General features: G+C 42.7%; 3 protein-coding genes across 3 annotated transcripts; 1 reads left to right on the top strand and 2 right to left on the bottom strand.

The window, feature by feature from the left end:
- Nucleotides 1-21,942: 21,942 nt before the first annotated feature.
- Nucleotides 21,943-77,652, bottom strand: LOC119187662 (L-xylulose reductase). The gene is made up of 7 exons (XM_037435745.2): nt 77,459-77,652; nt 74,472-74,569; nt 61,501-61,655; nt 57,590-57,632; nt 36,988-37,152; nt 27,648-27,768; nt 21,943-22,161 (listed from the first exon to the last, which is right to left on the bottom strand). The coding sequence occupies exons 1-7, from the start codon at nt 77,508-77,510 to the stop codon at nt 22,058-22,060; spliced, it is 738 nt and encodes a 245-aa protein (XP_037291642.1). The 5' UTR covers nt 77,511-77,652; the 3' UTR covers nt 21,943-22,057.
- A 6,358-nt stretch (nt 77,653-84,010) lies between these two features.
- LOC119187651 (uncharacterized) lies at nt 84,011-88,965 on the bottom strand. Its single transcript, XM_037435736.2, has 3 exons — nt 88,777-88,965; nt 87,738-88,085; nt 84,011-84,140 (listed from the first exon to the last, which is right to left on the bottom strand). The coding sequence occupies exons 1-2, from the start codon at nt 88,948-88,950 to the stop codon at nt 87,762-87,764; spliced, it is 498 nt and encodes a 165-aa protein (XP_037291633.2). The 5' UTR covers nt 88,951-88,965; the 3' UTR covers nt 84,011-84,140; nt 87,738-87,761.
- Nucleotides 88,966-132,933: 43,968 nt separating this feature from the next.
- On the top strand, nt 132,934-135,926 carry LOC119187643 (uncharacterized). The gene is made up of 3 exons (XM_037435729.2): nt 132,934-133,026; nt 134,938-135,391; nt 135,758-135,926. Exons 1-2 carry the CDS (start codon nt 133,015-133,017, stop codon nt 135,373-135,375), a joined length of 450 nt encoding a protein of 149 aa, XP_037291626.1. The 5' UTR covers nt 132,934-133,014; the 3' UTR covers nt 135,376-135,391; nt 135,758-135,926.
- The last annotated feature ends 4,203 nt before the right edge of the window (nt 135,927-140,129 follow it).

Genomic DNA, 140,129 nt, shown 5'->3' with positions numbered 1-140,129 from the left:
AGCCCTTAATTATACACTTCCTTCCATATATACATATATATATATATATATATATATATATATATATATATATATATATATATATATATATATATATATATATATATATATATATATATATATATATATATATATATATTATATATATATATTACTCAAACAAAATGCTTTGCAGTTTAAAAGCAATGATAAAACTCTGACCTTCGTCATTACATCTATATATCTCCCTTCTCTAGGCTTAGGTCGTTTCCTTTGCATTGGTGGGATGTAGGGACCAGAGATGGATGGATGGATGAAAAAATATTATTGGGGTCCTGAAGGATTCCACCCCCGTTTTATAGGGGTAGGATCGCGGGCCGCTCCCACGTTGGGACGGGGAGGCCCAGCCTCACCGCCGCATCGTGAGCCTGAGAAATGCGAATAGGTCGCCACTACAATGACCGCACGAAGAAACAAAAGAACTTTGTGCACCATAACTCGATCAGGACTTATTTTTTTTATGACGTTTAAAAGAATGAAGTTAGAATCACAAATGTAGATCTTAACAGTTTAATACGTGGAAAGTGTTTAGGCATGCACTAAAAAAATCTTAAAATGAAGAAAAAAAGAAGCAAGTGCTCAAGAATGCAACCCAAAACCGAAACCGAAACAAAAACTATTTTGCTTGGTTTTTGTGGCGACAACCCTGAGGGTATAATAAATAAATAAATAAATAAATAAATAAATAAATAAATAAATAAATAAATAAATAAATACTTTTTGGGATGCTGTGGAACTGAGTCATGGGCAGTAAAAAACGGAAGAGAAGAGCTCTAATAACGCGAGGAATTGAACCAAGTACGGTTACTCTACCAAAAGCATGTAAGTTCACTTTCGCCAGAAGCAATGAGTACCCTGTGCCACAGCCAATAATCGACAGCCATGTATTCTTTTTGGAAATAAGTACTCTGCAGCCATTCTAAAAAAGCAAAAGCATGACTGATCGCTGTGTCATAGGAATCAGTAAAACATAAAAGTCAAAACTATCTTCACAGAAGTGTAGTGCGCACTGCTAGCGATTATGAGAGTTGGTTGAAAGTACTTTGTGCGGGACATTTATAGGAGTGTTTGGCGTGGATTCACCAATGTTGACGCCTAGTGGTCTTCATCCCGACGGCTAACACCCATGATCATGACTTAAGCGTTGTGGTATCTGACGTTGTTAGCCTATATCTACCCCGCCGCGGTGGTCTAGTGGCTAAGGTACTCGGCTGCTGACCAGCCGGTCGCGGGATCGAATCCCAGCTGCAGCGGCTGCATTTCCGGGCTGCATTTCCGGTGGAGGCGGAAGTGCTGTAGGCCCGTGTGCTTAGAGTTGGTGCACGTTAAAGAAACCCAGATGGTCGAAATTTCCCCCCACTACGGCGTCTCTCATAATCATATGGTGGTTTTGGGACGTTAAACCCCACACATAAATCATCAATTAGCCTATATCTGGATGATATGCACACAGCAAGGATGGTATCAACAACCACAAAATATACACCGAGACTTGATGTGCACTTTTTCATAGCACTGCCATTTAAGGGAAGAAATGGTACGTTGTGCGCTTCCGAGCAATAGGGTAACCTACACGTGTGATACACTACCTCACTACACTTCAGTAACACAGAAGGCAAAGGTTCGTAACTTGAGCCAAAAATGCGCACAGGCGTTGCACATCCCGCTGGCTTCAGTTTCGCTCCTGCAAGGCACGACATTCACCCGTCAGCATCGTCGCCTTCAATAGATGCAAAAATGTTGGAGGCCCGTATTCTCAGATTTGGATGCATGTTGAAGAACATCAGGTTGTCAAAATTTCTGGAGTCCTTTGCTACAGCGTTTCTCATAGTCATATGGTGGTTCTGGGACGTAAACTTCACATATTAACTAATCAGCGTCATTGCCTTCCAGAAGCGCTTACTGCAGTACTTTAGTTATCATCTGCGAAACGCCGTTGGGGAATGCAGAGGCTGCACTTCGCCGACAGCAGACCGTCACTGCTAATAAGAAGTGAAATGCAAAAGACATAACTGCGTCTAGGGTGACTACCCGAGGCTAGCGCGACTAGCGTTCTTGTGGATATCGAGACGCTTTAACCACGACCTCTGAAATTGTGAGCCATCGCATAATTTCGGACGCCATGCTTTAACTGCGTCGTCAACGAATAGTTCGCCATCGGCGCTAGTAAGCGTAATACCGCATTACTTCTCATCACCATTCACAGACGGCGGCACCATCCCAATCTTCAACAGAGAGCACCATGCGAGAAAAATTGTGTTTGATATCAGCCGCATTTTTATATTTACCCTTGCATCTGACCCGGTAGCCCAGTCGGTACAACATCGGGCGCTTATCGCTGCTAGTCCGGAAGTCGGAGTTTACAGTGGGGTAAACTTCTATTGCAGGTTTTGTTTTCTTTTTCATTTGTTGGCATGCCTCTTATCATTGCTATATCTGTGACGGAAATACATCTCTAAAATCATGCTGGACCCAGGCATAAAACGTTTTTGTCTTAAAAATTGTTTTATTTGCCTATTATCGAATGATTTTTTATAGTTTTACAATATATGATTTTAAAGCTCTAATTTCATCTGCTGACAAACAGGCGCAATGAGAATGACCTTGAATAATTCAACCAAACAAGGGGTGCTGTTCTCGAATACATAATACGTGATTTCAGTTATGTGATTTCAGGTTATAGTGACGCTGGAAGAGTGTTTCGTAGCGTTGCTTTATGCTGTTGGCCGACGTACGAAAACGAGTGTGGAAACTGTGGTTTCCCCACTCGTTTGACTTTTCGTGATTTCGTGATGACTTTGCAAAAAGCGTTCGTATCATTTTTCGTAAAATAGGTGAACTTGGCTGGGTCTTGATCCCATTCTCGTCTCCACTGGTTGGATTTAAAGACCACAGGGGGTGTTGATTGATTGATATGTAGGGTTTATCGTCCCAAAACCACCATATAATTATGAGAGACGCCGTAGTGGAGGGGCTCCGGAAATTTCGACCATCTGGGGTTCTTTAACGTGCACCCAAATCTGAGCACACGGGTCTACAGCACTTCCGCCTTCATCGGAAATGCAGCCGCCGCAGCCGGGATTCGATCCCGCGACCTGCGGGTCAGCACCACAGGGGGTGCACAGTGGCGTAGTCAGGGGGTGCCACACCAATCCTGTGCTCCCCCCGCCCCCCATGATTTTTTCGTCTTGGCACACACAGCGAAAAGACCATTTTAAGGAGATTCCTCTTTTCCTGAAATCAAAAAGGCACCACCCCCCTTCTCTAAAAAAATTCGTGCCTTCACCCCTGGTAGTGTATTTTGGGTTAGTCTCCTAACCTAACGATGCCAAATATTAAAAAAAGAACTAAAAACACAGTTAATTCAAAAAGGCAGATCATACTTCTTAACAACTGGCATGCATCTGCCTTGCAAGTTCTTTAGAAAGCGTTTGAAGGGTAGTACAGATCACATTTATGCGCTTTATTTTATATTCAAGTAATCAATGAACATCAGTATGATTTCAAAGCTGCAAGTATTTAGAGTAAAAAAGTATTATATAACAAGAACTGGGTTGTCATGCAGGATGGTCCGAGCTTCTAGGGCAGACGAGTTTGCTCCGAGCTCGCTCTGCGGTGGCCATGACATGAAGACAGTTTGGAGCGCGTGATAGCAGCGTCGTTAAAAACGGCTACAGGAATGCTCGTGGCGTTGGAAAAGTGTATGAGACATTTGCGGTGGTTATCACAGAAACAGCGTGTACGAACACGTCAGCGTCACCACTCAGTCAACATTTTAGCAGTGCAGCGACGTCAGTGTGATCGCAGCGCTATCTTTTTGCCAACTCAACCCACGCCTCCCACAGGCGTGTTCGTGGGCGTTTGTCCTCTTTCAGACAGGTTCTTTCGTTCCACCTGCAGCACGGAAATTTGCACTCTCAAAGGCAGCGAGAGTGCACGCGCAGCGCTCTTATTCTGTTCGTTTCGCTGTACTATCAAATACTGCATATAAATACAAGGCCAGGTGGTCACGAGGGGCGCTCGCAACATGGCTGCCATGCGGCTGTGATTGGCAACGTCGCGAGCGTGGTGAAGCTGAATGCCGGACATCGTAGCCGTGTGGTGATATCACTTTTACTTCTGCGTGTGTGCATAGTCTGCGCGATAAAGCTGATAGATGAATCGTGCTGCTCGACGCGAGTACTGCTCCTCAGCAAGAGCAAATGTGGTGGACGTACCCGAACTTCACCACGGGCGTCTGTCAACCAAACTGATTGACGCGTGAGCTCGGATACAAACTCGTTGATATTGAGAAGGCTCGAGGTCAACTCGTTAGTGTGATTTTGCTGGTGTGATTGTCAAGCGTTTGATGTGCTGAGCGCTACGCGGCAGCTTCTTTGCATATAAAGCAATTTGGTGAGCTTACACTACTTGTGCAAGGCTGGAGCCACAGAGGAGCTTGATACAACTTCGCTTCTTCCAGATGTTTAACTTCGTCTTCTACTCATGTGCGTGGTCGGTTTCGAAGTGAAGACCACATCAACTTTGTACCAATTTTAGTGTACTAATTGGCTGAGGCTTAACGACCATTACACTGAGCATCCTTGTCTTCATTGATAAGGCCTCAATTAAAAGGCAATCTCGGGCGCACTTAGCAAGATCATAAGTATTGAGCTAGTAAACTCAATCCTGATTAGCAGGATACTAATTGTCATTATATTAGTAAGGGATAACGGGCATAATTTTATCAACCTCACGTTAATTAGCATAGTTTAGTTAGCTCATCCACTAGCATGCTTTAGGTAGCCTAGTTCCAGCTTCACATGACTTCATTATATGTGGTGTAATTACCTCCGCCTTACCAAGACTTCGCGTAATTAACCTGGTCATAGTATGTACTGGCCTAACTAGCCAGGTATACCATGCAGCCGAATGAATCACAGCGTATACAAGGAGTGAATGACGATGAGTGAGGTGAAGCTTCGGAGGATTTTATTGGTAAACCGTGAATTGTCTGTCTGTCCGCCCACCCGTCCATCTGTCCGTCTGCCCATTCATCTGTCCGTCCGTCCGCACCTGCTGAGTGAGTCGTTGGACTAGGCGGTCACGTACCACGAGCTAAAAGGAACAGACTCACCGCTTTAGGAGCTACGCCCCTAATAGCTAATTAGCCGGCCGCACGTGCTCGGGTGCTAGCAGGCGATGACAATGAATACAACGCGCACCGGCTAAGCAGTGCGCTAGAATGTACAGGCTGACCATAATGATTATCATGTGTCTAGGGTTCAGCTGCGGTCGCGATGTTGAAAGACGCTCGGCCAGTGCTGATCTCAGAGGCCACCGTGCTGATTATTGAAAAAACATGCGTAGTGCAGGCATTAAAAGCTTCAAAATAAATTTAAAGACCCCGTGCTCCTAAAAAATACCAGAACAAAAAGTTTGACAATTTTATTGCATGATTGCGCCCCGCCGCAGTGGTCTAGTGGCTAAGGTACTCGGCTGCTGACCCGCAGGACGCGGGATTGAATCCCGGCTGAGGCGGCTGCATTTTCGATGGAGGCGAAAACGTTGTAGGCCCGTGTGCTCAGATTTGGGTGCACGTTAAAGCGCCCCAGGTGGTCGAAATTTCCGGAGCCCTCTACTACGGCGTCTCTCATAATCGTATGATGGTTTTGGGACGTCAATCCCGACATATCAATCAACCTTTCAGGAATTAGACGTCACATTTATGGATAGAATAGCATTAGACATACGCGTAAAAATGGCTCCAAAATACCACGGTCACACATGCCAGCAAAAAAACCCAGAACCAACAGCATTCATGTTTCTGCCGAGTGTGTTGCCGAGACCGAGATGGTTGACCCCGCTCGTCATAGCACCATCTAACAAGGCACCGATGAAGGTGAGAGATAACTGAACGGGCCGAACATTATCTGGACACGCTGGGATTGCGCTTTTCAACGCGTTGCGAGGAGTGTGTCAACATCTGTATATTCCTACAGACAGACAGACAGACAGACAGACAGACAGACAGACAGACAGACAGACAGACAGACAGACAGACAGACAGACAGACAGACAGACAGACCAAATTTTTGCGTCGAAGGTTCCCAAAAAAGACTATCGTCATTAAAAAGCCGCCTGCACTCGGCACCCAGCTCGTCACGATGCGCTGACGTGCGCTCATCTCCCACGCGTACTTCGCCCCGCATAAAGGGGGGAGGGGAGTAGATGCTTGTGCGCGCGCTTATCCTTTGGTGGGGTGAATCAAGTGCCTTCGGCTTACGCCGAAACGATTTCGTTAGTTACCGGGCCCCCAAAGCTCAGTTCGGTCGCTGCACAGGCGCCGTTTGAGAAAAGAGGGTGCTTTTTATACACAGCGAGGCATAACAAATGGGACACTCGTTAGTTGCGCTCGTCTGTGCCTGTGATTATGTTTCGTGCGTCGTTTTTGTTGAAACAGTGCGTTATGTGTCGAAAGGTAAACGTTGTTGAATCGCTCTCGCCCAGTGTGTGATGTTTTCGTGCGTCATTTGTGCGTGAGCAGCGCGCAGCGCTTAATAATCGGCTTCCCGTTCTCAGCGTTACATTCGAAGTTGTTGCTATCGCAATAATTCCTTCGCCCTTGCAGCGAAACTGTGACTTTTTTGTCTGTACATTCATAATTACATTTGGGTTTTGTTTACTTTGCTGAGGGAATCTTACTGTCGATGTTTGTGACTACATTACTATGGGAATGAGAGAGAGAAAATTATTTTAATGGGGAACTGAAGAGGTTTGCCTGGTTTTTCACATGACAGGCTACTCCAGTTGCCGGGTGACCACAATTATATATACAATTACAAACACACAACACATACAGTTACAACTACGCATAACAGTCACATAACACATAAAGTCACTCACACGCCCTGCACTATTTACAACGTTTCGTTCAAGCCTGTGGCCCGCAACAATGTCATTAGCGCTTTTGTAGAGTCTAACGCACTGGAGGTGTTCTCTCAAGGGCCAAGAATATTTTTCAGCTCCAAGTTTGTGTCCTGTTGTATTTTTAAAACCATCGTCAGAGACTGTCTCTCTGATGCGTATTTCGCACACTCACAGAGGACATGATTGATGTCTTCAACGACGTTACAGTGCGCACAAATGCTGAGTCAGACAGTCCAATTTGGCTGCTGAAATAGTTCGTATATGCAACGTTTAATGAGATGTGGTGTAAACACGTTTCATCTTGCCTGTTGAGATTTCGCGGCATCCTGAAGTCACACGATGGATCGATCTTGTACAGAAGCCTATTGACATTTCAGTTGCACTGTGACTTTAGATAGCAATGAAGTACAGCAATGGCAGAGGTTTCATCATGCAAACTGCCAGGGCAAGGTAATCATGGTTTAGAAATGTTCAGTTGGTCTGAATGAAAAATGCACATGTTACTAGGCTAGACCTACTCAGATGGAAATAGCTTGTTCACTGTGTATATGCGCCAGCAAAATTAAATAGACAAAAAAGTGTGTAATGTTCTCGTTTTTTTTTCGTAGATTTCATCGCCCTGCTCCTTGAAACAATACCGTTGTGACAAAGTGTCTTCAGTTGTTTGCAAGCGTGCAGCCGTCATTTTTCTTAACATCTACAGATTGATAACTGTACGAAATATTTTGTCGCGCAGCATTGATATGCAATGCATGTACGTGCATTCATATTTGCAGCACTTACTTCAGCGCGAACAGGAGTAGCCTCGTACCACATATAATCTCGAGTGATCGGCTCACTAGTGATGAAGGAATGAACTCCGGTCTTCTTCAGAGCATAGTGCACCATATTCAATTTATCAGAACTTGTGATCTCCGGCAAGAACGGCGAGCACATGAAACACGGGTATAATTACGCTGTACACTGTGCACCATCCGTGCCTGTTGGTTGTCTGTTTCGGGTATTCTGATGCGAGTCGCTGGAACTTCTCTGCTGGAATCAACTCTTTCGCGTTCATTCACGTTTGTGGTATGGCATCACAACGCAATAGAACCTACCATCATTTTGTAGGGGCGCAATCACAAATGCGAGACATTTCGTGCGCTGAGTAAGAAACTGGGCAAGCGCGACCTTACTGGCACCTGAAACGAAACGGAGGAAACGTACAGGTTGTATTCATTCACGTTACGTCGGCTTGGCGGGTGCGGCAGCGAAAGGTGAGCCAGCTGTGCTGGCAACCGTGTGGCCACCATTTTGAAGGCCACCATTCCGGCGGCCGGCGGCATACCAGCAGTTGAGTCCGGTAGTTCCAACAGCTGCACACAAGTTACTGCGGGCACGTTGCTCTTGTTTTATTTTATTTCGATTACGAAGGCACGAGATTTGCCATTTGTGAAGCTGCTGCAGCCATGGGCGATGTGCGCTTGGCTCGCTTGAGCATGTACGCCTAGAAATTGGACGCCGATGCTAAACATCGATACAAGGACAAAGTGGCTCTCTGCAGCGTGCCTTGACGGACTCATTTTGACAAGCGAGGAGGCCGCATTTGACACCAGACTTGTTTTGAAGGTGGAACTGTGAGGCATAAGGACTTCTTTGTGCATACACGGTAAGTTTTGGGACGTGCGAACGACCCAAAGCCAAGAAATCATTGGATACTTGACTAGTGGGTTTGTCCACGAATCTTCGCTGAAAAGTCACGGTGACTGCGTCACTGCGGGCGTAAACGTAAGATAATCTGAAGTTATATATTCTAGTTGTAAGCGCTAAAGTTGAGTTTACCCATAAATGTGATACTAGTGCAATGTTTTGCTAATCAAGTTAAAGCGGCGAGCTTAACTGCACTTACAAACTTGCACGTGAAAACACAATTGCATGGGGCGGATTAGATTGTGGTAAAGTGAGATTAAGAAGTTTGCGGGTATAAATTGGCAGCAGCAAGCACAGGACCGGGTTAACTGGCTGAACATAGGAGAGGCCTTTGTCCTGCAGTGGACGTAGTCAGGCTGATGATGATGGTGATGATGATGAAAGTGCACACAAGACTTAAATTTTGACGTGGTTGGTTCGCCCAAAGCTTTGATCAATTGAATGAAAAATATCAGGAGCAGTAAATTATTCTCTAAACCAAGGTTACAACCTACCTGTGCTTTGACGCAAGTGTACTCGCTTTAGTGATGCCAGGTCACTTTAGCGAGAAAAACGAAAGCGTGTGCCTCTCATTCAAGCTTGCAGTGTACCGCATGTGTATAATATGAATAGGCCAACGTTGAGTACTCCACTGTATTGTGCTTTTCACAGACGTCTCTGCCAGAGCATTGAAACTGACTGCATTTACTCTGCTCTTGTGATTTCTCTATTTTCGTGCTTCGTTCGCATCTGAATTACTAAAAGCTGACAGAATCTGAGCTCAACTGTTCTATTCGGTAAATTCGTAGGTGAACCACTCTCAAGCACTCACGCCACAGCCTTGTTAAAATAAGCCTGGTAAAGATGGCTGAATCACTCGCCACGACGCTTCGCAACAACCTGCTGTGTACGGCTATATGACCGCGAATAACATTCAGCAAGGAATAAAATTTAACCAGTTTTGCGTTTTCAGGCTTCTGTTACATTTCCTGTGATGGCTGCACACAAATACGGCACAATCAAACGTGATAACTGATAGTGCCCCCCCCCCCCCCGAAAAAAAAAAAACGGCTCACTTTTAGTATTACGCAGAGGAACACACTTGAGTACATGACCGTAACCATGGCGGCGGGAAGTGGTGCCTTCCTCGCATTGCCCGCTCGCTGTGCGGATAGCCGAAGCGTAGGCTGTGAGATCACAGGGTTGCCCTTAAGTGAATACCACCTATACCCGCGAATCTTTCCGCAAGGGGAGAAACGAGCGCCAGTGCTTAAGGCAGGACATTACCCACCGACATGTATCATCCCTAAATAAAGTTCTCGTTTATCACATTCAGTGTCATTGGCCGAACATGGCTGAGCGCATTGCTTCCTAGCAATGCGAAGTCAACCCCTTGAAGTATGCTGCATAGACATATTGGTGGGTAGTTCCTAGATTTGTGTTCATCAGCGCCCTTCTATGAGACTGGATGGGCACGCCGAAACGGCGTAAAGTAACGCTTCATGATTACTTCTCCAAGGGTGATGCTTACCCTATACAGTGCACACTCTGCGACTGGCGAAATGGCTACCGCAGCTGAAGAAACAGTTACCAGCTGTAGTTTTGCACTGCCTGAATATGACTCGTGTGCCGATGAAACTCCTTAAAACAGATCGAAGCATGATTCATGCATGGAAACCGCGATTCCCAACAAAGAAATTAATTGGTCTTGACATATTTAACGGGCCAAGACGACAGGAGTTGCAGAACGACGAGACTAGATCACGTTTGCTAATGACGCCAAAAAACCAGGTGCTAACTAAGCCTTTTCCTCAGTTAGCGCTAGCTGAAGTTGCAACCTCCCTTGGTAGAAACGTTTCCCAGGCTTATGTATTCCAAATATCTTGAGGGAGCTCTCTGCAAGCCATGTGCACTTTTTGGACAAGAAAGTTCAGGCGAGGAGACTCACAAGTTTTTGGTGCCTTGGTCCTCTTTCCATTCCCGCATTGGAAGAATATGCTCGAAAATTTCAGAAGCCACAACGATTGTGACTACCACAAAACGGCTGCTCTAAACGCGTGTCAATCTACGTGTCAATTGAAAAAGATAAGCGATACTATTCCGGTATGTAATGTGTCCCTTCGCTACGTTACACGTTGCTTAGACAGTGTTTACTTCAGTTCTTGTAAAAAATTATGGTTACTTTGTATATTGTTCTTAATTTTTCATGATAACATGTCCATCCATTTTTCTTCATTCTGTACATTTCTAGTTGTAGGTTATATCGCTAGTTGCAGAAATTGCTCTGTCATGACCTTCTAGTCATGTCAACGTAAATGGGCGAAGAGATTAATTGATGATTGATTTGTGGGGTTTAACGTCGCAAAACGCCGATCTGATTAGAGAGACGCCGTAGTTGAGCGCTCCGGAAATTTTGACCTCTGCTGCGGGTCAGCAGCCAAGTACCTTAGCCACTATACCCCCACGGCGGCGGGTGGACGAAGAGATGAAGCGAATTATATATATATATATATATATATATATATATATATATATATATATATATATATATATATATATATATATATATATATATATATATATATTTATATATATACGTTATATATATACGTTATACTGCTCATTAATCCTTCAATCGGGTTTATGACCACGATATTTAAAATTATCTACTTAATTTACATGATGAGTATTTTGGTAGGCCTTTCTAATTGGCCTGCACGTTTGCCTGTGTTGCATTTTGCATTTTCGGCATTGAACACTTCGGAGTGCTTTAGCCGTTAGAGCACAGTAAAACTATCTGGTAATATATGGTACACTCGTCTACAAGTGAAGTTCAGTGAATAAACCAAATATTCTGTCACGCGCACGCGCTTGATATGTGGGGTTTAACGTCCCAAAACCACCATATGATTATGAGAGACGCCGTAGTGGAGGGCTCCGGAAATTTCGACCACCTGGGGTTCTTTAACGTGCACCCAAATCTGAGCACACGGGCCTACAACATTTCCGCCTCCATCGGAAATGCAGCCGCCGCAGCCGGGATTTGAACCCGCGACCTGCGGGTCAGCAGCCGAGTACCTTAGCCACTAGACCACCGCGGCGGGGCACGCGCACGCGCGCACGTGTGTTAAGATTTTAGCAGAGCGTGCGAAGTTTCACTAGAAATGTTCTTCTCTGGCTTGAGTATCTTAGCACGAGCACAAAGAGTAATACTGTAATATACTTGATCTGCCTGTCAGGCCTTAAAACTGTGTCTGGCTGTTAACATTAAAGCGAATCTCTGCTTAGCGCGAAAATTATCACAGAGATCTACTCCAGCGAGTTCTGTCCCGGTGGGTACACGTGACCACCGCTACAGCATTAATCGCATCGCCGAGCCAGCTTACAACGCTGGCGGCCGAGATTCCTGCCCAAGACCTCACAGAGTACCAATGCCTTGAAGAACACCGCGACACGTTATCCCATGTGCAGACATGGTTTACTGTAAAAGCACCCAGGAATGATATTGTAATAGCAGCACCGCTTTGTTTCTAAATCATCTCAGAACAAAGCTACGAGAAAAGAAGGTGGGTAAGTGACAGGGGGTTCCCGGCTACGCACTGTCTGCAAGATATTTTAATTTGGTTATAAAGTAAGGGTGCGTGCTCTTCCCAGTATTCAGGTTCAATCGAAATTTTCTGCGATTGGACGTAGACCGAGGCTCCCCTTGAGACGTTGCAAGGTCAACATTTGTGGGGAACGCACAATGCCCCTACTGGCATCCGGCGAGGACTATTGTTCGTCACCCGTCTCGCTATGTTGTCGGGCTGCTCTCAAGGTAGTTTTGGCCGTTTACCCCAGGAAGGTTTTTTTTTTTCTGATAGGGACAGGCTCAAAGCACCCACATCGTTTCATTATTCACCGCACGGTGATCCCCCTATTTGAAAACAGTCACAGGTGCTGCTTTGCTGTGGCGTGCTAGTTTCTTGCAACGCGGGACATAGGCCACCGCTACATCATCAATTAGGCGGGCGTTTCAAACTGATGCAAAACTGTTCTGCATTAACACCACTAACATTAATTATACGATGCGCTATTTAATTTACCATTTAATTTTTTTTATTACCAGACGCAAATCTTCAAATTACTGTAAAAAACTCTCACAGATAACTTTAGATGTCAGGGGTCCTTTAAACTGTATGAGTTTTATGTATGATCTATCCATCGTAGCGCCTCCCTACTGTAAGCGCATCCTGAAGCCTGGTAATAATTGCAACGACATCTTGACATCCAAGAGTAGGTACATCACATTTAGATGTATCTACAAAACGCGAACAGACTACACTACCATAGTATTTGAACCAAGCGTGTCGAAGTACACATGAATTTTGAAGTATGATTTAAAAGATGTCATAGAAGGTCATGTGGACCGACTCGCATAAGAATAAAGCGATACTGTTCCGCGCATATTTATTTATACCTTTTAGAAACACTGTATATGAGACTGCCCTTTTTTCACTTTGCGTATGTACTATAGCGTATCATGGGGCACTTTTCAAGGGCCATAGTATAAAGTGAAATGGCTCACAGGAGTGAAGAAAACACACAACAATTTAGTTGCATGTTTGTATAGTAGGTTTCTATAGCATGATTGTCGAGCATGTAGTTCATCGCATCTATAGCATGTTTGTACAGCAGAACGCTTGTACGCTTTCTCCTCAAGAGGTCAGCTGCTGCACCAAACACCCTCTAAATGCATGCTCTGGAGAGAAGGTTGGTAGAATAAGGTGGGAACACCTAGCACCATCTCGTAGTTGCACACTATTTCGATGCTAGGTTTATGTTGAATGCACGTTGAGGAACCCCAGATGGTCGAGATTTTTGGAGCCCTTCACTACGGCGTCTCTCAATCATATGGTGGTTTTGGGACGTTAAGCCCTATATATTAATAAATCACTCGATGCTATGCTCATATGTACTCTGATTCACGCTTTGCTGTTCTTGGTGTTCAAGTCAGACATTATAGGTAAGACCAAGGAAAAAGTAATTGATTGATTGATATGTGGGGTTTAACATCCCAAAACCACCATATGATTATGAGAGACGTCGTAGTGGAGGGCTCCGGAAATTTCGACCACCTGGGGTTCTTTAACGTGCACCCGAATCTGAGCACACGGGCCTACATTTCCACCTCCATGGGCGGAAATGTAGCCATGAATCCCGTGACCTGCGGGCCAGCAGTTGAGTACCTTAGCCACTGAGCCACCGCGGTGAGGCGAGGAAGGAGCAAAAAAAAAAAGCTTTGATAGGAGGTTCTTACAGATCAGTCACATATTTTTGGGGGTAACTACCGTAGAGAGTTGATTACAGGTTGATTGTGAAAAAAATATTAGTGATTACAGGTTATCAGTTGCAAGAAAATATAATTACCTAGTACCTTACAGTTTCTGAAAAGTGATTGATTATATAACAAAATTAAAACAAAATGCAATTGATAACTAGTAATCGGGTACTTGTAACGCACTCTACGTACAATTCCGATCACATTCCACTTATTTGGTGGAAAGAATGTTTTGTACAGATTGTAGAGGGCCATGCAATTTGGCGGCACTCCGAAAACAGTGCAAACTTTCTCTAATACTCTACACCAGCAAAATCGCAGGCACAAACAAAAGAAAAATTACACCATCTCCCATTAAAGGGAACTACGTGGGGATATGAAGTAGCGCTGATGCTCACTTGTTTTTCTGTTTGTGGCTTTTATTGTATCTTTCTGTGTATGTTTCATTTGTGTGTGGAGTCGTGTACATGTGGTGCTCCGTTTATGGTACTCCCACTCCCATTTGTGCGTATTACCGTGTAGGTGCCGCAAGTGAACACCCAGCACTGCTAGATAGTGCAATGGTGTACATGGCCCTATTTATAGGTCTATTGCGCTACAGCTTGCCGGTACTGACTAACACTTGCAAATCCAATACTCATTCATTGGAGAGTTTGCAGGGTCAGGCGCTGCGTATCTGCCTAGGACTGCCCCGATGCGCTTCTACTTATGCCACAATCATGCTTGCCAAAGACGATCCGGTCAGGACATATAGAGTTGTGGATTGGCTCAGAGCGCACATTCGACATGCTAGCCGTGTCCCCGACCACCACCTGGCCCTTCTACCTTCCAAAAGACCACGTGCTACGTTTTCAGACGTCATAGCCAAGCACCTAAACAACATTTCATCAGGATATACGCCAGCTACGAGAATTGCATGTCCTTTGTGGTGCCTCGACCAGCCGCAAGTACGTCTAGAAATTCCGGGTATCAAAAAGAAAAGCAATCACTCCAGAGTAGCATTGAAGCTAGCAACACGGCTATTATTACATGAGTTTTACTTGGACCGAACGCAGATATACACTGATCGGTCCGTCTCGTCCAGCAGCTCATCAGGTGCCGCTGTTATTCCGGCTGCAGCAATGACAATCAAATTTAAGGTGTCGCATATGACTACATCTACGACATCAGAGCTTGCTGCTATAAGGGCTGCTTTACAATATCTCGTTCAAGAGCGTCCAGGAAAATGGGTCATATTCTGTGATTCGAAAGCAGCACTTCAGTTTGCAGTTTGCTTTGCGTAGGAGGAATCATGAACAATTGGTACATGAAATAAGACATTGCCCTCATGACGCTCTAGCACGAGGGCATGATATTATGTATCAATGGTTGCCTGCACATATCGGTATTACTGGAAATCAATTAGCCGATGATGCAGGCCACTCAGCCCATGAAGGAACCCGTGTGGTCCCGAATCCTCTATCAAGGACTGATGCAGCTAGATAACTTTACCTGCTGGCTCGAGATCTTACACGCACGTTCTGGTCGTCTACCAGCTTCCAAAGGTGTCACTTATACAAACTGGATCCTTCGATCAAGATACAGCTACCATCACAACTTTCCCGCTCCGATGCGACACTGTTATGCCGCCTTTGGTTGGGTGTTGCATTCACAAAGGTGTACTCCTTTCGCATTGGTATGGCAGACCTCTACATGCGACTACTGCGGAGCTGAAGAGACCATTGAACACGTCCTGTGCAGCTGCGCTTGCTACGACACACAGCGATGCTAGCTCCGGATGGTTTTGAATCAACTTGACTCTAGACCATTCTGTGTGCCGAAGATTCTGGGACCTTGGGCATCTGCCTCAGTTGCGCAGAAAGCGACTAAAGCACTCTTACTTTACTTAAAGACAACAAACCTGAGCGACCGCCTGTAGACTGTGTGTGCTCCCCCGAGTGTGCTTGTGATTGTGTATACCTTCTTATCTCTCTGCAAACTTTTCTCCCCTTCATCCTTTCCCCAGTGCAGGGCAGCAAACCAGATGCGCGTCTGGTTGACCTCCCTGCCTTTCTTTGCATCTTTATCTCTCTCTCTCTCTCTGGGTGTGAGCAGAATTATATACAACGCACAACTGTGACGGAGGGATAAACGGGGGAGGAGAAATGAAGTGGAAGCAGCGTTCTGTCACCCCCTCCACCCCACCCCTTGCACTCACGCGAGCACAGGCAATGTCACCTAGATATCAGGCCTGCTCACTGAGCGAGCGCGCACGGGAGGCTGTGAACCACCGCCACCACCGTCTTCCATGAAAAAAAAATAAAACCTTCGCAGCGAGTTTAACAGGTTTAAAACAGCTTATTTCAACCCTTTGTGTCCGGATTGGCACTTGATTAACAATTATATTGCACTTTAAATTCTTTTAGGATTTCTTTGTGAACATTTATTATTCCATCTGGACGTGGTAAATTACTGTGCGCTATTGATTACGTGACTAATTTATAAGAGTAATGTTTGGTGACTCAACTAAACACGAAATAAGTAAGGTAAACTTGTTAAGTTTTATTTACACGCACGCACGCACGCACGCACGCACGCACGCACGCACGCACGCACGCACGCACGCACGCACACACACACACACACACACACACACACACACACACACACACACACACACACACACACACACACACACACACACACACACACACACACACACACACACACACACACACACAGTCCAGAATATGCGCACAAAGTGTGCCTATAATTTTCCAAGTTTCTGCGGTCTTCTCTGCTGAGTGAGGGCATTTGTTTTGTTCTGCATGTTCGTGGATTGGTCTACTTGGTTGTCGTCAAGTATTTTGACTTGAAATGAAGTTCACACGCATGAAGAAAATTTAACAGCACTTTATCACACGCTTTCTGCTACACATGCGTCTTATTGAGAAGCTACAAAACAGGAAAATTCTTTAGGCATGTACAGGCATCTACATTGATTCAAAGAGAAGCAGCACATAGTTCAAAGGCAATAAATTTGGTGAACGTACCGAAGAGACTGCTGTATAATTATATCACCAAGAAATGATCGGAGAAGCGGTAAGAAATACTATACGTAGTATACGTAACAGATGCACCACACCACGCACTAGCTCTGCTTCTCTCATTTGAACAGAGGGGCTGGAGGTATTACAATAAGACCGAGGTGCCATGAGCAAATAGCGAGATGCTTACCTACCCTGAAGGAATAACGCCTGTTCTGAGAATACATTGCCACGCGGCAGTTATTGATTTATTATGACGTGTTTGCGGAGGGAGCAACGAAGCATAAAACGCGGCCGATTGAGCGGAGCGTCCAGTTGTGTCTACTTTATTTCGTCGTCATTTGCAGGCACGCGGACAGCGTCTCGGCAAACGTGCTCGTCAAAAACGCAAAATATATGTAGTTCGTAGCACTATCTCGGGACGATACAATATCGTGGGGGTGAGTGCCAGCGCCACTCAGCTAAAAATGTTCAAGTTCCAGGCTTTCGCTAAGGGTTTAGAAGCGTACACGACACCATTTCATAGAAATAACTGAACGTGCTAAAGGTGGTGCCTTTCAAGTAACTCAAAATCAAGTAGAGTAGGCACACATACACTTACCTTTGAATTACGGAAAGAACGCTAATGGAAACGCTGGAACCTTTGGCACATTGTTAATATCGGCGGCAGCTGGGTCCGCAGCACTGCTCCATCGCGAGAGCTTGCAGGTGCACGCTATGTGAACATTCATTGAACGAAACACTTCACATCACCCTGCAGCGCTTCCCAGATGCGGAAAAACACGTTCATGTTCATGCAGTCGCCCAAAGAAACACCAACACTCAATGACAGGCTTCATCAGGCTTAGCAATCCTGCAATCTCGAACGGCGAGAGCATGCATGCGCACGTCTACTCGGCAGGAGACGAGTGTCAAAACTGAGTGACGTCAGAGGCAGTGCTCGGAGTAGTGAGCAGGCCTGAATTATTTTTCTAGGTGGCATTGGCACAAAGCCCCCCCCGGAGACCATCCGCTCGCCCCCTGCGCATGCGCCAACTCTCCCCCTTCTCATCACGCAAGGTGAGGGGAGGGAGGGGTGGTGCATTGCAGGAAGAGTGCTCACGCCGCACACTGGATTGAGCTCCACCACAAGCTGCTTCGCGTCTAAAATCGAGTGAAAAAAAAAAGGCAGATCCCACGTACAGGAATCGATTATATGCGAAGCATGAATGAGGAAGGTTGATACGCCACTTTGAAATCGGCAGAACCTTACGAGTCAGGCGTAAATGTAGCTGTACATGACTTCCATGTCATAAATTTCATGTTTTCGCTTGGCATTTGTGTTCATCGTCCATTCACGTCACGTAATACGAAATTTGGTATATGAGAAGCTAGCGAAACAGCTGCGAGACCATCATAAGCGTGGCATGTAGTCATGTTCTTACGTGACATGCGTGTCATGATAGTATCATGTTCGTACCAGTAATATACCTTCGTGATCTATTCTTGTCTTGTAATACCAAATTCAGTATATGTGAAGCCAGCGAAACGACTGCGAGCGCACAATGAGCGTGGCGTGTAGTCATGACTTACATGACATGCATGTTATGATTTCCACGTTAGGGCCTGTCACTTATGTTCCCCATGCAATGATGTTGTTACCACATGTCATACTATACCAGTTTCGCAATACGCCATGCGAATAAAACCACCGCAATAGCCGCTAGACCATAACATGTATACTGTTTCGTATTGCAAGAAGGTCACACTTTTATTTAAGAGCGGACATGAGCTCAGAAAAATATGTGAAATAAAATTAGTTTGCGAAAACACCCAACCAGCATATCGGGTCACTGTCACGAGCACGACGCCGAGGAGCATGTCTCGCGGCACCGCGGGAAGCTCACGCAGGCGCTCGACATTGTAGACGCTTGCATAGCGGCTCGCTGGTTCTCCTGGTAGAAATCTCTTTGAAAGAAGTTTTTGTGGCACTATTACGACAGTCACGACATACATATCTTGATTTTCATGTTATGACTAGTCACTTATGCTCGACGTACAGTCATGTTGTGTGATACAAATTTTGGTATCGATCCGATTATTGAAACGGCCAGGAGAGCTAAAAGTCGTAGGTGGCTAGATAGATAGATAGATAGATAGATAGATTCAAAATCTCTGAAGTTTGCTAAGAAATGCTTCGCATTTAATACGAAAAGCACTTGTGGTAGCGCCGGAGAAAGAGAAATACAAAAGTACTCGGTATAGAATGCTCACTGAAGCATAGGTAAGCTTCGCCAGCGCCAATGGGTGTAGTACGTAAACGCTACTGTACCTGCACACAACAGCATCACTCGTTATTAACTTGCCATGGGATAGCGTTAAAGAGCTCGTGTCGCAGAAAACCCACCACCGGCGTCTGCCCCATCGGTTGTGAGCGAAGAATCGCCTGTGACCAAAAAATCAAGTTACTGAGATAACCGCGGGAGGCCGCTACTTCTCCACGCGCGCGTGCGCGATCACACTGAGAAAGCCGCACATTCGAGGAAAAAAGAAGTGCTCAAGGTCACAAGGCGTGGTAGTTTCTTTGCCGTGCCACTCCTCCCTACTTAGCTCCCAGCGCTTTCGTCGGGACGAGAGAAGAGGTAATGCAATAGGTGACCGGTAATATGGGCAATCGCAGGGAACTGTGGGATACGATGACTTCGGATATATGATATGTTGGGTTTAACGTCCCAAAACCACCATATGATTATGAGAGACGCCGTAGTGGAGGGCTCCGGAAATTTCGACCACCTGGGGTTCTTTAACGTGCACCCAAATCTGAGCACACGGGCCTACAACATTTCCACCTCCATCGGAAACGCAGCCGGGATTTGAACCCGCGACCTGTGGGTCAGCAGCCGAGTACCTTAGCCACTAGACTACCGCGGCGGGGGCGATGGCTTCGGGGTCGACGCATCACACGGGTTAGCAGCGGCACGCGCGCATTTTTGTACAGCTCCGTTGAAAAAAAACACCTCTCCGTGCAATGTCAGTGCTTTAGAAGTTGTTGTTTTTGTTTTTGCTAACCGTGACTGTGACGATGACAAGCGACGAAAGCCATGAACGGCAAAGAAACGTTTTTATCGCACTAAAATGATCTGCAATGCTTTTATGCTGCTCGGATTACTGTCAGTTTGGCTAGCATATCTGTCGATACAGAAAACAGTTTTCATTGCAAGATACGTTACTGCTGATAACAAAATCACCATTTTAAAGATCTCAGGGGATGGGGATGACTGTAGCAGTGTACTAAGAGTTCGTTTCGGGATCGTTGCGTTGGCCGACATCGTCAGACGATCGGCATGAAGCGCAGCACTTGTTGGGTGCGTTGAGATATCTTTTTTTCTAGCCTCCAGCGCGCTATAAGATGTATTTCTTAGTCGACACCAGATGCTTATTTGAACGCTAATCTTGGTCAAGCTGCTCGGCACGGCGGCACATAAACAATGCAGTCAGACATAGACGGCGCCGAACAATCGACACCCTGCGTTTTTTTTTAACGCACTTGTTCCTTTGGGTGCCGTCCTGGCGCCCAGTTTGACAAAAATAACGCAAATGGACTCGCCCAGTGCTTCGCGTAAACGTACTCTTGAGTGAAGGTTTTGTGTTTTTTGTCATATATATGAGTGCAATGGCCGGTGCTCATATCGTATGGCAAGTCGATTTCACCCGCGCGTTCCCATAATATATCTGTTAGGTACTTGCGCGACAATTTATTTCTCAATATAATATTCGCAGGAAATGCATGCGTAAGCCTTTTTTTGTAGTGTGGAATACACACATATCTGTGATAAAATGGTTTTCGCACACTCAGGCTTCGACGTTCCGTATATACTCAAAGGCTGTCTGTCGATGTGGCTCTCTTCACAGCCGCGGCCCACCTCATTTTTCTTCCGCCTTTCCATGGGAATCGATACACGCCGTTTGCCTTTCATGCTCAAGTTGGAGCATCCAACGGCTGAACAACCAACCATGGTTTATCAGGACGAAGATTAACGGGCGACCGCGCGCGCGAATCCTGAATAATCTGAGGCTAGCGGCGAAGCGGTTCGCCGTCGTCTACTCTTCTCGAACCGGAAGCCGGTAGCAGACGGTGCATCCCACAATCCTCTCGCTCTTCTACTGGTCACCTACTGCAGCATGCGACAAACTTTTGTAACTCCACTCGCACTGGACGGATTCTTGAAAATTCGGACTGGACGGATTCTTAAACGTTTTCCAACTAACTGAAGATTGCAAGGGTATACAGTTATTTTTAAAGGGGAAGATAAAAACGATCTCGATAACTATACGCCAATCTCTATTTTACTTGTGTCTTCGAAGGTTATAGAAGAAGCAATAAATCGCAGACTTAAATTTTTTTCAGCAAAAGAACATTATCGTGAAAAATCCCGGCCGTGGTGGCTGCATTTTCGATGGAGGCGAAACTTCTTAAGGCTCGTGTGCTTAGATTTAGGTCCGCGTTAAAGAACCGCAGGTGGTAGAAATTTCCGGCCCCCTCCACCACAGTGTCTTCCATAATGATATAGTGAATTTGGGACCTTAAACGCCAACAACAATTATTATTTTTACTAATTTTGTTGGGCCAACATAGCTGAACAAATTTGTTTTACCTTTGAAGGGGGATTGCGCAGGCGTTACCGATCGGCCCATTTCAAATGGATTACCTTGCAGTCGCTTGTACACGAGAACCGCTATAGGAGTAGGCAGCAAGATAGGCGACGCTAGAGAACACGGCGGGTCACTTCCCGTAAAGATACACACTTATATGTTACATTGCCACGGGATCACGATCATTAGATTATTGTGATAAATTTCAGTGGAGTATGGCGTAATAACATGCTGTTTAACGCCCACTCTTAGTAATGATGTCGCATGGCCAGTTTTGGCGGTTTTTTGCTCACAAGTGCATGTTCGTATTGATTTCACATGAAAGCATTCTCGGTTTACTCACTAAAATAAATTACTTTCAATTTATTCGCACAACAACCCAATGTACATCCTCTTTGGAAAATTTTATTCATTCTACGCGTTCACTTCACTGAAAGCATATTGTCTAGCAGAAAATACATTTTCAGACAGCTGTGTAGCCACCATCAATAGGCAGTACCACCCCTGTTACCATGGATGCCATATCGCTGAGAAGAAAGAGCACCACATCTGATATTTCCTTTGTCTCTGCAAATGAAACAGAAAAAAATAACATGTCACTCTAAAATTCAATAAAATCTGAAAATTTTCGACCCAGAACCTCAACATGATTGTGAGGCACGATGTATTAGGGGGCAACGAATTTGCTTTGAACACTCTAGTTCTTTAAAGGGACACTAAAGGGAACTGATAAGTCGACGATGATTGTTAAAAGGTGATCCAGGACCTCGTAGTGTTATTTTTGTGCCAACGAAGACCTCATTTTGATATAAAATGGCGTTTTAATGGTTCACACTGGGTTAGCACATTGCAAATTAACCGCTCTAAAAGAACGTCTGGCGTCACCCCATCTTAAGTGCGTGGTAACCGACACTATAGTAGCAACAGAGGGAAAGTATCCACAGCACAACAACGACTATTGAACAAGTTTTAGTCATGACATTCAATATTGCAGGCGTGCTTAGTTCAACTGGGCCCCGCTAGAAGGCTCGACATGCCCATTTTCACCAGGTGAAAATGGAATTTTCGATCCACTAGCGCCTTTTCCTATAGAAACTTCCAGAGGTTCTTTTTACCGTTAATCAAAGAGAAACGAACAAGCAGCGTTTTATTACGTCTTTTGATGCACGGAAAGTTCTTTCTTTAGTGCAGCTAGATTGATTACTAGAGATTAATTGGAGGCGGTTTGTCTGACGTCTTCTGGCTCATTTTGCGAATGTCCTACTGTGGTGCATTTGTTCTCGTGTATTTACTCTAAATTATTGGTAAGTAGGGCACTGCTGTGGATATTATTGTCGTTTTAGACGTCGTCATACATTGAGCTTTCACTCTGCCGTAAATTGTTATTTGACTTTAGTGTCCCTTTAAGGCGCACCTATATATAAGTGCGTAGGTATTTTCGGATACCGCTGCATGAACGAAGCTGCATAGAACTGCAGCTTACATGATATTTTATCAAACAGCCAATTTATAGTCTTTTTTGCGCATTTATGTTGACGGACAGCCACAATCAGTGAATACGTCACTATCATTTACGTTTATGAAAAGGTCTCTGTAGAGGTTTGTATGTAGGATATTTCAGAAAATGCACTAAAAGTTTTATAAATATGAGGAAGGTGCCACAATTAGGCCCCTTTCTCGAGACCACACATACCTCACAGATATAACGGTGAAAATTATTACAATTGTCAAAGTTTTACGTCCCCAAAACAACAATGTTATATTATGAGGGATGTCGCGGAAGTTACGACCATCCGGTCTTCTTTACCGGACATTTGATACTAAGAACATCGCCTTCCAGAATTTTACCTACATCGAAATGTGGCCGCTGTGGCCGGGATTCGATTACACGATTCGATTCAGCAATCTTTGAAAATGATTCGAGGCAGTAACGAAATAAATAATCATCAAAACTAAAGCGACCATTTCTACTCAAATGGTGAAGGCAATTGACCTCGAGAAAATACTTCAAGTACATCATCCATAATGTTCATAACGGGTCGCCAGTGGTAAAAAATCTAACGCTTCTAGTTTTTGCATCGTAAAGACTGTCAGCAGTTTCTTTCGGTTAAGAGAAACAGAAACCATAGAAGACTGTAGCTGCCATAATCTTGAAGAATGGTCATAGGACTCATGCTTTTCATGCCTTCTTGTCGCTCATGCATCAAGCGAATATTTTTATTATAACCGTAATTCTGCATGTTTCATGCTAAACCACTAAGTCCCTCATGGGCTCTTTGTATGTGCATGAAGCCAACACCCATTGCGTAGCAGATTGCACATACTTCACAGGTATATTCAGCAAAACTTTGAAAATGATTATATTTGCTGGGCATTTTTCCTTTTGTTTTTTTTCACATACGAAACAAATAACGACCACTACAAATTATGGCCATCAGGTGCTACGGCATTTGCAGTCGTAGAATATATTTTGTTAACATGGGACCAGATTCACAGATCTGCGAGTTCACTAGCGCTCCTTGACGAATTGTCCGGTCGCTCAACTTGCACTACGTGAAGTATTTTGATTGGTGATATGGGCACTTTATTAGACACTCCTACAGAGTGACGCTGTAGGCTCGAAACACATTTTCTCACAAGTGTTCGTATCATGTTGCTCATAATAACTAAGAGTGCTATACGTAGGGGTCTGTACCAGGAAGGGCCAAAGAGGTGTCCTTTTTAGCAAGTACACCATGTGTTTTTGTGACATGCTGTTGTTCTTGGTACGTTCATTGCTACCTTTTCCGCGAAGCTTCATTATATAATTATTGTCACAAATCTTTCTTAGGACAAAAGAGGTTGAGCTCTGTGATGAGTGTAGTACAACAGTGCGGTGTTGTTGGTGTGGTCTCGGTGCGGTGCGGTTGTGGTGTCACGAGTGGTGCAAAAGTGGTGGGGTAACGCGGCAGCGGCATCACACAACAGACATGTGCACAACGAAAAGAAGGACGACGTTGGCGGGTCACGGCACGGCACGGCACGAGGTGAGCGGACGAGGGAAGTCGGACGAAACACAGTGAGAAGCTGGCAGGGAGACGCAGAAGAGGAAGATGACGATGGGCTGGAACATGAGGCAGTGAGACCCGGAGCTTTCATGGCCAGTACCCTAGAGTGGGTATGTGCCAGTGATCACAGGCAACAAACACACACACACACACTAACAAACAAACAAACGGAAAAGCCAGAGCGACACGACGCTGGTGCCAGGGTTCGTACAGTCAACCCTCGGGGGCGAGTGCGTAGGGCCCGACAGCGTCGAAGGGTCTCCGCAACCGAGTCACTCACGGTTCCTGCTGCCGCGAGCTTCGCCCGACTCGACCCAGGGTCTGCTTCCCGCCTCCGTACGTGGTCAAGGGGTTCACGGGACTGCTGTGCTTCTCAGCCTATTTGTCTCCTCGTCCGCTCCTCGAGTGCCCATGCCGCCGACTCACCGTGTCCGCAACGACCTCACCTGCCTAGTCACCGCAAGCATCACAAGAACCAGTGCCGGCGTTTTTTCCTTTGGAAAGTTCAATGGAAGCTTGTATCGTGATGCCGGTCACACTAGAATTTTCGTGAACCATGCTTGAAATTATCTATTTCAGGTGGATGCTTGTATTTCTTTCAATCTATCTCTTTTTCCCGTAAGTTGTATAGTTATGTTTTTTTGTGTTGTTTTAAAAATGGCTTCTCCCTTTCTACTTTGAGGCTTGGCTTCTAATAAAACAATCACAACTCTAAAACCTGCACAGCAAGCTTTTATAAAAGCCTAAATTTACAAAGAGTGCTAGAGAAATGCCGATGTAAAATTATTCTGCAAAATGAGGAGGACGAAAACGGGTTGTAGATGAAAAAAACAGGCGGGAAAGCACTATATTGCACCCACATTTGTTTTATGTATAGGTACTTGAAGAGTACACTAGTGCTTTTTTTTTAGCTGGAACACTTAATACTCAGCACAGAAAAAAACTAAAATAACCAAACGAATGAGCAGCAGAAAATGTGTTTATATGCCACGAGAATTTTAGTAGTTCTACACACGTATAAAGTGTAGCACAGAAGTCACTAAAAGAACTCGAAGCGATAACAATAGTGCAGCAAGCAAGTGAATACACATGGTATTCTGAGAACGTGAATGTTTGGGATTTCGCAGGAGAGATGGCACCGTACAGGGATATCAACGCTAGTGTGAACGTTGAGTATGTTGCTAATAGGTGTTTTTTTTTGCAATTAATTGAAAAGCCATGAGTGGCTTTTTGTGTAGCCCTACCCATCACCCGAGATTTTTTTATAAAAATATGTGTAAGCGGTCAATGCGTGAACATGATTAAATCCACCTTTACTTTCCGTCCCGTCGGTTTATGACGTGGACACTCAAGAAGAAGGAGCTTTTGTGAGAGTGGGCAAAACGGCATTGCAGGCAAGCCGCATGTTGAGTTCTGTGCAAAAATGTTACCAATGCACACGCCGGCAAGCCGGAGACGGTGCAAGAAAGCTACAGAATTCGTACTGTCGCACCACTCTGATGGCTCATATGAAACGGACAAGTTAACGTAACGGTAAGTATGAGCACTTTGACTTTCGATGAAATGAGGGTTTTGTGTAAATCGACAGGAAGTATTCTTCAGGAACAGGCGAACATGGTTAGGCATCAGATATTCAATGCACACTGATTGCAGTACACTTGTTTCACAGCAGCGTCCTCGACGAGTTTTCAGAAACATTTCCGTGCCCACTGATACGGCATAAGTATCATTTTTTGTTTACCTGGGTTTTGCATCTTTCAAGCCTTCTGTATCCTAAATCTCTTCTCTATGCATTTCGGTTTGTGCTCTGTATTGTGCCTGGTGCGACTTAGAAATCAATAAATAGCATTTGCTTACGATCTCTGGTAGCGCTATGAGTGTCAGACCCAAACAATCACATTACTCTGTGAATGATGGTAGAAAAAGGAGCTTCGTGTAACAAACGTTCTAGCTTCAGATATTTTGTGATGTATATGGACGCTGACGAATTAGTTTGGCAAGAGAAATCTCTATAACACGGATATACTGTGCACATGAGTAGTGAATCTGTAGGAAGGGCTACGCAGTAGTTACTGCAGGCCCATAATCAAACAGTCTGTCTTGTATATGACTCTCGCATACAATTTAATTTTTTACATTACCCAGAAAGAGAGTTTGAGATGCATAACTTATATTTCACATATAGTTCATGCAGACATATATGATCCCGAAATATTTCAATTTCACTAATGTTTGTGTGGTCAGTGTGCTCATTGTGTTGGGTTATAATGTTATTCGCGTGGCTTTAGAAAGTTTGTAAAACATTAATAAGTTGTGGATTGTGGTCGTAAGCGACCACAACAGGATTCAAGGTTGCTAAGGCGAAGGCACGGCATATTTATTCTCTTTGGTTATAAACGTTGGAGCCTCCCCTATTAAATATGCGACAAGAAGTAAAAAATGAGCGTCACTTATACCTATTCAATGTTTTCTGCTTGATAAGTGAATTATTAACTTACAGTAGCAATGGAACCATTTTTTTTAAGTCAGTCGACTAAGCGGCGAGAAATTTTGATAACAAAGTTCACTTTGGTAGTTCATGTGTGCGTGAAAGCCATCGACACAACTGACGACTGATAGCTAGGAGAGTAACACTATTAGGGGATGATTTGCTAAATTTATTTTAATGGTCGAAATTGTTCTGTTGCCGTCTAGTACCAGTTGTTTGAGTGCAGGAGAGAAATCTTTAAATTGAAAGTTGCCGTGTAATGTTTCTCTAAGCTGACGTCATATGCGTGCAACGAATACCATATATCAGCCAGAAGTGTCTGCAGGAAATATATCGTCATTTCGACTTCTACCTGGAATCCTTTCAAGTGAAAACTGCACTGCCCCTATAGGAGTAAATGGGGGTACACAGAAAGCGGGGTAGAGGGTGGGAGTGCGAAATCGAAAAAGGCTTCTTTGTAGGATAACTCATTTGACAATACATATTATGCGCTACAAATGGTGAGTGCATTGTACAACCTGCAAATCGGCCCAATGGGATCTTCCCTTTCATGGTAGCCGCCTTTTCCGGGTATTGCTCCCAAACGGCCACGCCCATGGCGGTGTTGGTAACGGTCGGATTCACCGAATTCACGCGAATCTGCGTAGGTAAAAGACAACTAAACTAAAACAACAACTAAACAACTAAACCAAACAACAAGTAATCTATCTATCTATCTATCTATCTATCTATCTATCTATCTATCTATCTATCTATCTATCTATCTATCTATCTATCTATCTATCTATCTATCTATCTATCTATCTATCTATCTATCTATCTATCTATCTATCTATCTATCTATCTATCTATCTATCTATCTATCTATCTATCTATCTATCTATCTATCTATCTATCTATCTATCTATCTATCTATCTATCTATCTATCTATCTATCTATCTATCTATCTATCTATCTATCTATCTATCTATCTATCTATCTATCTATCTATCTATCTATCTATCTATCTATCTATCTATCTATCTATCTATCTATCTATCTATCTGTCTGTCCCCCAGCCCTAAGTCCGTCCTATGTTTGTCCGTCGTGATTCTGTCGTGGTCGTTTGTTGATCAACTTGGTATATCCGAATGCATACACATGGCATGACACGCACCCTTGACAAAGACGAATTACATGTGAGGACGTGAGTTGCATAAATGAAAAGATTCTTACGGACTTTTTCAAGAAGTGGCACATCAAAACGTGTCTGACAAGCATTATACAGGATCCGACATGACTATAGCGTGTCATGACAAGTACCTCATTAACTTACATTAGCTTACATTAACACTCCGGCTGATGTTGGCTAGTTTTCACCTAATGTCACCTAGCAATCACTAATGTTAGGCAACATGCATTTAATGTTGGCATACGTTGACTAACTTTTGTCGAATATTTGTCAAATGGAATCTAATTTTTCTAAAATAAGGCTATTACTGGCTGGCTGCTGGCTAACATGACTGGTACTCGCTATAGTTGACTATTGCATCAAAAGGGATGTAATAAATAACCTATATGTACTACTATGCGTATACCTGTCTTGATCATATAATTCTCATAATACGATTCATATTGGAAAAATTTGCCGATAATTTTGAAGCTTTTAGGATAGACCTTGACATTCACTAACATAAATAGACATCAATTTTTTTTTGCGTCAGAGGACTGCAAAGACGACAACGGCTATTGTGTCCGTATATTGTAATATAATGCACAATAAAGGCATTTTTTTTGCATGAACCACAAAATCATTCTCTGAAACAACTCATTAAACGAAAACTGCATAATGTTGCCACCTTCTCTCGAACAAAAAACCAGCCCTTCGACGGGGATGGGTGTTGCGATGAGCTTTACCAGGAGAATAAATTAGTGTTGAACGTTGGACGCATGTCAGGTCTTTGGCACGCAGTGCCATTTAATGTAACATTGCTTCACTTGAGCCAAATAAACCTGTTGCACAAGCACAAAACGGCACACTGAACTAGTCTAATTACTGCCTTAAAATACCCATGATTTGAATGACTCTTCGTTTGCTGCTCTGAAATAAACCGGGAACTTGCGGTGGTGGCGGGCCTGCAACCGAATCGCTGTTGAAAAAACTGGCCCCGTATCTGCATGTTACATCGTCTTTAAAAACCAACCAAGCCGGTCAAAGACCACACCGGTGGCAATCCTATAACTGCATGGGGTGCTTCTGCATGGCCACGCTTACATGGCTATGTGTGCGCTGCATTGATCACAACTCTTATAACTTGTATGTGATTTTGCATAAGCACTACACATTAAATGCGAAGAAAAAGTCGTCCACCTGTGTGTTTGAGACGCCTTGGCGTTTTCCCCAACCAGATTCTGCTGCTACACGCCTTTTTTCATAGTTTGTCACCAGAATTTCTGGACTGAAGTGAACAGTGACGAATTTCTTGCGTGCCCGGCGGACACATTTCTGATATCGTCGGGATCGGGGCATTTCATTTGGTGATTATTATCTAAGAATACGAGATTTTGTCAAAATAATAAAAAATGGGTTTCCCATAAATTTTGATCTTCTACGACTTTTGAAAACTATCCTCAAGTTAATACGTAAAAAGTTAGTTAACGAATATTTGTTAATAAATAATCTCAATATAACTTTAGGGGCGGCAAAATATTTCTGCAATAATGAAGATTTCGCGTTTTAATACAAAAAGTGCTTGGTTGCATGTAATGTTTTTTCGTAGAAGATCTGTATTGTCTTAAAAAAAAACGCCCTGTATAGAGGGCGATGAGAATGCTGCCGCTGTTAAACTATGTAAGGATGATAGGTTATGAATTGATAACGATCAACACAGTAAAGAAATAGCCATGGACATAGATTGTTTTCTGACATCGGCGGTATTTATTTATGGTCGAAATTTTGTTATAAATGCATAATTGGTATGCATTTATTGGTAGACCAAGTTACCCGTATGACATGAACACGCTTTCATCGTTTCGATGAAGTGTGGCATTTTCACCCGTCTCCCCCGATCTTTAGTCTTCGCTCTCCCTTCCCAGCCCCATTTAACTCCTATTGGCTCGATAATACACTGTATGGTTAACATGTCATTTTTCGAAACGATTTCTTGTTCCCACACATTTTACTCCCAGATCAGCAAGAGACAAGAATTCCCTCACCCAACTACATACCGAACGCAGTCAATCAAGGTTCTTTTAAAAAGAAGCATCATCAAGCTTGCTGTAAATAAAAAAAAACATAAAAAGGAAACAAATATGCGTAATCGTTGGTTGGTCTATTTGTTGACTTTGCTTCAACTTTGTAACATATTTATTATTGCGTTTTTATTATTCCACTCTGCGTGCGTCTCTTCTGCGTAATGTGAATGAAGTCTGAGGGCACTCTACAAGAACGAATGAAGCAATAAATAAATAAATAAATAAATAAATAAATAAATAAATAAATAAATAAATAAATAAATAAATATGATTTAGAACAAGCACGCCACACCTGGCGAAATATGTAGCCGGAAGAAGACACAGATGACTGTCACAGAACGAGCGCTAAAAAAGAGCGCGCCGCCAAATCCTTGCGACAACGGGCGGCAGAAACGCCGCGAGGTAAAAAGAAAAAAAAAGAAAGCAAACATCCAGGGCTCCCGGGCGCGCGCTCTCCCCACAGAAGCACGGCTTCGCAGACGATCCTCCTCACCCCACTACGGCGGCCCAGCAAGCCCGCGATTTTTCCAGAACGAAGGGGGCGGGGCCATACCGAGTTGACTCACCGGCCGGAGAGGGCATTCCAACTGTCTCGCCCTCTTCCCAGCTTTCGCCGCGTATCGCGCCGACGAAATGACCAGAAATTTCTGGAAGGTGGCGCGGAAGGTATTTAATCGAGCAGCCGAGACGAGAAATCAGGAGGAGACGGAAGTTAACGCCAGAGCGCGTAGGGATTCCGCCGTGGAGTCGGCGAAGGTTCTGCCCGTAGTGACATGACAGGAGGAGACGGAAGTGAGCGCCAGAGTGCGTAGAGAGTCCGCCGTGTAGTCGGCGAAGTTTGTGGTCCGTAGGGACGGCTCGAGCTACAGGCAAGAGTGTGTGTTTAACGCTATCGAGCGAAGACCCGTGGCAACCGCTGCGAGTGTGAAGCCGACGTGTTCCGGCGAAGTTGAAGTTTGAAGAGTGGCCAATTGAAGACGGGAGGTTTCCTGGGAGAGAACTTCGAGAGCTGCGGAACGACAACAACGCTGGACTTTGAGTGAGTGATTCTCGGAAGAGTATCATTCAGACTTTTGTTCCAAGGACTTTGGACTGAATAGGTTTTATATCTCTTTAGTCTTTAAGTGTCTTGGTTGTTCAATGCATGCGACTGCATTGTAGTGCGTATTGTTGTCTGTGTCCGTTGTTTCAAGGGTGGTTGATTGTACTGTGTAGTACATTGTCTGTTTGGTGACGTATTGTATGTAACTATTGTGGAGTGTGCATACGTGTGTATTGTTTTTGATCTGCCGTTAATGAGAATATAATTTTGTTTGTTTATCAACTCTCGGCTCTGTCTTGTTCTTTGGGCCACAGCCGGCGTCCGCTGGCGCACCAAAAAGGACCACTTCTAAAGTGTCCACGCTTTCGTGGTGCGGTTCGGGGGGCCGATACTTCGGCTCTTGGAATTAGCCCGGCGATCGCCTCCCTAATAAACGGGACAGGTGTGACAATTAATCTGGCGTCCGCGACAGGACCTTTTGGTGCACAGTGTGTCCAAAGTAGTGAGAAAGAGCCTCGAGTTGTTGATAGTGCTATCGGAACGATTTTGTGTGTTGTTCAGTGTTCTCGTTAACGAGTGCAGGGGAGTGTTCCGATAGACTGATTTAGGCAGATACTTGTTGCACGCGGCAAGGTTTTATTTGCGAGTTGCGAGACACAATGGATCTCGAAAAGTTAGTTGCGCTTGGTGAGAAGATGGGTCTTTCCGGCGCCGAACTACGGAAATGGGTAAGCCAGAAGGAGAAAGAGGCGATGGAGAGAGAGAGGTTGGCAGCTGAGAGGGCCAAGGAAGAAAAAGCAGCTGAGTTGGAGAGAGAAAGGCTGGCCGCTGAAAGGGTAAAGGAAGAACGAGAGCAGCAATTGAAGTTGGAGCTGGAGAGAGAAAAGTTGGCAGCCGAAAGGGTGAGAGAAGAAAGAGAGGCAAAAGAGCGACAGCTGAAGGAAGAAAGAGAGCAGCAATTGAAGTTGGAGCTGGAGAGAGAAAAGTTGGCAGCCGAAAGGGCGAGAGAAGAAAGAGAAGCGGAGATGGCTGAAAGGGAACGGCAGCGGCAGCACGAGATGGAACTCGAGCGGCTCCGTTTGCAACAGCGAAGCGAAACTCCCGTCCAAGCTAGAGTTGGAAGCAGCGAACGGGAAGATCACGGCTTCCACTTGAACCCAAGCAAGCTGCTCGTAGCGTTTGATGAAAGGAAGGACGACCTTGACGCGTACCTTCACCGATTTGAGACGATTGCGAAGAGCCAGAATTGGCCGGAACATCAATGGGAAACTGCTTTGAGTACTTGCTTGAGTGGTGAAGCGCTCAGTGTGTACGGTAGGCTGACGCCGACCGATGCAGCCAACTACGCAAGGGTGAAAGCTGCTTTGTTGAAGCGTTTTAGATTCACTGTGGAAGGATTCCGGGACAGATTTCGGACAGGAAAGCCAGCTGATGGTGAGACGGCTACGCAGTATGCCGCCCGACTTTGCCATTATTTCGACAGATGGATTGAACTTTCAGGGACAGCACAGGAGTACGAGGAGCTTAGAGAGCTCCTAATTAGAGAACAATTTCTTACTAGTTGCCACCCAAGCCTGTCGCTGTACTTGAAAGAGAGGAGAGCTAAGTCACTTGAAGACATGCTTGAATTAGCTGATCAATTCTTGGAAGCGCAAGGTGGCACTAATTTGGCCAAAGTCAAGAAGGAGGGTCCCGAGGATGCGAAGAAATTGGCTCCTGAAGAAAAGAAGCGTGCACCAGAGAGCATGCAGCGATGTTTTCTGTGTAACCGAGTGGGTCATCGCGCGAAAAACTGTCGAACGATCTTTACGAGCCCTACGGTAGTGAAATGTTTTAAGTGTGGTCAGACTGGGCACAAAGCAGATGCATGTCGGAACGGAGTGAGTCAAACTCACCAAGTATCCTGTGTGCAAGCAGCACCGAAATCTGATAATAATGCCGTCACTGATGGATTCGTAGAGTTGAAGAATGGGGAGAAAATTCCTATTGTGGGGGCTGTAATGTCAAAACAGCCAACCGGTGTTACGAAGGGAATGACAACACTTCCTGGAAAGATTGCTGGCAAGAAGATTACGGTTCTAAGAGACACCGGTAGCTCCACGGTTATCGTGAGGAGAAATTTGGTACGGGAAAGAGAGTTGACAGGCAGAACGAAACCGGTTTGCCTAATTGACCGTACGGTCCGGATGCTTCCCGAAGCAGAAATTGAGGTTGAAACCCCGTACTTCAGCGGGAAGGTTACTGCGTTATGCATGACGACCCCCCTGTATGACCTTGTAATCGGAAACATCGACGGGGCGCGAGGGCCAAGTGATCCAGAATGTTTGGGAGAAGACCCGAAGATAGAGCCCTCGCCAACACAGCGGCCGCGAGATACAGTGGAGGAGCATCCCGTGACGGATCTCACTAGAGCCCAAGGTGAAGCCGCGGCGCAAGAGACAGCGAAGGAGAAGACGATCGTGTCCAATAAGTTCACGGGCCGAGCAACTGGACTTACGTCGGCACGACCTCAACCGACCGACAGTGTAAAGGAGACGGAGTTGGCCAGCCGGGCAAAATGTAGAGGCATGATCAAACGGGTAAATAAACAGACAGGACCCGTCGGATATAATGACGCGTTAACGGCTGAGACGACGCCTCAGATATCGTCGTTGGAAAGGGCTCGCCGAAAAGGAACGTGGAAACACAAGGAGAGATCGAGCGAGCACCGCAAAAAGGGGCGCAAGCGCTGTTCGAAGTATTCAGGATAAGTGCTGAGGTCGAATCAGAATGTGTTTGGCAGTGTTGAGTGCCATATGTTGTGTTAACGTTGTGTTATCCTGTGTCACAAGTGTCGAAGTGTTGTGCTGTGATGTGATGTATAGTATTGTACCTTTGTTGTACGGAGAGAACTTTGTACATTTGTATTATTGGGAATGTGTGGTGGAGTGTTGTACTCATGTGCTTGTGGTTGTGTTTTCACGTGTTGTTTAATTGAATTACAATGTACAATTGTATTGCGTGATATATTGTGAATGTGACGTGTCACGAGCGACGGATTGTGTTACAGTCTGTGAGAATGTGTGGTGACTGTTCGCGCTCGTTTGTGTGGTTTTGAATATTATGAGATAATATTCTTAAAGTGGGGGGCAGTGTCACAGAACGAGCGCTAAAAAAGAGCGCGCCGCCAAATCCTTGCGACAACAGGCGGCTGAAACGCCGCGAGGTAAAAAGAAAAAAAAAAAGAAAGCAAACATCCAGGGCTCCCGGGCGCGCGCTCTCCCCGCAGAAGCACGGCTTCGCAGACGATCCTCCTCACCCCACTTCGGCGGCCCAGCAAGCCCGCGATTTTTCCAGAACGAAGGGGGCGGGGCCATACCGAGTTGACTCACCGGCCGGAGAGGGCATTCCAACTGTCTCGCCCTCTTCCCAGCTTTCGCCGCGTATCGCGCCGACGAAATGACCAGAAATTTCTGGAAGGTGGCGCGGAAGGTATTTAATCGAGCAGCCGAGACGAGAAATCAGGAGGAGACGGAAGTTAACGCCAGAGCGCGTAGGGATTCCGCCGTGGAGTCGGCGAAGGTTCTGCCCGTAGTGACAGGACAGGAGGAGACGGAAGTGAGCGCCAGAGTGCGTAGAGAGTCCGCCGTGTAGTCGGCGAAGTTTGTGGTCCGTAGGGACGGCTCGAGCTACAGGCAAGAGTGTGTGTGTTTACCGCTATCGAGCGAAGACCCGTGGCAACCGCTGCGAGTGTGAAGCCGACGTGTTCCGGCGAAGAAGTTGAAGTTTGAAGAGTGGCCAATTGAAGACGGGAGGTTTCCTGGGAGAGAACTTCGAGAGCTGCGGAACGACAACAACGCTGGACTTTGAGTGAGTGATTCTCGGAAGAGTATCATTCAGACTTTTGTTCCAAGGACTTTGGACTGAATAGGTTTTATATCTCTTTAGTCTTTAAGTGTCTTGGTTGTTCAATGCATGCGACTGCATTGTAGTGCGTATTGTTGTCTGTGTCCGTTGTTTCAAGGGTGGTTGATTGTACTGTGTAGTACATTGTCTGTTTGGTGACGTATTGTATGTAACTATTGTGGAGTGTGCATACGTGTGTATTGTTTTTGATCTGCCGTTAATGAGAATATAATTTTGTTTGTTTATCAACTCTCGGCTCTGTCTTGTTCTTTGGGCCACAGCCGGCGTCCGCTGGCGCACCAATAAGGACCACTTCTAAATTGTCCACGCTTTCGTGGTGCGGTTCGGGGGGCCGATACTTCGGCTCTTGGAATTAGCCCGGCGATCGCCTCCCTAATAAACGGGACAGGTGTGACAATGACACGGCACGGATTCCAGGCAACTACGGCCTGGCGATCGTGGCGCGATCTGCCCCGAGGTTACTTACATTATTCAAAAATAACAATTCACAGCAACTAAGAGGCAAAGACTTACGCTTTTGCGGATATTCACTGTTCGCAAGATAGCATTACGTAGAAAAAAATACATATACTGATCTGTCAAGTGTCACCCCGTCTGAGCACCTGTACAGTATAGATCTTTCTTTGTTCAAAAGGTTTTAAATTGACACTTGGTTTAGATTGACAAAACGTACTCTGAGAACTGTAATATCACAGGTTTCGCTATCATAAGTTCATTATTAGCGGGAAAAATCAAAGGTTGAATTTTCATTTTTTTTTTCAAATTCGCGGCAAAACCTTTGCATGTGACATCACTAATTTCAAAATGCATTTTTCGTATTTTCTTGACATGGGCTCAATGAAATTTTCTGAACCTTAATATGTTAAAGCTATGACACGCGAAAATTATAATTCGCTTCATTTTCGCCATTTAAAAAGTGCGCAGGACCCTGTACATCCGTTAAAATCAATGACGTCATGGCGTTTGGTGCGGGATTGTCAAGGTGAGATCTCCACCCCCATTTTCTGTTCGCGTGATTTTTCGCTTTTCTTTCTTCAGCGTTTGTTTTATGTGCATGTGCGTCACATCCAACATTCACTTCGTTTCCCTTTCATTATATCATTCTCTTTCGGCCATTTCATTACAGGCTAATCTGTCTGTATTTTATTACCTTTCCTCCTCTCATGATCTGAATATACGAAATATCAGTCTACCATGGACCAGGTCACTATTCAAGTGTGCAAGTAATGCCATTTTGTGTCCACTTCGCGTCCAATGTGGGATGAACTTTCTAGAGAGTCAACCCAAATCATACTTGTTATATAAGTGGTAATCATCCGGAGATGTATTGGCGCTTACTTGCACTCACCATTTCCAGAATTCGTTTTCGACAAGTATCGCTATATCCATTTGTCGGGCTTCTTTTGGTAGCTTAGTTTATCATCTACTAGTCACCGCATAGGTGTCTGCATTCAAAAAGGGTGTTCCCTACATAATTGTTAAGGGTTTAGAAGCTAGTTAATAATAAAGAACTACAACGAAACAGCACCACCATCATTGGTTGAGCTTTGTGTACCAGCTTATCTGCGTTATTAAGGTAGCTTCTAGCAAAAACCACACACACACACAAAAAAACAACACGTTGAATTAGTCTCTGCAATGACTCATGCAAGAGAAATGAGAAAGTGATACCTACATTGTATGGGCCCAGCTCGAGCGCCATGACTCTGGTAAGCATGTCGAGGGCAGCCTTACTGCCACAGTACACAGCATGCTCAGGTAGCGCCACAAGTGCGGACTGGCTCGATACATTCACCACGGCCCCAGGCACTCCTCGGGATTTCATGGATCGCACGCACATCTACGCAAAGTGGAGGTACACTCTGTTGGTGTCATAGTAATATTGCCATGCGTGTTATTATCACGTGCTCGGTTTCAACCCACAGAAACTGTCAGGATTGCTCGGCGCAGATCGCGCCTCAGTGTTCGAGTGGCTTCACAATTCTAGTAGATGACTTTTTTTAATATTGTGTGCAAGACGTTAACACTAAAGCTTACTTCACAGCTTGCGCGACCATGAGTGATAAGACTAGAAACTTAGACGTGTGGTTTATAAAAGATGGTGCGACCCAGTTGTGATCAATTGATCGACGGTCGATGCTCTATTCACCGCTATCAGTGCAAGTGTGTATTGCTGGAATCTGAATTTCCGCTTACGGTTCACAAGTTCATCCAAATAAACAGTTTAATCTTGGACATACCAGCTGCTGCCGTCGTAAACGTCATGACCACGTGAGAATATTACAGAAGAAAAGCCCACGAGAGGGATTGGGAAGTAGACTGAAAGAAGGCCACACTAAAAAGGACAAAACATTGCGTTCAACTTGTGTTGAAATGAGTGGAGCCATACCTGGCTATTAAATGTAGTCGAGCTGACAAGTGCCATGCTATCTACCATGCCGTTTTGATATGAAATGAAAGGACACAGACTACTGTGTTTTCCTTTCTTTTGCTTTCTTGGAAGGTGCCGTCCCTTTCATGAAACTTTAATACCACACCACTTCGTGAAGGACCGGTCAGGCAAGGGACTCCTTGGTGTAGCTTATGGTTCGGCTTCACATTATAAAGGTTAAAAATATGGACGAATACGACAGAAAGCAGCTGAACTAACGTATGTTATTTACGCTTATGATGTCAGTCTGTACAAGAGGTGAAGAAATCGGCCATCTTTAACACCTAATTAAATGACGCACTTGAAAACCCGTAATACTGTATTTATGACGAAACAAGCACTAGGTTTGCTTGTTTATATTGTAAGTAAACGAAGTGTAGAATGATCGGCTGTAGAATTTATTAACGTGACGAAAACGGTTGGGGCGCCTTTTATTTAAAAAAAAGTTGTTGCGCGATGATCTCTTTGACTACACTTAATTACTATTAAGTGTTACTTAAAAATTTCGAACATTATATTCCCATATTATTAAATGAAATCACCTGTATTGCACAGTTTCTATCGAATATAAATCAACACCTTCTCGTGCAGTCAGTCCCGAGTGAAAAATAACTGCAAGAGAATTAGCGGCGTTGAATGTCCCAAGACCACCATATGATTATGAGAGACACCGTAGTAGAGGGCTCCGGAAATTTTGACCATTTGGGGTGTTTTAACGTAATATGTGACCCGTGACCTGCAGGTCAGAAACCGAGTGCCTTAGGCACTAGACCACCACGGCGGCGAAAATACCCACAGCACACTCATTGTACAGAACAGGGCTTCTCATATTGTCATTCTACATATCATACCATAATGTCATTACACCATACAAGCTTTATGCCTAGCTCACAGGAGCCAAATATAAAAACGTTGATTTGAATTCTGTACGTTCACCTAAATATCACTGATGTGCCTATGAGCCAACGTTTCAAATTTTCTGTTTCATAATCTAAATTTTGGGACCATCACCTTACTTCAGATCAAATGCAGATTACCGATGTTACCGTGTAATTCACTCCACTTGCTGGGCCCATTCAAAAGAAGTGGAATACTACTAGAAACGTTCAGCATACAAGGCAGAAAAAATGTATTAAAGCAGCTTTTTAGTAAAGTATTTGCCACCTTTACGGAAGAGCTGTCAGTCATTGTTATAGTTTGTAGAAAAGGTACGTTCACACCGTGCTTCGAACGGAATGCTCGTGTGTGCGCTTTGATCTATCACCAATAACACCGTGATTTAACTAGAAAATAGAAGTGTATTCTCTAAAATAATGTGTTGTTTTTGTTTTTTACTACTTTGCCAACTTCGTTATAACCTTTAAAAGAAGATGTAACTCCGCAATGACACTGTTGAGCGCGGGGAAAATGAAACATTGAGCCTGTACACTATCCTTGAAACATTGTGATGTATGGGTTCAAAAAGAGCGTGCTGGACAGCGCACGACTTGTTGTTTGTAACATGGCAGCGTTGTGCATTCCGTTGAGCACTTGTTTACTGCTTTTGTGCGTAGTACCCCTGTTTTCCCCGTGCATGGCCACGATCCGTTACAACCAGTCAACTACAGCCCATGAGTAAATGCATGAAGCTGTCATTTGTGCTCTACTTGTCCTCAGCGCTGTTTCACGAGCACTTACAAGATGTTTTAGCACAACCAAATCAGTGTAGTGAAGCCGGTAATGTTTTTTTATGTTAGAGAGCAAATGCATATCTGCTATTAGCTCCACCTGGCTCCTCCACCCCATTGCAAGCTCAGCTTGCTATGGGAAACCAGCAATGTCATATGCCAGGATATTCTTCATATCTGAACACTGAGTGTGAAGTTAGTGTACGGAATGTCTAGTGGTGAGCGTGCAGTAATCGTCAAAACGGTAATAAGCGCTAGTTAGTTTTATTCACAGCAAAAAAGACACAGAAAAAAACGCATAGGATGGGCACAAGACATCAACTTATGTTTTGTTGGAATACAACATAACAACCCAGAAACCATCGGACACCAGCGCATGCGCCCCATCACACTTTGAAGAGCGATCTTACATCCGCAACTTCACGTGTTACCACCTTACATGCGCGAGAATCGCTTTCAAATACTCAATTTCTTTACGGGACAAGGCGACCGAAGTAACACTGACAGATTTCCTTTGACTCTCGCTGGTTGCAAATGCTTCTATCATTTCTCGCGTTGCCTGATCCTTACCTTTTCTAAACACACGTGCAGTGAGGAAATCTGGAGCACACTCACAATGCCGATAGACATCAGTTGAGATCTAGCACCCATCCTGTTTATGTGTTCCTTCTGTGTCAGCGTCTTGTTCTTTTTTCGCTACGAATATGAATACAAGTACCAAAATCCTCATCGATCAAGCAGAACTAAAGGAACGGGACATTGAATACGATCGCTTTTAATGGGCTTGCTCAAACGTACAGCGCATTAAGGCAATTTTGAATTTTTTTTCAAACACCCTAAGGGCCTTAGTAGGCATTACATAGTGGAGTTAAAATAAAATAAAGCTGTTACAAGTGCAGCACACAGATTTATTAAAAGTAAAAAGATTGATATAAATAGATATAAATATACACGTACTCTGATACACCCATGCATACACATTTAGACATACCATTACATAACAGAGCGCTAATTCAATGCAGATAAAAAAAAGTACAATTAAAAAATAAAAAGATGAAAGAACAGGGAAAACAACTTGAAGGAAAAGTGTTTGCACTGCTCAAAGAACAAGAAAACGATACACTCAAAAGATAATTATCGCTGATTGAAATACACTCTGCAAAGAGTAAGAAAACAAGTATGTACAAGAAAAATAATAGCGTTCAGTAAAATAACTTTTAAGATTATTTATGAAACCTTCAAGATTTAGAGAAGAAACGATGTCGTAAGGTAACTTGTTTGAATTATATATTGCAGGAAAAGGGTGAGATTTACTTCAGAAGTTAGTGCGAAAAAAAAAAACGGGTTGTACAAACGGGTGATCAAGACGCGGAAATATACGTAGGCGACCCTGATGTGGCACGTGGTGAACCAAGATATTGAGTGATAAAGTTTATGAAAATGAGATACAAGGGAGATGGATCTGTATTATCTAGTTTATTTATTTATTTATTTAGAACATACTGCGGTCTTGAAAAGACCAAACAGGAGAGGCACAAAAATTAAGTGTAAAACACACGTAAGCGGGATAGATGAATGATGTGCGCAAAATACAAGAAGATAAGTACAGTGTACAGATATATATAGATGAGCTTAAACACAGGATAATAAGACCATCAGAACAACGGAGATGGATCTATCTTCCTATTATACATTCACAATTGTGATAAACAGTAAAACAAGTCGAGTACAGACAATATGGCAAGTGAGCTTATAGACAAGTGAGCTTAGATTTAGAAAGTTTTTTAGGTCAGTTACACTAGATTTTCGCTAATAATATTTGGTAATGAAGTGGGTAGCTTTATTTTGAATTGTCTCGAGTTTGTTGATAAGGTCAGGCTGCGGCGGGTTTAAAATAAAAGCTGAATATTATAATTTTGCGCGAACTAATGTCGTATAGGCCAATACTTTAGTAGACTTGTTTACCAAGTAAAGGTTTCGCCAGAAGAAGCCAAGCGTTTTGCATCCGCTACTACAGATTGCTTCGATATGGTCATTCCATTAAATGTTGAAAGATAAATGAACTCCTAAGTATTTTATTGTTAGCGTACGCGAAATGATAGTGTCACCTATCGAAAAATGGGCAACAGTGGGATTATACACCCTAGTGAAAGCTACAGCTTTGTTTTCGAAGCATACATTTCCATTTGCCACTGTTTACCCCAATCGGTAATTTTGGTAAGGTTGGATTGCAAAGCATCACCATGCGAAGTGTTAGTTACTCGTCTATAAAGTACGTAGTCGTCTACGAATAGTCCAACTGTGAATAAGATGTTGTTGCTGATGTCATTTACATATAGCAGGAATAAAACATGCCCCAATACAGAGCCCTGAGGCACCCCTGATTTGAACAGGGATTGTGAGAAAGGTAATTTATTGGCAGTAGCAAATTGGTATCTTCTTATTCGGAAATTTCTTATCCAAATCGCAACCTAACTCCGTATATCATAATAGCGCAGCTTAAGTAATAAACGATTATGAGCTACCTTATCGAACGCCCTGACCAAGTCGATAAAAATGGCGATGATGATAAAAAGCAGCTCCCACCTGCTGTGGGGGCACAAGGCGCGCACTGATCGTTACCGCGATAGCGCAGCATAACCATAGCCCCCCCCCCCCCCCTCTTGTTCGCTGGTGTGATAAGCGGGCGTAGACAAGCCTGGCCGGAAAGGCGCTGTTCGCTCCACAGAAAGAGAAGGCTAGCGCATCCTTCCCCGTATATTTATACACACATATACATATACCTGAGTGACCAAAGAGTTTATTCTAGTAACGTTGCTGAAGGATGGCTGTGGTGGTGGTGACGGCAAAAACCTGCCGAGACTGACCATATAATTGCTATCACAATAAGAAAGTGGCTTGGAGAACAAGGCTTGACACATCGGCAAACGAGATATTACTACGTATTGAAAAGCTTGTCAAGTAAAATAATAAAAGAAAGAACACTAGTGTTACTCATTCACATAATATTTAAACTCAATAACATACCAGAAGCAAAGTAGCGGTAACAATACTTCTAAAACACGATAATGTGACGGTAAAGATTAAGAAACACTTTCCTGAAACTAAAAAAAAAACAGTAGCGCTATAAATAGTGCAACAATAAAATGAGTCTAACAGATTTGAGCACAAACAGACAAGACACACGAAGCGAAGATGACTGCATGACCACTTACTACCAACTGATTTTAATAATGAGTGTTGGGGCTTAACGTACAGAAACCACGATATGACCAGGGCGTGGAAACTCCCTATACCTCCCACGTATTGACTTTCGGCAGCGGCAGCGCCCCTTTTACCACTGGCGGTTCAGGGAATACTACTCGAAATCAATCACGAACAGAAAATTTCTCTCATGACATCGCTGGTGACGTCCCAAATAGAGATAAAATACGAAAAATCGAGAGGAGGAGGGTAGCCACGGAAGACCTCCTTTGCCCCTTCGCATGCAAGCGGAATGCGCTCGTGTCTTCTTGTAAAGAGAGAGAGAGAGATAGAGAGGAAAGGCAGGGAGGTTAACCAAGCTTGGCTCGGTTGGCTACCCTACACTTGAGGTGGGGGAAAAAGAGAATAATAGAACGGAAAAAGACAGAAAAGAAGAGGAGTAAGAAAGAGAAGTATAAATAGTCAGCTCGAGACTACACAGCATGGCCTCGCACAGTTCTTTCACAAGTGGTCGTGAAGTTTGGTGGTCCTTAAAAAGTACAAGAGGGCTTTCGTGGCTTTGCGCGTATGGGAAGCCGTCGGCCAAGGTCCCAGAATCTTTTCTTCTGTAAGCGGCCGTGAATCCAGCTGACAGAGCTTGGCTTCCATAATACGTCGTTCGGTCTGATATGCTGGGCAATGACATAGAATGTGCTCAAGCGTTTGGTCGCAGGCGCAGATGTTGCATGCCGAAATGCTCGCCATTCCAAGGAGACGAGAGTACGAATTCGTAAATGCCACGCCCAACCTCAAGCGACACAGTAAAGTTTCAGCGCATCGTGGGAGCCCGGATGGCAAACGTAGTTGCAAGTTTGGGTCGATCGAATACAGGTGCATGTTGGAGGAACCCTGCGTATTCCATTGTAGGAGAGATATACGGCAATTAAGTGATTATAGTAGCCTTGCAGCGTCCGTTCTCAAGAGTGGTATGGGCGTGCGCTGGTCTTGGTCATGAGCCGATCGAGCAGCTTCATCCGCGCGGTCATTGCCGACGATTCCGCAATGACTCGGCAACCACTGAAATACAATATCGTGACCTTCCGTGAGCGCTTCGTGGTAGTCGTGCCTTATCTGATATACGGATTGTTCATGTAACCCGTGCTGCATAACAAACCGTAGTGACTGTAAGGCTGACCTGGAGTCGCAAAAGATGGCCCATTGGTTAGGTTGCTGGCGAAGAATGTACTTTACTGCACCTTGAAGTGCTGCGAGCTCTGCTGCGGTCGACGTCATGGTGTGAGAAAACTTCTACTGAAGCAACACATTTTCAGATGGAACAACCACTGCTCCTGTGGAGCTGTTGGAATTAGTGGAGCCATTGGTGTAAACATGTATGCAGTCGAAGTACCTTTCGTCCAACAGACGCAAAGTCAATTGCTTCAGGGCTAGCGTTGACATGCGTGCCTTCTTAAAGATTCCAGGAACTGATAAGCGCACGTCAGGTTGACGAAGACTCCATGGCGCAGTTGCTGGATGCATCGCAAGTTTGAAGCGAGGCGGTAGTATGTCCTGATGTTTTGTCACGATACCGCTGTACTTAGGTCCTCTAACCGCTTGGGCGATGCGGCCATTCGTAAAACTGAAAAGGCGAAAGTTGAGCGGACTCACTTCTCAGTAAGACGAAAGTCGATCGGCAAAAATATATTAAACTTTTTAGTTGCATGTTTTGCATGAAAAAAAAAACATAGGTACACGTAGCGATTGATTGATTGATATGTAGGGTTTCACGTCGAAAAACCACCATATAATTATGAGAGACGCTGTAGTGCAGGGCTCCGGAACTTTCGACCACCTGAGGTTTCTTAACGTGCACCCAAATCTGAGATCACGGGCCTACAGCATTTTCGCCTCCATCGAAAAAGCAACCGCCGCAGTCGGCATAGACCTACGTAGTGTGAACTTATCAAATCTACAAAAGCAGATTTCATTTACAACTGAAATACGGACATAATGAGCAAACGTTGAATCCTGAATATCCGAACCAATGCAAAAACTAGCAACAATCGCGAGTAGGATACGTCGTATTTGACTCACTCACGTTTGTTATGACGGCGCACATGTTTTTTTTTTACAGAACTTGAGTACGAAACGGTACTGAAGTTGAGAGGCACACAGAGACTTGAAGCGATCAGAAAATTTCCAAAAAAAGAACGTCGCTGGAAACAGTGCTTCGGCAAGTTGACTTGTTTTCGTTAGGGCAACAGCGTTGCCTTGACGAAGAAAAGTTCACAAGTTGAAAAGCTGGCTCCATTCACATTCTCTGCAATACTTTTTGGAAGCATTTAGTGCATGACGTGTACTTGAGTGACTTTATTAGAAGTAAAGACACAAAAATGGTCAAGCCGCGGCTAGAATAACTTCATGAGCAGGAAGCAGCTTATAATTACTTTACATCATTTGAACCACCTTAAGTAAAATAAACTAAAGCTATGTAGCTGAGCCAACTCGCATTCAAGCCTCTCACCTCTCAAGAAACGCATTTTTCTAACAGAAGCTTTGCCGCCGTCTTGATCAATTAGTCAAGCGACACTGCACTTCAGCCAGCCCTGTCAGACTGGCAGAGAACTGGGTTTACTTATATGTACTCATGAAAAATCACCCCCTGCTGAAATAATGGGTCCAATTTTCGTGCTTACCCGTTTTCTCGTAGAAACCCCGAAAAACTTTTTCGAAACTAGAAATCCCAGGATTAGCACACCCCAGAGCCGTGGAACACATGTTGCCTGAATAAGCCATGTTCGACGAATGCGTGGTTCACTTCTTCGGCATAGCTCACTGCGGCTTCCGTTCTCTGCCACCCCTTGCTGTCTTTATCTTTCTCGTAGTTGGCATGCACGCCAATCGAACGAGACAACTAAGAGCAACCTAGTTTCTAATATCGCTGAACGAGAGTGAGGAGAGGCCAGAGGTAAGTGCTACAAACGCAAGTCAATCACATTCCGCGCTTCATGTTATTTAAAATTCACAAATTAAGGAATAAAAAAGACATATAAACAAAAGAGAGGTTCCTTACAAAGTTATGTGAATTTTTTATTTGTAAATACTTGTGAATGCCAATAAATACGAACATTCACATCAATCTTACTCAATTAAACCTGATCTTAGGATGCCCGGCAACCTTTACGAGGGTGCATGTTGCTTGAAACCGAAACTACCGATGAGCTTCTGGGGCCTTATTTGGCTATGAGACACGCCGTATTGGAGGCCTAGAGAAATTTTGACAACATGGAAGTCCTTAGCGTGCACCTAAATCTAAGTGCTCAGGCCTCGAACATTTTCGCCTCCATCGAAAATTCAGCCGCCACGGCCGGGAATCGCTCCCTTGACCTACGTGCCAGCAATCGAGCCCCATAACCACTAGACCTCCGTTGCGGGTTACCTACTGATTTTATAAAACAAAAACAAAAATACACCGGAATAGAAAGCTTGGTATACATCACAGTGGGGCCTGCGCACACATATATAGCGAGACACTTAAAAAAGGCATATTTCATATCGCGCTCGGTCAACTTAAACTCACTTCCCCGCAAAAATACCAATGTTTCGCTAACACAATTTTGCCTTTATTTTTTATGCAAAAAGCCTAGAAAAGCTCCATAACCTAAATTGAACGTATTGGCCACCACGCAGACACAGTGGTACGCCAGCTTTAGGAGGCTTTTTACATAAAAAAGAAAGGCACAGCTTGTGTTGGGCAAACGTCAACATTTTTGCGTGTGAGAAAGATTCAGTTAATCGAGGGTAATTTCAGATTTTTCGCGTTATAGATGAGTGCGCAGACCCGCCATTGATGTATGCTGAGCTTTCTATTCCGATTTTTTTTTTCGAATAAAGCAGTTTGTTGTGAGTGCTCTCGGAGTCGTCTTCTATTCTAGCGTGTTGTAAGTTCGTGCTCAAATCTGTTTCAAAATGAACCACCGCGCCTAACAAAGCATTTTAGTGAGTTTAAGAGGTCTTCTGGATTGCGTTTCGCCGTCGAAGGAAAAAAAACTGTTTCGGAGGCCATCAGGAACAGCAGGAACATTCAGCTTTCTAATTGCTTTGCTATAATACGTTTGGACCAATGGTAGAGAAAAGCGAAAACTTTTTCTTACTATACGAGAGGCAATGCAACTGCACGCACACTATCTATCTATCTATCTATCTATCTATCTATCTATCTATCTATCTATCTATCTATCTATCTATCTATCTATCTATCTATCTATCTATCTATCTATCTATCTATCTATCTATCTATCTATCTATCTATCTATCTATCTATCTATCTATCTATCTATCTATCTATCTATCTATCTATCTATCTATCTATCTATCTATCTATCTATCTATCTATCTATCTATCTATCTATCTATCTATCTATCTATCTATCTATCTATCTATCTATCTATCTATCTATCTATCTATCTATCTATCTATCTATCTATCTATCTATCTATCTATCTATCTATCTATCTATCTATCTATCTATCTATCTATCTATCTATCTATCTATCTATCTATCTATCTATCTATCTATCCGCCTACGTCTGCGCGCTCTCGTGATCACCCAATTAACTTGGAACTAAAAAAACTTTCTATGGAAGGATCATATTGTTTGTGGAATATGATTCGCTGGTCAGTACAAGAATACTACGACAATCCCGTCGCGCACGCCATCAAACCCTCTCCGCGAGACAAGAGTGACACATACCTGTATAACACCGCAGGTATGTGCCACAAGTAATGCGGGTATGCAACACAGGTGTTTGACAATTTACGGCTTTCGAGGAGCAGTGAGAACAGACATGAGTAAAGAGAGCATAAAGTAAAACAGACAAAAGCAGCGTTGACCAGATAAATGCAAAAAATAAATGTTATGGTCCCCGCCGGAATGAAATCCAAACATTTAGTGTGCGGCAATGAATCATTCTACCACACAGACACGTCAAGTCTCGAGGCTGTCTTACAAAAAGACTCGATGCAGGAGTAATGTTAGTGAAATGCCACTTGTCATTGCAGTACTGGCTATCTATTTTTATAAACATTACATCATGTATTCCTATGACACAGGCGTCACGTCGGTTTAACGTTAGTCGTAAACGGAAACACCATCAACTGACGTTGTCTACAGAGTTCTAGCCAGCGCTACCATTCTTGCAAGCTCAAAGGCTTAAGATCAGTTTACCACTTCTAGTATTCGTAATACTTATGTTGCCGTTGGCACCGTTGCGCCGCTGCAAAGAACTGCTTAGATAAAATATAAGCCACTTAGCTGTTAAAATATATGTCTGTGCGTTCAACAGTTGCACATTATTTTGGATAATTTTGTAACGCTTCCCTCAATCAAAAATTACACCAAAGTCAGCTTTTCTCTTCATGCTTCTGATAAGATCGATTCCCGTGGTACGTGGGATGTGCGGAACTTTTTTCAGCCAAAGCATTTGTCGGGTCAACGCAGCCGATGCCAGATTTTCTTAATGGTCTCACAATGAAATAGTCAATGTTTTTGCCCTTTTCGGGTCGTTAATTACCTGTGATGTATACCCGTATATATCCGGATTACTGGTATGCACCACACGTAACTTGATGGACACAATTTATGACATATACGATGGTAATTACAACGCGATACTGTTAAAGAGCTCACTTCGCGAAAATTCCGGCGTCGGCGTCGTTGTTTGAACAAAAAATCATCATCTTGTGCGTGCCCGAAAAGTCGAGAAAGCTGCAAATAAAATAAATAATTAAAATTTTGGTGCCCGAGTGAGGATCAAACCAAGGTCGTTCACATAGAAAATAACTGTTCTACCACACATCCACGAGTGTGCTTGCAAATGCAGTGAAAGTAATTTCATCTGCATGGAAATGCAGCGCAAATAACATTCATGCTTTACAAACACACACATCCTGTATACAGGCTTCCCTATAAAACATGCAATATCACAGTATTATTGCGTGGTACAAGCGTACATTGCCATCGGCCGTAAGAAAATATTATTATCATAACGTATTTTTTGTTTATAGCCGGTAACTTACTACAAAAGGCACACTTGTAAGTGCACCTATTCTCTTGAGGCCTCGTAGTGGGTTCATGGCGAGTTCGAAAATGTTTGCTGCGCATAATTTACTGTGGTTTAAAACACACGATGTCACAAAATGCAGCCAAATGCGAAAGCTTCTCTGACACAAGCCACTTTCAACTTTATTGTTTGTAGTGTAGTAATCCAGCATTTAAAGTTCTTGAGCAAGATTATACAATAAAAGATACACCTAAATTGTTGAATTACGTGCTAGGGACAGGATATCGCCATCGCATTCAACACTTAAAGGCTAAACTTTAGATTCCCTCACCGTTTACTGATATTTATATCATGATCAGACATCAGATTTGGGTGCAAGTTCAAGAACCTCAGGTGGTCAAAATTTCCGGAGCCCTCCACTAACGGCGTCTCTCATAATCATAGGGTGGTTTTGGGACGTTAAACCTCACGTATCAATCAAATCAATCATGACAGACAGTCAAGTATGTCACACTTTCACGTCCTCCTATGTTAATTTTGGTATATACGAAGTTGAAGAGGCGACAACACGAGCATCCAGGACGTAGGTGGCTAGAGAGATAAGAATCTATAAATATAGATAGAAACGTTAAAAGTGTTTTTGGTTCACTATAAATGCTCCCCACTTAAGAAACATAAAAAAATTGTATCTTGGTGGGACAATTGGCAAATTCAAGAAAAAAAAGTGAAATGGCCTTTGCTCTCTGGCTATCTTGCGCGAAATTCTAAATACAAAGTTTGGCCAGTCCCACGCACCATGAGAATCCATGTCATACGCAGCATGCGGAGGGAAGGTGGCTGTAGTGTGAATTTTAGGAGCGAAGGTCCGGAGGCCCTCACGGTGTCCAGCCATCGAGTCCCGCCGTTATCTCAAGTAGAAGTGCAGGTGCGAAACAACTGGGCGCAATCTGTTTACAAGGCGCACATAGCGCGCATATGGTGGAGAATAAGTATTCCTCATATTGTTCGTCAATTCATCAATGGAGATTTTGTTTTGCGACTCGTTACGAAATGACGCAAAATTTTTTTACAAATGTTATACGCTGGACGAAGAAAACACTGCGCCGATCAAAGTAAGCATATATTCTTAAAAAAAGACGATGGGGCTCCCCCACCTCCGCCTTCTTTACAATAGTTACACGCACAGACATGTTTGTTGAACAGTCGTATTCGTTTTTATAGCGAATTTTTTGCCGTCGTGTAACGATGTCAAGAGCAACATAGGTACATTGCCAACACCAGAAGCGGTAAGATGAAATGTAGTGCCGGTGCTTGCGAGGATGGTATACCCATGGAGAAGCACGGTAGTGTTACGTAAACCAACTTCAGTGGAAGTCGCTTTCAGGTTGGCATCAGTTGACGCCAACCTGATGTGACGAATGTTTTTTTTTTATTGATATGATATAAGGAGATGTTGGCGCACCATTATGGCGCCAGCTACTCCTTAGCCGTTGATTGAAACTTGAACACGTACCTTGAAGCAAAACGTACAAAGCAGTGCATGGAAAATAGAAAACTCGGGCACTGATATGCAAAGACACACTTATACGAACATATCACAACATAATGGTAAGTAAATGTTCGAAAGTCAGCGAAAGAAGTCTCTGGAAATGTCCCTCGTTAATATTCGGTCCACCAGCACAAAACAGCATAGCACACGTCTGGTCCTTATAAAAATGCATTCGCTCGTATATACATAATAGTGAACACGTCATTCATTTCACAACACACACGTAATTGGTGTCACATGATACTGTACATAATAAGTACATGTGTTACAAATGAAAGTTTGTTCTTTCTTAATACTTGTCAGCAATCCCGCTGTCTTGTAAAAAACGTGTTAATGCTTTTAAAGCATGTGACTGTAAAACTCCAGTTGGCCACGGGCCCAGAAGTTTTTTCATGCTAAATAGTCTGCGGTCCAATGCGAACAGTTCAGACTTAAGACGGCGTCTCGGCGTGTCATGATGTGGAAAGTCCATGAGAAGGTGACATTCGTCTTCATCTATAAATCCACATTCGCATTCGGGAGTTTCAGCTCTGTCGATTTTGTGCAAAAAATGTTTTGTGTATGCGGTGCCTAGCCTAAATGGGTGAATTAGAGTAGTCATACTTCTATCTAATGCCAGCGTAATTTTGAATTCTATAAATGGATCGATGTGGTATAAATCGCAGCTCTTTGTACTTTGGTCAAACCAAGCAGTTTTGCATATTCTGAAAGTTGTATTTATTATAATACTACGCAATTCATTTTTCAAAATTGGTAAAGAAACAGTAACGTCTTTACGATGTGCTTGTCGTGCTGCTTCATCGGCAGCTGTGTTTCTAGGAATGTTGCAATGGCCAGGTATCCACTGGAATTTGATCTCATGTTGCACCTTCTTTGCTTTGGTAAGCTCTTTCAGCATTTCGTATGTCATACTATCATTTATTACTGTCCTGTTTTTACTGGAGAGTGATCTTAATGCGGCCTGTGAGTCACTGAAAAGCACCCATTTTCTAGCGTCTGCTACCGAGTTTATGAACTTTAGAGCATACAAAATAACGAAGAGCTCAGATGTAGTAGATGACGTCATGCCACATAATTTAAACGATTCCTGAATATTGAGCTGTGGTACAATAAACGCCGATGTTGAAGACGTTGTAGTACTTGAGCCATCTGTGTAAATGTGTATGTACCCTGGATACCGCATGTGTATCTGATAAAGCGCTAGTTGTTGAGCAGCTTGGATGAACACGTCTTTCTTTCTGATAATGCCATTCACTGAGAATTCAATGCTTGGTATTGCAAGCAGCCATGGAGGATAGTCCATTTCGAAGCTCCAAAATTCATTTCGGGGTAATATATGTACATTACTCTGTACATCGTTATGAGCATTGCTTTTATCTCTTAGTAAAATCTCCAGTGCCAATGGGCGGTCCTTGTGTTGCGTCTGTAAGCGAAAAAAATGGCGGCATGTTTCAATTCTTCTTATAACAGGAAAGGGTGGTTGTCGAGTCTCTGCTATGACAAGGCTGCTGGAAGGCGCTCGTGGAACACCTATGCAGACGCGCAGTCCACTAGCTAATAGTCTTTGAAGTCGCTCCTCTGAAGTGCGGGAAAGGCGGTGTAAGACTGCTGTAGAATATGCAACTTTTTGTCGTATTAAAGCATTGTGAAAGGCGAGCATGGATGATACAGATCCGCCCCATGATGTCCCAGCAGTTCTGTGGAGTATATTCAGTAGCGCATTCACCTCGTTTTCGAGTTTCTTTATGTGAGGTGCCCATGATAGCTGCCTATCAAGTATTACTCCGAGAAACCGATGCATCATTACAATCATTAGTGGTTCTCCTTCTAAAATGAGATTGAAGTTCTTTAACTTCTTACGGGTGAAGGGCAATACCGCTGTCTTTGCGTGCGATAGAATCATTCTTCTTTCTTTTAAAAAGTTGTTGATAATATTTATTCTGTCTTGCAATGCAATCTGAATTAATGGTATGTCCATGCCAGATGCCCAAATGCACACATCATCTGCATATAAGGAGTATTTCAACCTGGAAGGCAGTCTTTTAGCTAAATCAGCCATAACACAGTTGAAAAGAAAAGGGCTGAGTACACTTACTTGTGGCACTCCCTGTCTGACGTCGTGTTCTGCACTTTTTCCTTCGCTCGTCGGAATGAATATTTTGCGACCTGATAAAAATTTGAATGCCCACCGGAAAGACCTGCCGGACAAGCCGAGTTCCAACATACTCAGCAGAACATGAGTGTGACTGACTGTGTCAAATGCCCTTTTGATGTCGAAGAACACTGCGACCGTCAAACTACCACAGGCGCGTTCATGCTCCACATACGTTACTAAGTCCAGTATTGCATACATTGTGCATCTCTGTTTTCTAAAACCTCTTAAGTAGTTGGAGAATACACCAGCTCTGTTGCACCACCATTGAAGTCGCGCATCAATCATTTTTTTCATTACCTTACATAGACAGCTTGTCAGACTGATTTGACGGAAGGATTCAAGGTTCAAGGGCGTCTTAGCCGGTTTGAAGATTGGAATGATGCGAGCAGACTTCCAAGACTCGGGTACAATTTCTTGCATCCATAGATTATTGTAAATATCAAAGATAATAGTTGTGCCTGTGGGCCCAAGGTTCTTTAGCATATTTTACGTAATGCCGTCCGGTCCAGAGGCCGATTTTTGACGACATGATGCTATAGCACAATGCAGCTCCCATAACGTAAATACAGGGTCTAGTTGAGTATGCTGGGCCCAAAAGCAAGCATTAATTTTCTGGCTTGCTAACGCGACAGAATTATCAAATAAGGCACATTGTGATGCGGTGGGCCTACTGATAAGTTGACAAAATTCATCTGCTACCACAGCTTCCGGTTTGTCCAAGGCTACAGCAAGAGCACGAAATGGGAAGCTCTGTGATACAGGGCCACCAAGTGCTCGAATTACAAGCCAAATTCTTGGAACAGGTGTGTGGGGAGAGAGCATGCCACAAAAGTCACGCCAGCGTCGTTTACCTGAATTTTCTAGCTGTCTGCGCATTACACTGTGGATTTTCTGTGCATTTTTGTATGCTTCTAAACTTCTGCTGCGTCGATATGCCCTCTTTGAACGTCATCTGATGGCTTTTAGAAGTTCATACTCTCCATCGACTCCGGCATAGTCTTTTGGAATCGGGACTTTCTTTGCACATTTATTCGCATTATCTTGCACAAATTCAGTAAAGCTTTCAACTGTCGTGAGTTCACTATTTTGGTTTGTTAGGTGAACCGAAAAGCTTTCCAGTTCGTCAGTTTGCTGTAGCGTCTGATGTCGTCATTTCGCAAGTAGGGGTGATTTATTAGAATGGGAAAATGGTCACTCCCACGTGTTTCTACATCCGTTCATGAGTTCTCAAGTGTTCCCAAGATCTAGTGAATGGTGTTTCTACACCATTCACCAGATCTTGGGAACACATGGTTACATCGATGCAAGTCGAGTAATTATGCCCTCGGAGAAAAGTTGGGGAGCCGTCATTTAAAATTGTCAAATTGCATTTGTCTGCAGCACACTCAGCAATGTTTCCATGTGCATCACATCGGTCACTACCCCAGATTATCTTGTGCGCATTAAAGTCTCCGCATATAAACGTATATGAATGAGAAATGTTGAAGATATACGTTAGCTCTTCCACTGAATTGCGGCTTGAAGGTTGTAGGTGAAAATTGATCACTATTGCGCACTGCTCACCAAAGGATACTTTGCAAGCGACGAATTCCGGGAAGTCCGAATCACTTGAGTGAACTTGGTGAGAAGGTAGGTTCTTTTTGACGCACAAATGCACTCTGCTAGGACCACTTCGACGAGGTGACTTATATATCACGTAGTTGGAGAGATGTGACGTATCATTGGTGTATATATGAAATGTTTTTTTTAAATTAGATAGACTGCACTGAAACCGCACCAGACATTTCGCCGACATTACACCTGTATAGGATCTTTGTTGCAAAGTATATTTCCGAGACCCGGCTTGGCTCTGTGGTAGAATACTTGATTGTAACACAGAATGCTTTGGCTTGATTGATGCTGGTAAGATGAAAATATTATTTGCATGCGTCGCGTACACGCTGCCGAGGTTCATTTTACCTAACGCTCTCGCGTTTCAATTACCAAACTCTGTTCTCGCCTTCAGAAACGCCTGGTGCACACATAACCCGGCCCGTGATATATACGCCACGCGTGTGTGGAGCAGAAGGATTGCCGTCGTACACGACGGGATTTTCACATTATTTATGTCATAAATCAACACCAGACATCCATAATTCTCATACTCTTTCACGATCTCATACTAAAATTGGTCTACCCCAAGTTAAGAAAGCGTTCACGAGAGCATGGATCCAAACGCAGGCAGATAGACCGATAGATAGATAGATAGATAGATAGATAGATAGATAGATAGATAAATAGATAGATAGATAGAAAAAGTGTCTGTAGTGTGCAAAGAAATGCTTCAAATTTATAGAACCAAGCAGTTCAGGGCACGTTTTGGTGCCATAACCAACTTTACAAGATATAGCGTATACGCGCGACTTCGTCGACAGTGATGTGGTAGTAATGAAAATAGTCCAGCAGTGCTATAATAAGATGCAGGCACGGTGTTCATCCGGGATTGCTTCTAGATAAACTATGGTTACGTTTGTTTAGGCACTCGTTTCTGTACCCCCTTAGTCTTAGTACTGTCGCCGCTAGAAAGACTTTTCCAGATAAAAAACACATATTCGAGTCGAGGAAAAAGTATAGTGATGTACAATTTGCGTACGGACATGTGAGAATGAATTCTCGAGATATTCTGCAAAGAGAGCCAGCAAAGTGAAGACCCCACTTTGAAACACATGAAAGCACGCTTAGTGGGAGCAGGAAAAGTAAGCGGCTATGATCTATCATATAAAATACTGAGAATTGATTCGACAAACATTACATAACGAAGCACTATTACTAGAGTATAACAATGACATGTTAGAAGTTTAGGAAGAGGGAATAATGACATTGACTTTAACAGTGTCCCGGGAAACGTAATTACTTTTTCATCGTTCTCAAAAAAAGAAATGGTCGTTAACAGAAAGACCTTCCTGAAATAACTCAATATAGGCCGTAGACAAATTGAAATAATTTCAGATTGCGAAAGACAAGTCACTATTAAAAAATAAAAAAGGGAGAGTGGCCCTAACGCTAACCCTTGAAGAACCCCACTAATAGTCTTGTACAGAGAAGATTCTTGGCCATTTACGAAAACACAGCATGATCGATCATAAACACCCTAAGAGAAAAAGAGTATGTGTAACTCCTTTCAAAGAGTCCTGACTTGTAGCGTTTATACTTTTCTTTAAATAGACACCTTAATTTTTGTGTAGATCACATGACTCTCAAAAGGGAGTACAATGACTCCCGAAGAATATTGACGTACTTCCTTAAACAGAGTGCCGTGAACGTGGCAAGTCGGAATTATATAAAAAAAGAGACAAATCACTCATTTTTTTAGAGTGAAAGTAGCTATGCAGGAGTTTCAACTGTACAGTTAACATCAGTGTTTTTTGATATCATTTACTGTCACATTGCTATGGGTCGCAGTAAATGGTCTTAACTTGCCCTCTCTGAAGTACACGCAAGGGGATCTGGTCATGAAACTATCAAAATTTGTGAAAGTTCAACAACCAGTGAGAACTTCATGCTGATTTGAAAGGAAACAGTTTTTCGCACGAAAATACATGTTGTGGAGAGCCAGTTCAAGGATCTGCTAGAAGAAACATCAGGCAATTATTCAAGGTTTCAGTTTTATAGTGAGACTAAAACACTGGAAACATGCTATCAGTTTTCCACACCCTAGGTATTGTGCAAGCATCCGAGCAGATATCAGATATAGTAATTATTACTAAGAGAAATGGGCTACTACCATAAGCTTTTAGAATGGCTGACGAGATGTCATCTGTGCTGCATGATAAGAATTATTTCAAGAGTTTAACCCATTCACAGATGAGCTCTCCATCACTGTAGTAGCTGTGGTAAAGCAGCTGAACACTTGAATTATGGAAGTGCTTGAGTCTGGGACTTAATAAACGGATCAGAAATGCGCACCTAAACAGGCAGCGACTTTGGCTTCTACCCCATTTGAGTAATGTAGTCTAAAAGCCTCTTCTCCTTAGTTTAACTACTTGAGAATATGCTTCCGAAACCCTGCTGGCTGGTCAGAGTGGTTGTTTTTCTTGGAATCAAATATATGAGCTGTAAAAACATCTTGAGAAGGTGTTTACAAAATATTAGGTAAAAAAACTAGTTACTTCAAAAAATTTTTATTCATTCATTTTAAAAAAGACCTGACGGATATCTTGTAAGAATAACTGTTTGCGCGATCTTGATGCTTTTGCCCCCACAAGCACAAATCAGAATCAATGATGATATTTACCGTGAGTACGTGTGTATTAACCCTAACAATTTCGTATACTGCTCAATATAAGCTACGTAAACAGATGAGCTTTGTAATCAACGTTGATTATCCCGATAACTAGTTACCAATCAAAGGGCAATAGGTCATTATACAAGCCACCATAATCAGCTTGTCTAAAAGAAAATATGAGTGACTTGTTGTGGTCAATAAAAAAACGTCAGTTTTTAGGCGGATTTTAGAGATTGTTGGTTTAAGTGACGAGTGAAATTAGTGGGAACAAAAAAGACAGATGTCGTAGTATGTAACTCGAGTATGTGGATTATTTGACTTGGGGTATAAGACATAACCAAAAATTTACGATAAAATCATGCTGCTGAAGGGAATTCAAATCAAGAACATCTAGGTCACACTTGATCTATATGTGTGAAGAAGAAGATGAATAGCACAACAATAATAATAATAATAATAATAATAATAATAATAATAATAATAATAATAATAATAATAATAATAATAATAATAATAATAATAATAATAATAATAATAATAATAATAATAATAATAATAATAATAATAATAATAATATACTACTACTACTACTACTACTAATAATAATAATAATAATAATAAAAATAATAATAATATAATAATTTTAATCTGCTTTCCCTGCAGATGATAATATTAACAATAGCTCTTACCCTTGGCTATATATTGGTGTCTCAAACTTCCCTCCTGAGGAAAGAAAGTACTGTCGCCAGCTTTAGACGAATACATGATCCAGAATACGGATGGACAGATAAATAGTGAAACTTTATTGAGAGTTCAAAGAGACGTGACTAACTTGTTTGATTTTGAAAGAGATATGGCCAGTGGCCTCAACATCACTTAAAAAAACGGCTAGAGTGGGGAGGCCATGTTTGGGACAAACTGAAAAGATTCTCTAGAGTGTGATGTGAGTATGACTGATAACTTACTTGCGAGATGTTCACTGCAGCCTTGAAGTTCACGGCAAAAATTCTGCAACAAACGGAGATAATCATGTCAATCAAGTATCTTTGCACGATTCTCACGCGTCGAGCTCTGGCAACATTAAGGAGCTGTCATTCGATATGGTTACTGTTATCTTTAAAACCCTTTTGTTGCTTTTGACCTCTTATTTCTAGCAACGAAAAGTCATGTGGCGGGAAGCTTTATGTGTGTGTACAGCTCAAAACAAAATGTGCATTTTATGAGGCATCATTTACTTTACTCAATAGGCGTACATAACAGACAAGCAGTTCTTTCAAACTTCAGAAAGTTAGATAAAAATTAGTTCAGGAAGCTTTGTTTGTAACTCCAGAATCATAAGCCCTCGTGCATTTCTCAACGTTGAGAAGACACAGCACGAAATAATTTTGCTTTTGTTCATGAATAGAAAAAACAACGTTTAGGTACTCTGAGGTAAATAAATCTGGGTGAAAAAAATGGTAAGCAATACGATGCTGGCCCGTCCTACAAAAGCCCATAACCCCCGTAAAGGACTTTCATTCATGCAGTGTTGAACATGACCTATGCTTACTTTAACGGCTGTTCAAGATTTTACAAGGTATTCTGGTACTCGTGAACACGGTATTCACCTTTACGGCTTGAACAGCAAGACTGACTATAAAAAGAGCATCTAATAGCCTTCGAAAAAAGGTGACCAGTCATCTTCCATCACTTTTCACCCAGGTGGCAATAGTTGCTCCTTACTTCACATATGCTGCGGTAACACAACGTGAAGAAACTATGCAAATTAGATTTAATATACTGATTCATTTCACATCAACATCTTCTGCAAAGTTGAAAATTGCCTGTTGTGTTTCCTTCGACTGAGATGACTTCGATAGTGAAGATATTAACGAAAAAACCAGAAGGTTCTATCACATCGCCCTATAGAATAATGACGAACGATCGTACAGATTACTTATGGGATCTTCAATAAGACTGATGCTACGTTTGCAATGTTGTTACCGCATTGAGAGGCTGACTAGCAATTTACTACAAATGCACGCGTTTTATATCATGAGCGGCGCTTAGGTTTGCTGCTCTAAGTCAAGTTAGTAAAGAAACTGTTCCAAAGCACCATAGTGCAGTGTTTCCCAGCCCTATATGTTTTGGGTGCCCCCTTGTGTACAAATGAAAGTGATGAGGGACCCCTTGCTGGGAGATAGAGGGTGGAGTGACCCATTTCACGCAGTGCGAAATGCAGCCGGAAATAGGTGCCTTTTCTTTCCATCTGGCACACAATGTTGAAAGCAAGGTGTCACGCCAATTTGATCTCAACAGCTTTTCAATAAGTTGTGCCCTCTGCCACCTCATTAAACCAATTTCAGCTATGTTTTCTTTTCAAATATGCAATTCCGAAAAGCATGCTTGCATGCATAGCCCCCCCCCCCCCAAAAAAAAAACAACAACAAATGTTGACAGTCATTGCTTGAAGGGAAAAAACAAGTAAGCTCATCCGCAATGTCAACTCGTACTGCGGCAAAGCTCAGAAAACATTGGAACGGACCACTGTGTCGGGACAAAGTATATACCTCTAAAAAACTCGTTTCTTACATGCGAAGCATTCCTTTGCGCACTGCAGTCACTTTGACCAAATCTATCTATCTATCTATCTATCTATCTATCTATCTATCTATCTATCTATCTATCTATCTATCTATCTATCTATCTATCTATCTATCTATCTATCTATCTATCTATCTATCTATCTATCTATCTATCTATCTATCTATCTATCTATCTATCTATCTATCTATCTATCTATCTATCTATCTATCTATCTATCTATCTATCTATCTATCTATCTATCTATCTATCTATCTATCTAGCTGCCTGCGTCTAACTAGCTGTGTCCATCTAGCTGCCTTCGGGTAAGAGGGTTTGACGATTATGACTGTCTGGTTATTACACGAATAATCTAAAAAAATGGCAGCATATCTACGGAGTGGGGAGAGTGGGGCGAAGCATTCGTCCGTCCATGCGTCCGTCTGTGTGACCGTCCATGCGTCTGTTCGTGCGCCCGTCCTTGCGTTCGTTCATGCATCCGCCCCTGCGTCCGTTCATGCGTCCATCCATGCATCTGTCTGTGTGTCCGTTCGTCCATCTATTCAACACTCCAAGTCCCACCATCTCGCATCTTTTTATCATATATTCCCCGTATAAAAGCACCGCCATTCAGTGGACATTCCAAGGACTAAACTAGAGGTGGCACACGCACACTTTCTTACGGCTGGCGCTTCGGGTCTACTTCCCACCTTCAACCACCTTGAGTTCATGGTATAAACTAGTTCACTGTATTCATGGCACTGCGGCCGAATGCTCGCTAAACCTTTCTAGAACCAAGGAGGTTACGCCCAGCGAGTATAACGTAGCAACCTTTTCCTGTCAGATAGTGCTCAATGTACATGCCAGTGGCTGCTAATGTGAAATGAGAGACAGGAGGATTCAGCTTTTATTTCTTACGGCTTGCGCTTCGTATCTGCTTCCCCTTTTAACCACCTCGAATTCATTCATGGTATATACTAGTTCATTGTATTCATGGCCCGGCGGCTCAACGCTCGCTAAACCTTTCTAAAACTAAGGAGGTTACACCCAGCGAGTATAATGTAGCAACCCTTTCTTGTCCGATAGTGCTCAATGTACATGCCAATGGCTGCTAATGGGGATCGCAGCGTGCGCGTTGACTAAAAGCCGAATGCTCCTGTCTCTCATTCCCCATTAGCAGTCATTGGCATGTACATTGAGCACTATTTTTTATTGTTAAACAACCCACAGAAGAAATCTCTCACCGGCACCACCTTGGAGGTCAAATGTTATACCGATTTCGGGTATGTGCCACTGGTGGTTACGTACTACGAGGGATGCCCAAGCCACGCCATAAAGAGCTTCGCCCCTAAAATCCTGGCACGTGCGATGTTAAACCCTTTCCTCTAACACGCGTGGCACATACCCGTGCACCACAGGTCACGGTATGCGGGTATGCGCCACAGACGGCTGACGTATTATATCTACCGAGGTACGGTGAGAACACACAATGGTAATTTAATGCGAGGGCATTCAAGAAAAATTTACATCACGAGCATTGACCCGACGATTTCAAAGACTAAATATCAGTGTCTCAGCAGTAATCAAAACCAATCATTCTGCGTAGCACTCAAGTTTTCTACCACAGAGCCAGGCCTGGTCTCAAAACTGTTTTGGAGAACGACCCGATGCAGGCGTAATGTTGGTAAAACGTCGTTTGGCTGCAGTGATGGCTATCTAATTTTACCAGCATTACATACGTACTTTTATGATACAGGCATCACGTCGAGTTAACATGCGTTGTATATTTAAAAGCCATCTACTGACGTTTGTTTAAGTGACACTATGAAGGCTCCTCGCAAGGAAAAGCGGTATATTTAGGTTTACTTCATCTGGTGTTGGTAATACCCTTGTTGCTGCTCTTGGGATCGTTACAGAACTGTGTTAAACATCTGGCTATATAAAACATATGCGAATGTTCAAGCATGTCTATGGGCATAACAATTGTATGCATGTTCAGCGTCATTTCGTAACGTTTCACTTTACAAAAAAATGACACCACAATCACCTTCTCTTCAAATGCTTCACAAGACATCGATTACCAAGGTACGTGGAATCTGACGAATTCTTTTTCGAGGATGGGTTACACAGAACCCCCTAAATGGCTTCGCAGATCCGCATTCGAGAACCACTGCCATAGTGGGCGGGAAGTGCTAACATCAGGGAGGTGCATGAAGACAACAGCTATAGAAACGTCGAGAAGCAAGACCTATTGAGAGTTAACAAAATTCTCTTTTCACGTAGAATTCACGTGTGGTTGCAATATAAAACTTACTTGTCAATACTATCTGGCTCAATTTCCCCAAATGCTTCTAGTTTAGTGATGCCAGCGTTGTTCACTAGCAAGTCGACGTCACCAATGTCGGCCAAAGCACGCTGTGTAGCATCCCAGTCGGACAAGTCTACGGCCACTGGAATAACGTTGCTCACCTAAGAAGAAAGACACATGCGTGTGAACTGTCATAGTGCTCGCATTTCAAACTTTCGGAAAGACACTCTTCGTGTTCACAACTCACAGCGGAGAAGACACCTCCATACAGGAGAAAGAATGCAACGACTGCGAGAAACGCGCAGGCTCAGGTATGAGGCGTGTAATATTTGTATATTCTCTTAGTTATTTTGTGATGATTCAACGACGAATGCTGACCTACCCAAGGAAGCCTCCTAGGTCACTAATCCATAAAAACTAGGAAAGAATATTTGTTTGATATGCCTCAAAAGGCCCCTTTTCCGAGAGCTCAACATCAGGGGATGGGCAAACAAGTTACGGTTGGACGTACTTATTCCTGGGCTACTTGGTAGATAAAATAGAGGAGGAATATAAAGTACCTAAACACCACCAGACGAAACAAAGATCATAAGTAAAGAGCGTATTTTTCTTTGCTTCGTTTTTCTTATGGTAGTGCATAGTCGTCTTAACGTTTGCTCGAAGATAATATTATTTAAACAAAGATTCGATACCTGTGCTGAAGTTATAAACGTCGGAAGGATGACTGACATTACTGAGAAGACCATCTCAGTCCCAGGGCTCACAAAAAAACTGTTTCTCTTGCCATTATAGCTTTAGGTTTAACTTGGTGCTTTCTGTAAGTGATCTCTTTTATTTGAACGCGCGTGTGAAGGTTAAACTAAAAATATATCAAATTGAATTACTTAAGTACGTGGCCTGTGGTTGATTACATTTTAAAATGTTATAGCCGACAGAAATGAGAAAGTTTTTTCATGCAAAGTATTTCTTAAAAACCCCAGAGCACATTACTATCTATCTATCTATCTATCTATCTATCTATCTATCTATCTATCTATCTATCTATCTATCTATCTATCTATCTATCTATCTATCTATCTATCTATCTATCTATCTATCTATCTATCTATCTATCTATCTATCTATCTATCTATCTATCTATCTATCTATCTATCTATCTATCTATCTATCTATCTATCTATCTATCTATCTATCTATCTATCTATCTATCTATCTATCTATCTATCTATCTATCTATCTATCTATCTATCTATCTATCTATCTATCTATCTATCTATCTATCTATCTATCTATCTATCTATCTATCTATCTATCCGTTTGGGCGCCTATGTGTGGGTTCTCTCCCCTACTACTTAACTTGGTGAACTTCCAAACTTTCGTACGAGACATGTGTGTACTATGAAGATTATCATGACGTGTCTGTGGCGTAAGTCATGATCCCCTTTCTTTGGGTCACGTGTGGCTACGCCCGCATACCACAGCCCACGGGGTGCAGGTACGGGGCACAGGTAAAAGTGAAGAACTGCTAAAATGGATACTGAGAGCTTTATCAGAAAATATTGAAGTTTGTAGTGGTTTTAAGCGCCAGAACTGCAACATAATTATGTGACAGGCCATTGGCGAGGGGGTATTGCTCAACAAATGTGACCCCTTGGCGTTTTTTCTAAAACGTGGGACAAAACTCAATCAATCGTATGTTTTGCAGATTTCGTCCCCATCTAAATGCAGCCGCCTGGGCCGAGAATCGAGTCCGTTCCCTTTAGCTTCGCAGAGTGGCACCTTTCACGCTAAGCTATCATGACGGGTAAAATTATAATATATTGCGCTTGTGTTTAAAAAGAGAAACAAACATCGCTTGGATTGGTTCAATAAATGTGTTCAATAGCTTTCGAAGAGGCACATATATATGCACCAGATGTTGCTAACGTATATATATATATATATATATATATATATATATATATATATATATATATATATATATATATATATATATATATATATATATATATATATATATATATATATATATATATATATATATATATATATATATATATATATATATATATATATCTATATAATAATAATGAGATATAACAGACAGTAATGCCAAGGAATGTACAGGGGAAGTTATTAACATTAATGGAATGTAAATAAGAAGAAAGAAAAGTGGATGAAAAAATTACCAACTGTAAGCAGGAATCGAACCTACGACCTTCGAATTACGCGTTCGATGCGTAATTCGAAGGTCGTAGGTTCGATTCCTGCTTACAGTTGGTAATTTTTTCATCCACTTTTCTTTCTTCTTATTTACATTCCATTAATGTTAATAACTTCCCCTGTACATTCCTTGGCATTACTGTCTGTTATATCTCATTATTATTGTGTTAAAAACACGGAAAAACGAGCCCTTAGGTATACACTTCTTTCCATTATATATATATATATATATATATATATATATATATATATATATATATATATATATATATATATATATATATATATATAACCACGGTGCGCATTGTAATGCACTTCGAGATTTCGTTTGCCCAAACTAGTGGAAACGCTTAAAAATTAATATTATCGGGGTGTTTTTTGCCCCAAAATAGTTTATGCCATTTATATACATGCCCATATATGCATATAGACCTGTTTGTGGATCTGTTTTTTTTTCTTGCAGTTGCCTGCTGTTGTCTGCAGCACTCGAGGTGCCAGGAGCCTAGTGAGGCGTGTATAAATACGCCATTAGCTCCGGCACTATAAGAACTCATGTCTCATGTATTGTCAGAAATGTGAAATAAACTTCAAGCTTCAAACTTCAAAAACCATGGTATGATTATTTCTGAAAAAAGCCAACACTTTGAATAGTCCTTATTTTTGATTTGTGTTGTATGCCGCGTTGCAGGATGTACGCAGACAGATTCTGTTTCTTGCTGGTGCAAGCAGATTTTGTTGCCAGATTTCGAAAACCTTCCTTGTAATTTATCGACTGCCCGACCACAGCAGGTCGTATTTTTCGAAAGACGGTGCAGCAGTAAAAACAGTTGGACTGATTGGCGGATATAACGAGAATTGTAGTATCGTTATTTGTTCTCAGGATTGTTTCCGAAGCTCATAGGAGAATCTTGTATTACACTGGGTAATTTTAAACGCCACTATAATATCATAGTAATATTTTGCATAACTGAATTTGTAATACAGTTGTTCTTTTGAGCCTCAGCGAAATCAAGTATGAAGTTCTGTACATTACACCAAAGTTCAAACATGACTGATTACAAACTACACGTACATGCGTTTTTCGTAATGATTTCTAACTGCATTCATGAAAAGGTTTCTTGTTTGACTTCTTCAATAACGACACTATTAGGTTATGTATTCTATAGTTAATTCTTTTATTTTCACCTATATCGTAACTTGTGTTCCTTTAGTTGCTTAATAAAGCTTGTTGTTGGGTTAGTTAGTCATTCATCACATACTAAGATAATTAGCGCAAACTTTGTTTCCTCAAACAGTCACACAAACTCTCATTAATCCACCTCAATTAACGCACACGACACTCACCGCTCTGAAGTCACGCTCTGCTGAGTGAGGAACGAAAGGGCCGAAATAAAAACAGGCTTGAGGTCAAAGACATAAACATAAAAAAATCAACAGATCACAAAACCAAGAGAACCATATAAGTGTTGGTAGTTTTTTATTGAGGTGCAGAAAGGATAAACTCAAGCTAGCGAAAAATGGAAAGAAAAAAAAAACGCGAACAGTTGCATTGTAACTACAAATCCCTTCCGTATTTTCTCTTCTTGACTTTACTATCTATAGCCATAGTATTGTAGTGTCTCAGAAAAACGAATGTATAAGTACGTGTGAAGTTTTTTTTAAAATTTATGATCACATTCATGTGAAATTTTGCATTAACAAAATTATATTCTGAAGGTTTGTAACGCAAGTGCTTTGGATTTTGTCGACAGATCATCGGCGTTTGTGAGGAAGATGTTTGAAGTTCAAAAACAATATTGTGACGAAAATATCTGAATCGCCCTACCAATTGTTGTTTAGAAAAGATGCTAGGAAGCAAATTGCGAGGCGGATTGTCAGCCTAATTTTCGCAGACTTAGTGGAGCAAACGTAGATTGCAGAAGAAAAGTTAAAAAGGGAAAGTTGCTGTGGACTCCATCATGAGACTTGAATCATGCATATTTTTTTCATTATGCGTGCACACATTGTCAGTGGACCTGGTAAACGGGCAAGGAAAAAAAGCTCAGGTTCGCGCTGAAAAGACGTATGCATTCCTTGCTGCAGAGTGGTATGCATATAGTTCGCGACTTGTTATCCTGTGGTTGAGAAGCAGCTGCCACACAACTACGTTACAATATTGTCACAATGCAGAAACAGCAGCAGTTGAATCCAGGGAACTCACTTTAATTGTATTAGAATACTGGTAAACTGATCAGAAGAGAACCTCGTCTTCTTCACTCGCTGCGCGTGTTCTTCGTTGTTCTCTTCGTGCTGCATATTCAATGTGGCATTTGCCCCCCTCTAGAGAGCAGCGTCCCGATGCTCTTCTACAAAAGACGGTGTAGTAGATGTATGATGTAAATCAGTCCGAAAAGTAGGGCTTCATTCGCACAACGTGCACGATGTCTGGTTTTTGCTGGCGAGTTGTCGAGGGGCTGTCAGGAACGACCACGTAGTTAACGTCGCTCAGGCGTTGTAAAACTGTGTAGGGGCCAAAATACTTCTTCAGCAATTTTTCAGACAGTCCCCGGCGGCGGATAGGACTCCATACCCAGACTTTGTCGCCGGCCCGATAGACGACATGTCGGTATCGCAGATTATAACGTTGGGCGTCATAAGTTTGCTGCTGGGTGATTCGGACGCGCGCAAGCTGCCTCGCTTCTTCTGCTCGTTGGATAAAAGATGCAGCGTCCAAATCGATGTCATTGCAGTCGTGCAGTAACATGGCGTCAAGCATCGTCGTCACTTCACGGCCATGAAGGAGACTGAACGGCGTTCTTCGTGTAGTTTCTTGCTGCGCTGTATTATAGGCGAACGTGATGTACGGTGGAATGTCGTCCCAGTTTTTGTGATCCACGTCAACGTACATACTCAACATGTCGGCAATAGTCTTGTTGAGGCGTTCTGTTAAGCCGTTGGTTTGTGGATGATAGGAAGTGGTTTTCCGATGGGCGGTTCCACTGAGCTCAAGCACTGTCTTCAGGAGCGCGGCCGTGAAAGCGGCACCTCGATCCGTTATTATGATTGTTGGAGCACCGTGCCTCAGGACGATATTTTCTACGAAGAATCGTGCGGTTTCAACGGCAGTGCCACTTGACAAAGCCTTTGTTTCGGCGTAGCGCGTAAGATAATCAGTGGCGACTATTACCCACTTGTTGCCAGCATGGGAAGTCAGATATGGTCCAAGGAGATCCATTCCAATTTGGGCAAAAGGTACCGTGGGCACTTGAATTGGTTGTAATAGTCCAGCTGGTTTTAACAGTGGCGATTTTCGTCGTTGGCAATCGAGGCACGTGCGCACGTAATGTTTCACAATAGCTGGAAGTCTTGGCCAGTAGTATTTCTGTTGGATTCTGGGCAATGTGCGTGTGTATCCGAGATGACCAGACGTTGGCTCATTGTGGCAAGCACAAAGTATCTGCTCACGAGGTGACGTCGGAACAAGTTGGTGGGTGCTTCCTCTGGGAGAAAAGTTCTTCTTATAGAGAACACCACTACGTAAGCAGAATGACGGCAGGCTCCTTGCAAATCTTCTAGGGACGGTTGTTGTCCGGCCATTCAAAAATTCAGTAAGAGGAAGCAACTCACTGTCTTCTTTCTGCTTGCACGAAATCGTAGTGGTGTCAACGACTCCTACAAACGCCATGGTGTCATCTTCTGTGTCATCGTCGCGCTTTATCGGTGACCTTGATAAGCAATCGGCGTCGGCATGCTGCCGTCCGGACTTATACACGACCGTCATATTAAACTCTTGGAGGCGTAAGCTCCACCGTGCGAGCCGACCAGACGGGTCTTTCAAGTTGGTCAGCCAGCAGAGGGAATGATGGTCACTGACTACGTGGAAGGAACGACCATAGAGGTACGGACGAAACTTCATAACCGCCCATACGACAGCAAGACACTCTTTTTCTGTTGTGGAGTAGTTGGACTCGGCGCGGGAAAGCGTCCTACTAGCATATGCGATCACACGCTCGGCTGAGTCTTGCCACTGGACGAGTACAGCGCCTAAACCCACGTTGCTGGCATCTGTATGGACCATGGTAGGAGCATCCTCATCAAAGTGAGCAAGCACAGGCGGAGTCTGCAGGCGTTGTCGGAGATCGTCAAATGCCACCTGTTGATCGTCGCCCCATGTGAACGAAACGTCTTCTCTTGTGAGTCGTGTTAACGGCGAGGCTATGTGGGAGAAATTGGCAATAAACCTTCGGTAGTATGCGCATAGGCCAAGGAAACGCCTGACTGCTTTCTTGTCTTTTGGTACCGGAAATTTTCTAATGGCCGCAATCTTATCGGGATCAGGTCGAACACCTTCATGGCTCACCACATGGCCTAAAAATTGAAGCTCCTTGAAACCGAAATGACACTTCTCAGATTTTAGTGTCAGGCCGGCAGACCTTATTGCCCTGAATACCGATAGCAGCCTGCTCAGGTGTTCCTCAAATGTTTTTGAAAAAACAATGACGTCGTCCAGATAGACCAGACATGTCTGCCACTTAAGGCCTGACAGAACGGTATCCATCAGTCTCTGAAAGGTTGCGGGGGCTGAGCACAATCCGAATGGCAAGACTTTAAATTCATAAAGCCCGTCAGGCGTTACAAAAGCCGTTTTTTCTCTATCTCGCTCGTCGACCTCAATTTGCCAATACCCACTTTTGAGGTCCATTGACGAAAAGTAGCGTGCATACCTCAGCCTGTCGAGTGAATCATCGATGCGTGGTAATGGGTACACGTCTTTCTTTGTCACACGGTTCAGCTTGCGGTAGTCGACACAAAATCGCAAGCTTCCGTCTTTATTTTAACCAGCACTACCGGCGATGCCCAAGGACTTCTTGACGGCTGGATGACGTCATCATCGACCATTTTCTTCACTTGTTCCTGGATTGCTTCACGCTCTTTCGGTGCTACGCGGTATGGGTTCTGTCGTATTGGCCTTGCCGTCTCCTCCGTTATTATCCGATGCTTCGTTAGTGGCGTTTGACTGACCCTCGAGGTCTATCAAAAACAGTCTTTGAACTGGTGAAGAAGATCTACTAGACGCTGTCTCTGTGCTGGTGACAAATCCGAGCTTACGTCAATAGGTGGTGGGGCTGACGTGGCTTGCGGCTCGTCCTTTTGTACTACACAACACTCGCGGATTTCAGTGATCTAGTCGAAGTAGGCAACTGTAGTGCCTTGTGTAATGTGTCGTCGCTCGTTGGTAAAATTCGTTAACAGAACCTCTGCTTCACCGCACACAACGTTGACGATACTTCTGGCAATTGCAACACCGCGAGAGAATAGGAGCGTCAATACTTGTTCAGCGATTCCTTCTCCAGTATTCTGCTCGCTGCACGTGACTGAAACAAGGCCGCACGATAACGGAGGTACGGTCACATAGTCAATGACTCGTAGGAATTTTCGGTGTAGCACTGCGCTTTGATCCGCTGAAAAGGTCAGTACACCGTCCGGAATATTGATGATGGCACCATATTCACGCAAGAAATCCATCCCCAAGATTGCCTGTTTGCAACACTCAGAAAGGATAACAAAGGTTGTGACGAAGGATGCATCCCCTATCTTCATTCTTGCGGTGCACTTTCCGGTAGGTGTGAGTAGCTGCCCTCCAGCTCCTCTAATCTGCGGCCCTGTCCATTCCATTCTAACCTTCCTGAGCGTGTCTGCCAGACTCTCACTCATTATTGAGAAGTCCGCGCCAGTGTCGACCAATGCCATGACGTCATGTCCGCCAATCGTAATTGCAACTTCGGCAGTAACAACCTCATCTTTCGTCGACTCATTGAAAATGTGTCTCTCTTCGCTCGGCAGTAATGGGGGGTTTTTAGCACTTCGACGATTCGCAACCTTCCCCCCTGAGGTCGCTGCTTTTAGTTTCCCCGGCGTGCACTAGGAGATCTCCTCTTGGCATGTCAGTGGTGCTCCGTCTAGAGGATGGAGAATAACGCCCTGGAGAGGGTGAGCGTGACCGAAACCCAGGAGGAACATCCCGCGGGGTCATGACACTCGTGTCGACGTCAGATGTTCCGTTGAAATGGCGCCGAGGAACCGTAGAAGGAAACCCTTGGTACCCTGCGGCGCGATACGGGCAATACCGAACGATGTGGCCTGCTTCCCCACAGTGAAAGCACAGGGGCCTATGATCAGGGGTACGCCAGATGTCAGTTTTGCGAAGTGGTGGCTGCCTCGGCATCGAAGTTTCTCTGTAGTACCAAGGCGCTGTCGGCGGATGTTGATGGTGGTACTGATGTGGTGTCGGCACGTTCGCTGGCTGTCGGCGGACTACGTCTGCATAGCTTGCCCTGGGAGTGCTCGTGTTCGGCTCAGGAAATGAGAGCGCTTGCCTGATCTCCTGGCGTACAACTTTCGTTACTGAGGCGATCGCGCAGTCATTCGGTTTGGCGACGAGTTTCTTGACCTCTTCTTGTACGATTTCTCGTATTAGTTGGCGCAAAAAACCTTCGTCGGGTGTTGTTGCTGTGGTAGAGGCTGCCACGCTGATCGGTGCACTGTGGGTTGGGCGGTCATACTGGCGATAACGCAGATGCAGTGCGCGTTCGATAGATGTCGCCTCCTTGGAGAATTCATCCACACTTGCAGGCGGGTTTCGTACGAGACCAGCGAACAGCTGCTCCTTAACGCCCCGCATGAGGTGGCTAACCTTTTTGGCTTCGGGCATATTAGGATCTGCTCGACGAAATAGCCGCGCCATGTCCTCAACAAACATCGTAACGGATTCATTTGGTTTCTGAATCCGTGACTCGAGGAGACGCTGTGCGATTTCTCGTCTTTCAGTGCTCGCGAACGTGTCGAGAAACTTCTGCCGGAACTCGTCCCAAGATGACCACACGCGATTCGTGAACCACGTTCGGGCTCCGTCTTGAAGCGGAAAATAAACGTAGCCCAATTTTTGTGTGGTGTTCCAACCGTTAACATTCGCTGTGTGCTCGAATTCCTCGAGCCAGTCATGTGCATCCTCATATGCGTTTCCGTGGAAGTCAACCGGAAGTCGAGGGTTCAAAACAGTCACCTGTGTCGTGCTTGGGCTGGACATGTTGGGGCCAGTGCTTCCAGGCGCCGTCATGCTTTCTGGCACAGTCACGCTTTCCGGCAATGGACCAAACTCCGGGCGGAGGCCTAACAGGCGCCGGCTGCTGCGGTGAACGGGGGTGTCGATGCGTGGAAGTCTTTCTTGACCAGATGCGGGGCTGTTGTCAGGCGTCCCGAACATGTACCCAGCACCTCCACCAGTGTCACAATGCAGAAACAGCAGCAGTCGAATCCAGGGAACTCACTTTAATTGTATTAGAATACTGGTAAACTGATCAGAAGAGAACCTCGTCTTCTTCACTCGCTGCGCCTGTTCTTCGTTGTTCTCTTCGTGCTGCATATTCAATGTGGCAATATGTCTGCGCCTCAATGCATGGTTTCGGTGACACAGAAACATGCACGTCCTTCACCCTCTAGCCACTATAGTGGTGTGTTGAAGGCAGCGGCCAATTTGTGGCGGTATGAGTATTACCGTCATGCGTCCATTGACAAGGCTTCAAAACAGTGTAACAGAGAGAAAACTTGACGACAGGAATCGTACTTATCGTTGGCGTCAACTCGCTGATGGGCGATCAAATGAAACAAACCATTAAATAATTAGAGAGAGCTTCAAACGCTAAATGTCCTCTCACAAATAAAATACAGCCCCACAATGGCGCAACCGCTGATGATCTTCGTGAAGCTGTTGGTGAGGACGAAACGAATCATTAGTAGCTTTCATGGTAAGCTGTATGCTTTTATTATCCACATAGGGCTTGGTAGCAACGTTATCACGTTAATAAGACTTAGTTTAAATGAGTGGCAATTTTCATGGCTGGGTGCAGTTTTCAATTACGTTCGTTATCTCTTTCTACACTGCTCAGCTTATGCTGGCTTGTTGTAATTCATTTGTCTTATTTGAAATCATTTGACAGTGTGCCAAAAGTCTCTTAAAAGCTGCTGCAAGAAAGAGAGAGGGAGAAAGAGAGAGAGATGAACTTCATACAGCGTGCAGAATTTTCTCATTAAAATAAAATATTCAAACAAAGAAATTTTAGAAGGTAAGTGGCGAAAATGCGAAATGGAAGTATCTATCGCAGAAAAGAACAAAGTAAGCACTAAGTAAATCATTAAGTGCAAATAAACAATGTGGAAGGAAGTAAAAAAATCAGACACCACAAGCGCTAACTTGCAACTTTTCTTTCTTGGTCCCGCGTCATTTCATCATCATCATCATCAGCCTGACTACGCCCACTGCAGGACAAATGTCTCTCCCATGTTCCGCCAGTACAGTCGGTCCTGTGCTTGCTGCTGCTATTTTATACCCGCAAACTTTCTAAACTCATCTGCCCAACTAACCTTCCGTCTCCCCTTCCGCTGCTTGTCATGTCTTGGAATCTAGTTTGTGATGCTTAATGACTAGTGCTTATCTAGCCTTCGCGCTACGTGCTCTACCCCATGAGCATTTCTCCTTCTTAAATTCGACCATCATGCCCTCAACAGCCCTTTGTTCGCTGATACACTCTTCTCTCTTCTTGTCCCTTAGGGTTCGCCGCCTCGTCCCCAGCTTAAGTGGAACCCTCATTCTGATCTTTCAGGTTTCTGCTCCGTAGTAAGTACCGGTAAAATGCAGCTGTTATATACGTTGCTCTTGAGGAATAGTGACAATCTACCATTCATGATCTCAGAATGCTTGCCGAATGTGCTCAACCTCAATTTTATTCTTCTAGTTACTTCCATCTCAAGGTTCGGCTCCATGGTCAGCACCTGTATCAAGTAGACGTACTCCTATACAACCTCAAGTACAGAGCTACCAACCTCAAAGCGCTGTCCTCTTCCTAGATTTGAACATTAGTTTCGTTTTCTGCAGATTAATTTTAAGGGCTACCTTTGTGCTCCACTTGTCTAATTCCGCATCGTTTATTTGCGCTCAGCGGCTTACCTAATAATGAAATACCAATAAGCCTATCTAGCTGTATTAGACAAACGACGCACTAATTCGACTTCAAGAATAGAAAGAAAACATGGTTATCAGGCACAGACGAAGTTCATCACCAATCGATCGTAGGAGAGAGTTTGCATAGAGACAACAAATATAAAACAAGAACAGCAAAGGAAAAAAAATAAAACAAAAGTATGGCGACTTGCTGTTGTGAAGAAGAGGGCGATAAAGGTATAAACTACACGTTTATTCAGGTAATATACAGGGTGCCCCCGTCATTTTTAGCCAGAAACTAAAAATATGCCGACACACGCAATTACTAAGCGACGAAATGCATGTTGCTGACCATTGCCTGAAGTTAGCCGGACTATCTTTGTATTCTAAAGTATTGTTTGATTACATCTGCTTTAAGTAACTAACTTGTCCAAAATAAAGACGAATTAAAAATTGCAATGAAAAAGTTGTAGATTGGTTTGGAAAACCTTCGTTTAGACAGTTTCGAACTTTATATCTGTCAATTATTAGTGCTTTTCTGCTAACTACAAATGTCCACCAAATACAAAAAATACCACGTGGTAAACCTGCTCGTGCGCCAGTGCCCACGATGATTCTAGTGCTTCCTAACGTTCCGCGTACAAACGACCTTAGCATTTGCCCGATTGTGCTGTCTCAATAGGGCCGCGACGATAGCGGTGGCTTTGCGATATACACGTTTTTATATCGGCCACAAAAGCCATAACCGCAGTGACTGCTTATAGCTGTCATGAACCGGTGTGAGGGAAGCGTATCGTTCGTACGCAGAACATCAGGAAGCACCAGAATCCGCGCCAGTAGGTTTCTCACGTGGTATTTTTTCTATTTCACGGGCATTTGTACTTAGTCGAAAAACATTAATATTTAAAAGACGTAAAGTTTGAAACTGTCTAATCAGGTGTTTTCAAAATGATCTGGAACTTTCTAATTGAAATTTTTCATCCATATTCAGTCCTTCAAAAGGTAGGTAATTAAACAGATCTAATAAATAATATTTTTGAACACAGAAAATAGCCTCACTAAGTCTAGGCAACGGTCAATAACATGCATTTGGTCGCGTTGTAATTGGGTGTTTCGGCATATTTTCAAAATCTGGCAAAAGATAGCTGGGCCAATTTGTATATATGCAATGAAAGATCGAAAGAAAGAATAAAAGTAGGGCGTAATAAATGTTGAAATATTTAGAGCGTAACAATTTTTGAGAATTTATGAATATACTCTGAGTAGAAATGATTGATGGTAAATATTTTATTCAGTCATTGTTTCGTTATGGATAAATCAGGAAAAATAGTTCAGTGGCAAGTTTTTCATTTTGAAAAGGTGAACAGTGAGTGGAAACAAGTTTACCAATGGTTCGAGTACTTGACTGAGGAAGATATCTATCCCTTCTCTCATAATCATATGGTGGTTTTGGGACGTTAAACCCCACAAATCAATCATCAATCATGAGGCACATATCTAGTAGAGCTTGTAGAGCAACGAAAAGCAAGATATTTTGCGGTGATGTGATAAGTCGCAAGACCGAGTACGCAGGGTGAAAGGTTCAGTAAAATGAGGTGAAGTACACGCTTCTGAAGTAATTTGATTTACTGAGTGAGGTGCTTTCTGCAAAGGATTACAAATGAGGTTGGCGCAAACTGGACTGTCGGGCCCTGTCATGTGAAAAGTTATAGTTTATGTATGTTTAAGGGTGCCGCAAGGATCATGTATAATATTCCGTTAAAAGAAGTGAACCTACTTGCTTCTGTAGTTCAGTCAGTTTTTCTGCGTCGAGGTCTACAGCAATCACAGTAGCCCCAAACTTCGCCAAGTCAGTTGCGATCCGTGCCCCCATCCCTACAAGGGATATCAGTAAAGAAAGTTCATTGTGAAGCAAAGTACCATAGTCATCATATCGTTATCATCTAAGCTGAACAACAACAGACAGTCAAATTAAAACTTTCGGCATAGCTTTGCCATTAGTACTGGTGGTAGATATCTCTCGAATGTTCTATTTTAAAAAAAACATAACAGTATTTATATGCCACGTACCTGTAATTCTCACCTCGACCGTTAAGGCCCCGCATGCAATATGTGCCATGTTTTGCTTTGCCAGGCTAACCATGACACATACTTGTGTGTTAGCTAAGGCAAATGTCAAATAGACTTTATGACAAAGAAGCATTTGTAATGGTACAACGAAGCAGCCGCTAAGTATTTTTCTTACGTAATGGCATATTTACCGAATAGTCAGAAACTGAGAGTGCATGGTACTAAGAAATTCACTAATTGACAAAGCTAGAAATGGCAATGTAAGCATTAGTTCTTTGCTACAATTCATTGGCGTTTGCTCTAACGTATATGTCGAATCATGGGTCAGCAAACTCACTCTTGAGGAGACTTACTCGGACTCTGACCGAGCCGTGAGTGCAAGTCTAACCGAGACCAAGTAAGCAATATTTTGGCGAATTTGAGTTCGAGGGAGTCCGGAGGAAGAAAATTTTCGTGAGTGTGCGTTCGGGAAAAGAAAATTTGGTGAGTCTGAGTCCGACTGAGGCCAAAGCACGAAATGTGTTCACTGAGTGAGGCTGAGTGAATTCCACTTTTTGGCCGAATTGTGGTCCTATTTGCTAATCTTGAGCATTACTTCCTTCGCTGAATTCACATGTATACTGACGTATACTCACACTTAATCTGAAGCAGTATAGATCGCCCACCGTATGTATTTATTGAATTACGCAGGGGAATGCCTTGCTTACCCCCCCCCCCCCCCCCCCCCTTGAGGCTACACTTCTGGGTAAGTTCGTCATAAATATGTCTCACGTTATGATCTTTTTTAAGAGAAATGTTCTACTGGTTTGCAAACACTCATAACTCGTATTAGAAGGTATATTATATAAGAATTTATCAAGAATATAAAAATTGCGTGAAATATGCTGTTAAAAAGCAGTGATATCAATGTCAAAAAAGCTCTTTCTTGGCGAACGGATTCACTGGCACTCACACAGACTCGGATCGAGTGGTGACTTAGTCTGAGTTAGTCCGGGCGAGTAATATTTTGGTGCGTTTGAGTCCCAGTGAGTGCTGGGAAAGAAAACGTTCGTGAAGGTGAATGCGAGCGATTCCTGCCTCCCCCCCCCCCCCCCCAAAAAATTTTTTTTTGTTGAGTCTGAGTCCAAATTAGCGCAAAATATATTTCATGAGGGTGTCTGAGTGAGCTTGACAGTTCTTTGCCGAACTGTGCTGGGGAGAAAATGGACCAAAAACGCACGTGTTTGGTGAATTAGGTTCTTATAACATGTTGACAGTCCGCGTGCTATTGTGTCGTCATGCTCCGCAACACTCAAGTTTCAACGTACGAACGTAAGTATATATATATATATATATATATATATATATATATATATATATATATATATATATATATATATATATATATATATATATATACGTGAAGCGTGTGTCTTTCCAGTTCACAACCATGTACTGTGTTAAATGAAATAAGGGAAAGAAGTGTCCTGCTCACGGCTGGTTATTTTTTCATCCACTTTTCTTTCTTCTTATTTACATTTTATTGGTTCTAATAATTTCCCCTGTGCATTCCTTGGCATGAATGTCTGTTAGATCTCACTAATATTGTGTCTAAACACGGAAAAACGCGCCCTTAGGTATACACTTCTTTCTCTTATTTCATTTAACGAGGGTCTCGTACTGGCGGACTTGGTGTCATTAGGTTGTATACGAGGGACTATTAACCAGCTGCCCGCTCGTAATAAGTTCACGTGCTACGTGACGCCAAACATGCGCATAAAAGAGTGGTTCACACTCGTCGCTTGGCTTATAGATGGCGCTGACTGTCACTCCTACTTCTAAATTCACATATAAACCCAAAAAAGTGGGTGGCGGGAAGGCCGCTGTTGTAGCTCAGTGGTTAGAGCATTGAACGCGTTAATCGAAGGTCGTAGGTTCGATTCCTGCTCATGGCTGGTTATTTTTTCATCCACTTTTCTTTCTTCTTATTTACATTCTATTGGTTCTAATAACTTCCCCTGTACATTCCTTGATTTACTGTCTGTTAGATCTCATTAATATTGTGTCAAAACACGGAAAAACGAGCCCTTAGGTGTACACTTCTTTCCCTTAATATATATATATATATATATATATATATATATAAATATATATATATATATTTATGAACCCTAATACCTCCAATAACATTGCAGCGGTTAAATCTGGAAATTCAAGTCCTCGCTTTATGACCAGCACTGCGCTAAATTAGAGCGCTCCATTACAGTTAAAATACGTGTAAACACAGGCGCTGCCAATAAAGCTTTCATACTTCCGCATGTTGAGGACGTAAGCGTCCCTCAGGATAAAGGTGGTGATTAAAGACGTCGATATATAGGAAGAAACTCATTCAAATCATGTACTGACTTCCTGTATTGATCTAAAACGACCGCAGGGCAATGTGCCCTCGTTTCCTGTTATATATGTATATTTCCGCGTGGCACTCGCGCCCTATAACTGCCAGAGCCCCCATGTTAGCTCTCATTTCTTTGTCTGCTATTCACGCGAAGTAAGGAAAAAGGTGAATCTTGTATTTCCTTGCTTTATGAAGCAAAGTGCAGTATTTTCGAATCAGGCAAGCAAGACAAATTCAGAAACCAAGTCAAAAATGTATATATATATATATATACTACCGAGCATTTCTTCGCGTGGGAGGAGTATACAGAAGACACCTACCTTGCGCAGCACCAGTGACCACCGCTCGTTTGCCCGAAAAAAATGCCTCCATGGCGCTTTCGCTGCTTCTATTACAAACGTTTTATTTTGAGCCCGATGAAATCGTGGTGCTCGCAAGGACGCCAGAGAAGAGAACTGCTCTGAGCCTGCTGCAGGCAACGCAATGCGCTTTTTGTTATCCGAGGTCGAACGATTGCTGCGGTACACGTGCCTATACACAAAGCGCGACGGCAGGAGCTATCTTCGGCGCTTGTTTTCGAAAGCGTATGCGGACAGCCAGTTGCTGGAAAATGGCAAGGTGCGGAAGTGGAGCAGCCGAGTGGAGATAAAAACATCGTCTCACGCAAAGCTCAGCGACAGTGCTGGGTTCACGCTTGCCGGATAGTGTTCCTGGCGGAGGTGAAGGGCAAACAGCAAGACTTTGGAAATAGCAAAAACAAACTATGGGCGCCCGACTCCTGATGCACACATGTTTCTTCAGCATGTAGTACCTACACGTGCATTCTTGCGTGTTTTATTTCATAAAACTTATCCATACATACCATACTAACTCAGTAAATTTTCTTGATGTTTATGAGAAATGAATGTTGCAGCCCTAGATGTTTCTCGAGCTTCTGACTTGCGCTGAATTCAGCACGGAGCACTTGGCTAGAAGAACAACGTTCAGGATTGAAAAGCATTTACTTATATTATGATGTAAAAGTTCCGTTTTATTACCATAAAGCCCTACGTGCATATTCCACACGACATCTGAAGACGACTATCACTTTTTACTCTATGACCGGGCGAATCAGCAGCATTAAAACACACACACACACACACACACACACACACACACACACACACACACACACACACACACACACACACACACACACACATATATATATATATATATATATATATATATATATATTAGATGCAGAAATATTTGAAATAAATTATCTAAAGCGCCGAGTTACATATATGTTACCTGTTATTGCCTATCATGAGGAGAACGCCCACTGTTTTCGCTAAAATAAAGCTTGCCTGACGGCATCGTGCTTGATGTGTAACCAGTTTTGTGCTCTGGCAGTGAATCATCTAATAGGCTAACATAAGTGAATTTCCATTGTTTATGAAAAGTGCCGAACACACACATGTACTCTGTAAACGCACGCATACATATCCGCACACAAGTACATAGAAAAGCAGGTATTCGAGTACTTGGTGCACTCTCAGTTGGACGTTGTTTTACTGCAGAGGATATTTAAATATTGGTTTTAAAAATTCAAGGACACGAATCTGTAAAGTTTGTTCGGCAAAAACCTATTAGCATTCACAATGCTATATCTCGCCTTATTTGGCTTTCTGGTTTTTTAGTTTTTACCCTTTTTTTACGCTCTCTCACTAATTGCAGAGCTAGTGCATGGGGGAGAGGCTACAGCTGGCAACGCTCAAAGACACGGCTGGAAAGACCATCACCACGAGTATAAGCCATTATATGGACCTTACGACAATTTTGCGAATGCCTTATTTATCACTGGAACGCGTGTTGTAATAATCGACGAGCCGAATGAAGCAATAATGATGGTGATTAGTGCATGAAAAGTGAAGTTATGAGACCTCGAAGTTCATAACTCGTGCATGGATGACGAGAAAGGTTCACTTTATCATTTTCGACTCCTGCTGACATCAAAGGCTCTTTCCAATGACCGTACGTGTCAAAAGACATATCGGAAATCTCACCTGACGGTGGCCTTCATACAGTACCTCGCTACCACTCTTTTTGACGGTGTTGTTATCATCATTACACCAAAAAGTGTGCGTCGGGTGTATGGAAAGCTCCCAACATCCCACTGTGTAAGATACATGCTTTATAAGATATATACCGTCTAGGTTAGGACATTTCTTGGCTTGAATGCAAGACGCGTTCTACGACATCGCCGGTGTCCTCCGCGTGTCGCATTTTTGGCTCACTAAAAACGCTGCAGCAGGCATGTGTTTTCACCAATAGTTGCTAGTGTGCCATTTCTAAGCTTCACCGACAAAGTGTTGTGTTGGTTGTTCTGAAAATGCATCTAATAAAAACAGGAATAATTTTTTTGAGAAACTAAAATGTTTTGATTATTTTTAGCATTCAATTGTATTGCATATCTACCACCACATAATTATTGCACGAATGTTCATCGCATCAAGCCAATAAAAATGAATAGCTTTTATGGTCCCTGTCACATGAAATAAAATTAGTTCCCATGAAAAATTGCTGATGTGTGTCACTGTAGTCAAAAATCAAGGTAGTTTATCTCGGTAATTAAAGTATAACAGCTTCGATTTTAGTGTTGCCACCTGCGCAACGATACTATCGCAATCCACGGCACCAGGAATAATAATGAGAATGACATGCTCAAACTGTGTCGCAGGGCCCCTTGAAAGGTTTTTCGCATTAATATTGCAATTGGCAAATATTTTGCATGCGTATACGTGCGCATAAGTTTTCTTTAAAGCTACGCTGGTTTAAAGAACATTCACGTGTAAATGAAGACGTGCTCTGCAGTGCTGACGTCAAAAAATTGTCGCACGCATGAAACAGCGCACATACACTAAAACATCAAATGAATATGCTGGATTTCAAATGCATTGAAATCATCTGGATAACCAATGCACGTTTTATAAATCTTACGGTCGTTTAATCTAGTAAGACCTGCTGTTGGACGAATTAGTTACCATATTATATGTAGGGTTTAATGTCCCAAAACCCCCATATGATTATGAGAGACGCTGTAGTGAAGGTCCCCGGAAATTTCGACCTCCTGGTGTTATTTAACGCGCGCCTAAATATCAGCAGGCAGGCCTACAGCGTTTTCGCCTTCATCGCAAACGCAGCCTCCGCAGCCGGGATTCGATCCCACGACCTGCGGGTCAGTAGCCGAGTACTTTAGCATCTAGACCACCGCGGCGGGGTGAAGTAAGTTAACATCAATAGGGTGCATCATAACGCAAAATTAGAAATGAAAGACTCGAGAAAAAAAGCAGGAGTGAGCTGAAAGATCGAGTGCTAAGCTTGAACTGTTTATTCGAGAGAGAAGGCCACCAGATTAGAACTATGTCCGCATGCGTGCATCAATATCATCAAATAGTGATCACACTCGTTGATAAAAGAGCTCCTTCGCTTTGCAAAGTGAAACAGACGTATCGCTGATGCAACACGTACTCTCCTCTTGATGAGGAACGCCTCCAATAACTCTCGCGATAATGTGTCGTTGCTCTTGCCTATTATATTAATCTCACGAAGCAGATGCTCACATCTGCTAGACAATGAGAAAGTGCACTGCCCACTCTCTTTTTTCTTTAAAGACAGTTTTTTGTTAACGAGCTCAGTCGTTGAGACAGCGCCCAGTTTGGCCTATGGCACGTATATGTCTTACCACACTACAGCGTTATTTTGTGTACCAAACCCATCGTGCAATTCATATGAGCTCTAGTGTGCTTCTCCTGGCATCCGGGCTTCTTGTAGACATGGCGTACCCGAAAATGCAGCCAAGTTACGTGGCACCGAGATGACTACGTACACGACTTCCTTGAGGTTGTGGTAAAGTTGATGGACTAACGAGACTCCTGCGGGCTTGCCTCTTTTTTTGACAAAGCCAGACATTTTCCTTTTAATGCCCTTCACTTTATAATTCGTTGGAGGGTTTTGAGACAGTCACTATATACGATGGAGCTCGGGAAGCAGGCTGAACTTATTCTTTACAGTTGGTTGTCAAAACTATACTGCATGGCATGAGGACACGAATTTATGAGCGTCGACTCCAGACAGTTGGTAATAATTGCTCCCTTAAGCATCTTAGTGTGAGCGGAATTGTACTAGAGCCCACTTACATTGCGCCAGGCTGTGTTGCCGACAAACTCGGTTTTTGGTCAAACGTCAATAAGAAAGCTAAAAACAGAAGAGTGTGGTGGGAAGATGATTCATGTGTAAAGAGCATTCCTTTTCATGCAGGAGTATGGGAGTTAAAACGTCATTAACTCACTCGTCAAATTAAAAGCATGGTCATTCTTTGAAACAATAAAAAAATCGTCAGCCTATTTGATATCCTCAAGCAAAGACGTGTCTTCAAAATTAACACAGCAGGTTACCATCCACAAACACAACGAAATTAAAGCCGGTAGGACAAAATAGATCATACGTATTCCCAGGCACTGAGCATGGAAGTTATCATTAAAAGAAATAAGCGTTGACTTATATTAAAGCAATGAAAACTATCATAAAACATAAAACTGTGAGCAGACATGCCAACTAAATTCTGGGAATCTACTACACCGTTATGGTAAATACTGTTCCTAAAAGCGGTACACATTTCTTTGTGCCCTGAGAGAACTAGATGAACGTCATTTTACTAACGACAAGATCCTGGTTGCTTGGTCTTGAGGTAGATCAACCTAGAAAGCCACACGAGCCCTCCTACAAATCTTGAAGGCAACATCACTGAGCGACCACCTGCGAAACCCTGCACTGTGTAGGAGGTGTGCAATGTGCATCTCCTTCACTCTCACTTTTACTCTCTTATTCCTCCCCTCTTCCCCCCAGGTAAGATAGCAAACTAGACGTAGTCAAATTAACCTCACTAACTTTGTTATATTCTTTCTCTCTCTTTTGTCGAGGCATAGAGCAAAACGAAAATGTGATGCCTGCTGAAAAAAAAAAACAGCATATCCACACAGTGAATGATGATGAAAGAGCGAAGCTCTGGAGTTTCATCGGTAAAACCATGAATCCCATGAATCTTGCCTAGTACATCCTCAAAGAGCGCCGTCCGCTCGTTTGTCCCTCCATCAATTCGTCCGTCCATCCATCCGTCCGTCCGCCCGCCCGTCCGTCTGTCTGTCTGTCTGTCTGTCTGTCTGTCTGTCTGTCTGTCTGTCTGTCTGTCTGTCTGTCTGTCTGTCTGTCTGTCTGTCTGTCTGTCTGTCTGTCTGTCTGTCTGTCTGTCTGTCTGTCTGTCTGTCACCATCACGTTAGCACTCCGAGTACTAGGAGTGGCTATGACCGCAGACAAGACAGACTTAGGAGATGCGCCCCTAAAACCTTGATTGAGGCATTTCCTTGTATGTAACTGATAACGTGTTTAGAACATTACGTGATGAAAGGATCATCAACATGCAACATATTGAGATGTTTTAAAAAGAACAGGCTAACTACCTACATCAGGAGTCTCTTTCACTTACATAGCACGCAATGGTACCTCTTCATTGCGTGATTTTGTGGTGAAAAAAAAAACCTGTTATGAATCACCTTTGCAATCACATACTACTTCTATTGAATCTGAAAGGTTAAACGTTTCGTACAGCGAAAGAGTTCTTTCTTGACTCTTGTGGTCCTTACTATCACGGTAATCATTTTTCTGCCACTGCTTCTGGTGCCTTGTCGTTGAACATGACCCCTGTGATGAATACCACGAAACATCTCTCCTTGTCCGATGGCTGAAGTCAAAGATCATATTCTCTAAACAAGCAATGAACTAGCCAAATGGTCGAAATTGCTGGAGCCCTCCAGTACAGCGTCACTCATAATCATATGGTGGTTTCGGGACGTAAAACCTCATGCTTTCCCTTCCTCTCACAATTCTTTTACGAATAAATTAGGTTGTTTGCCTACGCAGTACCTTCTTATCAATACAGATGCGCACACAGTAGCTGTCGCTCATTTACTTGAATATGCATCCTGTAGAAAAAAAATCAAAATGAAGAAAAATAATATGGCAGCGCTTCATTATCAGTAGTCCCATGCCTAAAGGTTAAATAATATATATATATATATATATATATATATATATATATATATATATATATATATATATATATATATATATATATATATATATATATATATATATATATATATTTATATATATATATATATATATATATATATATATATATATATTTATATATATATATATTCTATTTTTGTTTTTCATTTATCATGCTGTCTGACTATTTCTTTTTGATCTTTCTATGTTTTCTTCTTCTTTCTTATTTCTTTTTCACTTTCACGTGTTTCTCGAGCTCAACTTCTCCATACATAATGTTCGTTTATCACTTGCACCTGCTGTAGTCAGCAGTAGGCCTTTCGTATTTCCAATGGCGAATACCCACTTGTGGAGTTTCGCACCACGGAGCACAGGTTAGAGTGACAGCTTAAACAAGTTCGCGATTAACACATTTTTATCGTACCAATCAGCATAAACAAAGCGAAATGATAAAGACCTAAACTCATGTGTTTACTGAAAGGGTATCTAAAGCTTAACAATATTTTTATTAATCTCGCTTGTCACGATCTTACACAGAAACATTTTTTTTTGCTTAGGAAAGGGTAAGGGATGCTGTGCGTATTATCCACACAAATTCTTTCATAGATCCATGAAACACACAGATGGTTGTTATAACAACAGTTTCCTTTTATTAACGAAACTATTTACAACAGTATAAAATTGTCTTCAAATGTGACGCACAATGATCATGAAGCAATGATTCAGGTATAGCTGGTGCTGGCGACGACTAAATCTGCAGATGTTTGGTTTGTGCAATAGAATGAAAAGACAAACAAAAAAGTTAATGAAACCTCAGTACTCTGCCATATGCTCCATACTCTCAACAAGATTCGCTCAGGAGGTGATGCGGGCACGCTGACTTTCAAGATCTGAAACAAAAATAAATAGAAAAAAACAGGATGAACAACAACATTAAAATTGAACGTTGTGCGAAATTAAAGGCAAGGCTGTCTATTAATATAAGGTAGAGAAGAAATACTGTTACAGGGTTTCTCCAGCGCAGCATCTCTATAATCTTGTAGACATAGAAAGGCAAATAAAACCCTTTTCGTTCTCTTGGTTTTTGTTTTCATATCATTTTCTGCTCGCTTTATATTACGGTGACTAACGAAAAATAGCTGTGCTCAAGGGTCTAACTATAGCAAACGTATATCTCTGTATTCTTTGTCGCAAAACGATGAAGGCTGCGATGATGGCTCGTGATACGCGCATCTATTTCATACCATCGTCTATTTGAAGAGTATGAAAAGCTGCCAGGGCAACCAAACTACTACCTCTCATGCAGCGTATGAGAAGAAGTTCGGCTGCTCGGATTTCTCACGCAAGAAATGGAAGATGGGAGGGGTGGGCGGAAACATTTAAAAGGGCTGCAGAAAAAAAAGGCCGTTAAGAGTAAAACAACAAGGGACAGGAAATATGGTGGTTTTCAGAAGCTAAAGACAAGTGCCCAGCTTTTTATTTATTTGTCCGTTTATTTTTGGCTCGATTTGCTGTCCGATGCGCTGAAACTACGTAAACTCTTAATATAAAACCTTGTGCTTCTGGTAAGAAAGATTCAAGACTAATTTCGCACCTCATATAATACACCAAATGCCTCAATTTGAACCATGTGTCCTCGAAACTCCACTTACCCGCCAACCCGCCCTTTTTATGCCGTAGCTATTGAATTTTGGTACAAAGTATTAAAAAGTGAAGTGTGAGAAATAAAACGAACGCTTTTCACTATCACCACCACGACATATTGAATGGTTGTTCGTGCGAGTAGGTAATAATAATAATAATAATAATAATAATAATAATAATAATAATAATAATAATAATAATAATAATAATAATAATAATAATAATAATAATAATAATAATAATAATAATAATAATAATAATAATAATAATAGTGACAATAATAATAATAATAATAATAATAATAATAATAATAATAATAATAATAATAATAATAATAATAATAATAATAATAATAATAATAATAATAATAATAATAATAATAATAATAATAATAATAATAGTAATAATAACTACATGATGTATATTAATTTTTCGTTTTTCACGGTCCAAAACCAAGATGTGATTACGAGACTCACCGTAGTGGAGGGCTCTGACAATTTCGATCCCACGGGGTTGTTTACTTTGCACTGGCATCGCAGATTACCCCGATCTCTAGCATTCCCGCTCGCATCGAAAATGCGACTGTGACGGCCCGGATTGAACAAGTGTTTATAGGAACAGCGGCCGACTGCCTTAATTGCTGTGCCACTATGAAAGAATCAGGTAGGTTTAAACTAGAAAAGAGCGACTAAACATTGCACAAGAAACCTTCTAAAGTACATGTAAGGGGACTAAGGTCTTTGTGATGACGGAAGGCCTGAGATATGCTGCTGTAGGCTACTGCTGTGTACTATGTGGAGATAACGAAGATAGATCAATGAGATGAGGCCGTGTGAAGAACGTAGGATGCGAAGAATACATAACTGCTTAGCTTGGAAGATGACCAATTGTCAGGACAAGACAAGACTGCTGTCACTAAAAAATTTCTGAACACAACGATGGCTCTGAAACATGATTCGGTATGGGACCAAGATTCAAATAGTACTTTTACGTCCCCAGTTACTGGCCAATTATGTAGCGGTTAGGCTACACAACCAGCCGGTTGCTAAGTATGTGCTTGAATGCCAGAGTGTAATTAAGATGCAAATATTCCTCATAATATTGCAAGAACTATATGCATCGATCAGAAAAAAAACGTGCTACTCTGGTGCAGACTTAAGGCACATGCATACTTCAGAGGAATGTTGTGAAGATGAGAAAATGTGGAAGAGGTCACAAGAAACTTCGCATGGAGGTTTTGAATCTGCTGGCTGTATCATGTACTTCAGAATTACTGCGTTCTTCAAATGAAAACAAAGCAATTACGCAGAAATTCATAGTAGAAGAAAGTAGTTACTTTCGCTCTTTCCGGGAAACAATTGGCGTGTTGGAGATTAGAACGCAGATGCCAGAATGAAAGATTATTTTAGTATTTTTGTTATAGTTGAAACGATGAATTTGATAGATTATAAAGCAGCACAGATCAAAACCTAATTGCGCATTTATAACTAACAATAGGCTGCACAGTCTCGGATGAATAATTATTGAAAGCTAATGACTGCTTCTTCAGCACGCCTCAAAATGTCAAAATTTCTGCTCGAAACCAAGTTTACGAAAGCAATATCACCTGGCTGCCAAACGTCGCCAGGTCTGTTGACATTTTCATAATGGTGCGTGAGCATTGCGTTCTATAAAAAAATCGGGGAGCAAGTTTTTAGACGTTTGATGTTTGAAGAGGTTCAACTGTCTTGAGCTTGACTGACACTAGCGAATAATATTCTTTAGCTAGTGATGAAAATGTGCTCTAAAGTGCACAAAATCTCGTGTGCTACTAACATGTACCACAAAACGCAACACATGTAGACGCTGGTACGAGGTTAGGTACACTGTGACCTAACCATGAGAACTGTCAGACAAATGCACGCGGTTTGCTATTTGCGTACATTGTGTGTAGGAATATGAGTATGAACAAAGTTAGCGTAATAAAGGGCCTGCTGATTCTAAACATGAAAGCAACGACGTCTATGGAACGCCATAGAAGGGAAATCATCAGAGGTTATTCACGAAAAGCGAGTTGCTGGAAAGACCTATAACTAGTGAACTTATAAGTGCGCATACAATAAAAAACTCTTCAATACTATGTGCCACCGGACCTATTAGAGTATGGGGAAACACACCTTTTCTGAACCTACTAGCTATATTGTTAGATACGGCATGTACATCTGGCCTCGGTTACAATATAAACAATGTGCAGTGTACAGCGAAATTTACACAGAACCTGGAATTTGCACACTAATTCGTGACTGAGAACTTTGCCCACTTGATGTGAACTCGTTCCCAACTCCTTAGATAAGTGAAGCTTGAATTTATTTTATTAATTTTATTACTACGATTGCATAAAAAAAAACGTTCATTTTAAAGTCGGTGATATTCAGTGCGTTATCCAAGCTTTATAACGCCTTCTTTTTAAAATATATAAAGAGAAACTAAGCAATATATTGACACTTCGCTTAATGGCTAACTCAACGGAAGAAATAATTGAGCTCCAATGGGGGATTTATACAAGGTTTATTAACGATTAAGAGAAGACAACTGGTTCGACATATGCAGTTCTATTATATAAACACTGAAACCCCGCATTGTCCCGAATCATCCTACATTTATTCATTTTCTTCTTGTCGGCTGACCTTCAACTGTCTCCTTCATATACACGCACGAAGTTACACTCTTGACGAAAAAAATCTATGTTTATTACTCAGCTGTGAGCTGAAAAAACTCAGGATTACCAAAATTTGTGCTAATAAACCAATATATGAAATCGACTTTCGATGAAATTGTCATTAGCGCAGTACTGAATTACTTACCGCAAAGTGGGACGCACAGTGATGCTAGCGGTGGTGCTTGCCAACGATGGGGAGTCCAGGGTGAATCTTCTTAACGTATTGTTCTGTGCTTACAAAGTAAGTCGGGCCCTTCACGGCCTCAAGGCCGTGGAAGCCGTGACCGTATCCACCAGGTCCTTTAACAAAGAATAAACCACTGGATTCTAACCCATGACCTCCGTGACCATGGCCTCCGTATCCACCACCATGACCATATCCATAGCCTCCCCCAAAGCCTCCTCCGAAGCCACCTCCATAGCCACCTCCGAAGTGGTGAAAACCGCCGGCCATGACGGTGGCGACTAGGCAAGAAAGTGCCAAGGCAAGCACCTGGGCCGACAGAAGAAACAACCATCTTGTTATCTGAACGATAAATGCCGTTTATTTGTTTTGTTCCTTAGACGTGACGCCAGGACGGGCAACTCACCACAAGAAATACGACGCTTGATGAGCACTACGATGTCACTTAAAAAGGTTTACACCTAACTATCGCTAACTTTCTGGTCAAGTTCGCAATATGCATTGAAATGTTGCTAAACATCATCTTATCAGCAATATGAACTTATATCAATTTATAGCATTGCTTTCATGCATCAACATCAAAGAGCTGCAAGAGCCTCCCATCGCAGGCATTGACGTTAATATGACTTCCAACACAAATGTTTGCAACAGTGTCAGAGGTTGCAGTACTTCGCGCCCCAAAATGTTTTGTGCCGTCGATGCAAATATATTTAACGTATTTTTGATGACACTTGTGCTTGACAAGCCAATGCCTATAGCAGCAGTTTATGAGGTCAAAATCACACCTAGCATGGAAGAAGCAGTTCAGTGGTCAGGCGGGCAACTTTAGTAAAGGCTTCTTCCATCCACTTGGTGTAATATTTGCCTAGGGGTCATGTTCTAAAAACTACAGCCCTGTATAAACCAAACAGCTTAAATAAATTTGAGTGGATGCATAATAAATCCTGCTATCTCAGGAAATAAATAAACAACGCAATTATTCAAGGTCACGGGGACGTACCAGAACCTTCATGGCTCGTCCCTGAGAAACGGTGGAGAATATCCAGCAGCCAGCAGACACCGATCCCTCTTTTATAGTCGGCTCCCTCCTTCCTCCTTGTTTGCAAAGAGAGGCCCGACACCAATGAAGAGCGGGCTTGTCTTGTGTTTGGTCGGTGCTTTGATTCGCGGGCATATTTCCCTGTTGTACCGGCTTTCCTGGCCTGAATCGCCGCTTCATCTGTGGCAAGAATAAAAAGAAAGGAAAGACAGTTTTGCCTTGACCGGCAGCGCGCTCCGGCCGTGAACAGCACATGAAGCGCGGAGAGCGGACGTTGAAAGAGAAAGTGCGAAAGACAAGAAGACCTTCATTAAACGAAATGTACGGGGAGAAGGCGCCGGACCCGACCTCCGAAGCCCTATTTTTAAGCAGGCGCGGCTGTCTCCGGTTATCGAGACCAGCCGTGGAGGAGGGGAAAGCAAGGCGGAGAGCAGTCGGGCATTGCCCTACATCCCGACCGCCGTTTCAGACTGCATGCGATGGGCGTAGCTTGCTTGCTGTTGAGGCGCGCTGATTCATTTTGCCGTGGTAAGTTTACGTCCCGGGAAAGCCGCGCGAGCCGCAGACACATTGGCGCAGCGCTTGTTCAGCGCCGTCGTTTCCTTGGGAAAAGTGGTTCTCGTGCTGTGTATTTTTGGGGCAGAGGAAGATCGTGCGCGATTGTTCAGTGCATCGCGAATGCTAATGCAGGTTTAACGCTGGCAGCGCGTTACAAGACTGCGTGCGAAACCCAGTGCGGCTTCCCTGGCCGGCCGCACAGGAACGTGCATCGAGCACTGCGCGAATGATGTACGGCGGATGCACGGTGAGGCGTACGCTTTGTCTCACCCGCCGGACGATTGCGAAGAGGGAGGGCCCAGGAAGAAGACGACGATTAGTGTGGGTCCCTCAGTCATATCTATACAGCACGAGTGCCGGCTCAAATGGGCTGCTAATAAGGGAAGAATCGTTAAGTACTTTTGTACGTTGTTCTTCACGAATGCGCAGTCTGTTTCATGTCTTAAAACGGTGTGACCTATGGAAGGAATAGTTTTAACTAATCTGCTTTAGGGGCGAAGCTCCTCTTAGTCTAACCTTGTCCTGCGTCAGGCGTAACCAGACAGACAGACAGACAGACAGACAGACAGACAGACAGACAGACAGACAGACAGACAGACAGACAGACAGACAGACAGACAGACAAACGAACGAACAAACAAACAAACAAACAAACAAACAAACGGACGCTTCGCCTCTTTCATCATCACTCACTCCGTGGATATGCTATAATTTTTGGTGTGGAGAGGATGTTCTTAGGGAAAGATGCGAAAGTGCTTTTCTTTGAGGAAAGGAAAAGTTTCTCTCTGCAAATAAGTTCTTTCACAAAATATATTATTGCGAAAAATATTGGTAGTATAGATTAGTCTAAAATTATTTTAGAAAATATGAAAGCTTGTATAAGACAATTGTACTTTCTCAGCCTAACAGGTTTTCATTACGTAGTCGGGTTCTTTCATCAATCCTTCAAGGTAAAGAATGAAAGACTCTTATTTGAATGAATTGTTTCTTAGAGATATTTTGAGTTTTTTGATGAACTATCAAATTTTTTGCAGCATCACAAAACGCAACTATGAAGAATTACCATGGCTCCATTTTTATATTTATATTCATTAGTTCAAAGCAGGCACGTAGCATAGATTTTTTCGGGAGGGGGCCAAGGCCTAACTGTTCGAAAGAAAATCTTTTCATGCAAATATAAAAAAGTTGCCGGTTATATAAAAGGTGCCTAATTATTAAAAGAAAATGAAAATAAAGTGCAATGTAGCTCAAGAGGCGAAGTAATCAGCGGTGGAAATCGAATTTTGACACTGCAATCTAGGTAGTGCAGGTGCACCCGAAAGAATGCTTTTCTACTAAATAATCGTGACCAAGAGGGCCCATACAAATTCAGTTATGGAAAAAGGAGCGTCAAACAAAGGGGGTGGGAATTCAAGGAAACCGGTCGTCCTCGTACGCATGTGCGTTCAAAAATATCGGACGCATTCTTTGCCGAACTTCTCCCACTCTGTTTTAACAAGAGGCCTGCGAGAAGAGCAGGAGTCATTTTAAGGCAAGAATTTTCAAACAAAAACACACACACACACACATGCAGACATTTTTATTTAATAACAAAAAATAAAACACAGATGCTTCCCTGACACAAAAGTGGCAGAACGTTCTTATTGCAAGTAATTTTAACAATTGGCATTGCCGTTTACCATAAAGTAAAGGTCAATGCAAAAGAAAAAAAAGAACATGTAGCCTTGCCGAAGGCACCGGTTCACCCTATAATGCTCACGCGTCGTGGTTTCTCCATAAACACAGTGATAATTTCGTCGACACTGACTTGTATACGGTGACTGGACATAAGGTCCAGACCATTAAGGCGCTCCTTGTCCGTATGATTCCTCAAGTACGTTTTCATTCTTTTCAATGCCGAGAAGCTGCATTCTGCAGCAGATGTACTCACTGGAAGCGTTGCCAATATGTTGAGGAGTGTGTGAATGCTCCGGAAGTGGGCTTCGTCGCATTCACCTAATGCGTCCATTGCCAAGCGGGCAAATTCATTCTCTTGCATTATTTAGTTTTCATAATTTCTCATTCACCTTTCAGTGTAATGCTATCAGCTGTTGCTTTATATCTCAGGTAAAAATCTAAGGTCGGCATGCGAAGATTCAAATTTCCCTTTGGAGGTGTGCTTTGGCAACACAAATTACAAATGAAACATAAAAGACAGTAGGATTGAGCCTGTTGGTATAACATGATAAAGAGTGCTTAACTGCGCAAACGACGCGAGGGGATAGTAGAGATGAGAGATAGAAGAGACATCAGTGCTCTGTCTTAGGAGTGCTGTCTTTTTGGGTGACATACGAAAGAAAGTGCACACTTGACTAATTGTGCAAAAGGTCCGTCGAATGTCTTGCACAGGTGAGGTGTCACCCAAAAAAAGATTCAGATAATGCACAAAGCAGTGCGTGTACAAAGTCATCGGGAAGCCAGTCTGGATGAGTGCTGCACCCCTGGAGGCCAACGATACTCTATCCTCCCTTTTCACCCTGGTGGACTCTGATCGTCACCGCCGGGTCTTTGAGCAACCCAATTGGGGGCATCTACGGACACCGGGTGCTTGAGGGTTGTCCAATGGCTGGCTATATAAGCCGAAGACTGTAGTACATTCCTCCCTTCCTCTTTTTATTCTCCTTTCTATACTCATAAATGTAAATAAATTTCCGCCTGTCCTGCACGAGTGCATTTTCTGACTACAAAAGACGGGTCCGGTGACGAAAGCCAGCTACCAATTAAGACCGGCCAGACCAAGTCCCAGCAAACTTAAGGCAGCGGTGAGATCCTCGTTACCCCTGAGCCCCAGTACCACACAAGATCGGGATAACTCGAGAATTCGAAGTGGTACAGACGAATCTGATTCATCTGATTCCACAGAACAATCTGTGAGATGGATGCGGCCCCTTCCCTACAGCTCCCCTTGCTTTTCGGTGAGGGCCTAAGGGTGCGCTGACGGTGGCACGGAGGGCCACTATGTGGGTCGTGAGTTAGTGCATGAAGTTTGTTGCTCGATGGATAGCGGACTTCGCTCGTCCAGAGGAGACATGTTTGATTATGTAGTTTGGTCGGCCGAGTGTTGAAAAGTATCAATAGATGACGTCTTGGGAGCAGTGGCATATTTTGAAGATGGTCACCCGAGAAGACATGTGATCACCTCTTACTGCGAAGGAGAACGAACCGCCACTGCTGCTGTCCTAGTGGAGTGAATTGTGAAGCTGGTGAATATAATAGAAGCTTCGCGCATACCAGCGTAACAAGGCCCAGATATGAGGTGGAGCTCGTAGTGAACACTCAATTTTTTGAAAATACAAATGTGACGTATAAATAACTGCTTGTTCTTTCCGAAGTCAACGATTACCGCATTGCCGTTTCTGTAAAAATTAAATACAGAAAGTCCGAGCAAAGTGCCCTTGCACGGTGGTCAAACCGAACCAACATATTCTTAGGCTATGATTATTCTTGTTGTTAACCAGTGTCAGCATAATCGAGTGCATCTAACGGGTACTAACACGACAGAACAAAATGCTTTAGAACAAGAAGCGACGCTTTAACTCGCACAATGTCGGAGAGGCTCGTCTGTTCCAACGCCCAGTGGCAATCCATAGCTTTCGTCCCTCTATCTCCGAAGGCCTTGCGGTAATTAAGTAAAACGATGTTTCGGTCGAGTTTTTGTAGGTGTTGAGCACTTTACTTTAGAGCAATTATTACACATCCCTAGAAGCTTCAGGCAGTAAAACTTGCAGCGGGCAGTAAGTTTCAGCTACTTTAACTGGAGTTGCTTGCGCACACCAGTTTACTCTGAATATTTAGGCACCACGCATACAAAAACGTTTGTACTTTTTAAGCGAAAAAAGAAGCGCGAAAAAAGCGGTACCAAACGTTAAACGGCGTAAGCAACAATGGTGGTCGTCCGCTTACTTTCCCGAGATTAATGAGCAAGTTCCTAAACCATGGCATTTCCGTCGGCACGCAGTAGACAAATAACTGGGCAGCAGCATAAACACTACTTCAACAGGTGGGTGTTCCAACCACAATAACTGGTTACACTGTTTACTCTTTCCATCACGTGGGCGCCTGCCCGAAGATAGAGGCAGCAGAAAAAGGGTCGTGTGGATCGCACAGGGGAGTAAGAATGGGTCAATGGGTCGTCGGAGCCATTTCAGTCCGCACGAAAGTTCCCATTTCCGAGCTCTATAGAGCGCATTTCGTTGACTGCCTCGATGTATTGTGTTTGGCAATACGTAAACAGCATGTGGTCGTAAGCTTTAAAGTCACTCGAATGTCTAATTTCCTGTACGGGCAATGGTTTCACTGACCCCTCAGACATATGAGTAAGTGGTGTTTCTGTTGTGGTGTTGATTCACAAGCCGGATGCTGAATTTCTCGGCGAAAGCTGCTGTGCTTTCAGAATAAGGTTTCTTTTTTAGCTTTTCGTGCTTAGTTCCTTAAATAGCGTTAGTTTATTATTTTTTTTAAATGTGCACGCTGATACTAGTACTTGTACCTCTATACTTTGGCGTTATTGGACTACTGAACCTATTTCGGAGGAGGGGGGGGGGGACAGGCCCCCCTGGGCCTTCTTGCCTATGTGCCTTGTTCACAGCTCAAATGTCCAGCTTTACAAAACTACCAGAAATGCAAGGACATCAAATGATATTCGGTGTATTCGGACTTCCATGGCAAAAAAAATGCTTTTCCAAGTTCGTGGCATTGAAGACACACTGAGATTCAGCATCGATGACTGTGACACTTCGCCTGCATCTTACTTAGCATAATTTTTTTTCTGGCTACAAATCAGCTCGCATAAATGCTACGTTGATGGCTTGACTCAACGTGTTTTCCACGATTTAACCTCTGCTTCGTGTCTTCTCTAATTCATCGAGAATGATTTACGAAGTCATACACAAGCTAATTTTATTAAAAACATTTTCGTAGTATTGTTTGTACTTGCTTGCTGACGCTTTTCTCAAAAACAAAATTCTGCTCATAATTTTGGTGGCCAAAAGAAGAAACATGTGAGTGAGATGTTCTGAACAAGCAAATAAGTACGTGATGCCAGCCTGGAGCAATATAAATTACTGTCTTTTAGGAGGTCGCTAATTAATATGTGATAAAAAGACAAGAATAGATGACATTTGGTCAGAGGAAGGTGGAGACCTTAAGCGATAAAAAGTTGTTGAAGAAAAGATGTCGCTGGAGTACATGTACTCGGAATAAAGCACATGGTTTGATAATAGACTTAAAATGGGAGATGTAAATATAGTCTTTTGAAGCCCAAGCGCTGTTTGCATAGCCACCCGTTCTTTAAATAATTTATTCACTAGGAGCTTTAGTAAGGGATCTAAATGGAGGCGCCAATTTTCGTCAAGCAAAACTATATGAAGAAGACAGGTATTGAAACCTATATAAAAGATTACGACTATTATCTATATCTGCTAATTCAAGTGTAGCAAATATAAAATTAGCTGGTATTGTAGGTTCACTAAGACAACTTTCCGGCGGTGGTACGCAAGCTCGCCACCTCCAACAACATGCGAGGCCCATGTGTTACGTTTTAGCCTATCTTCATTACTCTGACTATTTCATAGCAGTGAATATTCAGACTAGACTTAAGAAATAACCATTCCAACTTAACTAAAAAAAAGTTTGCAATTCGATTCCCGTCTTTAGTGTTCAAAACTTCACCTCAACTTACATGAGGATGGGCTGGAGTGCATGTGCCCTATATTACACGAATCATGATAGGTCATTTACCGCTCTTCCTAAAGCGAAGAGTGTGCTAGCACTGCATAGTATCAATAGTGAAATATGGGATTCGAAGCCTGAAACTTCAATGATAACAAAGAAATTATTCAAGAAAACTTTAACGACCACCTAACGTTCGTAGGATTGGAGCATGATAAGCGTCAATGCTTGAAACCGGAAACTAACTCAAAGGACTAACCGACATTTTAGTTGCTTTTAGGTGAAATAAATCTCTTTGCGTAGACTATAATGCTATGAAAGTCAAAAGATGGTCACTTAAGTAAAAGGAAAGGGATGCATAGTGAACGGAAACCCAGTTAATGGTGGCAGCGCCTTGGGTGGGGAATGAAATTATAAAGTTTGTTTATAAGTCATTGAATCAGCTCACACAAGCTAGAATAAATTCGGAAATTATCGGAAGAGAACTTCGTTCTGATACCATTCTAATGCAATTCTAATTAAATTTTTATTACAGTTCTAATACAATTTTGCAGTGTACCGCGAATGCTGAGGCAGGTTCAATGCTGGCAGCGCGTTACACGACTGCGTGCTAGCCCCAGTACGGCTTCCCTGGCCGCCGGCACAGGAACGTGCATCGAGCACTTCAAAGTGGATGTACGGCGGATGCACGGTGAGGCGCACGCTTTGTCTCGCCCGCCGGACGATGGCGAGGATGGAAGGTCCAGGAAGAAGAGGACGATTAGTGTGGGCGCCGTGCGTGAGGTCCTTCTATCATAAGTGTACAGCACGAGTGCCGGCTGAAATGGGCTGCTAATGTGGGAAGGGATGTTAAGTCCCATTTGGACGTAGTTCCTCACGAACGCGCCATTGGTTTCATACGCTTATATGTTGTAACCCACTGAAGAGCTGGTTTTTACTAGTCTAACTTTGTGTGAAAGGAATATTTGTCCTGAAGCAAATGATGTGATTTTCTCTAAAAAAAGAAGCAGTTTCTCTCTGTCCCTAATTACTTGCTGAAATGAATTGTTGCCTGAACTAATGGTAGTAAAAATTAGTCGAGAATTATTTTAGAAAAAATGAAAACTTGCATAACAGCTTTTGTGCTTTCCAAGACTAACAGCTTTTCCTTACGTGTGGGTCAATCCTTGCTTGTTCACAAACAAGCTGTAGTAATTTCCGCACATTTGGTTGAGCGCATAAGCTATAATGAATCATTTCTTATAAATACGTGAGTGGTCCGAGAAACTAAGTACGCTGGACCATTCGGTGGCCGTGACGTAACAAGCGTTTTCTTTGCAAGCGTCTGCATTCAGCCAACGATATTTTTTGCAGACAGCTCAGCATACAACGGAGCCATCAGAGTGTTTTTTCAACTTGGCATTAAAAAATGAAGTTTCCCGCGGATGAAGATTAGGTAGGAGACGACAGCTTCAATCCAGGAAGCACGTAACTTCACGCACATGCCATGGGAAATGGCGGTTGCCAGCACTGGATAGGGTTAATAGCCTGTTATTTCTAGAGCTCGTTTTGCAATAGAATAACTTGCTCTCTATTTTTCATATATTAACAGGCAAAATAAACCCCTAACTTCATGTTTTGTTGTTTTTTTTTTGCTGGAAGCAACATTTTGGTGCGTGCACTATACTGATCTGCTAACCACTATGCACACAACTTCGTTTCTTCAACACAGCCGCTCGGGCCAAGTCGGAATGAGATATATATATAACAACACCAGCGGCGACATCAGCGCACGCACTGTATCGGGAACACGATTACAGCAGGCCTCCTATAGAGGAAAGGAAACGATGAGAGTGTACTTGGAAAACATCACCAAAGCATTCGGGGAAACTTCGCGATTCTGGGGGTATCCTCCTTTCTGAAGGTGGCTTCTAGCTCTTCGAATGCCAAGATACAATCTCTTGACAGGATGATCAAGGTATACTTCCTGAGGAAAAAAGAAGATACCTTTTGTAAATACGAGCAGAACCAGGAGGTGGGAATTTCCTTCAGGAGTTTACTTTTTATGCTATAAATCAGCTCATGTATATGCTACGTTCATGGCTTGAACCAACGTGTTTTCCCCTACATCTGCCTCGTGTTTCCGATATCTGATTGAAAATGATTTACGAAGTCATACTTAAGCTAGTTTCATTAAAAAACCTTTTCGTATTATTGTTTGCACTTGCTTGTTGTCTGTTTTTTTTTTCAAAATCAAAATCCTGCTCCTAATTTGGGTTGCCGAAAGAAGTAACATGTGACTGAGATGTTACGAACAAGATAATAAGTACGTGATGCCACCCTTAAGCCCTGTAAATTACTGTCTTTGATCAGGCTGCCTTTATATATGCGATAAAAAGACAAGAGTAGATGACAGTTGGCCAGCGGAACATGGAAACCTTGGGTAATTAAAAAATTGTTGAAGAGAAAATGTCGCTGGAGTCTATGTATTCGAAATAAATCATATGATATAATAATGAATTCAAAATAGGAAATGCAAATATGGCCTTTTGAAGCCCACGCGCAGTTTGGATAGCCATCGGTGCTTTAAGTCATATATTCACTTGGAGCTTTAGTAAGGGATCTAGACAGAGGCGCTGATTTTTGTCAGGCAATACGATATGAATAAGACAGGTATTCAAACCCATAGAAAAGATTACGAGTGTTATCTATATATGCTAATTCAAGTGTATCAAATATCAAATGAGCTGGTATAATAGGTTCAATAAGACAACTTGCCACTGGTGATACGTAACCTTGCAACCTCCAACAACATAAGAAAGAAATTAAGAAGTTCGCTGTGATGTCACCGAATGAGCTCTCACAAGCTAGTATAAATTGGGAAATTATCCGAAGAGGCCTTTGTTTTGCAGTGAGCATATAATATAATAATCAGTGGCTTCGTCGGGATGATGGTCATGACAATGAGATGGCAAGAAGATCATAAGATGAGAAGGTTCACACTACTGATCTTGGTGAATGGCTAGAGATTTGTAAGTTTAAACGTTTTGTTCAATTTGCAGTTTTTGTAAAGTTTTATGGTCAAATAACATATTTTTAGAGAATAATTGTTTTCTCGAACAACGACGACGCATCTCCATATTTGGTGCATGTATTTATGCAATAAGTGAAAAATGACTTTGCAAAGTGTTTCCACTGCGTGAGTAGCTCTAGAGATGCAATATTTACTTCAGGCACCTGGTTAAATACAGAGGAAAGGGCTTTGTTTTATATAGAGAGCAAGAACCTTTGAATGCAAGAAAACTCAATGACACACAATCCATGTAACATTGAACGCATGATTTGGGAATCCATGTCTGCTTTGGCCAAAGTTCGCCATTTAACGCCAGTGCTACCATCTGCAGATAGTACTAATGCTTTCTGTAGTGAAGGCTACACCAACACATTTGCTCAAACCTACAGATTTGGTTCTTTTAAATGCGGAACATTTTTTTCGTACTTCAGGCATTTTGAACATCTATCTATCTATCTATCTATCTATCTATCTATCTATCTATCTATCTATCTATCTATCTATCTATCTATCTATCTATCTATCTATCTATCTATCTATCTATCTATCTATCTATCTATCTATCTATCTATCTATCTATCTATCTATCTATCTATCTATCTATCTATCTATCTATCTATCTATCTATCTATCTATCTATCTATCTATCTATCTATCTATCTATCTATCTATCTATCTATCTATCTATCTATCTATCTATCTATCTATCTATCTATCTATCTATCTATCTATCTATCTATCTATCTATCTATCTATCTATCTATCTATCTATCTATCTATCTATCTATCTATCTATCTATCTATCTATCTATCTATCTATCTATCTCTGTCTGTCTGTCTGTCTGTCTGTCTGTCTGTCTGTCTGTCTGTCTGTCTGTCTGTCGTGTGACACGTCGAGTATGTGGCAGAGGTATGCGTATATGTGCCACAGGTGATTGACAGCTTATATCTAACCACGAATGGTGAGAATAAACATGGGTAATTTTAACGCATGGGCGTTGAAAAAAGCTGACATGGGAAGCATTGGCCCTACGAATGCAAAATATAAATGTCAGTACCACAACAGGAATCAAACCCCAGCATTTTGCGTGGCGATCAACCATTCTACGACAGGCTCACGGAAGGTCTAGGAACTGCATTACGAATAGATCCTAATGTTCGTGAAACGTAAATTGTAGTAAAGCGCTAGCGGCTGGATTTGATTTTTGTAGTGGTGCTCAGGACTACCATCTTCACCGAAATCAGCGCTTGATATAATATTACCGCTACCGATGTTACTAACATCCATGTTGTTGTTGGCATAGTTACGCAACTGTAACAACTGTTAATATAAAACATATGCAGCTGTTTAATGCGCATTTGTGTCATGAATTTCTACATATCTTTAGCGCCCCTTTCTCATAAGGTTTCAAACAATTAAAAATTACAACGCACTCATTTTGCATACGCATGCTTGGCATACCATCGATTACCAAGGTATGCGCGATCTGCTAAATTTTTTCGTCCCGTATTCTACTGTTGCGGGGCATTTCTAGCCCCCAAAACCACCTGTCACGCTTTCTGCTCCTCGAATGTTACCTGAGCTTTCCAAAAATGACACTGACGCACAAAAGACGTAAGTAATCAATGATCTCCTGAATAAATGTGTAAATCACTTTATTGCAGTTCTTTCTGATCTTATGCTTTAAGATACTAATTTATTATCTTGATAATAAGTAAGATGCAAGCTCAGTGTCAAAGCCATCGGTGCTGCATCACAGTGTGTCTTGAATGCCAAAAACTTGGAAAAGCATTTTTCGCCTGTTCTTCTCTAACGAAAAATTTCTCATGGAAGTCAGAAGACACCGAGTATTGTTTCATGCTATTGCATTTTCGGTATTTTTCTCGGACTGGACATTTGAACTGTGATATACTAAATATAAATTGAGCAAAGCGAGACATTGTAGTTATTTATATTTGTGTTTTCTGATGCTGCATGAATCTTGATACCTCACAAAAAGTGACAACGTCTGTAAGAAACAATTCATGAAAATAAGAGTCTCTTTTATCAACTTTTCAAGTATTAGTTTCGTAGTACTGAATTTGAAGGATAGAAGAAAGAACCCAACCACGTAACGAAAAGCTGTTAGGCTAAGAACGCAGAAGTGTTGTTATGCAATTTTTTATTAGTTCTAAACTAATTCTTGACTAATCCTTACCACCATTGGTTTACGCAACAATCCGTTTTTTGAAAGAAATTAGTGACAGAGAAAAACTGTTTCTTTCTTTAGAGAAAAGCACTTACACCTCCTTTGCCATGAACATCTCCTTCACACAAAATTAGACATTTTAAGACCAGCCCTCTGGTGGGTCGCGCCAATTTAAGACATGAAATGAACTGTGCGTTCGTTAAAAAAACGTATAAACAGTGCTTAACATTGCTTCTCTCATTAGCAGCCCACTTGAGATGGAACTCGTTCTGTATAGTTATGACTGAGGGACCTGACGCACGGTGCCTACCCTAATCACCCTCTTCTTCCTGGGCCCTCCATTCTCGCAATCGTCCGGCGGGTGAGACAAAGCATTTGCCTAACCGTGCATCTACCGCACATCCTCCGCGCAGTGCTCTATGCACGTTCCTGTGCTGGCGGCCAGGGAAGCCGCCCAGGGCTTAGCACGCAATAGTGTAACGCGCTGCCAGCGTTGAACCTGCATTAGCATTCGCGGTACACTGCAAAATGGTATTAAAACTGTAATAAAATTTTATTAGAATTGCATTCGAAAAGTATCAAAACAAAGGTCTCTTCCGATAATTTTTGAGTTTACGCTAGCTTGTGTGAGCTGATTCGGCGATATCTAAGCAAATTTTTTGGTTTCATCCCCCATCCGACATGCTGCCACCATCAACTGCGTTTCCGTTCGCTATGCATCCCTTTCCTTTCACCTAATTGACCATCGCTTGAGTCTACGCAAGTATATTTATTTCCCTAAAATCAATTAAAATATCGGTTAGTCCTCTGAGTTGGCTTCCGGTTTGAAGTATTAACGCCTATCGTGCTCCATTCCACTGAACGTTGGGTGGTCGTTAAAGTTTTCTTGAATAATTTTTTTTAATGTTTGAAGTTTGAGGCTTTGAATCCCATATTTACTTATTACTACTATGCAGTGCTTGCACACTCTTCGATTTAGGAAGAGCGGTAAATTACCTCTCACGATTCGAGTAATATTGGGCACATGCACTCCAGCCCATCCTCATGTAAATTGAGGTGAAGTTGTGAACACTAAAGTCGAGGAATCGAATAGCAAATTTTTTAGCTAAGTTGGAATGTGTATTTGTTTAGTCTAGCCTGTTTATTCGCACTTATGAAATAGTCAGAGTAATACAAACAGGCTAAAACGTTACGCATGGGCCCCGCATGTCGTTGGAGGTGGCGAGCTTGCGTACCACCGCCGGAAAGTTGTCTTAGTGAACCTGCAATACCAGCTTATTTCATATTTGCTAAACTTGAATTAGCATATATAGATAATAGTCGTAATCTTTTGTATAGGTTTCAATACCTGTCGTCAAATAGTTTTCTTTGACGAAAATCGGCGCCTCCGTTTAGATCCTTTACTAAAGCTCCTAGTGAATAAATTATTTAAAGAACCGGTGGCTACGAAAACGGCGCGTGGGCTTCAAAAGACTATATTTACATCTCCCATTTTAAGTCTATTTTCAAACCATGTGCTTTATTCCGAGTACATGGACTCCAGCGACATATTTTCTCAACAATTTTTTTATCCCTTGAGGTCTCCACCTTCCTCTGACCAAATGTCATCTATTCTTGTCTTTTTATCGCACATGTAAAAACGGCCTGATCAAAGACAGTAATTTACAGGGCTTAAGGGTGGCACCACGTACTTGTTATCTTGTTGGTAACATCTCAGTCACATGTTACTTCTTTCGGCAACCAAAATTAGTAGCAGGATTTTGATTTTGAAAAAAAAGAAAGACAACAAGCAATTGCAAACAATAATACGAAAAGGTTTCTTAATGAAACTAGCTTAAGTATGACTTCGTAAATCATTTTCAAAAAGATATAGGAGACACGAAGCAGAAGTGTGTGGTGGAAAACACGTTGGTTCAAGCAATGAACGTAGCATATACATGAGCTGTATCCAGAAAAAGTAAACTCCTGAAGGAAGTTTCCACCTCCTGGTTCTGCTCGTATTTAACAAAAGGTATCTTCTTTTTTCCTCAGGATGTATACCTTGATCATCTTGTCAAGAGATTGTATCTTGGCATGCGAAGCGCTAGAAGCCAGCTTCAGAAAGGAGGATACCCCCAGAATCGCGAAGTTTCCCCGAATGCTTTGGTGATATTTTCCAAGTATACTCTCATGGCTTCTCTTCCTCTATAGGAGGCCCGCTGTAATCGTGTTCCCGATACAGTGCGTGCGCTGATGTCGCCGCTGGTGTTGTTATATATATATATATATATATATATATATATATATATATATATATATATATATATATATATATATATATATATATATATATATATATATATATATATATATATATATATATATATATATATATATATATATATATATATATATATATATATATATATATATATATATATATATATATATATATATACTCATTTCGAGTTGGCCCGAGCACCTTTACTGATGAAACGAAGTTGTGTGCATAGTGGTTAGCAGATCAGTATGGTGCGGGCATGCACCAAAATGTAGCTTCAAGCAAAAAAAACAACAATAAACGAAGTAAGAAGTTTATTGTACCTGTTAATATATGGAAAAGGAAGAGAACATTATTCTATTTCAAAACGAGCTCTAGAAGTAACCCCGCCCACTGCCGGCGACCGCCATTTTGCCGTGACATGCATGACTTTACGTGCATCCTGGATATGAGCTGTCGTCTTCTACCTAAACTTCATCCGCGTTAAACTCCATTTTTCAATGCCAAGTTGAAGAAAGCTCTGATGGCTCCGTTATATGCTGAGGTGACTGCGAAAAAAAAAACTGTCGTTAGTTGGATGCAGAAGCTCGAAAATGAACCGGCTTGTCATGTCATGGCTACCGAATGCCCCAGTGTCATCAGTTTCTCGGACCACTCACGTAATTAAAAGAAAGATTCATTATATTGTATGTGCTCGAGCAAATGAGCTGAAAGTACTACTGCTTGTTTATAAACAAGCAAGGATTGAGCCACACGTAGCGAAAAGCTGTTAGCCTAAGAAAGCACAATTGCTGTTATGCAAGTTTTCATAATTTTCTAGAATAATTCTTGACTAATCTTTACTACCATTAGTTTACGCAACAATCCATTTTTCGAATGCAATTAGGGACAGAGAGAAATTGCTCCTTTCTTTAGAGAAAGTGAATTCCACCTTTTTGACCACGAACATCTGTTTCACTCAAGATAAGACTAGTAAAAACTAGCTCTTCGATGGCTCACAACATTAAAGACATGAAAGAAATGGCGCGTTCGTGAGGAACTACGCCCAAATGGGGCCTAACATCAATACTCTCTTTAGCAGCCCTTTTTAGCCGGCACTCGTGCTGTAAACTTATATCGAAGTACCTCCCGCACGGCGCCCACACTATTCATCCTCTTCTTCCTGGACCTTCCTTCCTCGCCATCGTCCGGCGGGCGAGACAAAGCGTGCGCTTCACCATGCATCCGCCGTACATCCACTGTGCAGTGCTCGATGCACGTTCCTGTGCTGCCGGCCAGGGAAGCCGCACTGGGGTTCGCACGAAGTCGTGTAACGCGCTGCCAGCATTGAGCCTGCAGTAGCATTCGCGGTGCACTGAAAAATTGCCCTCTAAAGACTAAGAGAGTGCTGGGCACTCTTTTTGGAAGAGTACTTCCTTGTCCTATATTTCACTCTCTGTTTCAAAGTAAATCGCATCTTGTTGAGGTGAAGTACAGTGATTCCCTCGAACGAGTCAAAGCACTCCACTTCAATAGAGCAGCATAACGGTGCCCGAAGCTGAGAAGCACGACCCCACCAAACAGAGTAACAGTACGCCTAAAAAAAACAAAACAAAAATTGAATTGAAATTGGGCTCAATATTCGTTTTCGAAGGATCTCCACAAGCGCGGATTGTAAGGATAGCAAAATATGAATACTACGACAAAAAGGACAAAAAATAAATGTGAAAAAAAAACACACACACACAACAGAATGTGATTTGAACTTTTAACCTCAGGACATACGAGAATTCGGTAGCTTGCCACGCCAACCACTACACCACACTGACAGACGGCAATCGGGTTTTTATTTCCTAATGTCATAAGTAAGTAATTTCTTGTTAAGACGCATGGATTTGAGTGTATCTGCGCTTTTCAAAACCAGGCGGACTGTTGCTGCTGTGTTTACAGTGTTTAACTTGTGCTTCGTGAGATTGGAACGCCTATTTGACACGTTTTTTTTGCAGTAGAAAAATGAAAATTAGCGCAACATATTATATAACCTTCCTTTGCTCTGACTCGCTAAGTGGTTAGTCATTTCTGCGTACGAAACATCGCGTTTCTGAAGTTTACACTAAACAGTTCAGTTTTTTTTCACCCCCTTCGAATATATTTTCGGTCATTCTTGTTCACCTTCTACGACTAAAGCGATGAGACCTCTCTGTAGCTGCACAGTGCGTTAGTATTATGGCACTATCGCCCATGTGCAATGTTCGTAGCGAAAAACATGATTATTAATATAAGAAAAACGCCACAGCTGTCTGTGTTGAGTTTCGATCATCACCTATTGAAAGAAATGGTGTTCGCTTATTTCACTACACATATCAAAAGCTTAAAACGTAGATATCAACAGTTCGCTGAAATTCACTGGCACGCTCTGGAAACGCTGTTCTTTTGTTAATCGTCTCTAACACCTCAACATACAAATGCAGTACGTTTTAATGCATATATGTGTGGTTATTAGGTAGTGTTAATCACTCGCGGTGTGCCGACGCATCTAAAAGTAATCAAGGGCAGGAGTACAATCGCGTTTTACTCTCTTTTGCCTTAAGAGTGTATGCGCACTTCACTATCTCAAAGAGCGAAAGAGTAGAAAGCTGTTTCACTCTCTGGTTTCTTACAGACTCAAAATGAATTTCACTCTATCTGATGTTTTGCGAAAGTAGAATAATTCTTTGAAGAGTAACTTCGCCTTTTTACTTCTGTGATACTCTCCGCTGTTTTTAGAATTTGTGTTAAAAGTGTAATAGAATTGTATTAAAATTGTATCAGAAGGAAGGCCTCTTCCAATAATTTCTCAATTTACTCTAGCTTGTGTGAGCTGATTCGGGAACATCCTAGCTTCATCGCCTACCTAACATGCTGCCACCTTTGACTGCGTTTCCGTTCACTTGGTATCCCTTCTCTTGCTCCTAATTGACCATCGCTTGAGTTTCCAACACATAGTCCACACAAGTACATTTATTTCGCCTAAACTCAACTAAAATGAGTGAAATTTGGGTGTCATGGCCCTTCCGAAGGTCGAAATTTCTGGAGCGGTTCCCGAAGGCATCTCACATACTCGTGTCGTGTTTTTGAGACGTAAAACCACAACTAATACTACAATTATTAGAAGTAACATTATTATTGGGTTGGTGCAACAGAAAAGAAAAAAAAAACATGTCTATTTTTGTCGATAAAACTGTTGATGAAGGATCCTGTTTTCCGCTATTCATGGCGCTCATGAGGCTGCGCAAACTTCCTCATTCACGCATGCAAGTTTCATTGCAGCACAATCAATCAATCAATCAATCAATCAATCAATCAATCAATCAATCAATCAATCAATCAATCAATCAATCAATCAATCAAACATCAACAACAGACGCGCTTTATGTCACAAGACAAAACAAAGAAACGAAATTCATTCTTGGAAAAAACCAAAAGCTTTCTAGTTTGTATCATACGTCGGCGAACTCCGTCAGCAGTCGATTAACTCGGACTCACTCAGACTCAGATTGAGCCGTGAGTCTCAGTCCGAGTGAGTGTGGTTGTGCAATATTTTGGCGAGTTGTAGCCCGAATGAGTCGAAAGCCCGAAATATAATTCATCAGTGAATGTGAGAGTTCCAATGTTTTTGCCGACCTATGGTTCTATCTACTCATCTTCAGCATTACGATCAGCCTTGATTATATTCATGTTTATACTCATGCCTACTCACACGTGTTCCAAAGCAGTGTCGCTCATACAACATTTCAATATTTATTAATTTAATCGGAGGCATAAATTATGTAGAAGAGTACCTTGACGTCTTTTACCCCACCCCCCCTCCAGCTCTTCAGGGAAAGTTCTCGATAAACGTATCTTATGCTGTCATTACGAGAAAAATAACCTCACTGGTTTGCGAGGACTCATACCTCGTATTAGAAGGTACTATATCAGAAGGCGCCAAGAGCACCAAGAGAGAATGGGGAGAAGGTCATCCGAGATCCAAACAGGAATACCTGTCCGAGTTAGTGCAGAGGGCTCGTGAAAGAGTGCAAAGACTTGGCGTCCCGGCTCCACCATGGGATTAGCCGACCGCAAGCCAGAGGTCCTTTGTCGGACTACACTGGCTGGCTCTTTCGCGCTTTATTAAAGTTCTTTGCCTGCGAATATTTATTTTATCCGCTAATAATGAACATGTGATAGTGAAAAATATGAAATCAAGTTCTCAGAGTACAGTTTGTCAGTCTAAATTAAGTCATAGTCAAAGTTTTATCAAATCAAAATCAAGTCAAACCATAGCACTGGTGTAATTTCAATGTTTACCACGCCGTATAGTAGTCGTGATAATATGATTGGCAGCCTGTAATAACTATAACATTAGCCTGACCATTCGATTGTTTGCGTCATTGTCACCACGTGAGAACTAGGTGGTTAAGAGATAAATATTGTACGTACCGCACAACAAAGTGAAGAGACTGGTAGGAGCGCGCGATGGCAGGCGCGTGTAGCAGGTATCAAGTGCAGCAGGTATCAAGTGCAGCAGGTAAGATTTCGAGCATCTCAGAAGTGCTAAAAAGAAAAATGGTGCTAGCATTTGTGAATGTGGGAAGTAAATGTTGAGGTGTTGCATTTAAAAACAACAATGTGTTGGCTTGAGGTTGCTTAAAAGTTTGGGCATGGAAGTGAAGCTCTGTAGCGTTTATTCAATTGTATAAAATAACTGGTTTGAGCAAATTGCAGGAAACTGTTTTTCTTAATCTGAAGACGGTGGTATATCTTGATCATGACATAGTTTAATAATTTTTGTTTTGTATTTTCTTATTTTTTGCCATGACGAAGTATCGAGAAATGTTTAATGTTTAGGTTCTTTTCACTAATGATATATCTTCATTGTGGGCTATGGGCTTCTGTCATGAATAACAAAAATACCGCGGAAGAGAAGCAAGCATCAATTTTGCCCAGTTAATTCTGAAATATTTCGAAAAAAATTATGCACAGTTTGGCTTCATTTTCAAAATGTAGTGGTCAAAGTAAACTTAGGTTTTATACATATTTCTACAATATGCTTTGATGGCATGACATACAGAAAGCTTGAGTAGTTTTCGTTTTCACCGAGAAAACAGCTTTCCAGCTGAACCACCACAAGGCCTTAAGTAGGGTGTCCTTTACATCACCTTACCACCATGGTGCTTTAGTCGCTAAGGCACTCGGCTGCTGATCCACAGGACGCGGGATCGAACACAAGCCGCGGTGGCCGCATTTTTGAATGGAGACGAAAATGCTTGAAGCCCATGTGCTTAGATTTAGGTGCACCTCGAAAAACTGCAGGTGGTCTGAATTGCCGGAGCCCTCCTTTACGGCGCCCCTTAAAATCACATCGTGGTTTTTCGACGTTAAACCTCAACTTTGTCTCATCTTGTTTGCATAGCATGTCAACACATGATTCCAGTGGGGGCCTTTTCACAGCAAATTATGCAAGCCATACAACTGCTGGCTACTTATTTTAGTAATACGGCGGGACCTCGAAGCTTACGGCCACAGTAAAGCATTTGTTCGCACAGCCCTCCGCAAGAGCAAAAACGTGGCACTGGCGTCGCCGCAACGGCACCGCGTATCAGTCCCATACGTTGCCGGCGCCAGCAAAATAATAGAGAGTTTTAGTTTGACTCGTGCAACGGCCTAGCGTACGCAACGCGTGAGAGGGGGCAAGAGTGCGCGTGCGCTGAACCTAAGAGAGATGCACGCAGGAGATGCGCAAGCTAGATCTGGCGCTTACGTTGTGCCCGCTACGGCCGTTGCGTACGTTAGCGGCAGCTCTCACGAGATCTCGAACTTCCGAGACCAAAACAGACAAGATGGCTGCGGCCGACAACGCTACCATGGTCGTGGCAGCAAGGAAGTGCATGTGGATTTTAGGGGATTTGGAACTTTAATAAGTAAGTTGAAGCCGATAGGTGAACAGGTGCAGTGGACTGAGATCACTGCTAAGAAGGAGTACAACGTTGGAAGACCAGACAACGCCATTTACGAAGAAGCGGGAACTCGAGTGAGGCACCACGACGGGTTTATGTACCATGGGTTGTGTACAAGGCGTGGTGTGTTGTGTGTGATCCCTTTGAACTGTGCGGGTTGCGGCGTGTGTCTAACCGAAAAGTGTCTGAATGATCGCCAGCAAAAGCATTCCAAGTGTTTGAAATAAAGGTTTGTTCTAGTCACGCATTTTACCGTGCATGTGGATGCAAGTCCGTGTTCTAGAAAACTCGGGTGATATTTTTCGCACATGGTGCTATCATCATTCTGAAAGCAGCTTTCACGTAAAGAATGACACGTGAAGACGCCGCCGCCAATGGGGGCATTTTTGTATTGAGCGTTTAGAAACCCCAGTTTGGTTCTTTTATTTTTTTCGTGGGCTAAGGAAATGTCCCTAGCAACAATCGATGTTCAATGGACAATAGTGATCGTCTGCGCCGTCTCTGTGCCCCATGTTAGTAGTTGAAGTAGCTTCAACACCCAAAACCAGCACTCGTCCTCGAAAAAGATGCCTTGTCTCATGCCTTGACTTGTTTGTTGCGCCGACGAATATTGGTTAATATAGCTTTTCCGTTCTCCACGAGATGGCGTGAAGCAACACTGAAAGGGAGGCTTGTTGACGTTCAGGTGCTGTACAGGTGTCAGATGTTGCACCCGGTAAACTAATGCAGTAGCAGGTAGCCTTAAACGTAGCGTACGCAGCGCGCAGCACGTTGCGGATATTCAGTCTTGCGTACACTAAATTAAATTATCTAATAGCCCGTATAAAAGGCAGGGGTCAACGTCGCCTACAAGCCATTCACCACCATCGGCAGCTTCATCCCTCGCCCCAAAGATCACGCGCCTGCAGAAAAATCACAGGACATAATATACCGGATCCAGTGCATCGACTGTCCCGCTTACTATATTGAGGACACAAAGAATTCTCGTGAAATGATGCAACTGCACAAGAACGACCTCAGTCAGCCGAACAGCCAACGAAGCGTAGTAGCAGAACACTGCGAGTGGTTTGACTACCGCATCCACCCAGACGGCGCAGTGATTATGGAAAAAGAAAGCAAGACTCGCCGGTGACTCCTCCTCGAATCCTGGCACATTCAGCAGACAGCGGATGGAGGCGGAAATGTTGTAGGCCCGTGTACTCAGACTTGGGTGCACGTTAAAAACCCCAGGTGGTCAAAATTTCCGGAGCCCTCCACTACGGCGTCTCTCATAATCTTATGGTGGTTTTTCATTTCATTTATTTTCATTTTCATTTATTTTATTCGGACATTTCCGCAGAAATGCCCACGAAGGGGGCAAAAGGAGAGTGTGTCTCCTGACTTGGCCCCTCTTCGTGAGGCACCTCGGGCAGGTAGAGCAGGACAGTACAAACACCATAACATATTTTGAAATACAATACAAGTTGAAAAACAGTGAATACTATAAATATTACATACATTACATATTTCCTTTACATACACTGTAGACTTGTGTTCTGTTTATTACATTGTAAATTCGCTTCTTAAATTGTGTTATGTTTTTAGCCTCCTTAGCGTATTCAATTATTTCAGGAATCCTGTTGCACAGTAGAATGATTTGGTTATTAATTGACTGTACACCATAGTTAGTCCGGCACATTGGCCCGACCAACGCAACAGTACGCAGATTATACGTAAGATCTCTGCTTAAGTACACATCAGAAAAAATCTGGAAATTATCTTTAATTTTTTTGAAGATTAACATGGCTAGTTGCATTCTATAGCACTCTGGGAACGGGAGTACATTATACATATAAAAAAGAGATATATTAGTGGGGACCGAGGTACTTATCAAACCTAGTGCGCGTTTTTGAAGAAGAATTATACTTTCTGTATTTGTTTTGTTACACGTACCCCAGACTAAAATGCAATAAATGATTTGCGAGTAGATAAAAGAAAAGTAAAGCTGCCGTTTGACTCTCCCTGGAAGGAGATGCTGTAAGCGTCGAATTAGACCGATCGATCTTGATATTTTTATTCGCAGGTTGTCCACATGGTGGGACCAACTAAGGTCACTTTGAAAACACACACCCAGAAACTGAATTTTATTTACCTGTGCAATATTTTCTCCATTAAAAATCAGAGAGATAGCATAATCTACAGGCCTATTTTTTTGTTTGAAGAGCATAAATTTAGTTTTTTTTATGTTTAGTTCTAGCTGATTGACTGTAAGCTATGATTTTAGTTTATCCAACCAAGAATTTGCAGTTATTTCAATATCGCGAAGATCTAAACCAGAAAAGAAGGCATTGGTATCGTCGGCGTACATGACTATGTTTGGTGTGAACTGAATGTTAACTATGTCATTGATATAAAGTATAAAAAGTAGAGGACCAAGTATCGATCCTTGGGGAACCCCATACTTAATTACGCCCAAATCAGATTTATAATTGTGGAGCTGTACATATTGTTTCCTGGCCCAAAGATAGCTTTTCATTAGATCAAGCGCAATCCCGCGTATTCCATACAGTTGAAGTTTCCTAATTAATATATCGTGCTTTATCGAGTCAAAAGCCTTACGGAAATCGAGAAATATTCCCACAGTGTAAAATTTTTTTTCAAAGTTATGAAGTAGGCTGTCTTTAATACGGAGTAAAGCAGACTGAGTTGATCTACCTGGTTGGAATCCACACTGTTCTTCACAAATGACATTTCTGTTTGCTATAAAAGAAAATACCCTCTTATATATCAGGCGTTCCGCGACCTTAGAGAAAAGCGGCAGAATAGAGATTGGGCGATAATTTTGAAGTTCATTTTTATCACCTCCTTTAAAAATTATTGTTACGCGAGCTATTTTCATGGCACATGGAAAAATTCCCGTCAAGAAGAGTCTGTTGCATATGTAAGTGAATGGGGCGACAATCAAATCAGCAACTGCCTTGATAGGTGCTGCGGAAATGCCATCTTCTCCTGGTGAGCTGTTCTTTAGTGAGCATATGACAGTGGCTACTTCCTCCTCGGTAACGGGTAATAAAAACAAAGAATTAGTGGAAGAGCTTTCAATATAGGATTCAGCCGGTTTAAGGTCAGTCGCTTGTGTTATATTACTTGAGGATCCTGCCTCAAGGAAATGAAGGTTAAATTTGTCTGCCAGTGCCTTGCCACTGAAGTGAATATCGTTTATCTGTATATAGCTAGGGACAGTGGCTTGTTTTCTTCCTATCAATTTATTAACCGAGCTCCAAACCATTTTTGAGTTGTTAATCACTGTAGAAAACTTGTAGGCATAGAAATCTATTTTCGCCTTCTTGAGGTCTTTGTTTACTTTGTTTCTAAAATTTTTAAACTCAATGAGGTCAGTTTGTTCTTTTGTTTTCAAAAAGTGCTGGAAAAGTTTGTTTTTTTCATTTATCCGCTTAAGAAGTGCCGGCGTAATCCACTCCTTTCTTGCTCTCTTGTGTTTCTTTACAACAACGTACGGAAAAGCAGTATTGTAGTTACTAACTATTTTTGACATAAACAGGTTGTATGCCTTAGACGGATCAGGTTCTCGGTACAGGTCATCCCAATTGCAGTTAAACATTAGAGAGCGAAAACGGAGAATATTTGGATCGTTTATATCTCTACGCATGTATTTTGGAGAATTCTGCAGTTCTGGCATTGTTAATAGTGCAAAAAAAGGTAAGTGGTCACTTATACCAGAGCTGAATACTCCGGCTAATGCACTGTCAGGGGATAAATTAGTGAAACAGAGATCAATGACCGTTTCTGATGTGCTTGTTATTGTGGTAGGAGTGCTAATGATGTTTTCGCAGCCATGAGACAACATTAACTCCATTAGTTTTAGCTTAATAGGACCATCTTTTGATATATCTATATTAAAATCACCAAATGATATCACGAACCATCGATTAGAATTAGCATGATGTTGAAGCTTCTCTAAAAACTCAAGAAGTGAGTCAGTATTACCATTCGGGGGGCGGTAGATCAGTACTATTACAACCTTGTTGTGTATCACAGTAACTGCTTCGAAATCACTACACACAACACAATAGTCGGGCCACGCCTCATAGGGCAAATTTTGTTTGATATACAAGGATACACCGCCACCGCGTTTTCCAGTTCTGAATACTGATTCCATATTGTAATTTCCCAAACTGACCACGTCTGACTGTGAAGAAAACCATGTCTCCGAGAAGCCCATGATATCAAAGTCATAGTTGAGGTGTACTAATTCGCTTTCAATTTCCTCACCCTTGTTCCTCATACTCTGTGCATTAATATGATAAAGGGAAAGACCACGTTCAGAAAGAAAGTTCGAGTCCTTAATCAAATTCTTGAAAGAGACAGCATTGTAATGCATCGACTTGATCATCAAAACAGAAAAAAAGCCATAAAAGGCGATAGGTACAGTAAGTGTTTAAACAATCTTGTTTAGATCATCTTCAGATGCAATTCGGATTGCGCGTGCTTCTGAATTCTTTCTGACAAAAATCTTTCCCTGTGAAGACCAAGTGAATCGATAGTTCATCTCGGTGGCTCTAGTCCTTGCCATCCAAAGGAGCTTCTTATTTGCAGGAGTTAAGTTATCAAATAGCTGAATATTACTGTTTTTTTCTCTTAGTTCGGCACGTTTAGCAAGCCATGCTGCCTTCAAGCTCAGTCGAGCGAATCTTATCAGTATAACTGGGGGTTTCCCTTTACGGGGTGGCAAGCGATGCATGCTTTCAACGTCACAGTCAGATAGTGTCTGCAGGTCAAGCCTCTTCGCAAGGTCGTTAACTCGTGACCGGGTATCCTCTTTTTCAATAAACGGCATGCCATGAATTTCCAGATTCTGGCGGCGACTATATTGCTGAAGGTCATTTAGTTCTAGGTTTAGCTTGCGAATTTCTTTTTCGTCAAAATTTTGTTCCACAGCTTCTACTCTGTTGCGGAGGCTTTCTATGTCTTTATCGTGCCTTGCGCTGATTTCAAGAAGCTTGTCATGCGTATCTGACATGTGCTGAATGGATTGTTCAATGCTGGTGACTGTTTGCTTTAATTCTGTAAGGTCATCGACTTTAGTTGTCAAGTGCGCCAAGCATTTGTTAATTTCCGCAAGTTGCTGGCTCAAGGCTTCCGTTAAAGCTGATTGATCAGCGTTATTATTCATCTGAGTGTTCCTAGATGAAGGCACACGGCAAGTCTGACATTTTAAGGCTTTCTTTGCCTCTTTCCCTTTCTTTTTATAGGTACGTTCACTTATTCCGATACATTCTCCGATGTGATAGCATTGCCGGCATTCTGCACATGTTATGACATCCTCATCTTCAGAAAAGTATTGTTTACATGATTCACATACGTCACTCATTGCAGCACTTGTCTAGTCACAAAATACAAAACTCGAGGACAGCAGTAGCGGCAGGAGCAGTTTCAAGCGATAAATAACGTACCAAAACTAACCAACCTGCGCATGGGCAAGAAGACAGTTAGGACCGTGCTCTGCTGAACCGTCTGCCGCCACTGCTGCCCGAAATGTGGTTGAGTCCCACGATGCGACCGAGTATATAAAGGGCGGGGGGCGTATCACCAGCTGGTCCGTCAAGTGCCCGCGCAGCGCTGTGGTGGATATGCGGACAGTACCAACTTTCCTTGGTTTCAGTTGGTCATTCCCGGGGCAATGCAGGCTGGTATGGATGCGCGGATGACGTCCACTTTGCGGGGTTTCTTGGTTTCAGTTGGTCATTCCCGGGGCAATGCAGGCTGGTATGGATGCGCGGATGACGTCCACTTTGCGGGGTTTCTGCGCATGGGCAAGAAGACAGTTAGGACCGTGCTCTGCTGAACCGTCTGCCGCCACTGCTGCCCGAAATGTCTTGGGACGTTAAACCCAACAAATCAATCAATCAGCAGACAGCGGGGAACGTCAACCGCTTGACTAGAACACTGTTCTCCCTCTACTGCCAGGGTTCGCAACGGGTAGTGGTGAGCCTCTCACGCAAGGCGAGCAAGCGCATATAAACGCTGCGCATCTGTGGCTTTCTCACTCCTGATGAACAAGCTGGTCTGACTTGGAAACGTCGAGTTTAGAATACAATTTTTGGTTGAAGCTTCTTAGTTTTTTCATTTCCTTCTTAACCAGACAGACTTCCACCAAATGTAACCTTTGATTTCAATATTGGAGTGACTGCCGCTCAAGTACACGTGAAACGCACCAGATCACGACATCGACACCACCTTGGTTCGCAAACTACCAACACCCACCCGCACCACAAGTTTCTGTTGGCTGCGATAGTCCTTGCCCCCCACCCCACCCCTACTTGCTGAAATTTTCACTGGAAGGAATGTGAAGCATCGTTACGGACTTGCAGGAAAGTAGGCATATAAATGACTATGTCCATGCCTCGGTTGTATATTTTAGGGGGTTACGGATATTTAAAGTGTTCCACGGAGAAAGAAATATCGAAGCACCTGGGTGCTTTTGTGGAAAAAGAAATGTCAACCTGGTCTCATGAGCACGCGGTTGTGTGAGCTCACTTAACTAGCTGTGTTTACATGAAAACAACATTTGTGTTTTGTTTCATTCGGTGCTTTCTGCAATCTAAAGGGCCGCTGGAGGCTACAAAACGATCTCCAAATAATAAACCTTAGTACGCTCAAGCAAGAGAGGTCAAAAGCCATGTTAAGTGGGTTGTTGGCCATTTACCAGTACGTAAGAAGGAAGATGACAAGATGTATAATTTTTGTGTCCTTATTCCTAACAAGGGGATGGTAGTCACTCTAGCCGAATCTGTCAAACTCGCGGACTGTGTAGAGCGAAACCTTTTGCTTATTGTAGACTTCTTATCGTTTTGCAGAACTCTTGTCTGCTAGTTCAGCTTCTGAGCGAAAGCCCGATCTCGGCTAAACCGACACCTCAGCCCTGCAGCTGTTTATACAGCACGCAGCTAGTACTACGTACCAAGTTCGCAAAAACGCAAGCCGTGCGTGCCAGTCAGTGTTCTATAAATGTGAGCAAAAACCTTTCGAGAGCGAATAATGCCTGCCTGAAACAAACACAAGAAAATATGTTCACGTTTGCCGAGGCTCTCTCGGGCTGGGAATTTTTTTTCTCTAGAAAGTACATGTTGCTGATAGCGAACAATGCGACGACAACAGAACGAAAATTGTGCCTCCCCACTTTCTTGCGGAAAATTGTGTCTTAATATCGCTGTGCAAAGGGCCTGCACAGGTATACGCTTGCGTACGTGAAATTGAGCGTTGGTGAATTAAACGCGCCAGTATGAAACCGGAAATTTGCGTTCTACATTGTTTTTCCCCGTTCCGTTCTGGTTTGATGGTGCACGAGGCCCATAGCTTAAACTCTACACAATGTGACAGCTTCCCACAACTTTTCTTTCTCGTTCTTTCTTTAATCGATTTCAATGCTCCTATGCTGCATCACGGTAGCGTTGGTGCTTCTCAGTAACGATCCAGCTTTTTCCAGTGAAAGCGGCTAGTTTGTAACAGAATTTGAGTTCGTTAGATAGCCAGATTCATATGAATGTTATATATGTCAGCCTCTGCACGCGTTGTTCAATTCCTCCTTATGTATCGTATGCATATATATCATAAATGACAGAAGATCGCAAGAAAATTTTTAGTTTTTGCGATGTTTCTGCCGGTGTGCAGCATTCGTCAAAGAATACAACACATAGGCGAAACTGTCATTCTTTTGTAGATGTCTACCAGAAATGGCCCCATATATATGATTAACTATAACGGCCTATACGGCGTGTGCTAGTTAACTAGACATAAACATTCGCCTCAGTGCAACAGTGGCTATGGTTCTCGGCTGCTCACCCGAAGGGCACGGGTTCGATGTCGGCCGCGGTGGTCGCTTTTCGACGGCGGCGATATGCTAGAGGATCATGTACTGTGTGATATAAGTACACGTTATAAAACACCAGTTAGCCGAAATTTCCGGAGCCCTCCACTACGACGTCTTTAATAATCATACACATTTCGGTTTTAGGATGTAGGGTAGAACCTTAAATAGTATTATTAACTAGACATAAACATAGGCACCTGTGCAATATAGTTATATGATGGCAGCATCTGTGAAAAATTCGGCGATTCATAAACTTCGCATTTAAGGGTTGAACGCGCAACAGCGATGTCCTGTTTTTATTGCATACGTCAAACGCTTTGTGTATAAAATATTTAAGAATTTACATGCACGCAGTACGTGGCCTTGAAAGAATTGATTGATTGATATCTAGGGTTTAAAGTTCCAAAACCCCCATATGATTATATGAAACGCTGTAGTGAAGGGCTCCGGAAATTTTCACAACCTGAAGTTCTTTAACGTGCACCCAAATCTGGTACAGCATTTTCGCCTTCATCGAAAATGCTGCGGGTCAGCAGCTGAGTACCTTAGCCACTAGACCACCCTGGTGGGGGGGGGGGGGCTTAAAAGAATAGGCGCAGGCAGTAACCTGTGTACCTTTCCTTGTGGCTTAGTGTCTTTAAACCGAAAAAGAATTTTGATAGTCACATGTTTCGACACCAGATGGCCATGTACACTTGTAGCATGCGTTATTACTGCGATATTATTCATGTAGTAGTGGGATGAGCGCATATAGGACGCATGTGTTTGTAAAACATGAAAGTTCCTTTCACTGCATTTGCAAACACAGAAATTTATTTTCCCTATAATCACAAGCAAACGCGTGGCTGTTTGGTATAACACTCGCTTGCCACGAAAACAATGCGGGTTCGTTGCCCACTCAGGCCAAAATTTTTTAGCATTATTTATTTTAATTGCATCATTTTCGATTTTATGTCACCTTACGCACAGAATGAAGACTTTTCGCTTACGACCAATGAAGCCGACGTCGACATTTTTGCGAAACGAGCTCTAGAAGGCTATCCCGTTGAAACTTCGAAAAAGACATATCTCACACCAGTGAAATGGCGAATATAAACAAGAGCAGACCTCCTTGCGGACACAGGAACTATACCATAATAAAGCAATGTAATAGTAAAAACGTCACTGAAAAGATACGGTCTCCTAGCGCTCATTGAGGCGTAATCAAAGTGGAACTTCCCTCTGAAGTTGAGCTTTCAAGCAGATATACGCCTTTGCTGGTATCCCAATCGAAGCGTCTTTTGAATTCCCATTATAAAGGTGGTTGCCGAACTGTCAGTGGATATTGTGGTAGTCATGTGAATGTATGCTTTGGTACGTGACTTGTGACAGGGAAAACAACCAAAAGGAACAACATAAGCTGAGGGGTTGTCTTAAATGACGTCAGCATATCGCGCAAGTTCCTCGAAGGGGCCGTGACGTGGCCACCCAAAGTTTGTGGTTTTCAGCGAAAACTAGAAGTAGACGGTCTAATTTGTGTATACAGATGTGAAAAGTGGGCCGTAAAAATATTTCAGTGAAATTAAGGCCATATAAATGTCACCAGCTTTAAGCACCGTCCACCGCCGGCGACAAGTATTTTGTAATGGTGTCTGTGATGTCACGTGCAGCAAACAGTGGTTCCGTCGTCTTCTCCCAGAGTTTCAGCTGCTACAAATTCTTCAACTTGAGTTCCAAGCAAAAAGAAGTTCAAATGCCACAATTCGACGCGCAGCTGACCACGGAAGTATTGTTCATTGGAATGCAGACGCCCACATACCATCTTCTCGTTACGTTACGTTTCTAGAGTGCGCCAGTGTTGACCCGACGCCCTTCACACTATCGGGTTTGTAAATGTATTCAATTATAAATTAGGTTTTTGACGAAATGAGCTAAATAGCAATATAGATATTAGCAACACAAGAAGCGGTAAGCTGATATGGAGTGCTGGTGCCCGAGAGGATGGTAGCCCTGGACACTGCAGTACATGCATGACCTTCAGCGGTTGGCGTCTAAATAAGAATGACGTTAATCTTAAGTGGCGGTTGAATCATAGGAGTACATATGTAATGTTTGTGAAGTTGTACAGGCAGCACTACAACCACAAATAACCTTTCCCGAACACTAGGGTCAATATGAGGTCTAGCTCCGAGACCTGGCAAGACTCTGCGGTAGAATACTTGATTGCCACGGTGAATGGAAGGGGGGGGGGTGGTGATTCCCGCTTGGACAGGAACATTTATTCTTTGCATTTGCATTTGTCGGGTTAATATGCTTATTCTTAACGCTCTCGCGTTCATATTACCCCTGTCTGTGCTTGCCGTTCCTGGATAGATATAACCTGTCAATCTCCTGTGGCACATACTCGAATGCCTGCAGGTGTGCGAGTCATATTTGTAGACGAACGACGAAAGTACCCCACTTTTGAATGACGAGAGCACGCCAACGTAGATAGATAGATAGGTAGATAGATAGATAGATAGATAGATAGATAGATAGATAGATAGACAGATAGATAGATAGATAGATAGATAGATAGATAGATAGATAGATAGATAGATAGATAGATAGAAGCTAAATGTGCCTGCAGTATACGCAAAGAAACACTTCGCATTGAATAAATGTGATGGTTCCTGATTTTTATCGCCAACTCATAAAAGCAGTGACATAATAACTTATGAGCCATATACAGCACCTGTTTGAATTAACGTAAGGCAAATGCAATATATCAGCGCTCTTTCAACAAGCATGACCAAAAGAAATCAACATGACCATCTTCAATGTGTTTTATTTGTTTCTACTTACTTTGTCTGTAGAAAAAACTGCGCTTTTCTTCGTTTCACTTAAAGTTGACTTGGCTTTTGTAGGAAAAACAACAACAAAACAATAAAAAAATACACCACAATTATTTTATATTGGTACTTCTGACCGGTGAGCACATCAGGCAGCTTGTCACAGTTACCGCAAAAGTCAGATAGTGCAGAGCAAATTTTTAAAATCTGAATGCCTTACTATACAGAACACTTCTTTTATGTTCAGTAAGGCTACTTTTGCAGTGCTGGTAGAGGTGTTTGCCTGTCTGTACTTTTTATACTTTTTCGTTATTTTTTCTCAGATAAGCGCACTCGAACTTCGAGAAAGCTGATGGTAGGATGTGAGCTGGCTGGCGAAAAGAAAGCTGACGGATCATCGTCGTTAAAACTTACAATGAAAGATGGAAGCTTAGCCTCTCGATGATGCCATATGAGAAAGATGTCATTTGTGAAGCGCTTCTAGTACAACAGGTTTAGTTACCATGTGTCAAGAAACTTGTCCTATAGTTTACCTATGCATATACTATCGTGATTTGGTCCATTCTTGGCGCCCCTAGACTCCCCTGTATGCAGTGCACGCCATTAAAGTTGTTTATTGCAGGATTAGTTTAAGCAGGGTGGCAAATGTTGAGCGCAGAACAGGTTCATTTAAAACGAATCTATTATAAGCGCTCAATATTGACCGAATGACATCGTCGTGAGGAGTGCTAGTGTACAAGGAAACTTCGCTGCCATAGAAATCGGTCAGCAATAAGCGCTTATGACAAACTTTTCTTAGAAAAGCCTGTTGGCCACCTGCTAGGGGTCTTAACATTGTGTACTATATTGTTTACTAGGTTACTACTCGCCGAGTTATGATATGCTGTTATTTGTTATTACTTTCAGAGTCACATTTATGTCAACCAATTCACCCAGTTACTGTCTAAATTCAGCTTGTGTGGGCATGGTCAGTTTTCTTTTTTAAATTTGAAAGCAAATGTCGGTAATTATTCCTATGGTTTTTTGTCCAGCAATTGTTCAGGTAATTATTGGGTAAGTAATTGTCGCAGAGTTACAAATTACCTAATTATATAGACAGCTTCACGGTATTAAAGTGCAGGGAATTTATTTATCATTGCATTGGTGTGATAAATAAATGAATTAAAAAAATAATTAAAAAAATAAATGGTTCTGTGCTGCAAGTTTCATGGCTGGAGCAGCAACTTCATCCTATCCTTCTAAAGAATGCGTGCATTAATCTCGTTTTACCGGTTGGTTCTAATACACAAAGCAGAAAAATGGAGCTTAGCAAAGATTGAAAAGTCGAGACTCGTCCAATGAGTTACAGAATGCAAAGTGATTATCACCCCTGTAAGGAACAGGAGGAAAACATGGTGCAATAAAGAGAAAAACTATGGAAGTTACCGCTGTTTTAGTAGATACAGACTTCAAGAAATTCAGCTGAAAAGGACTGGTAATGCGTACGAGTAGTAACATGAAGTCTCTTGGAGACCCCTAAAGGAGTGGGCTGACAAAGAATCCTGTCATGTGACAAGAGACGAGAGTGGTTTCGAGGATGAGTGACCGGAAGAGGAAATACGTGATTTGATTAAATCAGTCTGTGAGGTTTAAACGTCCCAAAACCACGATATGATTATGAGAGACGCCGTAGTGGAGGGCTCCGGAAATTTCGGCCACCAGGGGTTCTTTAACGTGCACACAAACCTGAGCACACGGGCCTACAAAATTTCCGCCTGCAACGGAAATGCAGCCGCCACAGCCGGGATTCAATCTCGTGACCAGCGGGTCAGCAGCCGAGTACCTTAGCCGCTAGACCACTACAGCGGGGCAGAGGAAATACATTTATTGTTCAATATATCATTTGTGCATTCTCAATAATTTCACAGACGTTCAATATAAAAATGGTTAGCTCTGCGCTGCTATGAATACATTGAATTGCATCATCTCTTTGAACATTGTGGAAGACGCTCGCAGCATTAGCGCCTTTTTCATTTTCACTCGAACTAAGATTTGCTACTCCTTTGTTGGTTCACTGGCGTAGCCCTGTTCTGAGAGTACGTTTTCATATCCTCTTTTCTTTCATCGGTGGTCTTCTTAGCACGCTCTACATTTTTCCCGCTATCCTTCGTCGTTGTATTTTGTGAGGCTATTTCGCACTATTGACCCTACACTTCATCCACAAGTAAGCTGTGTATACTGACAAATATGCCATTTGCTTTAATGTTTCTGTTCTATGTCTCTTCTTGGCAACCTTATATGGGAATAAACAACGTCATGTTTATAGTGCAAGTGAGTTTTTATTGTTGAGAAAAGAAGTGAAAACGACTTAGGTCAGGTGCAGCCTTCCCGTAAATATTTTCTCTCTGATCCGTTTAACTTCACGACTTTAGGTTGTACGACGTGATGGTACATTCTGAACATGCACCAGAACATCTGCGCGAACATGTGTCTTCAAGTGCTCATGGCAAGGAGCTTGCAAGTAGATCTGACAGCGTCAAAACTCCTTAGACGGGTGCCCTCCACTGATCGGAGGAGACCCGTAGAGATACCGCCGTCCTCGAAAGAAGGCTGACTCCGGCAATTGAATTGACGATGTGTGCACCTCTGATGAACTGCTTGTGACTTACGTAATGGCCCCCTTCCCCCTTTACAATGAGTGAAAACGGGTCACCATGTCAGTCCCCACCGCCCGGCCTGCTGAAGGGTCCCCTAGGGCTTTCTAGGAAATCAGGACTATCAATGCTTCTTTGTAGATGCTTCTTGATCTTTTCTTTTCAGAAGCGCATTCGCTCATTCCAGTTAGTTCTGCATAACTCTCCATGAAGGAGGCACCTAACTGCCGACAACACAGGTGATATATACCTTATGAAAATGACTAAGATTTTGGCTAAGAGGCGCGCGCGTGCGCGTGTGTGCGTGTGTGATCGTGTGATCCTTATTGCAACAACTGAGCCAATATGTTTTCACTGACAACTTCATATTTATAACCTAGGGGCTATATATTATTACCATCAAGGTACTAACAAGTTGTCCACTTGAATGAAATCCGATGAAAGTCACTGTTCTTGCATCACGCCTGTTTTTACAGCGAAAGCTGTCATGAGATCAGGCATCACAACAAGCATTTTTGGGGGTGTAGTTGTTTGTCCACTGCCAATATATATATATATATATATATATATATATATATATATATATATATATATATATATATATATATATATATATATATATATATATATATATATATATATATATATATATATATATATATATATATATATATATATATATATATATAATATATATATGAGATCTAACAGACAATAGCACTGGTCATGGCTGGTTATTTTTTCACCCACATTTCTTTCTTCTTATTTACATTCCATTTGTTCTAATAACTTCCCCTATACATTCCTTGGCTTTATTGTCTGTTAGATCTCATTAATATTGTTTCAAAACACGCAAAAACGAGCCCTTAGGTATACACTTCTTTCCCTTACACAAACACACACACACACATGTATATATATATATATATATATATATATATATATATATATATATATATATATATATATATTTGTCATGCATGATTTCAACACAGGCCACCTGCTCGGCAGTCAATTATTTTACCACCTCGCTGCCACGCTTGTGCTTAAAATATCTTATCAAAAATAACACCTACAGCCGTCATTCTGGTAAAGGAATATAGTTGGCAGGTGTAGGATTTATTGTGTGGTAGGTAAGTAAAATAACAGCCAGCAGTCACGCAGTGGGAATTTGTAACAAGGGGGTGGCTTAAAGCTTGTCAGTCTTTTCAAATAGCTCAGCCATAATTCTTCGCCGTATACAGGAACGTGACCAACAAATATCACAAAAGACCTAACAGATGAGTGGCGGACTCGTGGATTTTCCGCAGAATAATGAATTTGGAATCGTGGGTACTTCCCCATTCCGCAAAACTATCATGATTTATGGCGTAGTGAACACCTTGGAACTGTAATTGTAGCAGTCACATAAAGCGAGTTTCCTAAGGCTCTACAAAGGCCGCTTTTCCTACTTTTGCTGTAACTTAACTTCGTGAGCCACGCCGGCCTGTCTTTTCAGTTTTAATGTTATGTTTTTTTCTGTACCTTCGTCCTCTGTCTAGTTCGTTCCGGCTGGAGACAAGTAAGAGGGCTACGCACGAACTCACAGGCTTCCCTCTAGATCTTTGTCAATCAGAGTGACATAAGATTACAAATTTGCTGAGCCCGCAGAAAATACGCCCGCATGTACATGATATGATTGATATTGCTTCTAAAAAGTTAATCCTCCCTGTGTGGTACTTGTGCGCAAGTACCCACAGTGCGAATGCAAAAGTGAAGTATAGTACGTTAAAATAAATTTCACACTGTTTTTGTCGATAAAATTACGGGAGGCGTAATCTTTGTCCCTACTTTGAACCATATAATCTAAAGCATTGCCTCCGAGATGCGGCGCACAGCGATTCATCTGTAGAGCAGGCGACGGATGACAACTTGCTCTAAAGCGTGTTCTTGTGTCTAATGCGGCAGTCTTCGTGCCCCAAATGATAAACATTTGTTATGAATCGTTTATGAACTCATTCAACATTCAATTCTATTACCCAACGTGTTGCAAACACATGGGCGTCACAGCAGCTCCATCTGTGTGTCAGTAATGGAGAGGCACCACATATTAGAAGTCTCAGTGCTCTACGTATAAGAGTGCATTCAGATACTGTAGAATACCGTGTTCAAAATAGTTACTCCTATCTGCTAAAACAGCCTTTCTTCACCAAATGCGGTCACGTTTACTCGTGTTTGAAGTTTATTGTCGCTTTTCCGTTCCGATTTCTAGATTTCTCAACTTATCAGCGCATTCTCTAAAAGCTCTGATTTGTACCACAAGTATTGTCGCTAAAAACAAAATAATGCAACATGTTTTTCTTTATTACTGTATGATGGCCTTCGGTTGTTTATTTACGGGATTTTATTAAAAAACGAAGATGGGTTTTTTTTTCTTATTCAAATTTTAGTGGAGTACACTTTTTCCAATATGAGAACTTTGAGGCAATATATAAAAATTTACATTTGCCCTACGGCAGCAATAATTTATGTACATCAGGAACACACTATATCCTTAAAACGTGTCAAGTTTGAAAACGCTGCTTGCATTACTTTCGGCGAAAAAAATTGGGGAATATGCAACTTATTTTAAACTGTCGCAAAATTAGATATTTTTAGAAGCTGTTTTCTTACAGTCTACAAACTTGAAACCATATGAATTCATTCTTCATTAGACATGCATTTCAGGTAAAAAATATCTTCTTTAAAACAAAAATGTTTGTCTTTTTATAGCATCTGCAATTTTCAAAAATGACTGGTGACGAAATGAGTGCCTCCGTGTTGGTGAAGTTTGATGGTTTTTTTCTCGCAAGTTATGCCGTTAATCATAAAACAAAGTCGACTTTCGGGCTACCTGGTGAGAGGTGCACGAAATATAAAATACTCAATGAAATCTAAAATATGAACTTTTGGGCCCGTGTCGATCTCTCGCGGAATTACCCACGCGTCTTTGTGCAAAAAAAAAAAAAAAAACGTGACTCAATTTGCAGTATCTATTTAGAAAGTGCATATTTCTTTTCATTCTGAGAGTTCTCTAAGTAGGTTCCTTTTTAGTGAAATGAGTAACACGGGAACGAATCATTGCTCCCTTGTATATATCTGTATCGTGTTCTTGTATATGTGCTCGAACCCCATTGATCTCATTCACGTAGAATCTAAGCTGTTGACTTTCAAAAGTATGTAACCTATGAAGTAAATCATGAAGACAGAGTTTTCAGCATTTTTATTTGAGCTATTTCGCATGAAACACTGATCGCCTAATACCTAGCTTTTTTTTGGAACGTTACCAATGAGAAGAGATCGGTACCTGTCGACACTGTGTTACCTGTTGTACCAATTCTTTGACCATTTTTATCAAACAATCCTCGCGGAACAACTGCACAATAAGGTTCTATAGGTCGCAGTTTAGAGGGACCTTAATGAAATTTTAGGACCCCAAGAAACGGTGACCAAGCAACGGTCTGTAAAAAATATGAGCTTTACAGCATAATTATGGATGTGGGACCATAGGCTTATAGATACATATGCACGGTCAAGCCGAGCATGAGAGACACCCTGAAAGTGTGTAAACCCCACCGAGAAAGGGTCATGCGCTCCTATATCTATCACGTTGTGGTCATTCAGTAATTTCGGCAGTGAAACTGCACTTATATCATAACGCTTCGTTATATATGAATGATCTGTACCATCACAAACACAATTAAAGTCTCCCAAAAATATCAAACATTTGTCAGTGTTTAGCAGCGAAGAGAGGAAAAAAGTATTCCTGACATTCACTTTGGAAGGAGAATAGACGCAGATAAACCTCCAATTATGCGAATGAAAAGAAAAGTCACAACAAATGAAGCGTCCTTGCCCATCAAAAAGTAGCGACGTCATAGTACGATTCAAGCGCTTCCTAACTAAAAAAAAGCATCCAGCGGAAGCACCACGGGCTCGGCTGATGTATAAGTCATAATATCAAAAAGCTTCCAGTGCAAGATTGGTGTCATGAGCAGCCGAAATTTTAATCTCTTGCACTGCAGCTACATGAATGTTGCACTGCTCAAGCACATGGCGCAACTGCCACTGACGCCTTGCAATCTTCAAGCCACGTACGTTGAGTGTCGCTACACACATGAGAAAGGTGAGCGCGGTAGCCATTTTGCTCTCTTAAAACTCTTGTTGGTCGCCTTTAGCCACAGGGCAACCTGTGGCTTTACCTTCTTTGCACTTCTTAGGAGCACTTTTTTTCAGGACGCTGGCACAGGCGGCGCGTCCCTCGGTCGCCAAAGGAGGCAACACGGGGACCCCATGAAGACACTTGATCTATTGTGTCTGGCGCACTTGTTGCTTCATCGCTAACCGGGGCCTGACGCTTCCGTATCTGACGGCTATCCATTGCCTCTTGCTCCTCGTTGTGAGGAGGCTTGTCATTCCTTCCAGGTGATGCTCTCCTTAGCATTGCCTTCATTGATGTTTTCACTTGAGTCTTTAACGATGTTGTTGAGCGTGCTGAGCGTGGTATCCATAGACATGTGTTCAGCTTCCTTCGAGCCACCCGATGCACGTCCCGCTGCTACTACCGCTTACCGCCGCTTCTCCTGTCGCATGAACTATCTCAGTAGCACCCATAAAATGATCCAGATGTGGCTCTTCTGTGTCTTCGTCAGAACAGAGTTTGTTGGCATAAGTTGACACGCAGGCATCCGACGGATGACCAAATCAATCGCACTGCAATCTCCTCGGTGTTTTGCACTGTCGACGAACGTGCCTCACCCGCTTGCAACGAAGACACAGTGGAGGCCTACCGAGAATAAGTACGAGTTATTGGTGACCACAGATAGACATAAGGTGTGGTATTCAGCTCACACTGATGGTGTCCTTGAGCTATAAGGCAACGTCCTTGTTTGTTGCCATCCATTGTTTATTTCTTGCACCCCTCTCTCTCAACGGACTTCACCACACCGTGAGCTTGGAACACCTCTTCAACACGTCTCGATACAAGACAAGATGAGGTGGAAGCCAAAGATGTTTCAGCCAAATATTCTTGGTCTCGGAATCTAGTACCATGCACTTCAGCTCTTTTACAAGGAGCTCCCCACAAGCGAAGAGTTTGTTTCACCAGGCTACTTGCACACGTAAGCATCCATAAATGGCTAATTCAATAATGGCCAACTCCTATTATGTCCGCTGTGGTCACCACTTCGAGCAACGCGTCACGGAAATCTGGGGCACAATACGGCCTACCACTCAAGTCGGCATGATAGAAAACAGAATTCAAAACATTGTTACCAGTTGGTAAACGTGGCAGGACGACTTTGTAGCTTGAGTCTTCAACATGGAACGAAGTCGATGATCCTCGGTCATTGGCCGATACGCTGTTCCCAGCAGAGACCATTTTCGAACACAGCCGTTTGATGCGGCTCTTCAAATAGACGCTAATTTTCGTGAAACGTCTATACTGGTTGCAGTCTGCCTACCCAATTTTATAAACATTACTTTTGTACCCTTTTGACAGAGCCGTCACGTCGGGTTAGTGTCAATTGTGTTTAGGTACCATGCGCTGAAATTGATTTATTTAGCAGTGTCAAGGGCCAGCATCCTCGTGAGCATGAGCGCTTCATATCAGCTTCTGGGGTTGTTAATACGCATGTTAACGTTGGCATCGTTGCGCAAGTTCAAACAACTGTTTATATAAACATGTGCAACTCTTCAACATGTGCCAGTGCATGCAACATTTGTACATATATTTAGCCTCATTTTTTGACGAGTCACTCAATAAACAAATTGCAACACGGTCACCTTTCATCTACATGCTTCGCATAACGTGCATTCCCAGGTACGTGGGATCTGCCGATTTTTAGGGGCGAAGCTCCTTACGGCGTGGCTTGTGCGTCCCTTGTTTTAGTGCGTAACCAACGGTGGCACATACCCGAAAAAGCTGTCCTTAGAATATCTGCTGGAGGGCGGCACTTGTATATCATGAATCCATGATGAAAAAATCTGAGATGGCTGTAATTGGAGTGTTCACTAGATAGACAGGGGATGAACGGATGGACTGACAGACAGTGGGACGGCCGCACGGATGGACAGACAGAAAGACGATTCAACGAACAGACGAAAGAACGGGAATATGGACGGACGCATGGATGGTCACATGAATGGATGTACACATAGATGGAAGCACGAACGGTCACACGGATGGACGGACACACGGACGGACGCATGAATGGACGAACTGACGAACTCTTCGCCCCGCCAATCATTATTCACTCCGTGGATATGGTGTGATCTTTTTTAGTGCGAAGCATTTCTTAGTGAACTTCGGCGACTTTGAGTCTATCTATCTATCTATCTATCTATCTATCTATCTATCTATCTATCTATCTATCTATCTATCTATCTATCTATCTATCTATCTATCTATCTATCTATCTATCTATCTATCTATCTATCTATCTGTTTTGTTTAGCTTCTTGCGTTTGGTTGCTCTCGAGGTCTCGAGTAAACCAAAATTAGCATGCGAAACCAAGATGGTTTGACGAATATGACGTGCTGGACAAGATATGAATAATGTCACAATCCCGTGGCGTACGTCGTCAAACACTTCCCGCCAGACAGTGGCACCTACGCACGGGCGGGTATGTGCCACAGGTGATTGACACTTAGTATCTATCCAGTAACGACGAGAATACACATGGGTGGTTTTAATGCGCGAACGTCAAGTAAAAAATACCCGACATCGGTAGCGTCGACCCGACGAATACAAAGAATAAATGCCAGGCTCTCAGCTGGGATTGAACCCAAGCATCCTGCGTGGCAACGAAGCATTTTACCTTAGAGCTACGTCAGGTTTTTTTTCTTTAATGCGTGGAATCATCACCAGTAATTGTAAGCTACGCACAGCATAGTTCATCAAAAGTTGGGTAAACACACACAGGCGCCCAGAAGGGGTAGCCACTCCGCAGAGAGTTCAGAAGTCTCGATAACACTGCACTTGAGCAGCTGCTTCTCGGAAAACCGATCTCGTCGACCGTGGTGGCTCGGCGTGTCTGTATGCGACTTTTCTATAGTGAATGCAGTCCCAACAACATGAACAAGTCATATGGAGTATTCTCAGTCGGGCTTTTTTTAAATGTAGAAATGCAAGGGTCTTTATAACTAGAGCAACCTCAAGTCAGCGCTCAATGTGGTCTCCATTATGACAAAACATGCAGGCGAATGAGTCCTGCAATCAGAACCTTATATCATTGATGTGATAGAAAAATGAAGCATTTGTACGAACAGTTTCGCTACATTGATACTAAAATGAACGGCTCTTATATTCGCGCCCTGAACAAGGGTAATTTTGGCACGTGCTCTATTTGGTCAATAAACTTTATTCAATGTGAAAAGGCAGACCTTAACGCCTTGGATACTAGCTTGAGTTTTACCACAGACCTGAATTGCATGTGAGGCTGAACGCTTATGACAATAAAGATTAACTCAATTTGCAACAGCACAGTTATCTGATGGTCAGCCATTTTTGGAGTTGTGCGCTTAGTCAAATCACTTGTGCTATCAACTCAGTCACAGCTTTGCCGCCAAGGCGAAGCAATGAACGTGATAGCAACAAGTTGGAAGGTCACGCGCACAATGGAAAGCAGATTGAAACGTGCCCAGCGTTCTCACGCACAAATGACGCACAAAAACTACTCACATGTACAAATGCACGCGAATAAGCGTCTCAGTTGTTATTTCACTGTCTCTGAAAAGTGTACGCTTTTCGCAAACGGAGGTTGCAATAATTGCAGTGACCTTCATGCACCCGGTAACTACAATAGAATCGTTCCAGATAAAGCCAGAGGCCAGGCAAGGCGTACGATCCTCTTCTCTTCACGACTGCGAGATAAAGTTGCACGAGGGAGCGTCACTCCCCTCTAAGCGGGGCAAAGTAGGCGTGAGAGTGGTGATGCACGCTCATTGCACAATTTTGTTGGTAGTTCTGAAAACACTATAATTCCCCCCGAGATGCCCGTCTACAGCGGTAAGTGGTAGATATAAATAGCTTGGCATTTGAACGGTAACGGACGTGCTACTCGGTGGCTCAGTGGTTAACGCCTCGCACTGAAGATTTAGAGAACCCAATTTTGACTCCGTGGGCTAGAGCCTTTTTCTTTTTTTCTTTCATGCATTTTCACATAGATAGATACCTATACATATGCGCTGAGTGATGGTGACGCCGGCGTTGACACCAACGTAAAAATCAAGCCGAGAATATCCATATAATTGCACTCGCAATAAAATAAAATACAGAAAAACAATGAACTCTTGTAGAACACGTGATTTACTAGAGCGCTGTAAGAGGTGGGTTTGTTGTAATTAAAAAATTGTACGCGAAAGGACAGGAAAGTAAAGTTCTAGCCTAATAATCTGAGGGTCATCATTAAGGAAACCTAACTTTTGCCATTGTAGTGAGGGGTTTGACTTTGTCGAAGTCTTTATGGGAAGAAGAAGTATGCAGTCAACTTGGACGCGTCAGTCAAGATGTAGGTGCAAATGTTCATTGAAAAGTTAGCAACCTTGTGTGAAAGAAAAATGATCTCCAGAACGTATGTTAAAGACTACTGAAAGCCATACGTACCCTTCTACAATTCATGAGGGAAACGTCTCTGTACGACCACCTGTGAAACCTGAATTGTGTGTGCAGTGTGTGTGTTTTGTGCAATGTGTATCTCCTCCTCTCTATCTCTCTCTTTGTCTTCCTCACTCCCCTCTTCCCATATAAGATAGCAAACTGGACTTAGTCTAGTTAACCTCCCTATCTTTCTTACAATTTTTCTTCTCTTCCTCTGTCTCTACTGAGAAAGTTAGTGTTATTAAGAAAGTTATCTTGACAGAAAAATAGGGTCCTGTTCGGCTACTTCAACAGATAATAACGTTTAGCCGATAATCAAACAAGGAAGCTGATTCATACATTTAAAAAGTGCTAGTAATTAAAGGAATATCAGCTTTTTTGAAAGAAATTGAAAAGAATGAGTTAACCTTTAGGTTGTGATGTTATTGATGCCATTATAAAATAAATATTATTATCAATTGGAAAAAAATTGAGTACCATGCGGTAAAGATATATTAACGTAACAGCGTGTGGCGACTCGACATGACTGTGACGCATTATTAAAAAGAGGGCTTTCCCCCCCTTTTCTTTATAGGAAGATGCATTTCAAAGAAAATGCGTAATATATATGATTGGAAAGGACCGCTTCTAGACCGGGAACACCAGAGTGATGTCACACACATCTGGGTTGCTGCTAACAAAGAAAAACACAACAGCACCACATGTAATGGCCGTATAATGGTGGGTGCTGCCAACGAAGCCTATTATGTTGGAGCCACGAAACTATTAGTTCTTATATTGTTATTACTGTCATAAAAATTTAAAAGTACCTTTTAAAAATTTATATTCGTAGGCTCCTTTCATAGAAGTCCACAGGGCTCAAGGCCGCTTCAAAAGAACTTTTTAAGTAACTGCTGGTGAGAAGCGAGATTCATTCTCCAATATACTGTGCTACAATGTGGACTTTTCATTTCGCTTGAACACAAAATATAGGTCGTCAGTGCGCTATCAAGGATATTGTGAAGCTAAGACCAGGCTCATTACCAATCTTATGTAAAAAAATATCAAATGACCCACTACACAAAGTGGTTGTACTTAAGTATTGTCTAATGCTCATCAGTATTTATGCCACACAAATCAATGTGCCGACATTAGTGCTCTTGAACACGCGTGCTGTTGAAAGCCCTTGTTGCGATAAAGGCCATGGCTGGGATCGGTATGTAACGCAAAGCTGGGCAACCATAGCTCTTCGCAGCAGCCCACGAGGTCATGCTGATAACCTGCAGCAGTTATTATTCGCCGAGCGTGCGACGATATCGTGAGTGGAAAAAAAAAAGAGGAAGGAACAGCATACGTTCGGTACGCGATCACGAGGCAAAAATAGTTCGAGTGTAGGAAAGTGCGAGAATGAGTTCGAATAAGAACCCAATGACGCCGGCACCATGGAAATAGAAGAGGGCATTTCGCGTCTTAGCCTGTCCAAAAAAAGCAGCACTTCTAATAAATTCATGGCGCGCACCAGCTTACAGAGGCAGCATCGGTGTTTCCGTCACACGGTTGGTTTCTTCTTTATAAAGAAAGCAAGGGGGCAAGGTTGTTCCTTTTTCTTCTCGAATCTCATCAGAAACTAAGGCGAATGTGCCTGATAACAGAGCTAGACGTGAACATCTGCGCCGCAACGAGACACTGAACTGAATGAAGCTGTGGTACTCATGCGGGCTAAGAAATAATGGAGGTATACACCTCCACCCAAGGATTCCCCGGTCACCCGACCGAGGGATGTGGGCCGTCGGAACCGGCGAGTCACTGATGTCGTGAGTCGCAGCATTCTCCTTCCTCATGGCGTATCCGCGACATCGCGATGAGAATACACATCGACCACACAATCGCGGACGTGGATTCAGGCTCTTCTGCGCGTTGGAACCCGCGTGCCTGAGAGCGGCCGGCGAGAGGGCGGTGCCGCCGCGGGCTTAGTTTTCATTATTCCGGAGCGCAGAGCGCGGCAGATGAGCACCCAAGATAACGCGCTTCTTCGCTGGGTCTAAACACCGCTAGAACGGACACGTGCCTTGAGAAAAAGCAAAAAAGCTAGTCTGTGAAGAGGAATAAGACCCATTGCGGCCTAATGTGCGAGAAAGAAAGCGAGTGCTGTTTGCGATCCAGGGCACGGCACTTGCAGGCTTTCGATGTTGAAACGCCGGCACCGTACAAAGGCCTATGGCTTTTATCCTTCCGCTTCCTTCGTAAAAGGACGGTGGGATCAGCTGATTCGAATATGAAGTTTTGATAAGAAGTGCTTGTGTGTCATGTTTGGTGTGTGCAAGCGCGCAGCGCCTCGTGAGGAAGCTTTGGAGGGTCACAGGGGGGGGGGGGGGGGGGCTGCTACACGCGTCGTCCAGGAAGACGGACCCACCGGAAACGAAGTGATAGCGGAGAGGTTTGGCCGACCTGTGCTGTGACGTAGTGAGAAAACATGGATGTGCAGGTATATAAGAGCTGCAGTGGCCATCTGGCAGACAAACACTTCCATAGCTTGCTTGTGGGATCACCAACCAACCAGACACCATGACCACTCTGGTAAGACATCACTTGTGGCTCTTGATGAGGATACGGTTTGAATTGTGCACTCACTTTGAACTCAATATTTGTGACTCTGCAGTGGTGAATTCACTTTGCTTCAATTGCGCAGCCCTAGGATGCTGAGAGTGGAAGTGCGCATGCCTCACGTACTTCCGCTCTCTTGCTACTAATGCGGGCTGAATGAAACTTTTGATCTATCGTTGACTGGTTTATGAAGGACATATGTGTAGGGACTCAATATAAATCTATTGAATATGGGGAATTTTAATAAGTTCAAACGAGGACAGTTGGTGTGCGTGGACACTGGAGCACCAGTGTTCAATTGCTAACACTAAATGATTCGGCAATGAAAGAGCTGCCTCTTTGGGCATCCTCATTGTGAAGGAATGACAAAACCTTGAGCTGCTTAGCTTACGTAATTGAAAATGTACCCATGTACCAAGTTACAAAACCACTAACGTTTTTTTCTAAAATGCGACGTACCAGAGATAAATATGAAATGGAGAGTTGAAGTTAATTGCTGAAAGTTTCTCGTATTTTATGTCACTAATGATGCTGCTTGCTTACATGCAATCTGTGTAACAGAAGTAGCCACATAAGGCCTATTAAAATTTCTCAAAAACGCTCTCCATTATGATGTGAATATCAAGTAGTATTCTCTGCAATAACAAAAAAGGAATCATGACGAGTTCGACTATTGCGACGGGTATATAACTATTTGTAGGGCCGTTAGCTTTGTCGTGTTCTCCGTTGTCAACGATGCGTTATGCATTCCAGCGCAACATTATTGCTAAAGTCACTTGCGGCTAGGTTCGTGTGATTCTACGACGCAACAGTAAGCAGAATGCGTAGAAAGAAAGGTAGTGAAACTTTGTGGCATCATGTGCCCTTCATTCTTTTTATAGCGCATCTGTATATGACCAGATTAAAGCAGAATTTGTGCGTCCTATGCGAACAAGCGCTCTAGGCGCGTATGTTCACCAAAAATTGGGCAAGCTCCAGTACTAATCGCTGCTTCATTAAAAATGACGAAGACTTCGCGGGCGGAACCGTACGTGTCACAGAAATTGGGCGAATTGCACTCATAATCACTGGTACCCTAAAAATGAAGAATGAAGCACGCTGGCGTCAAACATGCCTTCGTAATTCCGGCATGATGTAAGCAATAATCAAGAAAGGCTATGATGCACCATTGAGATTTAGATGCTCATCAACACTAGGACTACGCGTTCGAGCTTTCCCGGTTAGCAATATGTACGGAGCGCTTTGATTTTTCGGGCGCTACCTCGACCATATTTTTTTACAGGCTTGGTTATAAATAAAGTCTCACAATAATTCTGACCTATATATCCTGCATGTCTACAGTAGTGGTTATTATTTAAAGTACAATTGTACTTATAACAGTGCGACACAACGTATATCTCCCATACCTGTCCTATAAGTTATTATGCCCTAATAAAAACAAATATCCACCGTAACAACCACAGTTCGTAATCATATACCATAGCGAAACTGCCTGGTTCCAAGTTGTAATGTCCACAAACGATCACATCACCTTTGATGCTCGAGCCAACTATGTGTGGAAAGAAGTATGCCATGAGAAAGAAAACATGAGTGAATATTGCTTATTAAGCAATACGCTCGTCTGCTGGCATTTTGTATATAGTAACATGAAGTTGAGTGACACTGCAGTGAATTCTTGTATTTGTCTGATCTAAGAAACCTGCGTAAAAGCATTTGCAGTCATAGAAACTCTTCTTATATCCCAAAAGAGTAGCGGTTGTTCCCTACTTAGCGCCAATAATGAAGGGTAAAGATGGCGATAGCCTCTCCTCTGATAATTTCAACCTCGATGGCTCAACTACAGCATACACCGACTCATCAGAAACGCCGCGCACATGCTCGCAGGCTTACGCCGTCGTACTCAGCGCACTGGTTGGCAGTGCTTTGTGCGGTGTCCTGGGTGGCGGATATGGAGGTGGTGCAGGCCTTGCAGGCCTTGGCGGTGGAGGTCTGGGAGGCGGTGCTGGAGTAGGAGTCGGCAGCAGCGTGGTGCTCCTCGGCGGTGGTGGCGCCGGTTACACCAAGTCCGTGGCCGGACCCTCGTTTCTTGTGAACACGGTGCACCACGTGTCTAAGGTTGATGGTGGAGGTGCTGTCGTTGCCCACTCTGGCCTCGGAGGCGCCGGCGGAGGCTTTGGTGGACTAGGTGCCGGAGGTTATGGTGGAGGCCTTTTGGTCGGTGGCGCTGACCTTGGAGGTGCCGGTCTCGGCCTTGGCGGAGGATATGGTGGCGGATACGGTGGCGGCAAGATTGTCCTTCTGAAAGGAGGATGGCACAAATGAGTGACTTCCACATAAGGTACGCTGACCATCCTCATTTTGTGCCGTGGAGTTGCCGGGATAATTAACGTACACTCAGCTCACATTGAATCGCCTACACTTCATTACTATTACCGATGTGCATGTTTTTGCATGAATGGCGCATGAAATAAAATCTGTGCTTAAGACACTGTAGATGCCGTTATTTTTTTTGTGTACAGATTAAGTGATGTTGCATGTAAAATGTTCGATAGCTTAACCGCGCTAGTAGTCACCGGAAGTGAAGTCTCAAGATGTTTTTATAAAAAAGACAATAATAAATGTGCATCAGGAGGATGAAGAGGTAATTTTTCCTCTCCCGGCACTGTGACACTAACTGTGCGAATGCTTTCTATTCCAGTTGAAGGAGAAACGGCCCGTGGACCGAGTTACGTGGAGCCGTTTTGGGGATGGGCTTCCATGGCTTCAACATATCATCAAAGCCGAAGAGAACGAAGAAACGTGACATGTATTTTCAGCAGGTGTAAATAAACATCACTGGTGGACAGCTGTCCACATCACCTGAATACACTGATGAGACCTTGTTCTGCAATTTCTCTTTCAACCAAAGATTTCACCGTTCTTTTACCTGTTACGTTGCTTAGAGTTTTATGCTACAAAGTGGCGATACTCTCTATCTGCTTAAACGGCTGCATTTCAATGGTGATATAAGGTAAACATAACACTGCACCATATATTATATGTATATAAACGAACACAAGGGGATCATTACTGATGGGAGAGGGACTATTCCGCCGTATCGTTTTAAGTTGTACACTCATTCCTGGTAGATCACAAGATCAGTCGTTCAAACAGTTACGATGCTGTAAACTATGAGGATGACGTATTTATTTACTCACGGTATACTGAAGCTTCAAGGAACTCTGACAGTGGTACTTGTTCAGGTATTTCATATTGCGTGTAGATGAGATCGAACATTTAAAAGGGCGACCACTCGTGATACAAAACAGAAGCTGTGAAGCAGAAAAGGCTGGAACAGAAGAAGAAAGAATGAGTAAATAATTGTATTTACAGAATTGTGCCACATGGGAGGTTGGTCGTTTATTACGGAAAGCACATTATTAAATCACCTGAAAAAAGAAATGAAGGAGTCTGCGCTACTTTTTCAGTTCGTGGTATAGCCCAAACGCGGTAGTCTAGCGACTAAGGTACTCGACTGCTGGCTCGCAGGTCGCGGGATCGAATGCCGGCGGCAGCGGCGGTATTTTCGGTGGAGGCGAAAATGCTGTAGGCCTGTGTGCTCAAAATCGGGTGCACGTTCATGAATCCCGGGTGGTCGAAATTTGCGGAGCTGTCTACTACGGCATCTATCGTAATCTTATGGTGGTTTTGGGATGTTAAACCCCACACATTAATCAAAATCTGCTCCAGGTAGAAACATTCAATATTGTTGGCGAATGAAATACAGCGTCATTTCTTTTGCACAGTTGACAGCCGATAAGTAAAAGTGCCGACATGCTTGACTGAGCTTATACAGAATTATATGAGAGTACCTACATAACCTGGTGGCGTACAGCATCAGCGTCTGCATGACGTCAAAACTCGAATCACGTGCTGAGGTTTTGATTGCATTGTTTGTGCAATGTACGATAAGAGTGTCTGTTGTTGCTACTTGGGAAGTAAAAACAGCGCAAAAATATAGAAAAGGACATAGGAAGAGACGACACAGCGCTGAATTCACAACTAAACTTTATTGGAAGATACACGCACATATATCAGGCATTCTACCCGGTCACGTGGAAAACCAAAGGCGTCTGCGCATCAAGGCAAACAAGGTACGAAACAAGCCTAATCATATTGAACATCAACACGTGTGTAACAACCGAGAAAAAACGAAAACACACTTTCCTACTTGCCAAAAAACACACGCAACAGTCCCTAACAAACTAACAATCACTTTAACATGCCAGCACTGAACCAAGGTACCGTACCGAGGTGTTGATGTTCAATATGAATAGGCTTGTTTCGTAGCTTGTTTTCCTTTATGCGCAGACGCCTTTGGTTTTCCACGTGACCGGGTCGAATGCCTGATATATGTGCGTGTATCTTTCAATAATGTTTAGTTGCGAGTTCAGCGCGGTGTCATCTCTTCCTATGTCTTTGTCTATATTTTTGCGCTGTTTTTGCTTCCAAAGTATGAACCACCAACTAGCCCAACTTTCGCTATTATTGTCTGTTAGTATTTTTGCTTTATTGTCAAACTGTGCCGTATATGTCGTCACGTGCTTGTGACGGTGAAGGAAGCGAAGCGTGGCGGGTAAAGATGAAACGCTTCATTGTCCCGAACTTGTGCATGCTCAGTAAAAGAAGTAGCACTCAAAGTGCTGCGAAACATCCCGCACGAATGGCGGCCGTCGGTAACCTCATCGGCCGTAAGGTGCATTGACATTTGTACATATAAAAACGAAGATTACAGCGTTACCATTGGTGACAGTGTTAGTTCCCGGGTAAACTCTACTATTCGCGTTGTGCGCGCGGTCAGAGGAGCCCTAAATCAAAAGAGCCTAAAATAACCACGAAGATCTGCATCCCAGCACAGAATGCGCAAGGCAGTGCTTATGCGTATAACAGACCGGTTACACAAGAATAAATAAACTGCGCATGTGATTGTTTAACTGTGTTGTTCTGTGAAAGGTGACGGAGGTGCCATACAAGGCCTTTTCAAGAAATGCGTTCAAAAAGACTCAATAGCTGGGGACTGCAGTTTTTTTACCTTCTCGCAACCTTCGACATTACTGCCATATAGAGGCAGACGTATTACGACAACTAGACACCTAAATTACACCAGTAATAAAAAAATATGATAACTAAGTGGCAAACTAGAGAAAAGAGGTGGTCGGGCCCAATGAGAACATTTGACACGCTTCCTCTGAAGAGTCCATTATTGCTTTGATATTTAAAAAAAACGTCATTTGTAGGTTTTTGTAGCGCGACGTAATACAATGAATTTCACCAGTGAAAGCGGTGCTGAAGCGGCGAAAAGTGCTATGGCGTCATATTCATTCCAGACGACCGAAATGAGTGCGCGTCATTAGAAACTGCTGGTCTACTTCGCGTTGTGAATGTGCTGGCTGCGCTTGCAATGTTAACACACATTGCCCTCATACTTTAACAAATCCAGAAGATTAGCACCGCTTCAATAGTTGTCAGAAGATGTGTTATCAATAGACTCCGGATCTTTAGGCATCAACAAATATGATTTAGGCTCAGAAAAGTGGCAAACATCACAATGTTTATCATAAATATAAGCAAAACCAATCCTTACATAAATTCAAATATTTTCAAGCAAGGCGGGCTCGACCTCTGTGCACGACCGCAAAGAAATGTTATTGTTTGTGGTGGCAAAATAAAATGACACCAACAGTAGATATAGCCGTTGAACTGTCTCACGAAACTACTGGACTAATGACGACCACTTGACTTTCAGCTAGCACTCTGCTCTCACTGACACTCATTGGTCACCTTGGTTTAGCCGAGCATCACAGGTAGTGAAACAGACATGAAAGAGAATACTTGAAAGCTGGGAATACTGATTAAAAATGCTATTTTACGTTCATTTGACAGAAATAAATTATTATACAAGAAAAACAAACAAATACAGGCGAGATGACGATTTATTAAAAAGTTAACGAGTACTTAAATGACAAATTCAACGTGAGACTCTGGCAATTATTTCGTATACAATGACATTAACCAAATTGTACAGGCAAGGCATGCGAACACTGCGAGAAATACACTTTCGGTCATTTTAAGTGCCATAGGTCGGTAAAAATGCGAGCTAACCAAAACTCACCCATAAAATATATTTTGCCCTTGGGAGGGATTTTGACGCAGATTCATCAAAAATTTCCTCAACTGGACTCCCCCGAATTCAAATTCACTCAAAATCTTCACAGCTGGACTCACTCGGACTCAGATCAAATGGAATTCACTCACACACAACCTCACGACTCAATTTAAATCTGAGTGAGTTCGAGTGAGCCGAATCATGAGTACATTAGTGGACACTTATCTTTTATGAACATAGTTTCAATGCTCTTTAACACTAATATCTCGCTTAATCGGTGCTCTTTTGGGCCTCGTTTCTAGAATAAGCTCACTTTCAAAGCTGTGTACCTCCGCCGGCGGAGGAGGGTTGGGCCCAATGGTGGTCGCGAAAACTAGCGGCGCTGCAGTCAGATCTTCCGCTACTCTCGGCACAGCGTCAGCTACGACAGCGTACCGTTGTGGTCCACCACACTGTTGCTTGCGGCGACTTTCTTGCTGTGCTGTTATCAAAGTTATTCATTTGTCATGCTTCCAGTCGACATTCTCACGTCGCATTTGTGAATTGCTCAAGTGGATACGCAGAATGTCGCCTGTAACGATTGCCCTTATTTGTTGTTCATTGAAAATTGGCTAAAAATCGATGTTGCATTTGTATTTGAGCAGTGTGCATTGTGTTTAACGTCAAAGTATGGGAAGTTCTACTTGACTGAGCCTTTTCAGCGTATTTTTTAGGACGATTGCTACGATTTTAGCCACAGCTGCCTTGCCTAGACAAAAAACGATTCCAAATGCCTGTAAAGCCTTAAACAAATTGGCTTAGTGGATCACAGAAATGTTGCACAAAAAGTGTACTCATGTTTTCTAGTAATCACAAAAACGACGTTCTCAAAAAAAAAAAACAGTACTCATGCTTTAGACTGTTCACCAGACACGTCTTAGCGACAGCTACC

Source organism: Rhipicephalus microplus, chromosome X (assembly GCF_043290135.1).
Source record: "Rhipicephalus microplus isolate Deutch F79 chromosome X, USDA_Rmic, whole genome shotgun sequence".
NCBI lineage: Eukaryota > Metazoa > Arthropoda > Arachnida > Ixodida > Ixodidae > Rhipicephalus > Rhipicephalus microplus.
This window is presented reverse-complemented; position numbering and strand designations above follow the sequence as displayed.

Coding starts and splice junctions, on each gene's coding strand:
- LOC119187651 (XM_037435736.2), bottom strand. CDS start 88,950: ATGCCCGCGAATCAAAGCACCGACCAAACACAAGACAAGCCCGCTCTT. Junction 88,086..88,776: donor GACGAGCCATGAAGGTTCTG/GTACGTCCCCGT, acceptor CTGTCGGCCCAG/GTGCTTGCCTTGGCACTTTC.
- LOC119187662 (XM_037435745.2), bottom strand. CDS start 77,510: ATGGAGGCATTTTTTTCGGGCAAACGAGCGGTGGTCACTGGTGCTGCG. Junction 74,570..77,458: donor GGTCACTGGTGCTGCGCAAG/GTAGGTGTCTTC, acceptor TATCCCTTGTAG/GGATGGGGGCACGGATCGCA. Junction 57,633..61,500: donor GAGCCAGATAGTATTGACAA/GTAAGTTTTATA, acceptor CGTTTGTTGCAG/AATTTTTGCCGTGAACTTCA.